At 40.5% G+C, this 144,179-nt stretch overlaps 3 protein-coding genes across 5 annotated transcripts; 2 read left to right on the top strand and 1 right to left on the bottom strand.

The window, feature by feature from the left end:
- Nucleotides 1–45,357: 45,357 nt before the first annotated feature.
- On the bottom strand, nucleotides 45,358–46,885 carry LOC131252073 (uncharacterized). Its single transcript, XM_058252991.1, has 3 exons — nucleotides 46,606–46,885; nucleotides 45,651–45,744; nucleotides 45,358–45,535 (listed from the first exon to the last, which is right to left on the bottom strand). Exons 1-3 carry the CDS (start codon nucleotides 46,882–46,884, stop codon nucleotides 45,486–45,488), a joined length of 423 nt encoding a protein of 140 aa, XP_058108974.1. The 5' UTR covers nucleotide 46,885; the 3' UTR covers nucleotides 45,358–45,485.
- Nucleotides 46,886–74,777: 27,892 nt separating this feature from the next.
- LOC131251351 (uncharacterized) lies at nucleotides 74,778–102,893 on the top strand. 3 transcript variants are annotated; one of them, XM_058252030.1, is made up of 3 exons: nucleotides 74,778–75,026; nucleotides 75,124–75,251; nucleotides 102,491–102,893. In XM_058252030.1, the coding sequence occupies exons 1-3, from the start codon at nucleotides 74,873–74,875 to the stop codon at nucleotides 102,566–102,568; spliced, it is 360 nt and encodes a 119-aa protein (XP_058108013.1). In that variant the 5' UTR covers nucleotides 74,778–74,872; the 3' UTR covers nucleotides 102,569–102,893. The 3 variants fall into 3 exon arrangements, with proteins under 3 accessions (XP_058108013.1, XP_058108014.1, XP_058108015.1); XM_058252031.1 differs by lacking the exon at nucleotides 102,491–102,893 and adding an exon at nucleotides 75,596–75,634 and having other exon boundaries at nucleotides 74,789–75,026; XM_058252032.1 differs by having other exon boundaries at nucleotides 74,802–75,026; nucleotides 75,124–75,275; nucleotides 102,491–102,511.
- A 14,101-nt stretch (nucleotides 102,894–116,994) lies between these two features.
- Nucleotides 116,995–117,609, top strand: LOC131250630 (proline-rich extensin-like protein EPR1). Its single transcript, XM_058250915.1, has one exon. The coding sequence runs from the start codon at nucleotides 116,995–116,997 to the stop codon at nucleotides 117,607–117,609; it is 615 nt and encodes a 204-aa protein (XP_058106898.1).
- Nucleotides 117,610–144,179: the final 26,570 nt, after the last annotated feature.

Genomic DNA, 144,179 nt, shown 5'->3' with positions numbered 1-144,179 from the left:
ATTAAAGAACTCTAAAATACACAACCTTGAATCTACTCTCAAAATTGATATATGACTTCTAATTGCTTGATCAATGAGATAAAGTGCGAGTCAATTTTGAGTGCTATGATAATTTAATGCTTGCATTCTACCTTACAGACATCGTGAAAGTTATAATTTGGGAGAAATTGTGAATCTTAATAATGAATTCATAAATAGGTGACACGTAAAGGTGATAAGATTTTAGCTTCACATATAGTAACACTAGTCGGGTGAAACTATATATATAAATTTATTTGGATTACACTGAGTTCCTCATTAGTGGGAGGTTCATTTTCATATTTTGTTTCATGAAATCAATGTCGTTACCCGAAAGAGTGCACTATGGATACTTCTTACACCATAAATTTGTTCTCAATTAGATAGTGGACTAAATGGCTTGGATCATAGAGATGGGCTTCAGGTGGGGGCCACAATAGTGTGTGGAACAACATGCTCCAATGCACCCTAAAGTACCATACTATTTTATGGTAAAAGGGATTGAAATGGTTGGGCTTCTTCCTCTCATAGGAGAAAGATGCATGGAGAGTTTAGAGACCTTCCTCTCCTTCTATGGGTAGGATATGGAGGTGGCAAAGCCTTATAAATATCAGTCTACAATCTTGTTCACCTTATCACGCATGAGCATCCCATTAGCTACTTATATAGGTGAATAGGGTGTGGAAGAATCAAGAATCAACCTTTTTCTTGGTGCTCAGGACACCCACAATCATGGCCAACCATATAAGTATGAGCTTCTACCTTATTTCTCTATAATCGAGACGCCAGGATTGATGCAGTTTATAAGTAGACCTTAAGAAGGTTTCAACGGTGGGCATCATTATCACCACTACTTTCTATGGTGCGTGGTTCAGTTGTTGTCTCCTTTGTAGGCTTATGCTATAAAATGATCTATCAAAATAAATGGACAATGCACATAAAACACATATTATAGGGTGGGCCCGACAGAGCTCCTGCTAGGCAAGATGCAATCTATGTATGAGGGAGAGGGACTCGGATTGTGCAGTGTAGAACATCCAACAACATTGGTATGTGACTATGTGGAAATGCTATGTGGACCCCACCATGAGCATATGTTTTATGATCAAACTGATATTTGTGTTTTCCCTTCATCCAAGTCTTTGTGACATGATGAACGACTTAGATGGAAAACAAACATGATGATGGGTGTTATGGGTAAAATCGACTAAGCAGGTAAACAAAATGGGATAGAAAACACAAGGCAAGTAGTTTGGAAGCAGAGGTCAGGTAAGAGCTTGGTCTAGACAATTGAGCTTGACCTCCACAATCAGCTCAAGTACAAACCATGGGTAGTATTGACCTTGGCTCTGACTGACATCCCACTATCGCGTCCAACAAACGACTAAAGTACTGACTCAGCCTTGAGGATAGACCCCATCCATAACCAACAGTTCGGCTCGGTTTGTAAGACCTCGACCAACCTGACTTAGAGGTCAGCATTGGCTGTCGACCATGAACTCGACCCCCTCGGAAGTCGACCACCAGGAGTCACCTTCGTGTATAAAGAGGGTTAACTCCCTGAGATCTTCATGGAGGATCACGCCAAGGATAACGACATATATCCCGGGGACGATTCCACACAACGATACGCAACCGTATGACACATTCATTGCCATATAGGTAACTAGCACCAAGGGGCTATAAATAAGAGCCTCACCCACAGTAGAAGGTATGCACAAAAACCCTAGTTCTACTAGACCCAGAGTGCTTATTCTAACTTTGGCATCAGAAGGTCCCTTGCAGTAGCTAGGGTCCCCCTTTGTGGTTTGGTTTTGCAGGTACACAATGGTCTAGAAGGGACAACCAGATTTCTGCATCAAAAGTTTGACGCTATCTGTGGGAACGACAGTAAAGCCATTCCCAACTAACCTAGCATCTCTAAGATGCTCTACAATGGAGAAAGGAAGAAAGAGGGCAGTCTGCATGCCCTCAAAATCCACCCTCATAACACCAAGTTGATTCCTCCCTGCGGCACTTGTACAAAGGTCCCACAATTAGGGAGCCAGCTTGTTTCCTTGGAAAACCAGATCGAGTCCTTAATCGACAACGTGAACTGTATAATGCAGATACTAAAAAGGTAGACTCCACATCCCGACCATGGACGGGAAGCACATGCAACAATTGAACTCTCTTGACCTCCTCAAGAACCTATTGACTCGCATAAAGCTAATCAATAGCTCGGGTAGCATATCCACGCGCCCACCCACACTGCAGGAACTACTACACTAGTCAAGTCTAACTTACACCACACGTTGGAGAAGAGAAGGCACAGGAAGGCTTCGGAGGTGATGGCAGAGAACGAGGTCCCCTAGGAGGCCGAGCTCAGGGAGATACGAGGACAGATTGGTGACATTCGACAAGTGTACTGTGCCCAGGTCCCAACCTTAGTTGAGGCAATGTTAGAGGAGATAGAGCCACTATTTTAACTAATGGCATCATGGGATCTCCACTTCTGCCAAGATTCTAAATGCTGAACATCACTCCCTACTCCAAAACTGGAGATCCAGTCGAGCATTTGGAATCTTACAGAGTGTGAATGAAATTACATGGTGCAACTAATTTGGTCATGTGCCGAGCATTCTCTCTAACCTTGTCAGGGGCATCATGAAAGTGGTACATGTAGCTGAAGCCGAGTCCATCAGCTCCTTCGCGTAGCTCAGCAAGACCTTTATCACACAGTTTATTAAAGAAAAAGATAGAAGGAAGCCAGCAACCTACCTCCTCACTATTACGAAGAGAGAAGATGAGATACTGAAAGACTACATCATTCGTTTTAATGAAGAAGCAGTGCAGGTAGAGGGTTATTCAGACTAGATAGCCTTAGCTTCCATGATATCCAGCCTTAAGGAAGGGAGATTCCTCTTCTCAATTGGTAAGAACCCTCTGATCACGTTGGTCGATCTCCTTAACTGAGCACAAAAGTACTCTAACACAGAGGATATCTTCAGCTCGTGGAAAGCTACTCGGAGTGTCAAGAGCTCGGCTAAGGACAGAAAGTGCAAGGAGTAGCCATCTACTCTTAGTAGTAAGAAAAGAAGAGATGGTGACCCAAGCAGAAGTTAACATCCAAATCGGTGACCGGAGAGCAGATTCTGCTCCTACAATCTGTTAAATGTGACTCCCAAGCAAATCCTCATGGAAGCTCGCAACAAAAGGATTGAAAGATGACATAGACAAAAGGGATAAAAGGAAGTATTGCCACTTCCACCGAAACCAAGACCACACTACAACCGACTATTTTAGTCTTAAGGAAGAGATTGAACCGTCATTCATGGCGGACATTCGGGGAGTTCGTCCACATGAGGAGAGATGAGAGACCAGATAAGAGGGACAAGCCACAAAGAGACATGAACGACAATGAAGCAATAGGCAAAAATTTGCACAATATTTGGGGATTTGAATAGAGCTCGCATGGCTTATGTTCGGAGCATTAGTGGCAACAACACCGAGCATCACATCAACCTAACAAATAAGGCTGCGAAGGATCAAAAATTGATTCTTTGTAGCTTGACTTTTACCGAGGGGGACGTCTGAGGAACCACCACCTTCACGACGATGCCTTGATGGTGGCCATGATAGTGGCTAACCACAAGCTGCATCACATATTGGTGGACATGGGCAGCTCGGCTGACATCCTCTTCACCGTTGCTTTCGACAAGATGAGGATTGGGAGATCCTGACTACGTCCCTTCCAAACTCCCATACTTAGATTTGCAGGAGAGAAGGTCACATCTGAAGGAAGTATATTACTGCCCGTGACTGCAGGAGAGGATCTCAACCAAACTACCATGATGATTGACTTCCTAGTAGTCGACGTCCCTCCGTCTACAATATCATTCTGGGATGACCATCCCTCAATGTCATGTGAGCGGTAGTGTCTATCTATCATCTCGCAATGAAGTTCCTGACCGAGCATGGGGTTGGCCAAGTTAAAGGTGATCAACACAAGGCTCGACAGTGCTATTCAACATCATTGAGGGCAGGAATATGACAACACACAATGACTCTCACCTCCCTTGACCCCTCGAGAAGAATTAGATGAAAGAGGGTCTCTTGTGGAAGACGTGGTGGTCATACCCCTCTACAAGGCTGACCCGACCTGCACAATTCAAGTCGGCTCATTGTTAGCCCTAAGACAACAAGAGGAGATCATCGACCTACTGAAGCGACATGATGAGGTCTTTTCGTGGTTCGACCAGGACATGCCCGGCATCAAACCCGCAGTAATGGTTCACAGGCTAAATGTCAGCCTCGACCACCGACCATTGGGTAAAAGTGACAGGCATTTGAGCCAGAGCGGTACGCCATCATTGGAGAGGAGGTCAGCATGCTCCTAGAGGCCAGATTCATTGAAGAAATCTACCACCCCGAGTGGATAGAAAATGTCATGTTGGTGAAGAAGTCAAATGGAAAATGGCGGGTATGCGTCGACTACACAAATTTGAATAAGGTGTGCCTAAAAGACAGTTTCCCTCTACCAAGGATCGAACAGGTGGTTAATAACACGACAGGGCACAAGCTCCTCAGTTTCATGAATTCCTATTCAGGTTACAACCAAATCGTCATACACGCACACGATAAGAAGAAGACGACCTCCATCATCGACAATGGGCTTTACTTCTATAAGGTCATGCCTTTTGGATTGAAGAATGCTGGAGCGACATACCAACGACTCGTCAACAAGATGTTCGTAAAGCAGATCAGACACTTTATGGATGTCTATGCCAATGATATGCTGGACAATAGTATTAAGGAGGTGAACCACATGGTTGACCTCGAAGAGATGTTCACCATCCTGAGGAAGTATTAGATGAAGCTGAACTCGAGCAAATGCACTTCCTCGGTTTCTTAGTTAATCAAAGGGGAATTGAAGCAAATCCTGACAAGATCCAGTCATTGCTAAACATGAGCTCGCCCAAAATTAGAAAGGAGATTCAATGTCTCATGGGCAGAGTCGCAGCCTTCAACAGGTTCGACTGTAGAGCTACTGATAAGTGTCTCACATTCTTTTAACAATTGAAGGGCAAGGCAAAGCCGACATGGACTGATGACTGTGAGCAAGATTTTTAACAACTCAAGCAGCATCTGGGGTCACCCCCACTACTTTTCAAAGCCAAGCGAGGAGAGTCGCTGCTGCTCTACATGGTAGTCTCAGCTACAATGGTTAGCTTGACCCTGATACGAGAGGTCGAAGGCAAACAACTACATGTTTATTATGTCAGCAAGGTACTGGTCCAAGTTGAGAGTAGATACCTCGACATCGAGAAACTCATGCTGGCCCTGATCGTGTCGTTGCGATGCCTTCGCCCCTACTTCCAATCCCACATTATTGTGGTCCCGATCAATCAACCCCTCCGTCAAGTACTCCAAAAACCTGAAGTATCTAGGAGACTGACGAATTGGGCCATTGAGCTCGGTAAATTCGACATTGAATACCAACCTCGAACTGCTATTAAGGGTCAGGCAGTGGCCAACTTCATTATTGATTTCACTAATATTGGGCTCCCTAAGGAACCCAAAGATGAGGAAACCAAGGAAGAAATCAGACCCAGGTATGGACCCTTCACGTCGATGGGTCTTTTAATTCAAAAGGTAATGGGGCAGGAATAATACTTGTGGCACCTGATCATACCTGCACACAATATGCCTTGAGATTTGGATTCCTGATGTCCAACAATGAGGTGGAGTATGAAGCACTCCTCACCGGGTTCAGGCTAGCGAAAGTTGTGGGGGCTTGAATCCTAAAGATCCACAGCGACTCTCAGCTCATTGTCAATCAAGTCGCCGATGAATACCAAGTGAAGGGAGAAAATGATCACCTATCTCCAAAAAGTGAAAGAGCTCATCGAAAAATTTGATAAGTGCGAGGTCACCTTGGTTCCCCGAGTAGAAAATTCCCGGGAAGATGCTCTGGAAAAATTAACTGCAACAGCTGACGATGGCATCACCAAATCCATTCCACTTGAGTTCATGCCTGAGCCCAGTATCGGCCAATCCAAATTGAAGGAAGTAGTCCTTGTCAGATCAACTTTGAGCTGGATAAATCCAATCATAGGCTACCTCCAGTAGAACAAGCTACTCGATGACAAGCTTGAGGCACGGAGATTTCACAGCAGAGCAGCTCGGTACACCATGATAGGAGATGTCCTCTACAAATGGGGATTCTCCTTGCTGTATCTAAGGTACCTTCAACCGGATGAAGCCAAGTACATTTTGAGGGAGATCCACGAAGGGGTCTGCGATAATCACTCGGGCGGGAGAGAACTCGCCCACAAAGTGATCTGACAAGGGTACTACTGGCTGACCATCCATGATGATGCCAAGCAGTATACAAGGAAGTGCGAAAAATGACAACAATTCACCGTGATACCTCGATAGTCATCCGAGCAGCTGACCCTCATGACTGGCCTTTGGCCGTTTGCCCAATAGGGAATTGATATCATTAGACACCTACTGATGGGTAAAGGTTATACTAAGTTCGTTGTTATAACTGTCGACTACTTCATTAAGTGGGACGAAGCTAAACCTCTAGTCAAAATCACCGAAAAGAAAGATCATCTGCAGATATGGGATCCTGCATATTATTATCTGAGATAATGGCAAGCAGTTCGATAACGTACAAATCCGAGGATTGTGTGAGAGACTTGGCATTCGCAACTCCTACTCATCACCTCAACATCCCCAGGCCAATAGATAGGTAGATGCAGTTAATAAGATCATAAAAATCCACCTCAAGGCCAAGCTTTAGAAGTTAAAGGGGCCTGTGCCAAGGATCTACCACATGTCCTTTAGGCATATCGAATGACTTCTCAAATATCGACTAGGGAGACTCCTTTCTCCTTGGCCTTCGACGTAGAAGCCGTGGTACTAGTCGAGGTGGGACTCCCGACTGTGCGCATCGAATCGTTCGACGAAAGCCAAAATGTCAAGCGGATGGCCCTAAGTCAGGACCTACTTGAAGAAGAAAGGGGATGAGCACATTTGAAGATCACCGCTTACTAATAGCGGCTCACCTAGTACTATAATTCTCGAGTCAAGGTGTGAAGATTTCAAGTAGAGATACGGTCCTTCGTGAAACCTTCCAAAACACTAAGGAGCTCGGCTCAGGGACATTAAGGCCGTGTAACTTCCTGAATTTTCATGACCAGAGTTTTATTCGCGTCCAAGAAAACTGGGTGTTAATGATGTATAAATTAGATGCTTTAAAAATCGCACCTTATTTTTTTCCTTTAGATCACATCTAGTTACATTCATGAAGGTAACCATTCACGAGAATAAAATCAATTGTATTCATTATTTCATTAGAGTAAAAGAATTCAATAAAATATCAAATACTCTCTCAATGGGAGCTTATTACATTACTGAGTTCGCAGCGGAAGTATAAAAATAAATCGTAAAACTATCTTCTTATTAATTTAGTATAATCTTCCATAGAAAGATGTTCTTCTGGGTCTTCAATCTGTGCATCACCTGCATGATCTGTACAGTTGGAGAGGATCAATGCCCTACTCATAGTGATGGTTATCCTTTAAGATTAACAATAATTTAAGAGATTCATAAAAGTAATGTAAGGGTTCTGATACGTCTCGTACTCCACAACTACGAGAGGTATCAATATGCGCAACAACCTAAATGAGATGCATGCCTAACAAAGTATGTGTTGTTCATCACACTTAGAAATCACACAATGTGGAAAATAATTTAGAGTTATCCGGCTCGCCCCGCATCCTATTTTACGGAGATTTGTCGGCATGTCCCACGTTTAACATGGATTTATGTGGTTATCCTAAGACGATGCAACACATGACTGGATGAATTTACATGACACGATTTTTTCATAGAGCGACTATTTGTGACATCCAATCCTGGAGATGATGTAACAGGTATTGCGAATTAGTTACATTGATTTGTGCACCACTACCCATGATATATGGAATTACATGTTGCCCCAGGGGCAGCTACCGAAAATACATTACGTCCACGATATTTATTTGATCACTAGAAGTGAAATTCCCAATATAGTACTTACACCAAATAAAGAATCTATTGAATTATGAGAGCTTTGAAATTCCAAGACATATGCCCAAGCCATAAAGGTAAATAACACAATGCTAACATAATAAAAGAGATGAGTAGTAATGGCTAACTCAACAAAGAGGAGAGTGGCAATGGCCAACTCAATAATAAGGAGAGTGGCAATGGCCAACTCAATAAAGAGAAGAGTAGTAAGGGCTAACTCAATAGATTGGTAAAGGCAATGGCAAGGCTTATATCCATGGCCTCACATAAATTCATAAAGATCACGCATAATTAAAGTCATACAAAAATTTTCAAAGGATAAATAATTGATGTTGGTAAATTAAATAATTGAAGGGAAGTTCACAATGTCATGAAAGCAAGTAAAAGGCAAGATAGTATCATCTTAAATCAAGTAAGCTTAAAGGAGAAAAACCCTCACCTCGGATGGTGGCGTAGTCTCTTACTAAGTTAAATTATCATAGGTGTATGATTAGGTTCTATAATAATCCGTCTGGTTCAAATTATTTAGAAGTCAAATTAGAGTTGAGGAAAACTCGACCTAAACCATTCCTTAAACAGGTTTACATGTTGCCTAAGCTGATGAGCTTTCAACTTATCATGTTTAGGCGCTTCTTTTCATTAACTCGAAAACGGAATTCCATTGTTGAGGGATAGATTAAATTTGGAAAGGGAAGAGGAGGATGAAAGAAAAGAAGGTTAGGAGTCAAACCAGGCCTCGGTGATAGCTCGGCGGGCAACTATCCTAGCCTTCACATTTTCTTCTTCTCTCTCTCTCTTTTCTTTTATCTCTTTCTTTTTCTTTTCTTTTGTTTCTCTTTCTTTCTCTTTTCTTTTCTTTCTCCTTCTCTCTTTCTTTCTCTTTTCTTTTCCTTCTCTCTCTCTCTCTCTCTCTCTCTCTCTCTCTCTCTCTCTCTCTCTCTCTCTTTCTCCTTGGGTGTTGGGCGTGTGAGTGGAGAGGGGAATGCACGCCCCCTTTAAAAGGGAGTGAGCGTGTGAGGGGCATGTTTCTCATCTTACTTGGATTGAGTCTCTCTAATTTTTCCTTTTTTGACAATCTTTCTTTAAATATAATTCATTCATTGTATCAGGGTCTTCAAATAGAGGTGGGGTATATGATTTTCTTGGTGATCCGAAATTTAGATTGGTCAATCTTGAAAATTCTCCTAACGGGTGCCAAAATGAACTTGATCTCAATTAACGGTCCACACTTAATGATCAGGGCCCAATTTTGAGAAAAATGTATAGTCAGGATAGGAAAATATTTAGACAAAATTTGGTAGTTGATCGATGGTGAAAAAGGCCTAGATATGGCCTAGATATAAAATATCACCTTTTACAACAAAAGGAAGGAATTGACTTCAATGTTCAACGGTGTAGGATCATAGATCGATGTCTAAATTTTGTATAATCTTGTAGTCATATGAGACCAGAGTGTGGTCCAAATTTAAGTTGTGATGGACGGAATGAGGTAGTTTAATCGGAAGATCTAGATTTATAAGGAGTTGATAGGCCTTGAAAGGATAAATTCACGCTTGAGGATAAGCCTACCAAAGTGGGGTCTTCATATTTCATACTTCGTTCATATTATGGCAATCTAAGTCGTTTATATGAAGGGAAATATCCTACCATGACTACTCACGAGGTTTCTGCACTCGATGGATAGCAAAATCAACGGTTAAAGGGATGATTTGTCAATTGGGTCACTTTTACAATGATCTAAGGGCTAAAATTTGACATGTATGGTTAATTTATGATACATAGGCATGGTATAAAATTTTACATCAAACGGAGCATGAGAACCATGTGATCTAGAATTCAGGGTCCTAGGTTAATGACATTTTTGTAATTATTGCTGATATGAGAGTTTGAAAAATCTAATGGTGTTTCTAAGATATTCTTACAAACGAACTTATGTCTAAATCATTATGAATAAAGAATTATTCACCAAATTAACTAAGGGAACGTACATATATCAACCAACATAATGGATGGTTAGATAACATGTTAAAAATAGAAAAAAATGATGGTTAGTACTTTGATCATTTATGTGAGTGGGTGTATGGTCAATTTTGTAAACGGATGATCACATGTGGGTTTTTGGGGTGATCAAGAGGTAGAACATGTATACCATCAGATTCAAGTGACTTGTTCACATGTGTAAGTTTCTCATATTGTAGTTTTAATGGTGAGTTAACCATATTCATTGGTGGTGAACAAGATGGACGGATCAAAATCTCAAGTTGATGTGTGCACGAGCGAATGTAGAGAGCAAGTTACTAGTTTACTATGATCCGGTGGTCCAAAATCAAAGTGGACAGTTAGATGTCTCTATCTAGTAGTGCATATTTGACTAAGTGGTTGGTTATGATGGACAAGTGAGAATATTTGAGTATATCATGATCCTATCTTAAAATCAACGGTCAGATTGCTTGATCTATGAATGGAGATTATTCCTAACGGTCAGATTTGTGTTGGAGAATAGGTGTAAGGTTACGATAGGTAGATTGGTACCGTACACATGTACATAGTAAGTTAAATTTTATGGTAACACTCGAAAACTTTCAATACTCGGGTATTGAAAAGTTCGGGCCGATCTGGGAAGTACCCTATAAGATCAAGGGCACGACACGACTCGGTGTATATCGACACGAGCACATGGACGGTCAGCCCTTACCTCACCCATGGAACGCCGAGCACCCGGAGATTTACTATTCCTGAGGACTCAAGAAGTCCTTTGACTAAGAGTGCATCGACTGACTGATCTACTCGATAAGATTTGAACTGACCAAGAGAGACCTCCCTTCTCAAAGGGAAAAAAAGGTGCTCGGGATATTACTACTATTCTCTCTATTATTTTTTATGAATTCTACAATGAAAGAACTTTCCCAAGTCATGGGAAGAGAATTATTTTTTAAATATTATTCTCGACTATCCGAACTACGTGATCGACTATGGGACTTCCCTTAGTTTAATGAAAGAAAGTCCTCCTACCAACAGCTCGATCCACTGTTGAGTGGTTGGCATATTAATTCTACTGTGTACTACCTACCATTATATAATTGACTTATCGATCTAACACTGCTCGGCCTACTCACTTTACTTCATCTGACCTACTAAAACTACTTAAAAAATATCATACACAACAATCATAGCAAAAGGTTATCTTTCATTGATAAAGAAAGTCATTACAACAAGAAATCAAAAACATTTCTACAAGTATGATAGGAGGCGGCGAGGCTCAATCGGCTCGGGAGGGGGGCTGCTTGGCTTTGGGTTCAGCGAGGGTCAGGTCCTCAGGAGATTCATCGTCTATGCCATTCAAGTCAACGTCGAGATATCTTCGCTTGATGTCCTCCAGGCACCGCTCATAGCCAAAGATGAAGTACACTTCTTCCTCTTCAGCCTATTCTGCAAAGGTCTTGTTCTCCTCCACCACAACCGCCTGAACTACAGGTATGGAGGCTTCGACTTCTGCCAACTTGGCTATGACCTCTGCTAACCTGGCCACCACCTCAGCTAGCTCGGCCTTTGACCTTGCGGCCTTGGCTTCTGCCTAAGCCCGCTCCTCCTCAGAGGTTGAGAGGCACACCTTCTTTCCCTTCGACTCAAGCCACGATGTGGCCTAATTCTGCTGGGCTTCGTCAAGCTAGATCCCCAGAGCCTCTGCTTGGCCATAAACACATCTCTGGAAGCTTCCATGACTTCGATTTTGGTGACCTTCCCCTCTAGGTTCGCCTCCATCCTCTCAAAGCCTTCCCCCACTTGTTAATATGATCAACGGGCGGCTAGAAGGGCAAGAACAACTTGAAAGAAGAAAAAAAAAGGATAACCAATAAGGAGACCAAAGATAGAGTGACATATTGAAAAGATAAAAAGAGGGGAGATCTAGCCGCCAAGTCACCTAGAAGAGTCATGGGAAGGACGTCCAGTAAGGGGTGATGTCCTCCTCTGGTGCATGACAACCCGCCCATTGGGAGAGGAGACTCATATGGTAGTTTGGGGGTAAGGGGCCCGAACTACTGACCTCAGAAGCTTGATGCCCCGAGGCACCACCCTCCTCGACCTGTTGGACTTGGGCAGTGGAGGGCCCTTTGATGGGATGAGCCTCCTCCCGAGTCAGGGATGGTTCTAGATCTACAACCTCCCGACCACTGGTTGAGGAGGAGGGATCTCGCATGGGGTAGCCTCCTGAGCAACCCCACTTGTTGAGGCAGGAGTAGGTTGCTCAACGACTAGCCCTTCGACGACGGGCTTCGGCCTACCCTCCACTACGGTGGCAATGGAGGACCCTCCTCGACATTTTGTAGGAGGGACAACGACGCTCTTGACCATCCTCTTTAGTTGGCCTAGGTCAGTCCCAGAAGGAACCTGATCCTCTTCAAAGGACGAGGAAGATCAACCATATCTGCACAACAAGATATCCAGGTTAGACATGAAGTGATAAGGTCTAAGCACAGAAGCTTAAAAGAAAATTTTTAATGACTACTACTTACCTCGCAGCTCAATTAAAGTCAAGTTGGATTGATAGAGAGACTGAGGAGTGATAAGCTTCCTCCAAGTTCTCTCAACAACGGCCTTCAACTTCGCACGATTAACTTGGTGAAGTTGTAAGTTGGAGAGTTGAGGTTGTCTCCGAGGAAGAGCTGCAAGGAATACAACTGTGGTCAGTAAGCAAAGCTATAAGATTATATATATATATATATATATAACATATGTCAAGTCTAGAGCTCGTCTATTTCTGACCTCAGTTAGCAAAATTGGTGGGGACCTAAGAACGTAGCCTGGCCACCTTAACCGCCGGGGTTTCCCACTCTCCTGATGTGAAGAACCATTTGTCCTTCTAGCCCTCATTGGAGGACGGGTTGCCAGTGATGACAGCCTGGCCCTTGTTTCCCCATGTAGAAAAATAATACCAACCCTAATGGCTAGGGCTGGACTTCACTCTATATAGATACATAAACTCTGCAGTGGATCGCTTAGTATGTAACACCTCATACTTTTCAGTACTCAGGTGTTACCATGAGGACCAAACTTGGTATAAATACAAAGCTGATTCGTCCTAAACATCCACCTTCATTCTATCCTAAAACCGATCATTAAAAGGATCCTTTTCACGCCCCAAACTCAGAAACCGGGCTCACAAAATTCTCGATCGCCGAGTCCGATGCTGACAGCATCCGTAGTATCCCATTCTTAGCTCCCGGTACCCATACACCAGGTTTCGATCCTGGGATCTTACAAGGAGGATTTCTAATATGAATTTAATTCGTAATAAGCATAACCATAAGCATAAACCACGAATAATAACCAAGACACCATCACAAAATCCATTATGATAAAAAAAAATTTAAGGTACAATGCGCATGAAGGGAAATACAATGATAATAATAATGGAAACTCCTAAAGCTCGACTGCATACTCCTGCTATGACTAAGTTATGGTTGTGTCTTGGCATCACCTGCACGCATCAATCGTGCATAAGGTTATAGAAAGCTTAGAGGGTGGTGTAAGTGTGTGCGCAATATAAGCGTGCTCAGAATGCAATATCAGAGTAATACGAAATATGCTGGCGAATCCATGAATACTATCAGCTATACCAAGGCTATGCGATGCAAGGCATGAATGCTATCAACCATATTAAGACCATGCAATGCAAGGCGTGAATGATATCGACCATACCAAGGCTATGTGATGCGAGATGTAACTCAAGCATATCAGTCCTTATCTAAATCCACATATCAATGCATCTCATCACTAAAGCATCAAATATCAGTACACTCCAAATGACACTGCCCCTTTCTCAGGCGCGTAATCCAAGTGAGCGTAAGAAACCTCACTATCTGCCTGGCCAATAGCCTGCCAATACTTATCCAGCATGTCGATAGTGGACCCATTTATGAGCTGGTCATACTCAGCCCAGCAATGCCCTCTACCCTTTGGCGGGTAAGGCCTCACCCACTTTCAACTGACCATGACACAGTAGGAGACACGGCCTCTTGGTATTTGGCCCTCATGCGCTCATGTATCCACTTGGTCTCGATGTTGGAGTCATCCTCTAGTACCATCGGGTTTAGGGATTTTCACCCAGGGACATCTATGGAGCCCGATGCTAGTAAGAGTATTTTCGATGTCCGATCCCACCATCTACGATATGCTTGTGGAGGCCACAACCCCGATGTCGCTAGGGTGTATTGTAATCGTGTCACATAGATGCAAGATGTATAAATCACACTATCAGTCATACAACAAATCATGCGCGTACCGTGCGCTCATGTGGGTAACTCCTATCAGGGAGTCCCTTAAACAATCTGCCCAATGACATATGTAATGATTAGTCACTCCTCACATCAAGCATACATATGATGCATATGGGCATGAATTATGGAGTTATATTAAGCATGTTATATGGTAATGAACTATCTTCATAACGAAAATGGGCCTAGACAGCCTATACATAACAAGTATGGGCCTAACAATGGGCCCTAGGGAGAGTTACAATGTGGACATTTAACCATCATTGCCCTTACAATGTAGATGGCAAACCATTATTGCTCCCAAGACATGGCTGCCATAAACATCATTACATACATCATGGTAGAATCTCATATTGCAATGGGCCTCATATATAACACATTCAGCCCCACACAAAGGCTATATACGTCTCATCGGGCCTCACTCATGTTCCTTATATACATTACATTGGGCCTTAACCCATGGGCCTCAATTACATCTCAATGGGCCTCATATACATCAAGTTGGCCACATCACATGGGCCGCACCAATGGGCCTCATATACATTAAGTGGGCCGCATCCACGGGCCGCACCAATAGGCCAATATACATCAAGTGGGCTGCCCCAATGGGCTAATATATGTCAAGTGAGCCGCATTATATGGGCCGCACCAATGGGCTAATATACATCAAGTGGGCCGCATTATATGGGCCGCACCAATGGGCCTCATAAATATCAAGTGGGCCGCATCAATGGGCCGCACCAATGGCCTCATAAACATTAAGTGGGCTGCATCAATGGGCAGCACCAATGGGCCTCATAAACATCAAGTGGGCTGCATTAATGGGCCGCACCAATGGGCCTTATAAACATTAAGTGGGCCGCATCAACGGGCAGCACCAATGGGCCTCATAAACTTCAAGTAGGCCACATTAATGGGCCGCATCAATGGGGCTCATATACATCAAGTGGGTTGCATCAACGGGCCGCACCAATGGGCCTCATAAACATCAAGTGGGCCACATCAACGGGTCACACCAATGGGCCTCATAAACATCAAGTGGGCTACATCAATGGGCCGCACTAATGGACCTCATAAATATCAAGTGGGCCGCACAACGGGCCTCATACATTCTCAAAAAATGAATCATATTGAAGGATCATCTAGACCATACAACAATTAGCAATGGAGATAATGATTTCCACCATTAAAATCCTATAGGGCCCACCACAGAAAACCGTGAGAGCACCCACACCCACCGTTAAAACATTTATAGGACCCAACATTATGTATTTTTGAAATCCGAACTATTCATAAGTTAAAATGGAGATAGATGAAGTGAAAACAAAAACATCAGCTTGATTGGAACTACCGTGACCCTTAAGAAGTTTTGAACGGTGGATGTCACTGTCCCCACTATTTTCAATGGTGGGGTCCGGTTGAACTATAGATCTGTCTCATTCCTTTCTCATGCCATAAAATGATCTCCCAAAATGGTTGGGCGGTACGGATACAACACATGCATCATGGTGGGTCCCACCGTCCAAGGTTTAGACAGTGTAGATTTGACCCACACATACATCATGGGGGGGCACACGGATGGAGTGGATTGCACATACATCACAGTGACCCCGAGCTGTAGCTACACATGCAGCAGCTACTGGCCCACCGTTCATTAGACGGACGGTGTGGATAGGGTCCACAGAGCAGTTGGGTCCCACATACTGCTGATGTCAATACAGCCGCTATATAGCTACTGTATGACGCAACTACTGCTGCTTCAAATAGCACAAGTGGGTCCCACGTGGGGCCAGCATAATATATTATATATATTATAATATATGTATTATTATTATTTTATTTACTATTTTTTTAGGATTGCATATCAGTAGCATCCAGCGTCCAGTGATGGATGGCTGGATAAAATACATACAACAAAGTGGCCCACCGTCCAAGCAATGGACGGTGAGGATGCCACATGAGCAATGGGTCCATGTGATGGACGGCATGGATAGAACACATACATCAGTGGGGTCCACATGGGTGGGCCCCCGGTTTGGTCCACTTGGTTGGATGGCATGGATCAAATACATTCATCATGATGGGATCCATCTGGGTGGGCCACACAGCCACATGGTTCCACGTGTGGACAGCATGGATAAAAATACATACATCATAGGTGGGCCATAACATGTGGGAAAAAGAGAGAGAGAGGGAGGGAGGGAGGGAGAGAGAGAGAGAGAGAGAGAGAGAGAGAGAGAGAGAGAAATGTGAAGAGGAGGGACCTCGCCACTATTGGGCCCTCCCCTATACAATGCATACATCAAGTGGGTCCTACAATAAGTGGGCCCCTAAAACAAAAATCAACGGTGGATCACCCACTGATCGGCCTTCTTCTTTAGCTCCTTGAACTCGTAGGCTCCTTAGCTTGCTCTTTGATGGTAGATGATGAAGATTGGATGGCTAAGATGGGAGATTGGGGTAGGGAAGTGGGCCACACTTGGGTTTAGCTTGGGAAGCTTAGACGTTGGATGCTCTCCTTAGGAGCTTGAGAGTGAAGAGAGAAATGAGAGAGAGAGAGAGAAGTGATGGGATGAAAAGAGATGGAGTGATGGGTGATGGGTGATGTAAGGAAAGAGGGATGGGTTTGAGTGATATGAGAGTTGACTTAGGGAAAGAGAGGATGGGTTGCTTGTACTTGTGATAGGGTGTGTACTTGACTTGATTGATTGATTGATGGGATAGGTTGTAGAGATTCTCTCGAAATTCACACGTGCAGCATTTTCCTCAAAATGAACATGGGCCCACATCTTCTGGCTTGGGTATCACATCGGCGCGTGAGATGCAACATTGGAACTGCGGTGACGGTGTGGTCACTAGGATATAAGTTTCAAGTTGAGCCGATATAAATATTCAGGATGCGACTTAAGGTCATGCGCAAACGCCGATTACAGGTCGCGGGTCACTGGAATTCGACCGGGAGGACCTGCGAAGCCTACCGAATGGTACGATGTAGGACACGAGTCTTACAATCCTCATCCATAGATTGAGTCATCTGACCCTTTAAGCATAGAATCAGTGGTTAGATCCCTACTTACACTTACTTTAGGATACATAGAACTGGTGGGGAGTGAATCTGAAACACTTGTGCTTCTTGATCACAAGATCCAACTGTTGGGATTACGTATCAACCATGGAATTCGAGATAGATCATTGGGCTTAAGTCTCACCTCATTTAATGATGGATCTAGACATCAAAACTAGTCATTAGATTCATCTAGGGAACCTTTTGATTGGCGATGATCGTCTCAAAATAGTTCAACCATTCAAACTCATGATCGCCCGTCCAATTGAGGTGTAGGGGGAAAATTGATGGTAGAAATGATCATCAAATCTACCCTAAGTAGGATTATGAACCATTTGATATGTTGTGTCACGCCCCAAATGTGGAAATCGAGCTCACAAAATTTCTGATTTTCGAATCTGGTGTCGACAACCTCCGTAGTACCCTATTCTTGGCTCCCAGCGCCCATACATCAGATTCTGATCCTGGGATCCTACAAGGAGGATTTTTTAATGTACATTTGTCTCATAAGAAGCATAACCACAGGTATACCTAAATCACAAAGGCAACATCATCATCACATATCTGACGGGCTCTTACCCGGGCCTATGTGCCTAAGCAAGCTCGACATGGGCCTTCAACGTGCATGGGGTGAACTGTAATAGAATGCAAAAGGAAAAGAGGCTAGGACGAGCAATCCAAAAATAGAATAGGCAAGAAATAATATTTGACGAAGCTCTTACCTAAAGAAGGGTGGTCGTCATGTGAGCGAGCGTCAGATCCATAGGGGAATCAAGCAAGCCGACGAATTCTTCTTCGGCGCCTTGATGATCTACCAATGGGAGGATTCCCTCCACCGTATAACAGAAGCTCCCTCATCCCTCCTCGAAGGTTGTACCTCAGATGGAGGTTCGACAGTCTCATGAGGCTCAAGAGAGCTACCTCCATGCCCTCATCCACGACCTCTATGACGGTCGGGCAAGAGGGGTCGACCTTTTCCTTGCTCTTGGAGGACGTCTTCTCTTCTTCCTCTTCGGAGCATGTGTGTCGTCCCGCGGAGATGCTCGAACTTTAGAGGGAGGCCGAAGGATGGGCCGAGCCTCAGACATCTCTGCATCAAAGCATGGAGACATACAACAATACGTTAGAGCATTTTTAATAAGATTCAAAATCTTAAAGCTCAGCTGGGAGTCTTACCAAAGGTTGTACCAGTCAGAGCTATGTCTAAGCCTGACTGGAGGAGTCACTCTGGTTGGAGAAGCACTCTCCAAGATCTCCTCTCCCAACTTAGGGCCCGTAGGTCCTTGAGTCGAGCTACCGAGCCGCTGTCGAGCAACAATAGATGTTTAGAAATAGTTGGGAGAAGAGCATGCAAACAGAGTTAAAAGATGAAAGCCGATCGATCGAAACGAGAATGGCCACTACACTCACCTAGCTCGGAAAAGGCTTGGGGGACGAGAGATTGAATCGATTCTGGGTCGGCCATCTCCCAGCGACCGTAAGCTCAGAACCACTTATCCTTCCAATGCTTGTTAGAGGAAGGGGGATCGGTTATCAAAGCCTCGTCGGTATTTTGCCATGCAGAGAAATAATATCAGTCGGGCTGAAGGGGGTTTGGTTTTACTTGATACAAATAGAGGAACTCATCCATTGATAGCTCAGGCTGCTCCAGCTCAGCCTATAAGACTGCGCAGCCGAACAAGTCCCTCTACTCGTTCAGAGTCAATTGTCTGGGGTTCAAGCCGAGGTAGGACAAAAGATGACAGGAAATTCCTTGGAGTAGGAGTTGCAGGCCGCATTGTAAGGCATCTTGAAAAATTACAACTGCCCTAGCAGGAGGTTGGTCCGAAAGGTCGTCTACTAAAGGAAGCCAAAGGATCATAGACTCGGGAATGTGATACCAAAACCTGATCCGGACAAGCTCCTCCTCGGACAAGGTTGAAGGCACTGGCCCCCTCAGATCCTCCTCGCCCTTGGCTTCTCCAACTCCATCTTCAGTAGGCGGATCACGCGCTTAAGCGACTTGTTCAATCACTGGGGGCGTGTTCATTCCCCGTGCTTCGAGCGCTATTTCACGCTTGGGAGACAGGTTCAACGCCCTAGCAGTGGGCACCGGTCTCTATGCTGGATACCTCTCTAGTTCTCTTATCAACGGTGAATACTATAAAGTGACATCCGCCATCACCACCAGCGACGAAGGTGGGTTCGACATTACCCTAAGGCGACTACTCGCCCTACTTTCACCACCGAAAACCCCCTCCCGCGAGCTCATGGAGACAGACATGAACTGAAAAATGAAAGGAGGAGGGGGAAGGGATGTCATGCCCTAAACTCGGAAACCGGGATCATAAAATTTCCGAACGTTGAATCCGGTGCCGACAGCCTCCGTAGTACCCCATTCTCGGCTCCCAACGCCTATACATCAGATTCCGATCTGGGATCCTACAAGGAGGATTTTTGTTTTTGTTTTTTTTTTCAGTATACATTTATCTTGTAATAAGCATAACCAGAAGTATACCCAAATCCTAAGGCAACATCATCATCATATATCCACTAATATAAACAGTTCGATACAGTGCTGAAAGGAAAAATACATATGTCAAAAATCAAAGCTCCATAAGTCCGCTGCACGCTCCAAGCTTAATGCTGCTGTAACCTAACGCCACCTGCACGCATCTATTGTGCATAAGCTTATAGAAAGCTTAGTGGGTGGTGAAAGTGTGTGTACAAGGTAAGTGTCAAGTAAGCAATATCAGAGTAATCAGAGTAAGCGGAATACTGACAGGCCCATAAATCATACAATGTCAGAATAATGCGAAAACATACTAATATGCCCATAAATACCTTCAGCCTTGTCCAGGCTATGCGATACAAAAATATAAACCAATATCATATACTGAGGAAGCAATGTAGATCAGCTATACAATGCGAAGATAGTAAGCCAAATACTATGTGCTGAGGATGCAATGCAATATGCAATGCGAATGAAATGACCAAGCTGGAGTATGAAGTCGAGTTGATAGTATGTAGTATCACAGGCTACGGGGTCCACCACAAGGGACTTCTATCCAAACCAGTCCCATACCTAAATTTGGATAGTCAGATTCAATGTGGTAAACTCCTGACCTCAGGTTAGTCGCGCGCCCAACCGAAATCTTGGCCATGCGAATGTACACAACAATTAGTTGCGCACCATCAACCCGAGTGGATAGTGAATGAAATGAATGCATGAGTATGCAACTCCTATTCAATAAGTCCATATATCAGTACGGTTCCTCTCTGGGATATCACCAGGGTCTATTACACTCCAAACCAGATTGCCGCCCCATCGCGGCAACAAGGTAAGTGGAAGAGACCTCACTATCCGCCTACCAAAATCGAGCCCGGCTCTGTAAGTGCTATAGTTTATATCCCTGTTTGTTGTCAAATTTGTGGTACCAAAATCACTGTTATGTTATATATAACCTGCTTAAGTGAAGCTCTCTCAAGGATCAACATACATGAACAAGCTAAGCTCACATCAAGCAAAGCTCTCAAGTACAAGACTCAAGATCTTGAATGAAAGAACTGATCACAAGACAAGACTCTTGAATGCAAGAACTGCTCACAAGACTCAAGCTGAAAAGAAAAAGAAAGTACAAGGCAAGACTCAAGCTAAACTCAAGACTCAAGTTGAAAGTCAAGCTGAACTCAAGACTCAAGCTGAAACTCAAGCTGAAAAGAAAAAGAAAGTACAAGGCAAGACTCAAGCTGAACTCAAGACTCAAGCTGAAACTCAAGCCACTTTCATGATTGAGCTACTTCAAGGTTTAGTCTACATCAAGACTTCAAGGCTCATTCTTCATGGTCTCTTGTTTCAATGTCCATACTTCATGATTGAGGTTTGTTTGACCATAGGATGACCTTAGAAGTAGGTCATTTCGGATACATAAGTCGAATGTTATTTTACATGTGATTGGTCTGTTCTTCGACCAGTCTTAGGTCTGCTTCGACTAGTCCTAGACTTGCTTCGACCAGTCTAAGAAAATCCTCGATCACTCGTAAGTTTGTTACAAATTACGGATAAAATCTTTAGCCTTCGACTAGTCCACGAATGCTCGACCATCGTAGGAACAGTGTTCGCATCTTCGACTCGTAGAATCTTACGACTCAAGTCCAAATGAACTCAGACCTACGACGGTCGAAGGAAACCTACGACGGTCAGTAAGTGACCTACGACCATCGTAGGAGGGCTACGACCGATCGTAGAACAGTCAAAGCAAATCCCGCCGGATTTTCAAATATCTGTTAGAGCTTCGACTAGTCGTAGAGCACTCTAGACGAGCGAAGACCCGATCTTTTCACTTATAAATAGTGCACGAATCTCAAGAAATCATCGATTTAATTATAGTATTCAAGCCAATCTTCGTCGAACTTCCGAGAGATAATTTTGTGCTCCATCTAAGCTAAGTGTGCTTATTTAATATCTTCTTTCCTTAGCTTTATTTTAATTGATTTTGTTTCTTATATTCCAATCGATTTGATAAAGAGGAATTGTTATTCCCTTTCTTTGGAATCAAAATCAATTAAGGCAAGCCCTATTTGGTTTAATTTAAAATCTATTAGAATTAGAACCATTGTAATCGAGTATTGGACATTGAACTTGGACATTCAATCATCTACTTTGATTTGGTTCTACCGGCCTGCTACAACGAAGGAGATTTTCAGGTATTTTACATATTGTAAATTCCTTTCTATTATTTTGGTTTCTTTCAAGTTTGCTAGAAAAATCTTGTTATTTTGGTTATCTGAGGAAAGCCAGGAAAACTCAGAAGTGGGGTTTTTTTTAATTGTGTAAGCCCACATACAAAGACACAATTGTAAGGGTTTTGGGTGAACCTGGGAAAACCTATCTTTAGTGAACGCTAATATCCCCTGTGTGAGGATATTAGGAGTGGAGTAGCTTTTTGTGTGGCTGTTGGATAACAGTTGGTGAACACACAGGCGAACCACTATAAACCCTTGTGTTGTGGTTGATTGTTTTACTCTTCTAATTTTTATTCTTTTTGTGGGATGTATGTATGGTGGTGAATGTTGTAATTATTTCAAGCTTTGTGAGAATGTTGTAATAGCTTAGAATTTACTTTCTGTTATTCCTTTATAAGCTTGATTTTCAATTTCATTTGAAAGTTGTTCCAGCAAGGTTGCCCTACCATTTTTATGGTGTATGGCTGTCCCTAGAACAATACATCTTTAATTACAAGTTATTTCATTTCAATTTATATTTAATTCTGTATTCCTCTTCGATTTGAGACTTGATACAAAGACCTTTCTAGAAATAAGGTTGTCCTACCATAAACTCTGTTTTTGGTGTAAGGTTGTCCTTAGAATAACGTTTGTATCAACCTCTTAAGATCTGAATCTTGAGGTTGTTTTTCTTTCCTGCATTATTATTTAATTTGGCTATCATTTTCTTTATTATTTCGCTGTTATAAGTTTTTATTTGGCATTGTCCTATTCACCCCCCCTCTAGGACATATAGCTTGGCCTTTTCAAGTGGTATCAGAGCCTAATAGCTCCTTTTATTTGTTGGTTTTAATTCTTGAGCTTACGATTTAAGCTATTTAAGATGTCAAATTTTGATAGCCTTTCACTACTAGGCCTCCACCCTTTGATGGCTCCAACTATGCTTATTGGAAAGCCGAATGAGGATCTTCCTCAAATCAATGGATGAAAATGTGTGGCAAGCCACGGTACCGAATGGAATCCTCCTATCATGGAAGTTCTTGGGGTTGATGGTTCAAAGTCTATGAAAACCACACCATATTACCAATGGACCACCCTTTAGAAAAGTGAGAGTAGTGCAAATGCTAAAGCACTAAATGCAATTACTTGCGCACTATCACCGGATGAGTTCAAAAGAATCATCTCTTGTGATACTGCAAAGCAAGCTTGGGATATTTTAGAAATGACACACGAGGATACTACAATTGTCAAAAAATCTAAAGTCCAACTCCTCACAACCAGATTTGAAGAAATTCATATGGAGGAAAATGAGATGTTTATGGACTTTTACACTAGATTGAATGACATTGTAAACTCAATGTGGGGTCTTGGCGATAAAATCCCAGAAAGTAAAGTATGTGCAAAAATATTACGCTCACTTGAACGGTTCAATTCTAAAGTAACCGCAATCCAAGAACTTCGTGATACGGATAATATGAGGGTAGAAGAACTAGTTGGTTCTCTACAAACCTACGAGTTAAACTTTAAAGCTCCTAAAGGTAAATCTATCGCACTAAAATCTTCTAAATGTAATTCAGAAGAAAATTCTGATTCATAAGATGATATGGCTCTTTTAGCTAAAAAATTTTATAAGATTTTCAAAAGCAAGAAAAGGGTTGATTTCCAAAAATCAAATGACAAAAAGAAGTTTAGACCCAAATCTCCAAAATCTTTGAAAGATAGTCAATGTTACAACTGTCAAGAATATGGGCACTTAGCAAATAGATGTCCTAAAAGGGACAAACCCAAGAAGAAGGGTATGTTGGCTACATGGGATGAATCATCCGATTCTGAAGGTTCTTCTGAATCAAGATTCTGAAACTGAGTCGGGCAATGAGGTCAAAGCTCTTATGACTCTAGCCAAATTCACATTTTCGGATAATGACTCTACAAGTGAAGAAAATCAATAGTGAATGTGAAAATGAAGATGATCTTCAAGATGCTTACAATGCCCTATATAAGGAAAGTTGTAAAATTGTTACAAACTTAAACTTCAAAAAGAAAAGTTTTCTAAACTCAAAAATTGTTTTGAATCACTTGTCTTAGAAAAATCACAAATTTGATTGTTTTGAAAAATCAAAATGCGATTTGGAATTCAAAACTCAAATTGTTGATTTAAAATTTGAAATTGAGAATCTTAAAATTGAAGTACTTCACTTTCGAGTTTAAAGGACACATGGAAATATGCCCAAGGTGATCCAAAGTTAGAAAACTTTTATCCGGATCAAGAAAATGTGGCGATCGATCCGGGTTGGGCTATGATAAAAATCAACCTCCTAAACAAAAGTATACTCCTCCTATGTTTGTTAAAGGAGAGACCTCAAACTCAAAAGGGAAAAGTACTTATCAAGATTTTTCTAAAAATTCAAAACTTTTCAAAAACCTAGAAACAGCCATGTCAACTTTAATCAGAATCGAAATCCACTAGCTGAAAAGATAGTTGATTTACTCAAGGAGCTATTAAAATCTAACTCTATAGGTCATTCCTACAAATATACACAAAAGAAGACCAACTATGTTCCTAAACCCAAAACTTATGAAATGGGTTCCTAAAGTCACCTGCTTGGTTGCCACACCGCTTTCAAAGCAACAAGTCATTCAAAGTGGTACCTAGACGGTGGATGCTCCAGCATATGACAGGTGACAAAGCTTTATTCACCGACCTTAGTGATGCTGATGGTTCAACCACATTTGGTGATGGTAGCAATCGCAAGATAATAGGCCAAGGTACGGTTCAACTTTTTAATCTTCCGTGTTTAAAAATGTTTTATACGTTGAAGGTCTAAAGCACAACTTGCTTAGTATATCACAAATATGTGATAATAACCATAATGTTCGGTTTTCTAATCAAAGTTGTGAGATATTAAATAATAAGGGTTCTGTAATATTAACTGGACGTAGAACGTCCGAAAATTGCTATATTATTAGTGAATCCAGCTCATCTAATCAAACATGTTACATGGTCCATACAGACGAGACCGATTGATGGCACAAACGTCTTGGACATGTACATTATCGAAATTTATATCGATTGAGCAAACGAGAACTTGTAAGAGGTTTACCCAAACTTCAGAAATTAGATAAAATATGTGGTGAGTGCCGGATAGGCAAACAAACAAAGAACTCACACAAAAAGGTGAATTCAAATACCACATCAAGACCACTCGAACTTCTCCACATGGACTTGATAGGACTACCAGAACGGAAAGTCATGGTGGAAAAAGTACATCTTGGTAATAGTCGATGACTTTACTACGATTCACTTGGGTAGTCTTCTTAAGGGATAAATCAAAACCCTTGAAGAAGTAAGGAAAGTTCTCAAAAGGATTCAAACTGAAAATCTTCTCAAATCAAGTAAAATTCGTAGTGATCATGGATCCGAATTTGAGAATAGCAATTTTGAGAAGTTCATCGACCAAGGAATATTACATGAATTCTCTGCTCCCAAAACTCCACAACAAAATGGAATTGTAGAAAGGAAGAATAGGGTGCTTCAAGAAATGGCTAATGTCATGTTGAATAGCATGAAGCTCTCTAAAAATCTTTGGGTCAAAGCCATACACAACTTGCTATATTATTAACCGAGTCTACACAAAAAAGATAATAATAAGACGGCTTACGAATTGTGGTTCAATAAAAAGCCTACTGTTAAATACTTTCGAGTTTTTGGAAGCAAGTGCTATATTTTACGTGATCGTGAAAATTTGGGAAAGTTCGATACGAAGAGTGATGAAGGTATTTTTCTAGGATACTCTTTAAACAATCGAGCTTATAGAGTTCTGAACAAAAGGACTCGGTGTGATTCAAGAATCCATTAATGTTGTCATTGATGATCATTTAAACACACCAACTTCTAATTCATATAATGATGAAGTACTAATCATTGATAAACCCGATACTTCATCAAATCAAACTGATTCTGAGAGGACTATTAAAGATCATCCAACCACACAAATTCTTGGAAACCCTCTCACCGGTGTTCGCACCGTAGACAACTTGAGGATATATGTAATTATGTATGTTTTACATCCCAAATTGAACCATCTAACGTAAAAGAAGCTCTTGCATGAAATCTGGATTGTTGCGATGCAAGATGAACTCAACCAATTCATAAGAAATGATGTTTGGTATCTCGTACCAAGACCTACAGACAAACACATCATTGGAACAAAATGGATTTTCAAAAATAAGTCTGACGAATGTGGAAATATAATTAGAAACAAGGCTAGACGGGTGGTACCAGGTTATACTCAAATTGAAGGGATTGATTTCGATGAAACCTTTGCACCAATTAGCACGTCTTGAATCTATCGGACTATTTATATCCATTGCATGTTTTAAAAAGATAAAGATCTATCGATGGATGTGAAAAGTGCTTTTCTAAATGGCGATTTACATGAAGAAGTCTATGTTGAACAGCCAATGGGATTTGAAGATTCCAAAAATATTGATCATGTATATCGGCTTAAAAGGCACTTTATGGATTAAAACAAGCACCTAGGGCATGGTATGAGAAACTAACAAATTTCTTTTAACTCATAATTTTCAAATGGGATCTGTTGATAAAACTCTGTTTATTAAAAAACAAAATGATCATATCTTAATGGTACAGATTTATGTTGATGATATCATTTATGGATCAACTTGTACTGCCTTGACTACTGAGTTTGCAGATTTGATGAAATCACAATTTGAAATGAGCATGGTTGGGGAATTGACTTATTTCCTTGGATTGCAAGTAAAGCAACAATCAAGGAATATTCATTTCTCAATCTAAGTATGCCTTGAATCTAATCAAGAGATTTGGATTTGAGATTGGCAAGAATTTAGATACTCCTATGATTACTACACTGAAAATATCAATTGACTCTAATGTTAAAAATGTTGACTCAAAACTTTATCTGAATATTATTTGTAGTTTGTTATATCTTACTGCTAGTAGAACTGATATTTCTCTAAGTGTTGGTATTTGCGCAAGATATCAATCTGATCCAAAAGAATCTCACTTGATTCCTTTCCAAGCGAATTATTAGATATGTCGCAAATACTGTAAATCTTGGTCTCCGGTATCCTCATGAAACCAATGTTCAATTAGGTGGGTACTTAGATGCTGACTGGGCCGGTAATCTAGATGATAGAAAATCAACCGGTGGTGGTTGTTTTTATTGGAAATTGTCTAGTTTCCTGGTTTAGTAAGAAACAAAATTCTATATCACTTTCAACAACTGAAGCTGAGAACTCAAGACACTTTCAAGATTGAGCTACACTTGTTTGGATGCAACGAATGCTAAGTGATTATGGAATTAAACAGATTCTATGTTATTACATTGTGATAATTCCAGTGCGATAAATATTTAAATCCTATTCAGGATTCTCGTACTAAGCATATTGACATTAGATTTCATTATATAAGGGAATTAGTAGAAGAAAAAGTTATATCTCTAGAATATATTCCTACTGAAGATCAACGTGCTGATATTTTCACAAAACCTCTTGATAAAAGCAGGTTCAAAAAGATGAAATTTGATCTTGGCATGTGCATTTTAAATTGATAATTTATGCCTTCTTGTATATTATTGTATATATTTGCTAGATTAAATTTTAATTTTTGTGTAAATTGCAAGAAATTGAATTTTTGGGCACGACCAGTCGTACTACGACCGGTCGTAGATACCCACGACCAGTCGTGGAGCACGGATTTCACTTCATATTGGGGATTTTTCACTTTCTTCCTCATTTCTTCTTTCTTCTCCTTGGAGCCGAACTTCGACTCGTCGAACCCATCCTTTAAGTTCTTCAAGGTTAGTGTTCCAAATCCATTTTTCTTGCATATTTGTGTCAAGATTGCTTCCTTTTCTCTCTTGAAGCTTTCTATCTTGAAAATCGTTGAGATTTGGGGTTGAGATTTTAAAAAATCTGTTTTGAGCAAACCCTCTTCTCAATCCTTTGCAACTTCTTTATTCCTTTAAATCCTTGTTGCAAATGGCTTCTAGAGGTAAGAAAACTACTTCACGTGGTCCTTCTTCTTCCTCCAGATCTACCCCTTTATCTAAACGTCATCTTCTTGTTCCCAATGATGATCCATCATTTGTTAAGGACATTAGATCTCGTAAGGTTATCGTTGAACATGCTGTTGATGTCAATCACATTGCTCCATTTGACATCCTTCCTATGCTTGAAGCTGTAGGTTGGACTAACTTATTGCATTGGGGTGGGCCTGCATACCGGTCCATTGCCCAATCCATGTTTTCATGTATTAGTGCATTTTCACAGGATAATTTAACTTTTCAAATTTCTACTAGAGAAGGGCCATTTGACGTTGATCGTCATTTAATTTCAGCCCTTATGGAAATTCCGTGAATGATGAGGGTATTCCAATTCTTTATTTAACCGATAAACCCTCTATGGCTGAAAAACGCATGCTCACTCGAGACTTGTTTAATATGGATGTTCAATGGACTCTAAAAGGGAATGGGCTCCCCGCAAGGTATTTGTTACCCAAATACCAAATACAGAATTCTTCACAGAATCTTCGTGTCTAATCTGTATCCTCGATCGGGTAATAAAACTGATTTAACTTCATTTATGGTTCGTGTTATCCATGCTATCTCAAATGGTACTCGATTTGTTTGCCTTCCTTAATCTGTCATTTCATTCTTGATTTCGACTCCATCCTGGTCATAGTGACATTCCATTTGCATACTTTATGAGTATTGGCTACTCATATGTTAGTCGATATGCCTCTGTTGATGAAGCACCAATCCATCATCGATCTTCAACAATACAAATATTAATAAGATGAAGTTGGATCCGCTTCCTGACGGTGGTGGTGGTGGTTGGTGGTGGACTGAAGAAGCCGGTGTTGATATTAATATGGATGACATTTTTTGAGGAACTAGATGACACTGCTAATGATCCAGATTTTGTACCATCCGATGTTGATGCACATGTCTGAGTGCATTAGAAGGTAAAGTTGAGGATATAAATGTTAAGTTGGAAAACATGTCTGTTGTTGCTGATGATTTGCAATTCAAGTATATGCGCAAATATCTTAGGCGCTTGAACAAAGGCATGCACCAACTTGATCCTTCTATTCCCGCTCCATCTTCCAGTTCTAATTCTGACTAGTTTCTATGAGACTTTTGGTATGTAATAACTTTATTACTTTGCTCTTGTTTGAGTTTGAGTTGGATTCTACTGGATATTTGTTCTTAATGTAATATTTATGCTGGATATCTGTGATGCTATCTTGAGTATCTCTCTGACTCTTTTGCTATACTCTATTTCCTCCTCATGTTTACTCTCATTCCTTTATTTAGTTCTCCTTTGTCATCTTGTGACAAAAAGGGGGAGAATGGTTTGTTGTTAATGTGATTGTGAGAGGAGTATGTATATGTTTGACTCTTGTCAATGTATGTTTGATCAATGAATGTTGAATAAATTGATATTGATTTGCATGTATTAACCAGCTGTTTTACTGTTTATCTTGGTTATGTGTTTTGTCACTAATTTGACAAAGGGGGAGATTGGGGATTCCCTGTTTGTTGTCAAATTGTGCCAAAATACGTTATGTTATATATAACCTATAAAGTGAAGCTCTCTCAAGGACATGAACAAGCTAAGCTCACATCAAGCAAGGCTCACAAGCACAAGAATCTCAAGACAAGACACTTAAATGCAAGAACCGCTCACAAGACAAGAAGGAAAAGGAAAAGGCAAGAAAGAACTCAAGACAAGACTTGAAACTCGAGACTCAAGACTCAAGAAAGAAAAGAAAGACAAGGCAAGACTCTGCAAGAACTCAAGACTCGAAAGAACTCAAGCCACTTTCATGATTGAGCTACTTCAAGGTTTAGTCTACATCAAGACTTCAAGGCTCATTCTTCATGGTCTCTTGTTTTCAATGTCCATACTTCATGATTGAGGTTTGTTTGACCACAGGATGACCTTAGAAGTAGGTCATTTCTGATACATAAGTCGCATGTTATTTTACATGTGATTGGTCTGTTCAGTATTCTTCGACTAGTCCTAGGCCTGCTTCGACTAGTCCTAGATTGCTTCGACCAGTCTAAGAAAATCCTCGATCACTCGTAAGTTTGTTACAAATTAGGATAAAATCGTTAGCCTTCGACTAGTCACGGAATGCATTCGACCGATCGTAGGAACATGCTGTTGCATCTTCGACCAGCACGTAGAATCTACGACTCGAAGTCAAGAACCTTTGCGGGACCTACGACGGTCTGAAGGAAACCTACGACTGGCGTATCGTAAGTGACCTACGACCGATCGTAGGAGGGCTACGACTCGAAAAACGGTCAAAGCAAATCCCGCCTGGATTTTTCAAATATCTGTCAGCTTCGACTAGTCGTAGAGCACTCTAGACCGAAGACCCGATCTTTTCACTTATAAATAGTGCACGAATCTCGGAAATCATCGATTTAATTATAGTATTCAAGCCAATCTTCGCCTTCTTAGAGATAATTTTGTGCTCCATCTAAGCTAAGTGTGCTTATTTAATATCTTCTTTCCTTAGCTTTATTTTAATTGATTTTGTTTCTTATATTCCAATCGATTTGATAAAGAGGAATTGTTATTCCCTTTCTTTGGAATCAAAATCAATTAAGGCAAGCCCTATTTGGTTTAATTTAAAATCTATTAGAATTAGAACCATTGTAATGAGTACTCTTGGACATTGAACTTGGACATTGATCATCTACTTTGATTTGGTTCTACCGAGTGTTGCTACAACGAAGGAGATATTCGGTGTATTTTACATATTGTAAATTCCTTTCTATTATTTTGGTTTCTTTCAAGATTTGCAGGAAAAATCTTGTTATTTTGGTTATCCGAGGAAAGCCAGGAAAACTCAGAAGTGGGGTTTTTTTTAATTGTGTAAGCCCACATACAAAGACACAATTGTAAGGGTTTTGGGTGAACCTGGGAAAACCTATTTTTAGTGAACGCTAATATCCCTTGTGTGAGGATATTAGGAGTGGAGTAACTTTTTGTGTGGCTGTTGGATAACAGTTGGTGAACACACAGGCGAACCACTATAAACCCTTGTGTTGTGGTTGATTGTTTTACTCTTCTAATTTTTATTCTTTTTGTGGGATGTATGTATGGTGGTGAATGTTGTAATTATTTCAAGCTTTGTGAGAATGTTGTAATAGCTTAGAATTTACTTTCTGCTATTCCTTTATAAGCTTGATTTTCAATTTCATTTGAAAGTTGTTCCAGCAAGGTTGCCCTGCCATTTTTATGGTGTATGGCTGTCCCTAGAACAATACATCTTTAATTACAAGTTATTTCATTTCAGTTTATATTTAATTCTGTATTCCTCTTCGATTTGAGACTTGATACAAAGACCTTTCTAGAAATAAGGTTGTCCTACCATAAACTCTGTTTTTGGTGTAAGGTTGTCCTTAGAATAACGTTTGTATCAACCTCTCAAGATCTGAATCTTGAGGTTGTTTTTCTTTCCTGCATTATTATTTAATTTGGCTATCATTTTCTTTATTATTCCGTTGTTATAAGTTTTTATTTGGCATTGTCCTATTCACCCCCCCTCTAGTACATATAGCTTGGCCTTTTCAGGCTCGTCGATAGTGGACCCATTCCTCGAGCTGGTCAGACTCAGCCTAGCATTGTCCCCTCCTCTCGGGCAGGTAAGGCCGCACCCCCTTCCAACCGACCACGACACAGTGGGAGACGTGGTGTAACGGTATACGGCCCTCATGCGCTCATGCATCCACTCGATCTAGACATTGAAGCAACCTCTGGAACCAAGAGGGTTTAGGGACTTTCACCCAAGGATATCTATAGCATCCCATGTAGAACAGATTTTCGGTGTCTCATCTGGCCATCCACGAAATACCTGTGGAGGCTACGACCCTGATGTCACTAGGGCGTACAGTAATCACAACACACAATGCAGATACGTGAGTCATACAATCCAGTCATGCATCAATCCTGTGTATACCGTGTACTCATGTGAGACAATCTCCGCCTATCAGGGAGTCTCATAACAACATGCCCAATGACATATGCAATGGTCAACCACATCTCATAACAAACATGCAGATGATGCGTATGGGGATGTATCGTGATGCTATACTATCACATACTCATAATCGGTATCAATAACCAGCACCGACAATCGGCATCGACAATCAGCCTCAACAATGCGGACATTAAACCAACATTGCCCCCAAAGAGTGGCCCACATAGAGCCTAACATATAGTGGACCCATGACATCACACAATGTCCTAATACACATCACGATGGGCCTCAAATATGGGCCGCATATACATCATATAGGTCTCAACAATCGGCCTCAGCAATCGAAATCAGCCACAACAATCGGAATTGACACTCTGAATCGGCCTCGACAATTGAAAATCGGCCTATACAATCGGCCACGACAAATCGAAATCGGCCTATACAATTGGCTACGACAAATCGGAATTGGCCTGTACAATTGGCTACGACAAATCGGAATTGGCCTGTACAATCGGCCTCGACAATCAGAATCGGCCTAGATACTCGGCCCATACAATCAACCTCGACAAATCGGAATCGACATTCAGTCACGACAATAGGAATCAATTGATAATCAGAATCGACAAATCGGTCGCGTCAATCGGAATCGGCAATCGGTCAGGACAATCGGAATCGATCGATAATCAGAATCAGTAAATCAGTCACGTCAATCGGAATCGGCAATCGGTCATGACAATAGGAATCAATCGATAGTCTGAATCGACAAATCGGTCACGTCAATCTGAATCGACAATCGGTCGTGACAATCGGAATCGATCGATAATCAGAATCGGCATATCGGTCACGTCAATCAAAATTGACAATCGGTCACGACAATAGGAATCAATCGATAATCAGAATCGATAAATCGGTCGCATCAATCGGAATCGGCAATCAGTCAGGACAATCAAAATCGATCGATAATCAGAATCTGTAAATCAGTCACGTAAATCTGAATCGGCAATCGGCCACGACAATCAAAGTTGATCAATAATCAGCCTCAATAATTGGAATCAGTAATCGGTCACGATAATCGGCATTGATCTCTAATCGGTCAATCGACCACGATAATCAAAATAGATATTCGACACCGACAATCAGCATAGATAGTCAGCATCGATAATTGGCACCGACAATTAGCATAGATAATCAACACCGATAATTAGCATAGATAGTCGGCATCGATAATCGGCACCGACAATCAACATAGATAGTCGGCACCGATAATCAGCATTGATAATTAGCATAGATAGTCGGCATCGATAATCGGCACCGACAATCAGTATAGATAATCGGCACCGATAATTAGCATTGATAATCAGCACCGACAATCAGCATAGATAATCGCCATCGATAATCGGCACCGACAATCAGCATGTAAATAAGGTGGGGTCCATAGATGAACAACCGATCAACCATAGTATAAAGATCGGCACTCGGCCATGGTTATATCAAATCTGATAGCACGGAGTCATCCGTCTATGGCAAATGGGGCCCATTGGTTTGGGTTAACCCACTAAGAGGATGATGAGAATGGTCCTGACAAGGCCTAAGGGAAGGTCACAATGAGGACATCTAACCATCATTGCCTATCAATGTGGACATCTAACCAACATTGCTCCCAAGGAGTGGCCCACATAAGGGATTCATACACAACGTAGCAGCCACACATACATCACATTGGGCCTCATTCATGGGCCTCACATACATCGCATTGGGCTTCATACAAGGGCCTCAAGTGTATTGCAATGGGCCATGCCCATGGGCCTCAAATACATCACAATGGGTCACGCCCACGGGCCTTAAATACATCACAATGAGCCTCGCCCATGGACCTCGAATACATCAGAATGGGCCACACCCACGGGCCTGAAATACATCACAATGGGCCTCACCCATAGGCCTCAAATACATCAGAATGGGCCACAAGATACATTAAGGTAGGCCTAAGTGGAAGCTTGGGTTTCATCTAAAATCATTTCCATAGTTGCAGGTGCAACATGTGTATAACTGGACACTATCATTTTATTGGGCACATGGCCCACTAATGATGATCTGCACTGTCCAAACATTGTCTATGTAAACCAGTACCGTCCAAACATCCTCCAACATCTGGATGGTGTAGATGAAAATAAATACATCATGGTGGTGTGGTGGCCCACCAGAGATTTGAATCTGCCTCAGTTTTAGTCTCAAACCTTAAAACGAGCTTGCCAAATGGATGGACGGTTTGGATGGATCACACCCATCATGGGAGGTGGGTCCCATCAGCAGAAATGGATGGACGGCTGAAAATAAAACATACGGCTGAAAATAAAACATACAACAGGTGCGTCCCACGCACACCGTCCAGGGACGGACGGTGGATATAAAACATATACATTTCAGTGGGGACCTCACCGTCTGGACAGATGGTAGAGTGGGTATACAATTCATACACCAAGGTGGGTCCCATTCCCCATGTACAACACTTGTGGGATGGCCGCACATAAGCTAAAAATGGATGGACAGCGTGGTGAACACATACATTCATCAAGGTGTGCACCACACAGCACACACACACGTTGCAGTGGGTCCCACCGTCCCCAAACAGATGGACGGCTAAGGGATATACAATACATTCACCAAGGTGGGTCCCACACACGTGGCCCACCACAATTTGGATCTGCCTCACGTCCAGATGGACAGTGAGGAGAATACATATATCAAGGTGGCTGCCACACACGTGGCCCACCAGAGATTTGCATCTATCTCATCAGGGACCTTAAAGGAGTTCTGAACGGTGGATGTTACTGTCCCCACTATTGAATTTTAATGGTGGGGTCCGTTGGAACTTTAGATCTATCTCATTCTCTTGTATTACCATAGGACGATGTCCACTATGGTTGGATGGTATGGATACAACACATGCATCACACGGGCCACACTAGTCCAGATGGACGGTCTGGATGTGAAATGGAGGGGCAGTTTGGATATAGTACATATATCACTGGGACCCACATAACTTGCTAACGTCGGACCTCAGCGAGGTGGAGTCCACTTGCTGACTGAAATGCAGCAGCAGCTGTTGCGTTAGGCACTCCAGCCATTCACGTCCACCGTCCACGGGTTGGACGATGTGGATGAAACACATCCGATCAAGGTGGGCCCCACACACTGCCATGGTGGGGTCTACGTCCTGATAATGGATGGACAAGATAAAATACATACATCATGACGGGGTCCACGCAGTAGACGATGTAGATAAAACCCGTACAGCATGGTGGGCTTCCCCTATCCATGAAATGAACAGTTAGATAGAACACATCCTAATCAGTGGGCCCTGCAATAGATGGACGGTGTCCAGCAACGTCATGGGCTGCTGGCCTAATCAATGGACGGTTAACATATATAATTCTGGTGGGTCCCACCGTCCATAGTGTTGGACAGTGAGGACACCACACAAAACCAAGGTGCATCCAGCACCTTAGCAAGGTGCGTCCAGCACCACAACAAGGTGCGTCCAGCACGTCTGGACAGCCCGGATAATATACATCAGGTGGGCCATACAAAAAATCAAGAAGAGGAGAGAGAGAGAGAGAGAGAGAGAGAGAGATCGTAGTAGCGGAGGGACCCCGCCACTATGGGTCCCTCTTGATACCACACATACATCAAGATGGGTCCCACATATGTGGGCCCTTAAATCACAAATCAAATAATTGAAATCACCCACCGATTGACCTTCTTATTGGTCTGATGGAACGCCAAACTCCTTGCCTTCGACTTTAATGGAAGATGATAGACTTTGGACAGTTGGATGGTGGAGATGGGGGTAAGAAGTGCGCCACACAAACCTTTCTCATGGAGCTCTCATGTATGGACGGTTGCTTGCTTAAAAAAATGGGGAAAAAATGAGAGAGAGAGAGAGAGAGAAGATGGGATGTAAAGAGAGAGAGAGGGATGGGTGATGTGTACTTGACATGTAAGGGATGGATTTATAAGAGAGAGTTGACTTTAGGGGAGGGGTGGTTGTACTTGACATGATGTGGTGATTGATGGGATTGCTTTGACATGCTCTCTCTAGGATTTTGCAACTGCACAACGTTTCCTTGAACTGAACGAGGGCCCACATCTCCTGGCCCGGGTATCATCTCGGCGTGTGAGACACGGCGTTGGAACCACGGTAACGGCGCGGTCACAATGATACAAGTCTCGGGTCGAGCTAACTCCAAAATACGGGATATGACCCAGGGTCACGCGCAACTACCGATTATAGGTCGCGAGTTGCCAAAATTCGACTGGGAGGACCGCAGAAGCCTACAGAACGGTACGGTCTAGGATACGGGTCTTACAAGGGAGGCTCATCGGAGTTAAGATTGGTGGAGTTTCGATCAAGCTGTGGTAAGGACAGTTGTTGAAATGCGCCCAGAAAAACAAGGAAGCAGAAAGAGGGAGAAGATGAGACGCGAATGGAAATGACCCAATGGTTAGGGCATCCCTTATATAGTTATGCCATGTGTCTCTAGTTTAAGGAGATTATTGATGTTTCATCATACGGATGCCTTTTTGGCTGCCTCGGAACATGTAGCGTAACCCCATGCGCCACTTGAGTTCGACATCGAGTACAACGCCAGGTGTCATTCCTCCATTGATCCACTGTTGAAACAACGGCTTGTCACGCCCCAAACCCGGAGATCGGATTCACAGGAATCCCGATCGCCGATCTGGTGCCGACAGCCTCTGTAGTACCCCATTCTCGGCTCCTAGCGTCCATACGCCAGATTCCGATCCTGGGATCCTACAAAGATGATTTTTTTTTTACATTTATTTCGTAATAAGCATAACAACAAGTTTAGCCAAATCATAAAGGCAACATCATCATCACATATCCACTAATATAATCATTTGAATACAATGCTGAAAAGGAAATACATATATCAAAATCAAGCTCTAGAAGACCGCTACATGCTCCAAGCTCAACAATGCTGCAACCTAACATCTCCTGCATGCATCTATCGTGCATAAGCTTATAGAAAGCTTAGAGGGTGGTGTAAGTGTGTGCACAAGATAAGTGTCAAGTGTTCAATACAATGCCATCATCATACAGTACCGGAAATACTAGTAATCCATAAATCGTACAATATTTGACAAGATCATGAATTATTAGAGTAGACAGAAATACTGACAAGAGTAGGAATTACCAGAGTAAGCAGAAATACTGACAAGATCATAAATCATATGATAACAAAGTAAGCAAAAATACGGACAAGTCCATGAGTCAATCAATATCAGAATACGCAATATAGGACAGCTATGCAAATGAGGAGTCATAAAGAGCCAAATATCAGATGTCGAGGATGCGATGCAATATGAAATTCCTGATGAGTTCACGAATGACGTCAGTCGTACCTAGACCACATAAATGCAGAACATGGTAATCCAAAATTTCATATGCCACGGATGTAATGTAATGTGCGATGCGAATAGAATGACCATGCTGGAGTGTGAAGTCGAGATGATAGTACGTAGTATTGCAGGTTACGGGGTCTATCACAAAGGACTTCTATCCAAACCAGTCCCCTACCTAAATTTAGATAGTCAGACCCAATGTGGTAGACTCCGGATCTCAGGTTATTCGCGCGCCCAACAGAAATCCTGGCCATTGCGAAGGCACACATAACAAATAGTTGCGCACCACCAACCCGAGTGGATAGTGAATGCATGAATGAGTATGCAACTCCTACTCACTAAATCCACATATCAGTATAGTTCATCTTTGAGATCATCACCGGGGTTTAGTACACTCCAAATGGCACTATCTCTCTCCTAGCAGCACAGTCCAAGAAAGCGTAAAAAACCTCACTATTCACCTGGCCAATAGTCTGCCAATCCTATCCAGCACGTCGATAGCGGACCCATTCACGAGCTGGTTAAACTCAGCCTAGTATTGCCCCCTACCCTCGGGCGGGTAAGGCCACACCCCCTCCCAATCGACCACGACACAGTGGGAGACGCGGCCTCCTGGTATTCGGCACTCGGGCACTCATGTATCCACTCGGTCTTGACGTTGGGGCGTCTCCTGGCCTCGGAGGTTTAAGAATTTTTACCCAGGGACATCTATGGGGCCCGTATGCTATAACCAAAAATTGTCGGTGTCCCATCTGGCCATCCACGATATGCCTGTGGAGGCTACAGCCCTGATGTCACTAGGGCACACAATGTAAGATACATGAGTCATACAATACAGTCATGTATTAATCTTGTACATACTGTGCACTCATGTGAGATAACCTCCGCCTATCAGGGAGTCTCATAACAATCTGCCCAACAACATATGCAATGGTCAACCACATCTCATACAAACATGCAGATGATGCGTATGGGCATATATGATGATGTTATGCTGTCACATACTCATAATCAGTATCAATAACCGGCATCGACAATCGGCCTCGACAATGTGGACATTTAACCAACATCGCCACCAAGGAATGACTCACATAGAGCCTAACATATAGTGGACCCATGGCCTCACACAAGGGCCAAATATATACAATATCATGGGCTTCACTCAAGAGCTTAACACATCACGATGAGCCTTTCGCATGAGCCTAACATACATCACAATGGCTACACCGCCGGCCCTTAAATACATCACAATGGGCCTCAACTATGGGTCGCATATACATCATATAGGTTTCGACAATCGGCCCCGACAATTGAAATCGGCCTCGACAATCGAAATCGACACTCAAAATCGACATCGATACTCGGCCTCGACAATCGGGATCGATCGATAATCAGAATCGACAAATCGGTCATGACAATCGGAATCGGCAATCAGCTACGATAATCAAAATCAATCGATAATCAGAATTGGCAAATCAGTCACGACAATCGGATCAATCGATAAACAGAATCGGCAAATCGATCACGACAATCGGATCGATCGATAATCAAATCGGCAAATCGGTCATGACAATCGGGATCGATCAATAATCAGAGTCAGTAAATCAGTCACGACGATCGGGTCGATCGATAATCAGAATCGGCAAATCGGTCACGACAATCGGGATCGATCGATAATCAAAGTCGGCAAATCGGTCACGACAATCGGATCAATCGATAATCAGAATCGATAAATCGGTCACGACAATCGGATCGATCGATAATCAGAATCGGCAAATCGGTCACGACATTCGGAATCGATCGATAATCAGAGTCGGCAAATCGGTCACGACAATCGGATCGATCGATAATCAAATCGGCAAATCGGTCATGACAATTGGAATCGATCAATAATCAGAGTCGGCAAATCGGTCACGACAATCAGACGATCGATAATCAAAATCAACAAATTGGTTACGACAATCGGATCGATCGATAATCAGAATCGGTAAATCGGTCACGACAATCGGAATCAATCGATAATCAGAGTCGGCAAATCGGTCACGACAATCGAATCGATCGATAATCAAATCGGCAAATCGGTCACGACAATCGGAATCGATCGATAATCAGAATCGGCAAATCGATCGCGACAATTGGGTCGATCGATAATCAGAATCGACAAATTGGTCATGACAATCAGGATCGATCGATAATCAGAGTCGGCAAATTGGTCACGACAATCGGATCGATCGATAATCAGAATCGGCAAATCGGTCACGAAAATCGGATCGATCGATAATCAGAATCAACAAATCGGTCACAACAATCAGAATCAATCGATAATCAGAGTCGGCGAGAATGGGCCTAACAAGGCCTAAGGGAAGGTCACAATGTGGACATCCAATCATCATTGCCCACCAATGTGGACGTTCAACCAACATCGCTCTCAAGCAGTGGCCCACGAGCCAAACATAAAGTGGGGCCATGGCCTCATACAAAGGCCTAATATACATCGTAATGGGCTCACTCAAGGGCCACATATACACCACATCGGGCCTCGCCGTATGGGCCGGAATTACATCACGATGGGCCACAACAATGGGCGTCAAATACAACTCAATGAACCACGCCAAAAAGGGCCATAAATACACAAAGGTGGGCCCGACACATGGTCCTTAGATACATCATACGGGCTACAACCCATGGGCCTCAAATATACATTACAGGTAGGCCCCATCACATGGCCGGGCGGGGTGGATGAATAACATCCATCAAGGTGGGACCGGCAGAAGGACGACATGGACATAAAATACATACGTCATGGTGGAGTTCTCGTTACCGTCCAAACACGTCCAGCACCGTCCAGATCATCTTGACGGTGTGGATGAACGAATACATCGCGGTGCGGCAGCACAACACCGTCCAAACTGTCTAGCACAGATGGATGGAGTAAATACAATACGTACATTACATGGGGCCCACGTCCCATGTGGACGGTATGAATACTACTTTTCATCAAGGTGGGCCCACCCATCCAGAAACAGATGGACGGTGCAACTGTAACACATACATCAATGGTGGGGTCCACGTGACCTGGACGGTCTGGATGGCCCACATCCTCAAGCAGGCCATGGGACGGTGAGTGAAATACATAAATCGAGTGGCTACTCCAAGCTTCTGCCCATCCCATCTAAATAGATGGGTAGTGTGGATGAGACCATACATCACAGTGGTGGTCCCCACCGTCCAGACCCACTGGACGGTGTGGATGCAAAACAGACACATCATGTTGGGTCCACTTCACGTCCAAGGACTAGGCGGCCCTGGATAAAATACATGCATCGTGGTGGGTCCACGTCTCACATCAAGGTGGAGTTCACACGTGTGTGTGGAACCCACGCTGCTGCTGGGCAGAAGGATAAAACACATATATGTGTTACATTATGTAATATATAATACAATATTATATATTGTATATAATATATTACATTTAAAACATGTCAGCACCGTCCAGGCCCTGAACGGCCTGGATGCAATGCATGCTCCAGATGGGACCCACCGTCCTTATTGCTGGACGGTGTGGTGTGCCACACGTACAGGTCAAGTTGGGCCCACACCATCTGAATGGCCTGGATCTCGCACAAGCTATCATGTGGGCCCCACGTGGCAACTGTCAAAATAGATGGACAGCATGGAGAAACGTACACATCAGGGCCCCACTGCAGCAACCTTGCTGCTGGACGGTTTTGATGAACAGATTAACGGCGTGGGTATAAAACATATACATCAGTGGTGGGTCCCACGTCCCCCTCAAACAGACGGATGGTGAGGATATACCCCACATCCGGTGGGTCCTACGGATGATGTGTATAAAACACATGCATCACAGCAGCCAACAGGCATGCTGACGCATGCAATCCAGCAGCTCAACAGCTGGTTGAGGTATACCAGCCAACCCGCGTACAGGAAAGGAAAGTGGGTCCCACGTGTGGGGCCCACCAGCTCGAGATGCAGCTAATATTTGTGTTCTCTGTGTCCAGGGACGCTGGACATCCAGGGACAGACGGCCTTGGGTGGGGCGTGCCTTCAAGGTGGGTTCAACGTGATGGCCCACAGAGGGTTGGATCAAACTATATTTATGCTATCCCCTTCACCCAGGCTAGCTGGATCGGGTAGGTCACGTACCCCACCATCCTTATCACCATACAAATAGGAAAAGAGGAGGAGAGAGATAGAGAGAGAGAGAGGGAGAGAGAGGGAGAGAGAGATCGACAAGAAGGGGAGGGACCCCGCCACTATGGGCCCTCCCTAAATATGTAGCATTCATTAAGATGGGTCCCACTACAAGTGGGCCCTTAAATCATCAAATCTAAATAAGAAATCATCCACCTATGATCTTCACCTCCTTCTTCCGCCAAAGCATGCTAAAGCTCCAATGGATGGACTTCAATGTTGAGATGAGCTTAGGATGGTGAGATCGGGTGGTAGAAAGGTGGGCCACACTAGCTCTCTCCCATGGAGCTTGGACGCAGGTTCTCTCATGGAATTTGCTTGAAAATGAGAAAATGAGAAAGAGAGAATAGATGTGAGGGAGATGGGATGGAAGGTATGGGCTCTTTTGACTTGTAGGTAAGAAAGGAAAGGCTAAGCATAGGTTGCCTTGACTTTGGGTAAAGAGAGGTAAGGGTGAGTGATGGCTTGTGATGAGATGTACTTTTGACAAGTGATGTGATTGATGTGATGGATTTGATAGATTCTCTTGAAATTTGCAACGTGCGGTGTTTTCCTCGAACTGGACACTGGCTCATATTTCCTGGCCCGGGTGTCGCCTCAGCGCGTGAGACGCGGCGTCGAAACCGTGATGACGATGCGGTTGCAATGATACAAGTTTCGAATTGAGCCGACTCTAATGTGCAGGACTTGGCTTAGAGTCGCACGCAAACGTTGAATACAGGTCGAGGGTCGCCGGAATTCGACTGGGAGGACCGCATAAGACTATGGAACGGTACGGTCTAGGATACGAGCCTTACACGGCTTGATAACCCACATGACATCGGATACTGAACCGACACGTCATAAGTACAAGCTGGCACGTTTCGATATTCGTGCTGGCCGCCATACCTAGCATTAATGACTACGCGACTCGACCCAGTCCATGCATAACCCAAACTAGTTCCGATTTACTTACTTCTCGACCTCAATAGGTCGGCACGAGAAGTAAGGGGGTTCACTGTTGGGGGAAAAAATAGACAAGTCAATAGGTCGACTTATGGAATGGACCAACTCTACTAAATTGGCTCAGGCCCATCAAGCGTCGAGCCCAGCAAAACTTTTGTATCCAGAGAGCGTAACCTCCAAGGAGGATGATGCAACTTTAAGGACACTCAAAGAGCCCGCCAACGAGCCCTTTTAATAGCCATATATTACCAACCTAGTCTATAGGTCGGTAATAGGTCGATTATGGATCGATCATATCTCAGCCGACAGTCGATTATGGATCGACTATATATCGGCCATAAGTCGACTACGGATCAATTATAGGTCAGGAGCCACACGACTGCGGATCAACGATGCTCTCAATTGGCTCACAGATAGTAAGGGCTTACTCATGGATAGAGTCAAGGCCCACCTTGGGTCCTGACCCAAGACTGACTTAGAGGATTTGGATAAACTTCTAGGTCCTGGAGGATCTTTTAAGATCTCTAGGGGATAATATCGGATCCCGATAATCTTGAGAATCCCTCATCTCATGAAAATCTTAAATTACAGCCAAGAAATAAGGGAAGAATCCAACCGAAATGGTATTCTGAGTCTCCTATAAATAGAGGTACCTTCCACCATTCAAGGTACGTTCACGCAGAAAAACCCTAATATTCGACTGATATCTCTTTATGGAAGATCTTACTCCCTTCTCAAAGTCCTCGATCCTAACTTAAGCATGAGATAGTCCCTGATATAACTAGGGCCTCCTCCGTCCCTCTTTGGCACTTCTACGTATTCAGAGAAGGCCTGTACATTGGATCTATTGAAAACAGCAACAACAGTACGCATTAACAAGCCAATGTAAAAGGGCCTACGTGTAGAACCATATCCAAACCGTCTAAATGGTCAGTCCCACTTACCCAAAATCAGTTTGACTGGGCGATCGTAGCTTCCTACTAATGGAAATTTGCTTGTCGAATGAACCATTGATTTCTCTTTTTGACCATCCATTTAGTGTCCACAAATCTTGCTGGGAAGCTCACCTGTTAATTACGATTTTTGGAGCAATTTTCGGATCCGCATCAATGTCAATGGACCATAAAGCAATCTTCCACTGAGTGCATCCAGACCATCTGTCCAAGTGTATGCTACATCCGAGACACCAGAAATGTGGGGCTCACCTTGAAGTTCATTAGGATAAAAAATCAATCTGATTAAATCATAAAGTGAGAAGCAAACAATGGACCTGAATGTAGTTATTATACTCGTCCACAATAGGTCCCTTGATTTGAACGCTAAGGACGTGCATGACAATGACCTGTGTACCGGACATATTTCTCCATCTCCCAGCAGCTGGCGCATTCATGACTAAAATATGGGAAGCGGATTGGCTGGTGTACCACAAACCACCGATCTGGCTGGTGTGGATACGTGTCTCGCGACGAGCGCTGACGCTCCTCCAGGAACGGTTCAAAGGAGATCAAAGTTACATTGGCCCACGGTGATGTATTTATTATATCCAAAATGTTAAACTGTTCATACATTTGTAGATGTCATTTTGGAGCATGACTCCAAAATGAGTCATATTCAAATCTCAATCGGACCACACCACAAATAATAGTGGGGGACAATTACTCTCACCATTAAAATATTCGTAGGGCCCACTATAATGTTTATTTTCCATCCAATCTGTTCATAAGATTAAAAATACATGATGAAGACGAAAAACAAATATCATATTAATCCAAAACTTCTGTGGCCCCCAAAAGGGTTTCAATGGTAGACATTCAATCCCCCAGTGCTTTTTGCAGTGTGGTCCACTTGATCTTTGGATCTATCTTATTTTTCGGCTCAAGCCTCATGTAGAGATTGCCAAATGGTCAGACGGTTTGGATATAACACATACCTCATTGTGGGACCCACAGAATTTGGTAACGTCAACATACTAGCTAGGTCGGTGGTGTATGGTACACAAGCCAATCCGCTCCCTAAAAAATGCGGTCCATCCAGTGTACAAGGTTGCATATTTATGTGGGAAACTGACCCTGGCCCATGCAGCAGCGACCACTTATGATCAGGTGATCTGTACATTCTTTGAATCTGATGACTGTACATCCAATTCTATCCCAATTAATCATGCGACATTAGAAGCTGTGGGTGGGTAGTGGGCCCATCAACAGCTCGAATTGAGCCCAAACTGACATGGCCTTGGATGGGCCCACAATTGTACAATGAACCATGGATGCGACTTGGCCGAGTTGGATCAGGATGAGGGTTAACCTTAGCCCTGCCCCCACCTCATAACCTGACCAGAACCCTTTTCCAACCTGGCTTGTGCAACCCAAATCCAAACCAATTTCTTTCATGCTCAACCCCAGACGGAACAGGCCCGAGCCTAACCCAAATACACTGATTATTCCAAAACCAAGCTAACTCAACTTAACCCAATTTCAAATTGGGTTGGAGTTTTCCAAGCCTAACCCAACCCAACCCAATTCCCAAAAAAAAAATAAAAAAATCCAACCCAATTGGTCAGCCGGGTTTGGCTTGACCTGAAACGAAGTTTCAGCCTTACATTAAGAATCTCTAATTAAGGATAACACTTTATTCATATTTTTGTAATAAGAATAATGAGTAACATTTACATTTACAGAAGAAAATGAAATATGGGTAGGTTTGAGTTTCTTTGTATGTGTTTTTTGTACAGAGTTTTCTACTTGTCCATGCTTCCTTTCAAGCCTATGTTTCCATGGTTGTTTCTCCCTGTAATATTTTTAAAAAATAAAGGATACAAAAATCATCCTTCGGTTAATATCACACGTGAAAAATTACAATATTAGGCTCTAATCACAGAAATAAATAAAAAAATCCTACTAACCGGCTTTCGGTTTTCTTCTTGGCTTCGGAAAACGGGGGATGAAAACGCCGGTCCCGTTGCTCTCTTTTTGCAATAATAGTCCACACGACCAAATCTGTAATAAAATCCGAATTCCTTGAGAGAGAGAGAGGGGGGGGGGGGACGCGGATTGCCAACCAAGCTTTTCCCAAAAATTCCTGGGATTGGAAGCTAGATGGGTCTACCTCCATGTTTGTGATAAATCCACCTAGTCCATCCGTTTTGCCGGGTCATGTTAGGAGATGGGTCTGAATGAGGCAGATTTAAAATTCAACTAGGCCGCACGAGAGGAAAAAGTGGGTAGAGAATGCCTGCCGTTAAAATGTCCGTGGTCCACTGTGATGTTTATATATATATATATATGCATCCATACCGATTCATAAGGTATTTCTACTGGGTTTAACTGAAAACAAAAAAATATTAGCATGTTCCAAAACTTCCGCAGCGTACGGATGTTTCAATGGTCAATCCTCACTGTTTCGAACATGCGGCCCACTTGACTTTTGTATCTGCTTTATTCTCGTGCCCATGTCCTAACATGATCCAGCAAAATGAATGGAGGGATGGGTGAATTTCTCACAAACATCAAGGCAGGCCGCACCTAGATTCAGTGGGGCGTGAGTAGGATTAGCATTAGCATCCTGCTCACTAGGATGAACACCGGCATGACACGTCTGTAACGGCTCCAGTCTGTTGACAAGGTGTGCCACAACATCCACAAAGTATGGCCTTACATGCCCAGCATGTATGTGCCCCTGCTTAGAAAAGGATAGGATAGGTGGATCACAGTCATCATTTTCATTAAACGCGTGACCCACTGGACAGACAGGACATTTGGGTGAGGTCATATGCCATCCGGTCCGTCTACTGAACCGTTCAGATCGAAAGAAACAGAGAAAACGTGCATACATAGTGTTTCGAGGTCTTCTCTACTTACATTTAGCATGTTAGGGTCTTCAGTAATAAAGAGTGGAAACCCATGCACATTGACACCCGAGCAATAAGAGTCGTAATCGTTCTTTTCCTTGCACCAACCATCAACGGAGCTTCTTGAATGGAAAGGAAATGGAGAGTTGTTGGTTCCGATCATCTTCGGGGATTTTCCTTCTTCAAATCCGTCTACTTCGTCGTCATCCATCATCAACGACAAAATCCTTCTTTTCAGATCAGCAAAGAAGAGTTCGTCGTCAGCCCCACCATAATCATCCATATCCATGAGAGAGAGAGAGAGAGAGAGAGAGGACATGAGGTTTGGTGCATGGAACATGTATATATACCGTCCTGGACTAAGCTGATAGTTCACCACCATTTTGACTCATACGAATCGTCGCTCCTCCTTGGGTGGAGAAAAAAGCAAAAATTACGTTTGACCGAACGTCCATCTGTTTTTCCAATTGAAGTCGGATTCGGTCCATTTGTTATCCACAATCGGATGGTTAGGATCATTTTATTATCATGATCTGGCAACTGTGCTCCATCTACTGTAGGCCCACCAATTCGGTTGTTCTGGATTTCCACCATTGAGATCAGATTGCTAACAATCTCATTTTTCACCATCCATTTTGTAATCACAAACCGATGGTTAGGATCATTTGATCATAGTGAATTCTGAGCTATGATCTATCTACTATAGGACCCGAGAAGTGGTTGGTTCGGATCGCAGTAAATTGATGCCATGTGTGTGGTGGATAAGTCACCACAATTTTAGAAGGGGGGGTGAACAAAGACGAGAAGATAAGTACAAAGGGAGACGTTATTTAGGGGTATCAAAGAGATGTGAATGTGGTGGGGTTTGACGTCTAGGTTAATTGTTCACATGAATCAAAGAATATCTCCACCTTCGTCGCTATTACTCATTTACGAATGTCACCTTTCTTTATTATTACCATATCTGGCTCTTCTTTCGTTCAACCCTTAGGACTCGTCTTTTGATCTCGTGGACTTATTACATGTACCACATCACATTTTTCTCGTTCACGCTGATTCACTCTAAAATGTAAACGTGGCCCACATGTATCTCAAATTACACCACCCAAACTATGGAACCCTCTATGGATATGTACTAAAATTAAAATCAGATTTGTTACACAGTTCTGACATGTGATTTGTAGACATGTTTGGGGCACCGATTGCATACTACTATGGGGCCCACTGTGATGTATGTACTTTAACCATGGCCTCCCTTCATTATAAAGGATCCTTTTAAGGCATGAACCCAAAAAGGGGGCAGATCTAAGGCTGGAGTGAGCCATACCATAGGAAACAGTGAGGATTATTTAATATCGTTGAAAACTTTTTTGGGGCCACAATTTTTTATCAAACTGATTTTATTTTTTTGTTTTCCCTTCACCTAGATATATGCAACCTTCTCAACATCAGGTTAGGTGACAAATAAACATTACGGTGGACAATAGGAAGGTTTCAACGGTGTTGCCATTATCATCACTGCTTTCTATGGTGTGGCGGACTTGAGCCTTGGATATGGATCATTTTTGGGATCATGCATTAAAATGATCTGTTAAAATTGGTGGACAGTGCCGATAAAATACCTACATCACGGTGGGCCCCACAGAGCCCGGCCCTGCCAGGACCGAGCAAGGGTAGGACGCAATTGCGTCCATATGTTTGTTGAATCCAGACTGTTGATTGTTTATACTTTTAACAGTTAGTTATTCGTCCACTGATCTCCTAGATAGGGCATTATTGTGGGCCCCAGTATTTGCACGTCATGAATAAGTTTTTGTCTTTGCTCTTTTTCCTGAGAGTGGGATGGAAATGATCACGAGCACTTTCAAGAGAGGACAACGGTTTTCATTAATCCTCGCTATCTTTAAAAATAAAATATTTAGCAGTCTAAATTTAACAAGCCAAATCAAATAATTATGGTGAAACGTTGAGTGCGACGTGTGAAGGTAGAGCTGATCACTAGTGCACGGCATTCAAAGGATGGAGTACGAGTACTTGGCCAAATTTCAGTCCCAACTATTACATGGTCTACAATTTTCATGGTCACATGAACAAGCTGATTAAAAATACAATCTCAAGTTCAAATTCAAGACATGTATATCTCCCTAAAGTCTCCTCAAGATCATACTTAGGATTTTCGTGTGCTTGAATTAGGGAGAGATTTTTATATTTAACTTTTTTCTTGTTAGTCAGCCAATTGATTCTTTTCAACCTTTATCAGACCTAGCTTTTTAATAAGTTTCAAGCTTTTAGTGAAAAGCATGTTATAGGCTTCTTACAACTTGACATCTCTTACATCTTCTTCTTCTTCATCGTAAGATGTCTCTTCTTCTTCTTCCGAGATTTTATGGTCAAAATCTCCTCTTAAGTCTCTAGGGAGAGTAGTAGTAGTGGAGGCTAGCTACCAAAACTCGTAAAGATCCTAGGTCTTCATCACTATGGGAAACTTCACAGTCTAACTCAAAATCCTCAAACTCATCCCATATTGTTGCCACAACCTTTCCTTTGAATCTTGATTTACTAATACATTTGGAGGCAACATGAATATAATCCTCATAGTTGTAACATTGCGTTTCTCTCGATTTTTGAAAATATTTACCTATGCTCTTAGGGTCAAAAGATTTACCTTTTGTGTCACAACTTTTCCTTTATTCTTCTTGAAGAACCTCATGAATTCTTTGGTGATTGAGGTCATTTCTTCATTTTTATCTTCATCATTACTGTCATCTTCATATTTTTTTTTTTCATGTACATATGTGAAGACTTTAGGACAATAAGTTCATTTTTGAGGAGGTTTTAAAGTGTATTTCATATGTTTGTTGGGAACCTATGAATTTGTCTACTTTCATGGTATCTATATTCCTACTCTCTTCTATTGAGGTTATTTTAGAGGTGAACTTCTCTAGTAAAGACTTAAGGATTTTCCTACAAATATAGCCCTCGAGGACTTATTCTCCTAAACCCCACATGGAGTTGTAAATGTCATTCAATTTAGAATAAAAATCCATAAAAGTTTCATGCTCTTTCATCTTAATATTTTCAAATTATGTGATTAAGAGATTAAGCTTGGAATGCATAGCTATGCATGTTCCTTCATGGCTAGTTTCTAAAATATCACATGCTTGTTTACTAGTTTCATATGAACATATTCTTTTAAATTCATCTTGTGAAATCACATAGTATATAGCTCTGAGAGCTTTAACATCATGGGCATATCTAGCTCTCTCTACATCACTAGCTCTATATAGATTTATCTTTGGGAGTGGTAATGGTGACTTCGTCTATCACCACTTGTTCCACTGACATATGTCATCCTTAGTCTATGATCTCTCAAACCATAAGGTCAAGGAATCTCAAAAATATCCTCATTCTCACCTTCTAATAAATATGGCTAGACCCATTAGAATATGATGGTTGTGAGACAAAACTCCCCTCATTTTTTGGCATCATTCTAAAGCTTTTACAGATCACACTCAAGATGGTTAAGTCCTTAAAGAGGAACCCGCTCTGATTTTAATTGAAATTGTGTAGTTGTCTAATATGATACCATGATGTGGAAGCTTAGGAAGCTTAGAATTATGGCTAAGCCCTAGAGGGGGGAAGTGAATAAGACCATTTAAAATTATTTATCAGTTAATCCACAAGGTGGAAAGGGTCCAAGATTATAGACTATAAAGGATTCAATTCTATGTGCAAAGTAATTTATGATGTGAGATAGCTATATCTAGTGTGTGCAATGAATTAAGCACTGAGCATACAATCTATTCATGTATCCATATGAAATAAATAAATCAAATCATAAGCATAAATAGAATGGCTTACATAATCAATAATTTCAAATACAATGGTATATAATAGTTTGACTAAATCCCTACTCCACTACCGAATGACGAACTCAAACTCAAGTTTTCTATATTTCACTATCTCACTTGGCTTCTATAGGTTCACTAATAACCTTTATAATGGTTTTCTATAAGTTTACCACTATCCTCTATAATAGTTTTTATAAGTTCACTACTAACCTTTACGATCCTACATAAGGACCTACCTATACTCTCGCTAAAGGCGCACACAAAGAATATGTACACTCACGTAGGAGGCTTACATAGAGACTACATGTACACATCCGCCGGTGGCTGACTCAGAGTCTTAATTTCAAGTTTGCATTTCAAACTCTATATTCAAATCTACACAAGATTCAAGTATACAACGAATTTTAAATAAAACTCTTACAAGTTTGGATGAGCCCCGTTGATAGCGTTTTTCTTGAGATGCTCGATCAATCTTGATACAGCTTCTTTTCAGCTCCCTCGATATTTGAAGTGGATATTCTTCAGCTCCTATAATCGGCTACCTTATAACGATCTTTCTATTGAGAGTATCAAGTAATAAGAGAGTGAGTTGCTTGAATCTCTTATAACTTATGGTGTAGTTGGTTCTAAATGAGAATTCACTTAAATGGGCATTCTAAAGGGTAATAGGCAATGGATTTACCTATAGGACTAGTGTCTGACTTCTAAAGAATGCAATAGAACATATGCATCTTTAATTAGAGCTTTGAATGCTCATTAGAGTAATGAATTACAAGAAAGATTACAAGAATCTCTTTGGATTAGAGCCTAGAAGTAGTGGAGGAGAGTTATAAGCATAAAGGCTCTAAAACCATGAAAAAACCCTACATTACAAAGGTTTGAGTGCCCATTTTATAAGAAAAAGGCTCCAATGGATTTATAACAACTAATCGTCAGTTGGACCTAGGGAGGTTTGGTTTGAGCAAAAATAGCCATGGTGAGTCTAGTAAGTTATGGAACAAAAATTGACCCTTTCGATCAAACTAGATGGATATTTTGGTCAAATCGAATCAAGCCGATGGTTCAACCTGTTAGACTGAAAATGTGCTAGATTTTCTGATTTCTTGATGGTCTCTTTTGGTCATTTGTGGTTGGATCGAAAATGGTCCAGGTTGAATCGACAATCCCTGAAATACCTCTCGAGGCTAAAGAACTTCTGCAATTTTGGTTTTAAGGCCTAGATGATCAATCAAGTGTTTTCCTATTAAATTGAATCATCTAGAGGTAAGTTGTTTTGGAATTAAAGGGGTCTAAGGTTAGGTTCACCAAGCAACCTCAATTTTCCTATGTCTTCAAGCCTTAATGTTGCAACTCTTCAAGTCTTTAGTTGACTTCATCTTCTAATGGGCCTCAATCGACTTAAGACGCACAAACACACGTTATAGAAAAATTGAGGCATTTACACCACTTATTTGATATTTGTAGCCACCCTTATGCATTTTTCGATTGATTAACAATGCCTTGCTTTGTCAATTCACCCTGAAGCGATATATTCGACCTCATATGTACCTTTCTCTAGCGTAAGTTGTAGTTTATGAAGCATCTTGCCAGTGTTGTTTGTTCTTCGAGCCTGATACATATAAGTGGTACCTAGGGAAATTATTGCTTCGCTAGATCTTCAATGTTTCCTCTGTTCAAGTCTCCCCTCCTACAGAGCTTGTTTTTTGGGATCAATTTTTGGGTAATGATTTCCCAACTACCCTTTCTGGACAACAGGCCTATCACTTTATCACTCCGGACTGTGATTACGTTACTTAGTATCTGGAGTTTGGTTTGGGTTTGATATTATTGTTGCTTTATGATTCGCGCAAAACCCATGCTACGCAGGAGGCTTAGTGACAGCTCCACTCATGGATCACCATCAAGACGAGCAGTGAGGGAAAGGTGATGACAATGATTATATTTACGATATTTAGATGTTCTGTATTTTTCTTCATTTACACCTTGTCTTTCCTCTCATGCACTTGTACTTTATGATGTGTGGCTTTTATTATTAATTAAATGTTCCCTTTGATTTATCAATTGGCTTGCTTTGGTGTTTATCATTCTTGTTTGGATGTGTTCTTCATGGTTTCACTGCTTCATGGTGTTAGTGCACCTATTTGTCAATCACGTGAGTCCATGTGTCAGTTTGTTGGTTGAGTCCTTGGAAGTTGAAGACCGAAGATACATGAAGATAAGAAGCATCAAGGAAGTGAAGAATATGTAAATTGAGCTGCCTTGGTGACCCTAACCTTATGAAATTACACTAGTTGTCTAACATGACACCATGCTATGGGGAAAGTTATGAAGCTATAAAATGAATGGCTAAGTCCTAGAGAGAGCGGGGGTGAATAGAACCACTTAAAGTTTTGACAACTAAATGCTCAATTGCCTAATTAAACTAATTTAACAATTTAAACTAATTAAGCAAATTAACACTTAGGTTTCTAAGCCCAAATGCAATCACATAGAGTACAAATGGTATGTTAATTCAAGCAACTAGTCTATAATTGTTAATGAGCTTATGTGTGCTATAAAGTTAAGTGTATAGCATACAATCTAATTCAAGCATTCATATGATTCAACTAATTAAGCATATAAACATGAATAAGAAGTACGGAATTCACGATCGCAAACGCAAGCATATATAGGGTTCAGTTTCCCTACTCTAATCCCAGTGGACACACTCTTCTTGAGTATACTAGTATTCACTATCAGAGGTTTTAAATTATGTTCACCTCTAACCTATACAAGCATACACTCCTGTCGGAGGCCTACACAAGAACTTACCTATGTACTCACTCGTGTCGGTGGCCTATATAAGACTTACCACGTACACACCCATGTTGGTGGCCTACAAAAGGACTTACTGTAAGACTCGTGTCCTAATCCGTACTGTTCCGTTGGCTTCCGCGGTCCTTCCGGTCAAATTCTGGCAACCTTCGCACCGTATTCGGTGTTTGCGCACGATCCTAAGCCAAGTCCCGCGCACCGACGTCGGCTCGATCTGAAACTTATGTCTTGGCGATCGCGTCGTCGCCGCGGTTCCAACGCCGTGACTTGCGCACCGAACCGATACCCAGGTAAGAAGATGCCGATCAGCGTTTATTCCGAAGAAACACCGCGCGTTGCGGATTTCGAGGGAATCTCTACACAATTAGTCTCACTAATTAACCATAAATGCAACCATACCTCAAAGTACTTCACCCATTCCCTCTTTTTCCAAAAGTCCACCATCTTTCCACCTCACCATTCCTCTTTTTCTCATTTTCAACCTCAACCATCCCTCTTCTCCACCAATTTCAAACTAAACCATACCTCTCATCACTCCTTTCTTACAACCATCACTCCACCCATCCCTCCATCCATTATTTCTATCTCTCCCTCTCATTCTCTACCAATTTTTCCAAATCCCATGAGAAGTTTCACACATCCAACACACACTCCCTCAACTTCAAGTGTGGCCCACCCTCTCATCTCCAATCTCAACCATTCATCTTTCATCAACCTCCATTAAAAGTGAAGGTAAGGAGCTAAGGAGTCCAAGGGAGCAAGGAGAAGGAAGATAAGGTGGGTGATTTTCCATTAATTTAAATTTTAAGGCCCACTTGTTGGTGGGACCCATTTGGATGTATGTGATTTAATCAAGAGGGCCCATAGTGGCGGGGTTCCTCTATCTCACCGTGTATCTCTCTCTCTATCTCTCTCTCATTCTTTCTTTGTAATGGTGTGGATCCCACCGATATGTGTTACATCTCCCCCGTCCATCTACATCAGACGGTGTGGCCCACTCTATTATAGGTGATGATCCGCACCCTCCACTGTTGGGATGGGTCCAATGCATCTTTTTATATGTATATATATATATATATATATATGTATGTTATATTTTATATAATATATGTATATAATATATAATATAATATGTATTAATATAAGATAAATATTAAATGTAAATGTATATATATATATTGGTGGGCCACATCCACGTGGGACCCACCACAATTTTGTGAATATATATAAACCGTCCAGCGTCCCTGGACGCTGGACGTTGCAACAGTGGACTTTATAAAAAAAAAAGAAGAAGAAAGGAGTGGTGGGCCTCTCATGCAAGCCCCACCTTGATGTATAAGCCAAATCCAAGCCGTCCATCCTCTTCCTCAGATCATTTTAGGCGTTGAGCCGGAAGTTGAGATTAATCTGACAATCATACGGGCCATACCATGGGAAACAGTAACGTGTACCGTTAAAACCCGCTCTGATGTTTTTATTCGCTAAAAACATGCTATATATCGGGCTCGTTTGAAAGGTCTTGAGATTTGGAAACTAATGAACGGGATGGATTTCTCTGATGTGGACCCCGTCTGTGGAAAACCACAGAAAATCTTTTTTTCAAAAAAAAAAAAAAAAAAAGAAACAAGACAGCAGCAGCAGCCGCTGCCACTGACAACGACGCAGGCAGCGCCTGCGCTGGGCGCTCTAACGGACGGACGGGCTGGGGCTGACGGCCCCAGCAGTGGGCCCCACCTTGGTTCCATTCGACCATCCACACCGTGCATTTGCTGGGTCCCCATGAACCAGCCGTCCACCCCAAAAATCAGCGGTAAATGGAACTTAGGTGGGCCACACCATCTAAAATCATATGAAGACATGTCTAAACATATAAAAGCACTTGGTGGGGCCTACCTGAAATTTGGATGCGGCTGAAACTTGGTCTGTACCCTCAGCCAAGTGGGGCACACATAATGGGTGGGCTGGATTTGGGAACCACATTCGGTGGGCCCCACTTTTCCTAAGTCCACATGAACCTTTAATAGGTTGGCTGCAAAAAAAAAAAAAAGCATGACCGTGGGCACCCCCCCCCCCCCCCTGGCCGCGTGACGTTATGAACAGGTTGTGTGGAAAATAAATATGACAGTGGGCCCCAGTCCAGTGGGCCCTACCCCAGGTGCACGTGACCCTTTGAGAGGGTTGTGTGGCAAATATACATCAGTGTGGGCCCAGGTCACGTGTGACCTTATCAAAGGGTTGGGCAGAAAATAAATATTACAGTGGGGCTTACCTGGCCCAAGTAACCTATGAACAGTTGGATGGCGAATAAACATTACAATGGGCCACGTTGGGGTGGAAAATAAACATCACTGTGGCCCCAAGATGGGTTGGATGGAAAATAAACATTATGGTAGGCCCCACACGGGACCCACTTATATATGTATGATAATCCACACCCTCCTTTAGTGTGGGCCCCACCATAATACGTGTGTTTCATCCAATCATGCAATCACCTTGAAAATTAATTTTTTTAGGCCCATTATTGAGGCCCACCTTAAATTGCATAAGCCCTCTGTAATGTATGCAAGGCCCGTGTGACTAGGCCCATGTTGATGCAATTTTGGCCCGTCATTGAGGCCCACCTTGATATGTATCTGTGAGACCCTTGTATGAGGCCACTTGATGTATTAGAGGCCCACGGGTCAAGGCCCCATAGGACATACATAAGGCCCAATGTAGTGTAATTCCACCATGGTATATGTATTGAATTTGTAACGGGCCACGCCTTGGGAGCAATGCTGGTTTGACGTCCACACTGATAATGTTGGTTAAATGTCCGCATTATAGGCCCAAAATTATGGTAAGAAGGTCGCCTAGGGTCATCTCCATTATATCTAGAACTCATCTCTTATTACATGTTTAGTATAGATGCATGATTCATGATCATTCGCACCATATGTATGCCTGATGTGAGGAATGACCGATCATAGCATATACCTTTGGATAGACTGTTTATGGGCTCCCTGATAGGCGGAGTTGCCTCATATAAGTGCATGGTATATACAGGGTTGTTGCATGACTGATAGTATGATTCATGCACTTGCATTTGTGTGATTGTAGTTACTGTATGCCTTAGCGACATCAGGGCCATAGCCTCCACAGATACATCGTGGATGGCAGGATTGGAGACCGGAAATATTTGGTTCTAGCATACGGGCACCATAGATGTCCCTGGGTGAAAATCCCTAAACCCGATGGTACCAGAGGATGACTCCAACGTCGAGACCGAGTGGATATACGAGCGCATGAGGGCCGAATACCAGGAGGCCGCGTCTCCCACTGTGTCGTGGTCGGTTGGAAAGGAGTGTGGCCTTACTCGCCCGAGGGTAGGGGGCAATACTAGGCTGAGTTTGACCAGCTCGCGAATGGGTCCGCTATCGACATGCCGGATAGGTATTGGCAGACTATTGGTCAGGCGGATAGTGAGGTTTCTTACGCTCACTTGGGTTGCGGGTAGGAGAGCGGCAGTGCCATTTGGAGTGTATTGAACCCGGTGATTATCCGAATGAGAACTGTACTGATACATGATGAGGATTAGCATGCTTGAGTTGCATCTCGCATCGCATGGCGTGTTATGGCCGATAGCATTCATATCTTGCACCGCATAGCCTTGGCTGCTTGCATTCATGTGCTCATCACCATGATTCCGCATTCCTCTGACCTTCATTCTGAGCATACTTACATTGCACACACACACCACCCTCTAAGCTTTTATAAGCTTATGCACGATTGATGCGTGCAGTGACGCCAAGACACAAGTCGCAACCATAGTCTCGCTATAGTTGGAGCGTGCAGTCGAGCTTATGGAGTTTTGTTTCTTTTGTTACATTGTATTTTATTTTCTTTCGATCGCATTGTACTCAAAAGTTTTGATCATAGTGAATTTTGTGGTGGTGTTCTTGTGGTTATTGTTTGTGGGTTATGCTTTTGTTATGCTCATTATGAATCAGACTGATGACTTGAAATCCTCCTTGTAGTATTCCAGGATCGGAACCTGGTGAATGGGTGCCGGGATCCGAAAATGGGGTTCTACGGAGGTTGTCGGCGCCGGATTCGGCGATCGGGAATTTTGTGAGCCCGGTTTCCGAGTTCGGGGCGTGACAGAAGTTGGTATCAGAGCATAACTCGGGAATAACCAAGAACAACATTACATGTCTGCTATGAATGATTAAGTCCTAAGTTCGGATAGCCTAGCGATCTTTTATTACCGACCCTTAACGAGCGTGCCTTCGAGAGTTTTCAAAGTTGATAGGCGCCTTCGCTCTTTCCTGTAGGACATGGCGCGCAGGAGAGTGACCCGATCGACTCCCGCACCACCACCGGATACTTCAGCTCCACCACCTGCGGCTCCCGCATTACCACCTACGACCCCTGCTCCGCCACCAGAGATTCCTACTGCCCAGCCTGAGGATGTCGCTCCTTTACCAGAGATTCATACCGCACATCCTGAGGATACTGCTCCTCCACCAGAGACCGGTGCGGATCCGACCGTATCCGTGAGTGCTTCCCAGTTACAGCAGATGCTGCAGGCTGTGACGGCCGCACTTCAGGGGCAGAGCAGACACCCGGTTGTTTCACCGGCCCAGGCAGAGCAGGAGCGCGCGAGTGCCCTACTTCGAGAGTTCCGACAGTTTGATCCTCCACGTTTCCAGGGCGAGCCAGATCCGACAGCAACTGAGAGGTGGCGCTCCGATGTAGAGAAGATTTTTAATACCATGTCATGCACGACCGAGCAGTAAGTTCGGTTGGCAGTGTTTCTTTTTCAGGGCGAGGCCAAGCACTGGTTGACCTCGGTTACCCGCGTCGCAGGACCTGACTACGTCTGGACATGGGATGTTTTATAGATCGATTCGAGGAGCAGTATTTTCCTGACCATATTCGACGCCAGAGAATGCTAGAGTTCGAGACTTTGGTGCAGGGAGACATGACCGTGGCACAGTACGCGGCTTGTTTCGTGTCGCTATCGAGGTTTGCGCCATATATGGTTGATGATGAGGGGCGGAAGGCCCACCGTTTCGAGAGCGGCTTACGTTACGGTCTTCGAGGCCGTGTGATTGGGCACGAGCTTCCGACCTTTCAGGCTGTAGTGCGGAGGGCTCAGATCTACGAGACGGAGTGGGCCGGCGGGCAGGCCGACAGAGATCAGAGGAGGGGTCAGAAGAGGCAGACACCCTCCAGTAGCTCCCAGCAGCAGCGACGACCACAGAGGTATAGGAGCCACCCACCTGCTAGAGCACCAGCAGCCCCAGCAGCATCTCCAGCGCCACCCCAGCCGCCATTTACAGGGACTTATTTTGGATGTGGTGGGACGGGGCATCGTATCGAGTGCCCTCGCCCTCATCTACGGCGATCGAGAGGATCACAGATCTCACCTACATCGCCGAGAGCACCACGGACCTTGACCACGGCGGCGACCTCGGCGGCGGCCTCCGGCGGCCCCATCGGCGGCGACCACGGCCACCTCGGCCGCGAGACCTCGGCAGCAGAAGCGGCGGTATAGGCCGCCGCGAGCGGCAGCGCAGCACCGGGGACCTCGAGAGGGACAGGCACCTCCCGGCCCGGCTCGGCGAGATTCTACGCGGCTTAGCAGGACCCGCAGTCATCCGAGAGTCGTCGAGGGTATACTTCCCGTCTCTTCATGCATCGCCCGAGTATTATTTGATTACGGCGCTTCTCACTCATTCATGTCCAGGGATTTCTGCCAATCGACTGGATTGCAGATAGAGTAGTGAGGATTGGACCGTATCGACGCCCTTGGGGAGAACCACAGTATTGGGCCGTTTCTGTCCATCTTACCCTGTTCTTGTCGGTGATATCTTTTTGCCCGCTGACTTATTTGTGCTGCCGATGACAGATTTTGACGTTATCTTGGGCATGGATTGGCTTGCCGAGTACCACGCTATCTTGGACTGTTCCGCGAGGACAGTCACATTTTACATACCAGGCTTGCCGCATTTCCAGTTCACTGAGTCGAGAGGAGAGTCGTTGTCTTGCTTGATGTCTGCGCCGTCGAGGAGCCTATTGCCTTGTGTATTGATCGGTTGCCGGTTTCTGTGATTTTCCCGACGTGTTTCGAGAGATTCCGGGATTGCCGTCGCGCCGTCATATTGAGTTCCGGATATCTTGTGCGTCTGCGCCTATCTCGAAGGCCCGTACCGTATGGCACCGATGGAGTTGCGTGAGTGACGATTGGACGAGTTGCGTGAGTTGGGATTCATTCGTCAGAGCAGTTCGCCTTGGGGAGCGCCGGTACTCTTCGTTAGGAAGAAGGATGGCTCGTTGAGGCTCTGCGTAGATTACCGCGAGCTCAACCGGGTCACGATTAAGAACAAGTACCCGCTTCAAGGATAGATGATTTATTTGATCAGCTGCAGGGTGCACAGTTCTTTTCGAAGATTGACCTGCGTTCTGGTTATCATCAGATTCGTGTTCGAGAGGAGGACATCCCGAAGACAGCCTTCAGGACGCGCTATGGTCATTTTGAGTTTCGGGTCATGTCCTTTCGGACTGACTAATGCACCCGCGGTCTTCATGCGATTGATGAAGCGAGGTCTTTCGTCCATATCTCGATCGGTTTGTTGTGGTCTTCATCGACAACATTACGATATATTCGAGGACCCGTGAGGACCATATGCGACATCTAGAGATCGCCTTGCAGACCCTCCGTGCCCACCGGTTGTATGCGAAGCTGGAGAAGTGTGAGTTCTGGCGGGAGGAGGTGAGATTCCTCGGTCACGTGGTGACCAGGGAGGGTTGCTGTAGACCCCTCGAAGGTTGAGGCGGTGCGTCGGTGGGGTCAACCCATGAACGCGTCCAGATCCGCAATTTCCTTGGTTTAGCGGGATATTATCGACGTTTCATTGAGGGCTTCTCCCGTATTGCGGCCGTTGACCAGGTTGACTCGGAAGAGCGCGAGTTTATTTGGAGTGACGCTGTGAGCGAGCATTTATGGAGTTGAAGGACCTCACGTCCCCTCCTGTCCTCACTCTTCCCTCGGGAGTGATGGATTTGTGGTATTTCGATGCTTCGCGTATTGGATTGGGTGCTGTCCCGATGCGGCCACGGCGGACTGTAGCCTTCGCGTCTCGCTAGCTTAAGGTCCATGAGTGAACTACCCCACGCATGACTTAGAGTTGGCCGTGGTCTTCGCACTGAAGGTGTGGAGACACTATCTCTATGGGGTTAGGTTCGAGCTCTTCTCCGATCATAAAAGCTTGAAGTATCTATTCTCTCAGTCCGAGCTGAACATGAGACAGAGACGCTGGATGGAGCTTCTGAAGGATTATGATTTTGACCTCCAGTACCACCCAGGCAAGGCGAATGTGGTGGCGGATGCCCTTAGCCGTCAGCCACGAGGCCTGGTGGCACATATGATGATTTAGGAGTGGAAGATGCTCGAGGATATAGCAGAGTACGACTTTGATTTTGGTCTACAGTCTTCTATCGTTCAGTTATCGAGCCTGTCGATTCAACCCTCTCTTGTGGCAAGGGTGATCGAGGCTCAGTAGACAGATGAGTCGTTATAGGATTACCGAGCAGAGGCGGCATCTGAGAGTCAGACAGATTGGCAGATTGGTGCTGATGGTGGACTTCGCTTTAGATGGTAAGAAGGTCGCCTAAGGCCATCTCCATTATATCTAGAACTCATCTCTTATTACATGTTTAGTATAGATGCATGATTCATGATCATTCGCATCATATGTATGCCTGATGTGAGGAATGACCGATCATAGCATATACCTTTGGATAGACTGTTTATGGGCTCCCTGATAGGCGGAGTTGCCTCATATAAGTGCATGGTATATACAGGGTTGTTGCATGACTGATAGTATGATTTATGCACTTGCATTTATGTGATTGTAGTTACTGTATGCCTTAGCGACATCAGAGCCATAGCCTCCACAGATACATCGTGGATGGCAGGATTGGAGACCGGAAATATTGTTACTAAGTATCGGGGCGCCATAGATGTCCCCAGGTGAAAATCCCTAAACCCGATGGTACCAGAGGATGACTCCAACGCCGAGACCGAGTGGATATACGAGCGCATGAGGGCCGAATACCGGAGGCCGCGTCTCCCACCGTGTCGTGGTCGGTTGGAAAGGAGTGTGGCCTTACTCGCCCGAGGGTAGGGGCAATACTAGGCCGAGTTTGACCACTCGCGAATGGGTCCGCTATCGACATGCCGGATAGGTATTGGCGGACTATTGGTCGGGCGGATAGTGAGGTTTCTTACGCTCACTTGGGTGTGCGGCTAGGAGAGCGACAGTGCCATTTGGAGTGTATTGAACCCCGGTGATTATCCAGAATGAGAACTGTACTGATACATGATGAGGATTAGCATGCTTGAGTTGCATCTCGCATCGCATGGCTGTGTTATGGCCGATAGCATTCATATCTTGCACCGCATAGCCTTGGTACGGCTGTTTGCATTCATGTGCTCATCACCATGATTCCGCATTCCTCTGACCTTGCATTCTGAGCATACTTACATTGCACACACACTTACACCACCCTCTAAGCTTTCTATAAGCTTATGCACGATTGATGCGTGCAGGTGACGCCAGGACGCAGTCGCAGCCATAGTCTCGCTATAGTTGGAGCGTGCAGCCGAGCTTCTGGAGTTTTGTTTCTTTTGTTACATTGTATTTTATTTTCTTTCAGTCGCATTGTACTCAAAAAGTTTTTGATCATAGTGGATTTTGTGGTGGTGTTCTTGTGGTTATTGTTTGTGGGTTATGCTTTTGTTATGCTCATTATGAATCAGACTGATGACTTGAAATCCTCCTTGTAGTATCCCAGGATCGGAACCTGGTGAATGGGTGCCGGGACCCGAAAATGGGGTTCTACGGAGGCTGTCGGCGCCGGATTCGGCGATCGGGAATTTTGTGAGCCCGGTTTCCGAGTTCGGGGCGTGACACTTACCACGTACACACCCATTTCGGTGGCCTACATAAGAACTTACCACTTATACACTCATATCATTGGCCTAAACAAGGACTTGTCACATATACACTCATGTTGGTGGTGATACAGTCCTACATAAGGACCTACGCGAGTTTGGGTCACAAACTCTTACTGTTAAGGGTCAAATATTGCATATCAGACCCCACTTATTGCCTGGATTTACGAATATGGTACTGTTTAAACGTCCTAATTTAATCGTGTTTTTATTGCAAGGTGAATTTAGGAGCTTGGATTGCAAAAGGATGCTAAAAGCATGAATTTTACGCTCAGAAATCACCAAGGCAAGGGACGGACTCCAGGGGACCAAGATCGAAGAAATTACATGCCAGAGATCCGAGAAAATCAAGAAACTAAAGCTCAAGTGGCCTGAAAGTCAGCCAGAATGCAAGATCACAGGATTCCCACCATCCATTCATCTCGAAACTCCATACAGGGCATGAGGACCATAAATGAACCACACAAGTCAAATTTCAACCGCTGTATCCTTGTGAAAGTGGCCCAACGGATATATCAGCCCACACATCAACAATTTAAGGCCCACCTGATGTTTGGATCTGCTTCAAGTTTGGGTTCAACGATTAAAATGAGATGGATAAGCAGATAGTCGGTGTGGATTTTATAAAAACATCAAGGGATCCACTTTATGTGATTGGCGTGCACACAGAGCACGTTCACTTGCGTTGCGCTAGACCAATAACGCAGTCAAAACACGTACTAACCGAGCCTATTTCAAAAACGGCAACTGCCGTATTTTTCGCCTGCGAACAGAGGTTACGCATGATTCTGGCCCACCACCATGCTGCAATGATCTGATCCGGACCGTCCATCAGAATTACACAGCCCATATCACCAAGACTTAGGTGACGGAATTGTAAAATACAAGCAGGGATTGGTTCCCAACCGTTCAAAAGCAAGATGGACGACTGATTAGAAGGACTTGTGGGCCACGCCAAAATCATTCCAATTTCACCATTCCCCACTGATTCTCCGTGAGAAATCCAATGAACGGACTGGATTTGACTAGAAACACTAGGAAGTGGGCCCCACCAACGTCCAGCGTCAGTCCGAGGGCCCTGTTTTCGCACGTCCGCGAGTTCTGGATGTTCCAGAATCCTGTGGGCCACTATCTTGAATTAGATGGATGATCTAAACCATCCATCGTGTAGATCATCCAAAAATTCCCCAAGGGACATTGTTTCTTTGAAGAGAAAGATTAGAAAGTGGGAGTATAAGTGTTGTTTTCTTGGCTGCCGAAACAGGTTCTGCGCAAACTACACAAATTATGAATTTCCTGAACTACTTGCTGCTGCGTAAGGAAAACTTCAGCATGAAGTTTCAGAGCTTCCCAGCCGACCTCGGCTGCTTATAAGAAGGAGAGAGAAAGAAGTGATGGGGGGATTTACGGCTGGGTTTGGTCGGCCGTGCATCAAAAGGAGAAGAGAGAGTAGAGGAGTTGGAGGTTATTTCTATTTTACTGTTTTGTTTTTGTTCAAGTTCTAGCCCATTCATGGCTGACTAAACCTCTTAGCTAGGGCTAAGAGGTGAAGCTTGTGGCATGATGGGAAGACTCTATGGCTTTGATTCATTACTAAACTGATGTTGATCTTGGTTTGATTTTTAGGAATACCTTTAGTTTTTAATGATTTGTTGTGACTGAAATTACAATAGATCTACGATGGCTTTGAGTATTTCCTTTTCATTATTGTGGTTATGCAGTTAGGAAACCTTGCTGTTCACCATCGCCCCTTGGACATGGTTAGATGACGGAACCCTTCCTAACATTCATACATCACTCAGATTGGCTGTGGATTGGATTAATTCTGTTGTTTGCTTTGTCTCATGGGCATGGTTTTATGATGGAATCTATTCTAATTTACATCTGTCTTATCTCTTGAAAACTAGATCAACAACAGTTCAAATTCAATTTTTGTGATATATCTTCCAACTGGATGAAGATGGGACTCAAAGTCCAGTTAAGTTCATAAATCAAGCATAGACTCCCCTGATATCTACAAGTGGATCCTCTGAATCCCTAGTTTTCTACCTTTGAATTGTACATATTTTAGTTTACTATTTCATCATTATTCCTTAAATCCACCTGATTTGGATTTCATCTTAATCTAGTTCTAATTCTACCTGGTTTCAAATAACGTACAGGTTTCAGTCCCTTGGGATTCGACCTCGGTCTTACTGAGTTTATTACTACATCACAACCCTAAACTTGGGGAGTGAACACTTACTCAATCTTAGGAAAGAGTATGTTAACTCGTACAATTAACAACTTGAAAAATTGAGTCCCTTTTGTAGCGTTGCACTTGAGTCACTTCTTCAAAGATCTCCATGCTTGAATTCGCTCCTCAATTACTCCCCTAAATGTTGATGTTGATGCTTCAGCTGTTATAATCATTTGCATTACAAATGATGTGCCAATGAACTGACCAAGGCAAGGGAGGTTGGGTGAATCTCCTCCAACATATGGGAATGTTGTAATTCATAGGGAATTCACCTAAAAAGGTCTCTAAAGAGTTTAAACAAGGATTTGACTATAGGTATAGTGTTTAATCTATAGAAAGGTAACAGTTCATTCACATCTTGAAATAGGAGCATATAATGCTCATTAAAGTGATGAATCACAAGAATATTGCATGAAACTCTTTGACTAAGGTATAGGATGTGTGGTATGAGTAAAAAATACTTATAATCTATTTGCACGAAAAACTCTCTAAATGCCAAAGGTTCATATGCCCTTTATAAAGGAACCAAGTTCCAACAGTAAAAAAATGGGCAAAAAATGATTAGTTTGATAGATCGATCCGAGCCATCGATTGATCAAACTCCTCTTCAATCGATTGGGTGATGCATCAATCGATCACCATAATTCCAACATTTTTTCAAAAGCTAGTTGGACGATTTGGGTCATGTTTAATCGATCAAGGATCACTCGATGACACTTATGAGTCTATTATTTTTAGGTAATTTAGTTTAACAGTATCTCGGGACCTCTATAACTTATCTATGCATGTTCAAATGGGGCTTCTAAAGCTAATGGATAATCAAATAAGGTTTACCTATTAAGCTAGGGATTATCTAAATGTTAAGGGTTGTTTTGAGTCAAGGTTAAGGTCACCAAGGCATCTCGTATGCCTATTATTCACTTCCTTGATGCTCCAATCTTCATGTGTCTTCGGTCTTCAGCTTTCAAGGGCTCAATCGACTCTCTAACACCCAAACTCACGTGATTGAGAAATAAGGTGCATAAATAAGCGTATTAACACCTTAGACCCAAAACAATATATCCTTTAGATGACCGTTCCTAATAGGAAAACCTCTAATTCATCATCCCTCAACCTTATGAGTTCATTTAAAACATGATAAAAAGTCTAATAGAGGCTCAAGGCTGTTGTAAATCAAACTACCCAATAGCTACAGACTTATAGGAGAGTTGATCGAAGCTCAATCGATTGGGTCAATTGATCGAAGTAGAGCTCGATTGATCAATCATAGCCAAAACTATACAAGGAGATCTCTTACCTATCTCGATGACTTTCTAATGAAACTCGATCGATCGAACCTAGCTAAAACTGTCTGGTAAATTTTGTGGCCTAATTCGACAGAGTTCGATCGATCGACGGCCCTCAGTCGAACGATCCAGGATGTCATTTTCTGCCCGCTTTATAGCCGTTGCAATTTGAAATCTATATGAAGGGCATTCAGATGGGTTTTTGGTGCAATAGAGGCCTAGGTGATTCCCCACTCATATCACTCATCTTAAGCCTTTAAACCAATGAAATCTAAGTCATCTTCTTGACCTTTACCATTTTAATGAGGATTCCAACCTCCATGATAAATATGAACTTGATCTCCACTACTTTTTAGAGATTAGACACTATGCTTATAAATATATCTTTGTCTAAATCCTCTAAAAGACCCATCTAGGTGAATCCTCTTTAGAAATTAATTATACATTAGTTGTAGAAGATTTCACCATCATCTCACCACCTTAGTCACCTCATCGGGGTATCATATACAAGCCAGTTGGTCGTAAGAGCTGAAGCGTTAGCATCAACGATCGGGGGAACAATTAAGAAGCTGATTGAAGCACAAGAGAACATCGATCAAGCATCTCAAGAAGGCGCTACAAAAGGGGCTTAATTTGAGAAGGCTATCAATTATAGAGTCCACATACTCTTTCTTTGTATAGAATTGAGTATAGAGTTTATGACCCAAACTCGAATAGGTTACTGTATAGGATCTAGGCTCTTGTGTAGGGCTGAATACATGGGACATGGGTATGTACGTATTAGTCTCCATGAGGAGCCTTCGACAGAAGTGTACATAGGGCCTTGGATTAGGATCACCAGTGGTTGTTGGTTAGCCGATAGAAAACCAACTAGAGTCTCTTGTGGGAGCCACTGACACAGGTGAAGATGTGTTCCTCTGACACAGGAGCGTACGTGTAAGCTAGTGGTTAGCTTAGGGAAAACCATTGTAAAGGTTAAGGGTGAACCTATTAAAAACTCTTAAGACAGTGAAATACCGGTACTCTCAAGGAGAGTGCGTCTACTGAGAATGGAGTTAGGAGACTGAACCACTATATATGCTTATGTTTATGATTGTCATTTAAGCACAATTCTATTCACGCTTATGTGTTTGATTAGTTAGATCATATGAATGCTTGAATTAGATTGTATACTAGGCTCTTAACTTGTTAACATACACAAGCTCACTATCTCTATAGACTAGTTACTTATTATTGCATCATTTGTAGTCTATGTGATTGGATCCACTTGGCTTGGAAGAGTAAGTGTTATTTGCCTTCTTAATTTAAATTGGTAAATTATTTTAAGTAAGTAAGAAATTTTAAAGTGGTCTTATTCAACCCCCTTAAGGCTTAGCCATAATTCTAAGCTTCGTCAAGCTTCCATACACTTCATGGTAGATAATCCACACAATTTCTCATGGAGGTTTTTAATGGCTTAGATTATGCTTTTAACGGGCCAGATCACGGATTGCACGATTTATCAATGGTCAGGCCTTTTCCCTTAACAAACCCACTTCGAGCTTTATTCTTCAATATCTGATGTCTAAGGATGATTCTAGACAGTCTCGATTGATTCCTGACCAAAGTTTGAGGATCATCGGAGGTACTGGTGATACCTAAGGGGCCGCCAGCTAACAAGGACTTGCAATCTCACCTACCGCCTAAATATTGCATATTTATCTTCTTTAGCTTTTCTGGTATTTAAGTGTTAATTTGATTTAATTATATATGTTTTCTACTTGCGATGTGATTTTGGACTAAAGATGAAATCGTGCTTAAAAGGAGGAATTAAAATTCAAAAGAATGATCAAAGAAGAATTTAAGATTTGGAGGATATTATTGAAGAATTCACATGCCAAATATTTAAGAAAATCAAGGACAAAGGATGAAGAAAAGACTGAATAATCACAAAGTGCATCAACATAATTAATAGACTGTTTGATCCCACCTAAGGTTGGTTCGGTCTAACAGAATGCGCACAGAACAGTCCAGCAAGAAATAATAATTTTCAAAATTAATTCGGCTCGACACTTAGGTCTAACTAAATCTATGTTCGGTCCGACTAAAAGGAGAGTTCAATGTGAGTTAAGGGAGATAGAGACTTTCGACTTATATGAAATTCGATTGCAGCCAAAGTGTAATAACCCAAATAAATCTTGACCCTCCAATTTTAACCATTGATCGATATACCCAATTAGTCCGATATGATCGTCGATCTACAAGATCAATTGGTTCAATCTCAACCATTGATTTGGACATATCCAATCCAAATGTTTATTAACTAATGAATCCAACCATACATTTATCCATCCATCCATCTATCCATACATCCATCTGTCCATCTATTGATCCATCTATCAATCTATATCATCACAACCATAGCTTAATATTGGACACCGTGTATAACAATTTCATTCATGCACATACATGTGGCACACATGAGATACATGGTGCACATGCACACTACATTTCCCACCATGAACACCTATTTCATACACACCTCTTATACGTGTGGCACACATGCACCACATACATCACATGCACCTGATGTCCATACACGTGACACACATAGCACATGTGAAACGTACAACATGTGGTGCGTGTAAACCAGAGAACGTGCAACACATGTTTTAAACAGACCAATAAAGAAGAAGAAAGAGAAACGGTAAGAGAGTTGTAAGAGCCACTCTCTCTTACACGTGTTAAATATGGGAATGAAGAGGGTATAAAAGGGAGGTATGAGAGATAGAAAAGAAATTGTAATGTGAGGGTGGAGTGTGGTGTGATGTGAGAAAAGTGAGGAGAGAGAGAGAGAAAAAAGAAGGAAAGTTGCTATTCATTTACATTGGAAAGAGGGAGAGAAAAGAGAGAGAAAAAGGAAGAAAGAAAAGAGGAGAGAGAAAAAGGAAGAAAGAAAAGAGGAGAGAGAAAAAGGAAGAGAGAGGAAGAAAAGAAGAAAAAAAGAAAAGAAAATACTTTTTTAAGAAAAAGTGAGTTTTTCTCTCACTTGATATTTATGAAAACTCTATATAATTTAATTTAATTCATTTTATTTATTAATTCAATTGTACTTATAATGCAAAATTGCCATCTTGGATGTACTTTTTAATTTGATGTAATTACTTTCCCTGCTTCTTAAAATGTTGTTTAAATTATTATTTTTGTTGTCATTGCTTTAATATGATTTTATTGAAGTTTTATAGTCTTATTGTTAATCCCATCTTTAAAAAAAATCATTTATTTGCATTTAGATTTTGTTTTGTTAAAAGCTATTGCAAAATCTTAAGTTTATATATATTTTTTATATAGATCTTAAATCGTATAAATCATGTTGCATGCTTATCTTTTTAATCAAGATTTAATAAATCACGTTGCATGTTTATTTTTTACATTGTATTTTAACCATGATCTAATATATTATGTTGAATGTTTATTTTATTTTTATATAAAATTTTAATTATCTACATACAATTTACATTGATTGAAAATTTTATTTTTAGTTTATTAAATCATGTACATCAAGTATTATGGATTGACTGAAGAATAGTAGTCATTGAAGATATTTAGAAATATTTGATTTATGCAATATTAAAATCATACATCATTAAAATAGTTATGAAACACCAGAAAATAGGTGAGGGGATCAAGTCCTCTAGGTTGAAAATCCCTAAAGTGTAAATAAGTGGGGCGATAAAGACCCTTGGGTTGAAAGTCCCAGAAACCCAACTGGTACCTTTTGGAACATCTACCGTACCCTTTGAGTGGGTGAGCATGTCAGGATTGCAAAAGGTTCCCACTGCCAGGTTCGGTAGGGTAGTAGTTTGACTAGCTAACGTACAAATGGGTCCCTCACCAAGTGCCCTTTGGATGGGTGAGCATATCATGCAAAAGGTTCCCATTGCCAGGCTAGGTGTTGTATTAGCGTGGGTGTTGGCCAACTGGTGTAAAATGGCCCTGGTGCTAAAAAGAATAAACCGCATATGTTATTATGGAGTATAATATATGTTGATTTCATTCATCCATTTTTCTTTGAATTTACATTAAAACATTTTGTTTATTAAATCTCCTCATTTGTTGTGTTTGCCCAAATATGTATTGTATTTTTATACAGTTTTATTCATATTACATGAGATTATTTTGAAACCTATGTTGAGATTACTCACTAGGCTTCGCAGCTTACCCTATTGGGATTTTAAAATTTCAGGATCGGGATCACATGGAGGAGCTTAAAGAGATTTTCTTTTATTTATTTTTGTTTCTTCACCATTCCCTAAATAAGTGTAATGAACATTTAGTATGACAACATTACGATGACATGTGTTTGATGATAATCTTGAATAGTCGGAACATGGACATTTTTCTTTAAATAAATGTTTAATTATTAAATTTTTGGATTGTTATATTTTATGAATGAAGTTATTTTGTCAATATATGTGTGGAATATGAAATATAAACATACAAAACATAAGTCATGCTTGCGTGTACGGAATCGGTGTTAAATATACCCAGGTGCCGGATTTCGGGGTGTGACGCGAAGGTATCTTTAGGTGGACTCGGTGGAACCGAAGGATGTCGTTGGTGCGACTAAAGGCGCATCAGTACAATTGTATGAGATGTTATGGATGAACTATATTGGAGAGAAGAAGCGGTCAACGCATTCTTCTTTAATGCAATTGATGGCAGGGTTGCCTGATGAGCTAATGCCTGCTTGATGTTGTGGCAAGGGATCTTAAAGAATGTTAACAGGAGTAGCATGAGCCGCTCCGGGGGCTGAGATCATGATATTTCGGCTATCAATTAGGTCTTAGACCACATGCTTTAATGAGAAGATTTGTGGTATGATCACAACTTTGGTAGTACATGCAGTATCATCTTCACTGTAGTTAGGAGGCAAAGGATTCGGAGGTGGCCTAGGTTGTAAGGGTGAAAAAAATTGCTTATGCACCAATGTCGCCATTATATGATTGTACGTCTATGTGAGTAGGGTGAAGTTCTCGGGTTCCCTTGCCATCTACCTATTTTGATAGGGGTATTGCGCATTTTCCCTGCATTATTGCTACTGTTGTGGCTGTGGTTGCGGTGGTGGTTCTGGAACTTGTTGCGGTGAAGGTGGGCACGGTCGATATCTCGGTTGGTGCTTTAAGGCTGGTATTGTTGATGTCGTCGGAGTCCCTGTTGGGAAGCATACTCGTTTCCCTGAGTAGATGCGATGATGTTGTTTACTTCAGTCGGGCGCTAGGCAAAACCATTTCCGTTCCCACTCCTGTATCTCGTGGTCTTCCCTCAACCTTGTTTTATTTGACCAAGGCAGCCCGACGAGGACACAGGGAGATCGTCCCCGCCCGTATTCCTGCTTTTACTTGCTTCCTGGCACAAATGAGTAGAGTGAAGTTCATGTAAGGGTACAAGATCAAGTACCCAGAAATACTCGGGTTTACCAAGTGGATGATCATAGATGGCAATTAAGGTTCGCATTTGGGCAGCCATAGCTCGCTAGCATCCTATGTATGCTGAAAACGTTTCATCACTCCTTTGCTTGAGGGGTACCAAATATGCTCTTTTGGGTGCCATAGTGAGGTTGTATGCAAATCTGTCGACAAATGCCTGGGAAAGTTGTCCCCAAGTCTTGACTCGGTAGCAATCTAGAGACATGTACCAATCTAAAGCATCACCCTTCATAGATTTTTTGAACGTGTGGATAAGGGCTCCATCATTCCCTACCACTTCATTTAGCTCTCTTCAGAAAGCCTTGAGATGGGTCATAGGGCAACCACTGCCATCATATCTCTTAAACTTGGGTACTTTAAAATTGTGAGGCACCCATGCATCTGAGAAGGGACATAGGTCCCTAAACTTTGTTGAGGGGAGATCTACCCCTTGTTGTCACTGAAGCTGGCTTTGCATGACTTGGAACTGCTCCCGTAACTCCTCTATTTTTGTTTGGCTCGTTTAAGAGAGCAGTGTCTCTCACAACAAGGCTTGTTTTGCTTCTTTGGTATAGTGGTCGACTTCTTCGATCCTATGGCTCCTATTAGGGGGAGCTTATTGGAAGGCGATTGTGTTCCCGGTTGTAGGAAATTGAAAGCACTCCTGGTAAAGGAGGCTAAGATATTGGGAAGTGACCCCTTTGTGGGTATTCGCCACTGTCCATTGATTGAATTGGGATTGACATTGAATCCTATGTTGGGCATCTGCCAGTGCTTGCCCTTGGATTCCGACCGGGGAAGCTACTATTGCTGAAAATTGATTAGAAATCCTGGCTGTAGGATTGGCTGGAAATTGACTGAAAATTCCAACCACGTGATTATTTTGAAATTGACTCCTAGTTGCGGGAGGGTATGAAAGAAGTGCCCCGTGGTCGAGGGCTATGCTAGCTAATGTTGGGAATCCTGTGCGGAATTCGATGATTGTGCTTGAATTAAACTGGATACTGGAAAGAAAATTAGAGTTGGTGCTTGTTGTTGTTAAGTTGAGCTAACTTGGTTGCTACTTGAGGTGGCTTATGGTTGCATGAGTTGTAAGAACATTTCTAGCATGGCTTTCATTCATTGTGCCAATTCTTGGATGCAGGTAATCAGCATGACTTCTACTTGTTGCAATTGTGCAGGCTGAGCTTCCATCAGGTCGAATGTTGGGAAGGGATGGACTTCCTCCTCATGATTGGCCATAGCTATTTGAGATCGAGTTCAGATTATGCTATGAAAGGAGAGGTTTTTTTTAAGGACGTCTAGCCCGAAGAGCACAATGGTTTTTGTTATTTTTCAAGCCTTTAAGATGTTATCTTTTATGTTTTTAGAAATTTTGGGATTAAAAGGAATGTTGAATGTAGAGGTGAGTGCATAAGTACTATTGACTGCTAAGAATTCAAGAGATCCCATTTTTTAAGTTGGGTTACGACTAGTGGAGGTAGCATCTCCCCAATGGAGTCATTATTTAGTGGACGTTGGACTCTAGAGCAGATCATGCTCACGTGAGGCACGTTGGTGTTTTAGGTGCAGTTGTGAAGAGGTCATGTTTGATTGAAGTCACTAGTAGTTAATTAATCTGATTCCATGGTTGACTAGACCATGTAGAAATGTTAAATAGATAATCCGAGGACTCCCTATCCTAAAATGACTCCTTAATCTATGGGTGAAGATTCTGTGCAAGGAACCACAATTATAGAGAGGGAAAAGGGCTAGGCACTTATGCTTTCCATACAAATGTATGATCCCTATTTCATGAGATCTCATAAACTATTGATAATTACGATTAGTTTTTGCACACTAATGATGCAAGGTGAGTGTAATGCCATATTAAATGCAATGCTTATGACAAGTTGTAGCCTATACTGGATAAATCTGCCCTGACTCTCTCACTTGCCAAAGCGGTAACCAACCAGCCTAAGTTTTGGATGGACAAGATCCGATTAACTGGGCAAGTCGCAAAGCATATGTTTGAACTGATCGAGTGTTGAGTGCTATATGTGCAAAGAAATGAAATTATGTACATAATGTTGTGTGATAGGGTGTTAGATGCAATGTCTATGACATGCTGTAGTCTAAGCTGGATGAACCTGCCTTGACTCTCCCACTTGTTGTGCATAAACTAATCGACCAAAGTTTCTAATGGGTAGGATCCGATTATATCGACAAGCCATAGAGCATACACTCGAGTCAATTAGGTTTGTAATGTTAAAGGTGCAATACTATGGATGGATGTTTGCACGATGCTAATGTTGAGATAAATGAAGTTGATTGAAAGTTGGATGGTTGGATGGACGGTATTGTCGCAAGGATTGGATTGAGAGGCTTACATTGAGGCTTGGGTGGGTCAGGTGGCTAAGGTTTTTGAGGCTAAATTGGGCTGACCTAGGCTGGACCTCACTCTTATTGCTCTCTTCTCTTTGGTGGATGGATAGAATGGCTAAGGGGTGGATGGATGTATTCTGGAAGAGATGATTAGGTGTGTGAAGGATGATCCAAATGGGAAGGGGAGTGTTTATTTATAGCCCACAAGCCTGGTTTTCTGGTAATTCCTGGCAAGTATGAGGTTAAAAAAAGGCTTGGATGGGTGAGATTTGAGATTACCACATGGCAAGATCTTCATGGATGGAGCGGATGACATTGGCCATAATTTTAGGTGCAAAGGAGGGGCATCAGAGTCTTTTCGCAGTGTCACATGTTTAGAGGCCGTAAGAGGAGAAAAGTCATATGTATGAAATTCCTACCAAGACATGTTGAAATTGCGTAGATTATTTAACACGATAATATGACACAAAAAAACTTATGGAGCTTAGAATTATGGCTAAGTCATTAAGGGGGAGGAGGTGAATAGAACCACTTAGAATTATTTACTAATCAATTCAATTAAACGAATCTAATATTATAGATTACAAAGATAAAATTATATGAGCAAAGTAATCTATGAGGTGAGATGAAATTTCAATTGTGTATATTACAAATTAAGTACCTAGCATATACTAAACATACTTCCATTCGAATTAAACAAATTCAATCACAAGCAGGAATAGAAATACATCCCCACCCAGCATCCCTTATGGCAGCTACATTTAGGATATGACCCAAAAAAATGAGGCAGATCCAAAGCACAAATGGACCACGTTACTGGAAAAAGAAAATGAAACATTTATTATTAAAAACTATTTGAAGCATGGTAAAACGGATGGCTGGCATGGATATGTCATATACATCATGATGGGACCACAAATTTAAACCAGGCCTTTTGAATCAGCTATTGAAGCAAAAATACAGTAGATTTAAAAAATCAAACAGACCTAGATGTACCAAGTAACTCATTGATGGCATATAAATATTACAGTGGACTAAAGGAGGTTTCAACGGTGGGCATTTTCCCACCTATTTTTTTCCGCTCTTCCAGCCCACTCAACTTTTGGATTTGTCTCATTTTTGGGTCCACGTCGTAACATGATCCGGGAAAACGGAGAGAGGGGGTAGATCTCTCACAAACATCACGGTGGCCCCCGCCTAGCTTCCTGTGGTAGGCAATCGGCGTCCACTGAATAGGGCACGGGAGAAAAGTGAGAAAGAGAGAAGACAGGAACGATGAACACCGACATAACGGCGTTGGCGAAACCGGAGTATCCGGTGATCGATCGCAACCCTCCATTCACTAAGACCGTGGGCAACTTCAACGTTCTCGACTACTGCCGCCTTCTCACCATTACCGGTGTCTCCGTCACCTTCGGCTACCTCTCTGGTCCACCATCTTTACATCCATCCATCCATCTTATCATCCTACTCTTTTTTTTTTTTTGAAATCTTTAGATGATTATTGATATATTGATTAATTGCAGGGATAAAACCAAACATAAGAGGGCCATCGATGGTGACAGGCGGTCTCATCGGCATCATGGGCGGTTTCATGTACGCTTACCAGAACTCTGCTGGTCGCCTCATGGGATTCTTTCCCAACAAAGATGAGGTAGCTCACTACAAGAAATAGAAGGCATCTCTCTCTCTCTCTCTCTCTCTCTCTCTCTCTCTCTCTCTTTCTTGTTTTCTTTTCTCTAACAGACAAGGAAGAAATTGAGTTTTTTCATTTTCTGGAGATTCTTGCTGTGACAATAATAAGACTGTTCTAGGGTGGAAGCTTTTGTGAGATTTATTGTTTGGTTTCGAGTGTGTGGAATTGATTGATGTTCATTGTTTTATGGTTGATTTTATTGTTGATTTGCAGATGATTCTTGAATCTGTACTTTGTTTGTTTGTTGATTCGCATTGTTGATCTGATGGGGGATCCACAATGACTGTAACATTACTCAAAAGTCACCTCAAGAGGGACGGTCGTAGCTCATCCACTGGTGGGCTGCCAATTGATGGTTAAGATAACAAATGCAGGTCCATCCCACACTCAACTAAATTAATGGCCTATGTTATATAATTGTGATTTTCTACTTCACCAGATGTTGATGCACCATGCCCAAAATTCTTCTAGATAGGACAATCCTAACCTTCCAAAATTGTGGCCTGCAAATTCATGGTTGAGAGGAGAAATAGGGGCCCATATTGTTGAATGGGATCATCTAATCTTGGTAGATTTTCTGGGCAAGATCCATCCATAGTAGACCCAACCAGTCAATGGTCTTGATAATTGAAATATGGTCCCACTAGCACGAACTGAAAACCTGGGTACAATATGCATTTTCTCAGGCTGAGACTCTTAATGAAAAAAAAAAATTAAAAAAATCCCGTCGGGTGAGGGTTGTGTAGTTCCTCTATATTGAATTCTTAGATTTGACATGACTATCAAAACAGTTTTCAGATGCCCGTAAATTCAAATTTCATTTTGATATCTTGTTTGAGTGGTCTTAAGATCATTTATTGGGGCAAAAGTAAGAAATTTAGTATCAAAGTGGATAGTGGTGCTCAAGACTTGAATTATAATGGGTACACAGTTAAAAAATTTACTGACGCATGGCATTGTGCCATACCTAGTGTTTCAAATAGCGCCTGTAGCGTACGCTATGTAGCATAGCGTGGTTGTAGCATCTTAAATAGCGTAAATCCCCTGTAGCGTACGCTACAGCTACGTAGCATGTAGCGTACGCTACAATGTATTTTTTTTTTTTATATACTGTTTATTTTTTTTTCCCATGTTTTCTTTGTATCTAATGTTGAGGAATGTGACACTTGTATTGTACTTAATACTTTTAACCTATGGAATTTTTATTTCTTTTTAATTATGACTCGTGGTTTTAATTAGACATTATTAATTAAAGTGGTTTGCTTAGAAAGTTGTTGATGTGATAATTATTTGATTTGGTTTATATATGTGGATTGACTTTTGATAAATGATAACAAATAACTTGTTTGAACATGCTTGTAATTGATAAAATGAATCATCTTTTAGGCATTTATATAGATATTCCCACTATTTATTCTATTTGTCATATTTTTAAATTAAAAAATAGAAGTATCATGTAGCTTATGCTACACTATATGTATTTACGCTACACACTATAGAGGGCTGAGTGCTACGCATCACGCTGCTGCTATTTAAAACAATGGCCATACCAGATTTAGAACCCCATTATATGTGAAGCAAAACAAAAAGCTCGTTGGGTGAAAAAGGAAGGTCATTGGGATTCTTCTAATCTTATAATCTCGAACTCCCCAACATACCATGCATTTTTGTTTAGCATCATCATGTCATTGATCTAATAGGTTGAAAAATAACAAAGAGGCTCTTGGTGGGATTTGTGGATACAGTGGGTAAAGAGCTTAACCCATTAGTTGGTACATTAGTCTTTGGAAAACTCTTCTAGTTCTCCGTGTTGCCAATTCCTAAGAAATCATGCCTGGGAGAAATATAAAATGATTTCCTATATGGGGGCTCATTTCCGAAATGATTTAGCAAAGTCATGATCTAGAAACAAGACACCCTTTCCTAAAAATTAGGAAACTTGTTTAGAAAACCTTTTTACTAGAAATAAGAAAATACCATCACTATTCGAGATTTAATTGAAAATCATGTACTTTATACTTTCTATGAATTTATCTTGTTCTTCTTATTCAATCTTAAGCTTTGGAATATTAGAGAGAGCTGTGATTTGATATTTTAGTTCGATATGTAATTCTCCTATGTTAAGAAATCATGAATATTTTATGGCATAGATGTAGATGGCAGCACATGTACGATCATTACAATTATTATTATTATTATTATTATTATTATTATTATTATTTTTTTTTTTTTTTGTTTTGTGATTTTTATGCATCTTTAAGTTTTCTCCTATTGATGAAGATAATAAATGATATATTTTCTTGCAAAAAAGTAAAAAATTAGAATATATCGTGACTCTTTCCATGACTATAAACATAACTGTTACATTTTTCAGGCAATTATAGTGGTCATAGAAGTTGTTGTTTAGAATGCAAAACAAGTCTTAGGATTAGAAGATTAAGTCTCTTAGTTGTTGATCACTATTCTTATAGAGATTGAGATAGGACAAGGTGAGTGGGAGTCTAGCATGTTCTTTGTACATAATGCTGTAAGGGTAATCTAGCCATAATTCAGAAACCAAATAACAGGGTGTTGATCAAGGAGATACGCAGGAAAAGGTAATCTAGAAAAAAAAAATCAGAAGCCAAATACCAGGGTCCTGGTTGAGGAGACAAATGGGATAAGCTGGGCAAAGCATGCAGAGGAAGTGAGAGCTGTTGATGAACGCATGGGAGAATGAATCAGAATTGAGAGGTGGGCAGCACATAAAAGGGAATGAGATAGAATGGATTAGCGATGTACTGGAAAGGGTGGGGAAGGTGATCGGCGTTCGGTTGAACAATGATGAGGGAGCTTTTTATGCATTGTTTGAAATCTAGAATAGCCATAAGACCAACCATGCTTTACAGGACAAAATATTGGGCAAGGAACATGCTCATTGGATTAGCGTAGCGGAAATGAGGATGTTGAGATGGAACGGTGTGCTGTAAAGGTTGTTACGAGGCCGCAAAGGCCGTTACGTAAAGGTAACAAGTAAAGGCCATTATGTAAAGGTAACAGGTAAAGGCCATTACGTAAAGGTAACGACGACAACCATTATATATTACGGGGTTGTAAAGGCTGTAATGGCAGTTACGAAAAAAATGATCCGTAAAGGCCGTTACAGCTCCCGTAACGGCCTGTTATGCCTCCTGTGAAGGCTGTAATGGCTCCTGTAATGGACCATTGCAGGTTTTTGGGTTCTTTTTCAATAAAAAAAAACGGAGACCCTAATAGCCGTTACAACCCCTATAACGGCCGTTATGCCTTGTATCGTAAAGGTAATGGTGGTTACTGTTACGGAATACCAATAGTGTCAAGACAAGGATAGAATTAGGAACAAATGCATTTGAAGGAACTTAGGTGTGGCATCAATGTGTAATAAGAGGGAACATATACGTAGATGTTTTGGCTTGAATGCTCAATGGAGACCAACAACTGCGCCAATTAGGAGTGAGTCCATTCAAGTTGAATGCTCCAAAAAGGCAAGGGGAAGGCCAAAAGGGCATGGGTGGAGGCAGTAGTAGTAAGAAAAGACTTGAGGGCCTATGGCTTAATTTAGGATGTGGTTTGTGATAGAGTGCAATGCGTAATATGATTGTTGTCACTTACCCCAATTAGTTGGGATAAGGCTTTGATGATGATGATGATTTGAATTGTATGGGAAAGATCAAAAGAATAAATGCGAACAACAAGCCTTGATAGAAAAATAGAGGGGAATGCGTGAGCTTCTAAATCTTAGTTCTACTATTCATCTTCTTATGAAACTGAGAAACCAATCCTCCTTTGTTCACCACTAGAGCATTGAGGTTTTTAAACTTTTCAGCCATTGGTGCCCTTTCTTAAGATTCTCGACAGCCCCTTCTCCGGTAGAGTTGTATACGAGTTGAACCAAGTCGAGCTTGGCCTAGCTCGGCTTGGCTCGGTCAGCAGGCTACCCTAGCTTGAACTCGGCTTGGCTTGGTCCTCGAGCTTTACTGGCCAGCTCGGCTCAGCTTGGTCAGCAGCTTGGGCTAGCTTGAGCCGAGCTTGAGCTCGATCTTTCGAACCGAGTTCGAGTTCGAGCCTATGAGCTGAGTTGGAGTATAGATTTTAGGATTTTTAATGTATATAATATATAATATATGGTCCATTTCTCGCAAAATATGGTCCATTTGGGTCCTATTAAAATCTGGTTTTTCAACCCCTAATATAGGCCTAGATGTAGGTTTAAATGATGTTTTTAAGCTTCTTCTAAGGTTGAAAATCAAGATGAAGCAAGGGTGATAAAAAAGAGAAAAATAGAAAAGAATAAAGACAAAAGAGGGCTTTGATGTTGTATTCGCTGTTCCAGGCCATATCGGATGTGACATGGCTTGTATCTAGTTCGATACACAGTTAAGTAGGTGTGAAGGGTATTTTGGCCTTTTTATTGTATGGTTAGTTGTTTGGTTGGTTGTTAATGTTAGTTTCGAGGGTCGGTTGTGGTTACCACACTAATAATAAGATTAGATAAACGTTAGTGTTCTATAAATGCTCTTGGCATTTTATAATGAAATTTGATTATTTAGAGAGAGAGAGAGAGAGAGAGAGAGAGAGAGAGAGACTCGACCTTCAAGGGCTTCGAAAGGCTATTCATGGATTCAATGTGTCTTCAGGTACTATAAGAGCTTGATTTATTCTTTGTGTTTCCAATGGATTGCTAGATCTGCGTTGAGATCGACATATGAAGGTCTCTGCAAATTCATCCATGAGTGTCAATGAATTGATGAATTTGCATCTTGCTTGTCGGAAGAGTTTCTCGAAGCTTTTAAACAATCTCATGCTTGATCCATGGTATCATCCTCCCTTTCATCTTCGTTTATATTTCCTTTTCATATCAAATCTTTGCCCCACCTTCCAATCGTGGCCATTCTCTACCTAATTACAACAATATCAAAATACCTATAACGATACTACAATGAACCCCTACCACCTATTTCCACTCAATTTCCATTTGATACCTACATATAATGACCATATGGGACCTTGCTGATACAATCCCCCTCCCAAACTTGTCGGCCATACATTTCTCTGGTTCCTCGAGTTCAAGGTTGTAGGAGGCCTAAGCCTGGTGAAAAAGACAAAGATCAAATTTTATGACGACAAATCAAGAATTTAACACCATGTTTTGATGAAAGACAATATGTTCTTGGAATTCCAAGAATTCATCTTGTCAAATTATTGACAATCTATTTTAAGGGATGAGCATTGTCATGGTGCGAACAAATCCACGGTGCATACACTAAGGGTGGTCTAGAAAAATGCTCCCTTTGATGATAGAGGCATTTCATCAGTCTCTGAAGCATTTCACCAGATCTATGAGGAGAAGTTGTGGCTATTTCAAGGAAAATCTAGATCTGGCCAAGGGGGTTAGCCGTTTCTGGCATATCGATAAAAGCAACAAAAGAGCAACTTGGTACGGTACAAGATGAACAAGCTAGAGGTTGCTGAAGCAACTTGGTAGGGTACAAGATGAGCAAGCTAGAGGTTGCCAAAGCACGTTAGGTAGAATCAAAATTAGTAACCTCAATGGTCAATCGTCAAGTTCCAAAACATTGTCTGAGACTTGATTCACAATGCAAAGTTGGCTGAGCCTCACAATGTCACAGGAGACCCGATCTTAATGCAGAGTTGACCAAGTTGCCATGCATCTTTGGAGATCCGATTTATGATTGTTACGATGAGGATGCAGATGATTTATGCATGGTGAGGACGGTAAGAATCTGGTCTCTAAGTGCCTCCTAACGCTGGAGCAAGCCAAAGTCCAAAGTGCTTCCCATCTTGGTGGGAACGTTTGATGAACCGGAATTTAGCATTATCGTTAATGGCTATGGATAGTTGGGTGTGACCATGTTGACATTTGCCGATATAAACGATCCTATGTTGATTGCTTTGATCCATGGCGATAAGATACCAATCTTCATTGATTATCATCCAAGTTATGACGATGGTGGTATCTTTGTTAGTCTATTTACTGATCGTATGTGAGAAGTCATCCATAAATCTTATGTTTCTATGTCTGTATGCATGAGCCGTGGCTCACACGGCTTTGGTTGCGGGGTGTTTGACATCGTGAGATTTGTTGTTAGGTTGATGCTTTGATGAATAGCATTCGGGCCACAATTATTTCTCACCGTCCATCTCTACAAAGGTCTTAATCACACTTCATTAGCTGACAAGCTTTTGATTGTAGTTTTTGTGAAGAAGAAATGGGTGAGAGAACTTGTAGAAAGAATTTTGAGAGAGGAAAAAAAAATGTTACCCTCTCCTATTTCTTATTCCTTTATATATGTAGTGTTTTTGTAACTACTTGCTACATAACAAGCTATAAATGATATATTTAGAAATAGACCCCTATTTACAGAAAAGTCTCTTCTAAACATAAAACACCAATTATAACAATGTTCCAACACTCCCCCTCAAGTTGGTGTATGATCTGTCATACCCAACTGGCCAGAAATCTCTTGTAACATGGGAGAGCTAAGCGCGTTTGTAAAAATGTCAGCCAACTGTTCTGTTGATTTAACAAATGGAGTAGCCAACAATCCAGAAGATATCTTTTCTCGAATGAAATGTATGTCAACGTTGATATGTTTGCTCCTCTCATGGAAGACTGAATCAGATGCAATGTGGATAGCCACTTGGTTGTCACAATAAAGAGGAATAGCCGAAGTGATAGAGAAATCAAGCTCCACCATAATGGATCTCAGTTACAGAAGTTCACATGCCTCATGGGCCATAGCTCGATACTCTGCCTCTACCCTAGATCGAGATACTATGAACTATTTTTTTACTTCTCCATGTCACTTGGTTGCCTCCAACAAAGGTGCAATAGCTAGAGGTATATTTTCTATCCGTCGAGCATCCTGCCTAGTCAACATTAGAATATCCAACAATTTTACCATGTCCATGATTTGCACAAAGGATACCACGTCCTGGGCATGACTTCAAATATCTTAGTACACGATACATATCATCTAGATGGGATGATCTGGGCGAATGCATGAACTGGCTTACAATGCTAACATCTTGAGTAATATTTGGTATCGTAATCGTCAGATAGATTAGCTTTTCAACCAATATCTGGTACATACTTGGGTTTGTTAGACAATCACCTTTAGACGCATGTCATGAGTGCTTCTGATCCATAAGGGATGAAGCAGGATGAGCACCAAGTTTACCAGTTTCATTCAGTAGGTCAAGGGTGTATTTTCTCTGGGATATGGAGATGCCTTTAAACGAACGAGCAACCTCAATCCCTAAGAAGTATCGTAGAGGGACAAGATCTTTAATCTCAAACTCCTTGCTCAACATGTGTTTGACTTGGTCAACAAACTCCAAATCATCCCTGGTCATAACAATATCATCCACATATATAAGTATAATGGTTTGACCCTCTTGTTGGGTATGGATGAAGACGTTATGATCTGCCTGACACCGCCTAAAACCGAAGGAAATAATAGCAGCACTGAACCTGGCAAACCAAGCTCTCGGAGATTGTTTAAGGCCATAAAGAGTCTTTTTCAGCTTACGAACTTTCCCAGTCTCCCCCTTAAGCTGAAATCCAGGGGGAAGATCCATATAGACCTCTTCTACCATATCCGCATCGTCCAACTTATTAAAATGAGGAATAAAAAACTATAAAGTTCTAACAGACACATGACCCAGTCTTGCATGCTAGAGGGTGGCAGGCCCTTTATTAGACTCTAAACTGCTTGATGTAGAAAGAAAGGATCGAGATAGAGTGGAAGCACCAATTGAGAAAAACTCCCCCTGATGCAGAAAGTAGAGACCACCACTCTCATAGCCCACACCACTTGTCCTCTTCGTACTCGAGTCTTGAAAAACACAGTGAGAAGGAAAGAAAATCGCACAACAATTTAATACTCTTGTAAGACAACTAACAGAGATCAAATTGCTATTAAACTTAGGAATGTACATGACGTTAGATAAGGTGAGGGAAGGAGAAAAAGATATAGGACCAATACATGCTACTGGAGTGGAAGTCCCATCAATAAGATGAACTAAACGACTACAAGTAGAAGAGGTGGAGGAAAGAAGACAACGGTGCATACCAGTCATGGTCAGAGGCCTCGAAATCTATAATCCAAGTTGCAGGAGTGGAGGCATGGAGTGCAATACCTGTTGTAGCAACAAATGATGAGGCAGATGGCTGTCACAAAGAGGAGATAGAGGAGGTAGAGGGGCTTAACTGGGCTTGAAGTAACCAGAGATGCTGAAGTTCCATAGCATCGGCTTGAGTCAGTGACAGAATCAGCCTGATTTGAAGTATCCACAGGGAGATTGTCAAGGGTATCATACGCATTCCTAATCTCATCACAAGTTGCAATGTGAGCAATAGGACGACCATGTAATTGAAGCATTGTTCCCGAGTATGTCCTGAACGATCACAGAAGGAGCACATAAATTTTCCACGACCTCGGCCACGTCCTCTGGCTGAGGCCCCTCATCGAGTATCTGAACCACCACTGCTATCTCTAGATGGAACAGTAGTAGAGTTAAATGTGGTCTGCTCCTGTGTCAAGGCTGGAGTTGACATAACTCGCCTGCAGGCTTCCTTTGTATGGACTAGCAACAAGTTGTGTTCTTAACGTTTCATATTCATTGTTCAACCCAGCCATAAACTTGTAGGTCTTGGTCTCATCTTCTCATGACTTCACAATTTCGGCACTGCAACTGTCTGGTAATTTGCTGAGGGGTTGCAAATGACTCAGCTCTTCCTACCGGCTTTTCAAAGCCCTAAAGTATTCAGTAATGGACATGCTTTCCTATGTAAGTGAATGGTTTATTGGAAAATATGGGGCCTGTATGTGATGGTTTCATAAGTGTTATTTAGGGACCTCCATAGGTCAATAGTGGTATCATAAACTAAGTATCCAGAAGTAATGCTTGGTTCCATAGTTTTGAGTAACCAACCCATGAAAATAGCATTAGATGAATCCCATGCATCATGTTTTGATGAGTATCCAGATGGAGGAGGTATCTTCGTGGTCCCAGTAAGAAATCCTAGTTTCTCCTTCCCAACGATATGCATTCGGACAGCCCGAGACCATAGAAGAAAGTTACTTCCATTAAACTGGGCAGAAGCAATCGAGAGTGGTCCCCGAGGGCCACGTCCAACTGCCTTAGAATCCATAAATATTGAAGAAAGATGGAGATAAAAAGAAGGAAAGCCACACAACAAATCAAACAATTACCAATGATTGCTAGAATATATACTGAACATCTGGTGTATATGTTGTACCCAAAAAAGGCCCAAAAATGGCACAACCGGCCCTATTTTTGGGTGAAAAAGAGCATCAACCAGCTCCCATCCTCCACAAAAGTACTTTCATTACGTAGGGTGCTCAAATGTGGTCCATATGCAAAGGGTTTTCCAAATAGAGTACAAATTCAAGAGAAATATTGAAAATGGTCCGATTTGGGGATTTTTCTGAAAAATCTTAGAAACATCACAAAAAATCTCAAACCACTCCAAAAAATATGGAAAATTTATCATTAACCTCTTTACATGAATTCACACCTAGGGTGTTGGTTTTGATGTGATCCGATCCGTACGATTGTGAGATTGCTGACGTCAGCCGTACGGATGTTGATGTTAGCAAATTCCTTCATAAAAAACTGGTTTAATCTTCTTGTTTCAACCTAAACTTAAATCTCCTTGTTGAAAAAAAAAAAGAAAGATTTCTATTGGTTTTACATGGTCTTAATTGAACTTCTCTTTGATACCATGTAGTTTTTGTGAAGGAGAAATGGGTGAGAGAACTTGTAGAAAGAAGTTTGAGAGAGAGGAAAAAAAATAAACATTATCCTCTCCTTTTTCTTATTCCTTTATATATGTAGGGTTTTTACAACTACTTAGCCAAAACAAGCTATAAATAATATATTTAGAAATAGACCCTTATTTATAGAAAAGTCCCTTGTAAACATAAAACACCAATAATAACAATGTTCCAACACTGACAATCCAATAGAGGATTGTCATATTTGCTCTGGGGAGTTGGCGAAGCCCTTTGTTATGGCCTTATGGACCCCATTTGGACACCTGGAAACACTAGAGCACGAAGGCGAGTGAGAAAGCAACGTCAACTCGCCGACAAATTCTCTCTTAACCAGAAGGATTTGATGTAAGAAAACTTATGTCTAGTAGGAGTAGGATTTCCATGCCAATTTCGAGTAGGTAGATTGAGTTGAGGCTACATGTCGAGTAGGGTGTGAAGGCTATTTTGGTCTTTTTATTGTATTGGCAGGTTTTTTTTTTTTTTTTTTTAAATTTTTAAATGTAATATTTTTATTGAAAGAAAAAGAACCACAGAACATAAACCGAACAGAAACAGAAAAAACAAAGCAACATGGGAAAGAGAAAGCAACAGAGAACAAAAAAAAAAAAAAAAAAACCCAAATAGAGAAAGGGGTACTCCTCGGCAGCCTGACCCAAAAAAAAAAAGGACCCCCCCAAAACTAAGGGGTCTAGTCTCTAAAAAGGACTAGGACTCCAAAGAACACCCCCACTGTTGAGCTTGAAATATTCCTGAAGCCTTTGACAATATTCTTGAGCTTGTTAGAGTTAATTTAATTAATTAATTAATTAATTTTTAATTTTTAATTTAATTTTAATTTTTTTATTTTAATTTTTTTTTAATATTTGAGGGAATTGTAAGAATGATGCACGACAATTAGCTACTTGCTCTAAAAGCTTGAATTGATAATCAATCCCTTTATCTCATAGCCCAGGCCCCACCTCGCATGGGTTAGGATCTCGGCTGAACCCCCTCAAGCACCCCACTTCACATGGGTTCCGCTTCACAAGGCCACCCACCCCGAGTGTCCCTGCATCCTACAGGCTACTCCACTCGAACCTAATATGAAATGCCCCTGCATCCCATTGATAACCAATCCCTTTATCTCATAGCCCAGGTAATGCAGGGCCATTTTCACATTGGGCTCGAGTGGGGTAGCCCGTGGGATGTGGAGTCACACTCGAGGTAGGTGACCCATATGATTTGGGGCCCACGGGGGAGGTCTCGTGTTCGAGACTCCTCACCGGGGGTAATTAATGCGCATTTCACACTGGGCTCGAGTGGGGTAGCTTGTGGGATGCGGGGACACACTCGGGGTGGGCGGCCCGTGTGAGGCAGTACCCATGTGATTTGGGGCCCACGAGGGGGGTTCGGCCGAGGTCCCAACCCAAGTGATGTGGGGCCTAGGCTATGAGATAAAAGGATTAATTCGCCATGCTCTAACAATTCGAGCTTCTAGAGCAAGTGGTTAATTGTCTTGCATTAAATTGGTATCATAGCGGGAGGTCTCGTGTTCGAGACTCCTCGTCGGGGATGATTAATGCAGGGGCATTTTTACACCGGGTTCGAGTGGGGTAGCCTGTGGAATGCAGGGGCACACTTGGCCTGGGCGGGGCCCACGAGGGAGGTCTCGTGTTCGAGACTTCTCGCTGGGGGTGATTAATGCGCACTTCACACCAGGCTCGAGTGGGGTAGCCTGTGGGATGCGGGGACACACTCGGGGTGGGTGGCCCGTGTGAGGTGGTACCCATGTGATTTGGGGCCTACGAGGGGGGTTCGGCCGAGGTCCAACCCATGTGATGTGGGGCCTGAGCTATGAGATAAAGGGATTAATTCACCATACTCTAATAGTTTGAGCTTTTAAAGCAAGTGGTTAATTGTCCTGCATCACCAAGCCCCACATCGCATGGGTTAGGACCTCCGCTGAACCTCCTCGTGGGCCCCACTTCACATGGGTTCCGCTTCACATGGGCCACCCACCCCGAGTGTGTCCTTGCATCCCACAGGCTACCCCACTTGAGCCCGGTGTGAAAATGCCCCCGCATTAATCATCCCCGGTGAGGAGTCTCCAACAAGAGACCTCCCGCTTTGGTACCTATTTGATGCAAAACAATTAGCTACTTGCTCTAAAAGCTCGAACTAATAGAGAGTGGCAAATCAATCCTTTAATCTCATAGCCCAAGCTCCACATCGCATGGGTTAGGACCTCGACCGAACCCCCTTGTGGGCCCCACTTCACATGGGTTCTGCTTCACATGGGCCACCCACCCCGTGTGTGTCCCCGCATCCCACAGGCTACCCCACTTCAGCCCGGTGTGAAAATGCCCCTGCATTAAAGAAGCTTTTGACAATTTTTGCAAATTTGAGAGAGAGAGAGAGAGAGAGAGAGAGAGAGAGAGAGAGAGAGTTGTAAGAAGCGTTGTCCATCCTAGAGTTATTCGCTGGATTTAGATTCCTCACCTGTATTCACTTTGCACTTGGATGTCCATTTGGAATGTGTTTAGCTTATTTTTACGGTTTTTTCGTGATCTTCAACGACCACTTGTACACACATTTTAGTTTAATCCCTAAAATACAGCTGGAAGATTTTTGAAGAAAATTACTACAAAATTTGAGTGTTTTTTTTTCCTCTTGATATTGTGGGGGGGGGGGGGGGGGCACTACTTTTTGTATGAACAGATGCAAGGAGAAGTAATGCATGAAAGCTTGTTTCTTCGTTTTTCTTGGAAGCTTGCACTTGCTGCAGTGTGAATGCTTGGGACTCCTTCGGTTTCCTTCACAGGTGTTTTGTCATTAGTTTCCTCCATGACACCCAGGCTCCAACATCCATTGGTGTTATTCTTTTGCTTCAACAGCCACCGATTATGTTTTGTAACCAGTAATTTTTTCTGCATCACTCTGCAACATTATTTAATCCAAGGAAATTGCGAAGAATGCTTTGAGATCCTTAAGTCCAAAGTAGTGTGGAATGTTATTTTTAGGTCTTAAGGAATCATAAATTTCAGTATTTGAGGAGGTTCATCTTTTCCCTGGTAGGAGGGATGAAAGAGTTTCGGGTTCATTACTCGGAAAATTTTATTCTAAGTTTTTTTCTCAAGATTTTTAATATCAGATGATGGGCCTTCCCCACCATGCACTGAAGTTTGGGAATGTCGACATCTTAAGGTGTCTCATTGAGCGAGATGGCCAATGGGTCCCACCTTGAATCACATCTGGACTAGAAACCACACTTTACCTAACATATGGGTGATGTATTTGGTCAGCGAGGAACCGGTGGATCATGAATGACCTTTCCATTCACTGCAAAACTGCAAGTATGGGCTTCTTTTTCACGTTATTTAATGTCAACCACTTGCTCCCATAATCAGTAGCCGAACTGATGGATGGTTGGCATGGGGGACCTTTAAATATAGAGGTCATATCTGATGGAGTATGCTCCTGGTGGAAATCATGTGGGGCTTGTGGAAGGAAAAGGGGAATAAAAAGGAAGGCAGATTACAAGGAACAAGGATTATTTTGGAAATGATAGAATTCTGGCTCATGGTTAGGATCGTGCCAACTGAATTCGTTGGGGTGTGTATGTTGGACCTTGATAGGGATTTGGAATGGTGCAGCATGCAAACTGAAACAAGTGTAAACATGAAGTTGCCCTGCCAACATTGAATATCCGTGGAAACTCTACAGTTACCTTGGAGCCTCCAACATTGTTCTCATCCTTTAGAGATGAGAATGAGGATATCAAATTGCACTTTTGTGGTCCTCTTGTGGAGGACAGTTCAGATGAGGCAGATACTCAAACCATTATAGTTGAGTTGAATTTTGTTAAGGAGTCCTATCTAGCCTGGTAATCGTGGAAGGGGATGCCAGAAATGCTATTGAATGGACTTCCTGGAGAGCTTTAGAACCATGGAGTTTCAGTCTCTTTGAACAAGGTTAAATCACTAACATTATCTGTCAATTTATTTTCATCTTGTGCTGAGAGAAGCAAATTTGGTCAAGGATTCCCTAGCAAAGAGGTCTCGTGTCTAGTCCTGTCCGTTGGCTCATCTTATCCACTACATCATGATATCTGTTATGTATTTTTTTCTCCTTCTAAATGATTCTGCTGATGATTTTGGGTCCTTTTTTTTTTTTTTTTTTTTTTGTGATATCTCACGATAATCTGGGGCTGGTCAATTGCTAGTGTAATGATATCAAATTAGATGGTGAGATGCTATCCACGTTCTTATGTTAAGATCTAAATATGAAGTCTTAGCCATTCTTGTTATCTAAATCACCAAGTTTTATTATAAACACTAAGGGGGTGTTTGGCGCATGGAATTAGATGGTATTAAGTGGGATGGAACTTTATATCCCTTGGTTTGAAAAATCATCCTTGTTTGGTTCATCATATGTTTTCAACATTGGATTTTGTACGTGGAGTAGGGAGGGCTAGGGAGGGCTTTCCCCAATTCAACCAGGATTTGCAAAATTCATGGGATTTCCTCCTAAAAGCATGAGCTAGGAAGTTCTTACGCTGGTAAGGGAGGTGGGGCCCACCTTGGTATTTGTGAGGAATGCACTCCATCCATCTGTTTCACAAGATCATTTTAGGGTAAGCGACCAAAAATGAGGTACATTTAAAACTCAAGCGGGCCACATAAGAGAAAACAATGGGGATTGAGTGACCACCATTGAAACATTCATATGGCTAGTGTTCATATTATCGGCGAAAAATCGATAATATCGCCGATATTATCGGTGTCGCTGGAGTTGCGACACCGAAACTCACTTTTTTCGTTTCTCTTCCTAATATCGGCGAATATTCGGCGATTTTATCGATTTTTAATGTAAAATACAGTTGTCGACCAAAAATCGCATCTCTGTCAAGGGATAACTGTAGCCGACGACTCCTTCTTGACGATAAAAGGGACGATAATATAGGGAGCTGCGTAAATACCAAAAAAAATCGAGAAAAAAAGGGAAAAAAGAAACTTTTGGAAGTATGTACCTGTAGAATAGGATCGTTGATTGGAATTAATGGGGCAAAAAATATGCGAAATCTTGAGAAATTTGGAGAGATTTTTCGAGTTTTTAGGGTTCCCTTCCGGAACCTCTTCTATCGGCGGCTTTTGCTCGAGTTTTTTCAGGATTTCATGTTTTGAAACCCTTTTACAAAATCAGATTGCGTATGAGTTACTCGGTACGCTTTTATCGTGCTGAGTAAACTCAGTTGGGCCTACTGTGAATGTATGTGGGTTATCCACACCGTCCATACATTTTTCTAGCTCATTTCAGTGGTTGGGCCAAAAATTGAAGAATTCCCAAAACTCAAGTGGACCACACCACAGGAAACAGTGGGAATAATGACTTCCACCGTTGAAACCTCATTAAGGCCCATAGTGATGTTTATTTATTATCCGACCTGTTCATAAGATCACACTGACATGGATGAAGGGAAAACACAAATAAAAGATTGATCCAAATGTTCTGTGGCCCCAAGAAATTTTGGACGGTAGAATTTCAATTCACACTGTTTCCAGTGGTGAGGTCCACTTGAGATTTGGATGTACTTAGTTTTTGGTTTAGAGCCCTAAAATTATATGTTAAAAAGGATGGACGGAGTGGAAAAATATTTAAATCATGGTGGGCACCACAGACTTTACTCAGTACGCTTAGCGTGCTAAGTTACTCGGTACGCAATCTGCGTCCCCTTCTATTGCGTCCTACCCTGCTCGCTCAGACGGTAATCCGTCCGAGTAGGGCTCTGTGGGGCCCACCATGATGTAAGTATTTTATCCACACCGTTAATTGCTTTTCTTAGATTATTTTAAGATCTTACTATGAAAATGAAGTAGGTCCACAACTCCAGTGGACCACACCAAAGGAAGATACAGAGATAATGACACCCACCGTTGAAACCTTCCTAAGGGCCACCGTGATGCTTTTTTACCATCCAACCTATTCATAAGGTCATGTAGACGTTGATGAAGTGAAAAAACAAATATCAGCTTAATCCAAAACTTCTCCAGCTCCAAGAAGTTTTTAATGGTGGACGTTCAATCCCCAGTTTGTGGTCCACTTAAGCCCTATACTTGCCTCAGTTTTTGGCTCATATGTTAAAATGATCTGAGAAAAATGATGAACGGCGTGATAAAACACTTACATCACGGTGGGCCCCGCAGATCCCTGCTTGGACGGTAATACGTCCGGGCGGGGGTAGGCTGCAATCCGCGTCCCTTTGGAGTGAAAGCAGCAGGCGTGCTGACCTCGGTGGCTTGGATGTCACCAAGTTCTGTGGACCCCACCATGATGAATGTGTTATATCCACACGGTCCATCCATTTGGCGAGATCAATTTAGGTCATGAACCCAAAAATTAGATAGATCCAAATCTTGGGTGGACCACACCATAGAAAGCAGTGGGGACAATGATTCCTATCGTTGAAAACTTCCTAAGGCCCACAATGATCTTTATTTGTCATCCAAGCTGTCATCTTTATTTGTCATCCAAGCTGTCCATAAGATTGCATAGTCATCGATGAAGGTAAAAAACAAAAATTACATTGATCCAAAACTTCTATGGCCCCTAAGAAATTTTCAACGATAGACGTTCAAATTCACACTATTTATTGCGGTGTGGTCCACTTAATCATTGGATATGCTTCATCTTTGGAATCAAGCCCTATAATTATACGGTAAAGTGGATGGACGGAGTGGATAAAAGTATATAAATCAGTGGACCCCATAGAGTTGACTCAGTCCACATAAAGTATTACATGAACTCATTTAATTACAATTGGAGTGATTTTGATTATAGTGGGCCCCATAAAGTATTATATAAACTCATTTTGATTACAATTGGAGCGATTTCTTATGGCAACGCATGCTTTTTGAGCCCTATTAAATGAAAACTTATTATTTAATGCATTGTTTTGTAATTTTTTTTATTCCTAAATATGCAAATATGTGTATTTAGGCATGCCCTGAAGTTTTACTGAAAAATTCCATCAATTTCCTCATTTTTCGCCATTTTTCTTCGCATTTCCAGTTATCGGCGATATTATCGGCGATAACGATATTATATTTTTATCTCCGGTCAGCGAAACTTGTAACGATACCGACAACTTGAACACTGCATATGGCCACAAAAGTTTTGTATCACGATAAAGTTTTCTATATTGTTAGTTCATCCTAGCAGGAATGAACTTATAAATGGTTGGGATGACATATAAACATCAAGGTGGAGCTTAGGAAGGTTTCAACGGTAGGAAATTCTTTCCCCACTCTTTCCTCTTGTATGGCTTACTTGAGTTTTGGATCTGCTTGACTTTTGGTAGCATGTCCTAGAATGATATCACAAAACGGATGGACGGGGTAGATTACTCACAAACATCAAGGTGGGCCCCACCTTACTTCTCACTATAGTTTTCAAACACAATTTTTGAGATTAGTAGTTGTTTTCCATGTACAACCAAACACTACATGAATCAAAACATGTATTTAAGCCCTACATCATACATGATCCAAACACCAAAGTGAATAGCTCACTCCCATGGTATTAAGAGACAATCCACCGACAAGTGCATTTATTGCAAAAAAGCAATTCCATACCACTTAATACCATCTAATTCCATGTGCCAAACACCCCCTTAAGGGCATGGCATGTGTGACTCCTGTGAGTGAGGAGGGGAAAAAGAAAAGGGAGAGTGATTTAGATGGGAGAGAAATGAGAGAGGTGGAGGGAAATGTATAGGCTACACGCAGGTGCATGCTACACAAAGAAAGAGAAAGAGAAGGGAATGGTGGGTGACCATCCTTATTGTTTCCCTTGTTGTGGCCCACATGAGTCTCCGATTTGCCAAATTTTTGGGTTGATGTTCTAACATGAGCTGACACAACAGATGTATGTAGTGACGGAGGAGATGTCACATGGTCTCCGGTGGGCCCCACTTAGCCTTAGTCTCACAATCTCCCTAATTAAATGTTTTGTGTGGGCTACATGTATTGAAATAAGTGAAAGGAAGCAGTTGCAATCTATGCCGTCCTTGTGCTGCAAAATCTCAACTATTCCTTGACAAGCAGCTACATTTTGTGACGAATTTACCCTCTCTTAACTAATGTTGTGAAGACTAATTGTGAGGGCAAAAATGTCCAGAGCTATTGGCATTATATATAGTAGAGATGTGCTATCTGTGCATTCAGTGATTGTAGCCCGCATCAAGTTCGGCATTGGGACAAGTTTGTATTCATGAACTTGATCAGTTGATCCAATTGTTGGACTACAATGTGTTGATTAAAAATCAGGATTGAACGTTTTATATCATATCAGTTACAAGATTCTATATAAGATCTCTATTGTTTTAAATTTCCTGGGAGAACTTGTGTGGTTATCATGGAAATGAGGAGTTGAAGTCGGTCTGATCGGTTTAGAACATAGAGTTTGTAAAAAATGGAAACAGTTTCAATTGGTTAGTGGCTTTGATAGGATTGCAACATAGTCAAAATCTAACAAATAATGAAAATAGTGTTGAACATCCAGAGTAGACAGGTACATGTATAGCTATACACGAGCCAAGCTAGCTTAAAAAGCTTGCTTGGCTTGGCTCGATCTAGCTTGATTTGACTCGGCTTGAATGGCGACTTGAGGCAAGCTAAGCTTCTCATGACTTATAGCTTATTTGAAAACGAGCCGAGGTCGGGCAGAGTGGAGCTCGGCTCGGCTCGAACCTCAAGTTGAAGCTCGGCTCGAGTATTTTATATATATTATATTATATTATATTAAAAAATAATCCTAAAGCCCTACCTGTCCTTTTCTTTCCCTTTCTCCTTTACAAGCCTTGTCGTGCCCGCTCGAGCTCCACACACTCTCCTAATGTTGTTGAATTGCATACACGATCATGTGCTATCACATATGCCTATGCGCATATGCGATCGCACAAATGCATATGCAGCTGCTTTTTTTTTTTTTTTTTGAAAAATTTAAAAAAAATGGAAAATATAAAAAAACTTGTAAAAAATATAAGAAATTAAGGGTAACTTTCCTAAGTTAATAGATAACTACTTTTACATATTTAAAATATATTTGAGAAAAATAAAATCAATTAAACAATGAATTAAACATCAACTGTTTGAATCTTGATCTTCCAACTTCCAAGAGAGAGAGAGAGAGAGAGAGAGAGAGAGAGAGAGAGAGATCAATTGGAAGTAGGAAATGTAAGAGAGAGAGAGATTAAGACCACTTGAAATTAAGAGATGAAAGAGAAGAAGAGAGTAAGAGAGTTTTGGAGTGAGAATATTGCAAATGGGGGAGGTTTGGAAGCATTTTTACTGACAAAAAATTGTTTTTTGACAAAAAAAAAGTGCCAACCGCTGGCCAATATACGATCACATATTTTCGTATATGCCACACATTTGATCTCATATGTGCCAAATCTCATATGCCATGATCACATATGCGATCTGCATATGGTTATGCACATATGCAGTCGCACATGACAACAATGCTCTCTCCCACCCCGAGCTCCACTCTCTCTCTCTCTCTCTCTCTCTCTCTCTCTCTCTCTCTCTCCTGGCCGACACAACGACAGAGAGTGGAGGCTGGAGGGTCTGCCCGACTTAGGCGCACCTGCCTGATTCTCTCTCTCTCTCTCTCTCTCTCTCTCTCTCTCATTACCCATTTCTCACCCCGACTTGACCGAGTTGCTCAACTCGACTTGCCCGAGTTGCTCAACTCGACTTGCCGTTTGAAGTTCGTCATCTTTCTCTCTCAACTCAACAACAAGGTATACCTCTAATCTTTGATTTTTTTTTTTTCTTTTTTATTTATGTAATTGTTTGAAAATAGAAAAATCCCAAATCCCAAAATTGAGATTTGGGGTTTTGATTTGTAAATTAGAAGGTTTGAGTGTTGAGTTAGGGATGGGATGGGATGGGATGGGTTGGGTTGGGTTTATAATTATAAATGACTAGTGAGGAAGTTCCAAGTACCCTCGGTACCTGTACATTAGCGATGTCTCCTCTACACGTGGAGGCAGACGATGGAAATGAAAACGTAAAAACTTTAGCTATAGGTAAAGGGAAGAAAATGTTGGCAATTTGTGAAGAATTATACGAAGAGATGAGAGGTGGTGAGACGAAGATTATATGTTCGCATTGCAAGACAACTTTAAAAAAACATTGTGGGTCGGCAACTACTCATTATTCCTACAACCTTTCACAATGTCCCAAGCAACCAAGAACCGCGAATGGAGGCTAACAAATGCTATCAACTCATAAGTTTGAGAAAGAGAAGGTGAAAGAGTTGATTGCAAGGTTTGTTATAGTCGAAGAAAAACAATTTAGATTCATAGAGAGCAAAGTATTCAATGAATTATGCAAATACCTTAATTCTAAAGTTGATAAGATGTCGCGTATGACGGTGGAAAGAGTGTATGAAGATGTATTTACATGAAAAAGCAAAGATGAAAGACGTATTGAAATCAGTATTATTTATAAGTTTGACTTCAAATTTGTGGATGATGTCCAATCAAAGGAAGGGATACATGTCATTGAACGCACACTACATTGATGTGGAATGGAAGCTGTGCAAGTCAATCTTAAACTTCTACCATCTTCTTCCCCCCATACTGGTTTGGTAATTTCAGATTGCATATATAATTGTCTTCTAGAATAGGGCATCGATGATAAAATTTCCGCAATAACATTAGACAATGCATCTGCAAATGATAGTGTCATTATTTTTACTTGCGGAACCAATTCAAGGCGATCGACAAGTTATTCTTCGATGAAAAAATATTCTAGGTTCGATGTTGTGCCCACATACTAAATCTGATTGTACAAGAATGGCGTAAATCAATTGACCCCACAATAGAGAATATAAGAGATTATTAAATATATAAGGGGCTCACGTTCAAGACTTAGTGTTTGGAATGAAATACTGCATCATTTGAATGTTAAGTCCCAGAAAACATTGAAATTAGATGTATGCATACGTTGAAATTCGACATTTGAAATGTTGGATTCAACTGTGGAGTTGAAACTCACATTCCCTGAGTATAAGGCGCGCGGTGTGATAGATCATGTCTGGTGCCCTATAAAAGATGATTGGACACGAGCTGAACACGTTTACGGGTTTCTTAATTTTTTTTATTTTTATTTTATTTTTTATTTTTTATAAATGCACGAAGATTTTTTATGAAAGTAAATACCCCACCGCAGGTCTATTTCTTCCATCCCTTTCGAAGATTAAAAGACACTCTACATAGAAGTGCCGTCACACTTCTAGATTTTCTACAAGCAATAGTTGAAGGTATGCAAGTCAAATTCGAAAAGTACTGGTCTGAATGCCATCTGTTAATGGCCATTGTTGATGTTCTTGATCCGTGAGGTAAGATAGCGATGCTTAATTGCATTTTCAAGACGATTTATTTGACTGAAAAAGCAGTAAGAGAAACCTCGAGTGTTCGTGATGCGGTTGTAAAATTGTACAAGAGCTAAATTGGCCAAAAGACAAGACACAAATGAAGTTAAACAACTTGAAAGTGGTTGTAGTTCAATGACAATTAGTAATAATGTGTTCGATGAATTCTTATTGGTCTATGAGGAAGAAAAATTAAATAAGGACAGTACTGAGTCAGAAATAGACATATTCCTCAACGAACCAATTGTGAAGGTCGCAAGCACAAATTTTGAAGTGATGGAATGGTGGAAGGCACAAGCTCGTGAAGCAAAATACCATACACTATTGATAACTACACATGATATTTTATCAATTTTGATTACAACAGTAGCATCAGAATCTGCATTTAACATGAGAAGTATGGTTGTTAGCAAGCACCGAAACTCTCTTACACCAAAAACAATTGAAGCGCTCATCTGTACACGGTATTGGTTACAGTCGTTTTTTGGCAGTAGCAATTTTGAAGTTGAAGATGATGAAGAGAATGACAATGAGGGTCTAGGAGAGACTGCACCTCCATCTTGTTTAAAGGAGGTTAATTTTTCATATTATTATTGGTACTGTTAAACAATTTAACATTTGGTTTATTATTATTGGCAGTGGTGTTGAATCATGAATGGATATTATGGATTACACTTATGGCTTTGCTGTTCTTTGAATTCCATGTGATGTTTCATTCATATTCTATTTTTAGTCTTTTAACTGTTACGTTAAATTCCTATTTTTTGTAATTTGTGTAATTTTTTAATTTTTAAAATTTTTTTTTTACATTATAAAAATACTTCTTTTACAATAAAAGGGTGTGCAACAATGTTTTTAGATGATCCATCCACTAACATTGGTATTACGGTTCCCAAGTCTACTCCCTAGACTCTGGAAGAATGAAGATTTAATGCAATTTGTGTGGGGCCAAATTTGCAAACAAAATAAATCAGCTTAGAAGCCACCCCCTCTCCCACACCGAAAACAACTAGCCATAAGATATATCATAACAGGTCTATTGTAATCGATGGAGAATCCGAAATAGAGGGAGTGGAGAGAATAATTAGGGAAGAGGAAAAAGAGAAGGAAGCTAGATTAAGATCTTTGGAAGAAGAGCAATTAAAAATTGTCTTGAAGTTGAGCAAGGAAGAGGCAGAGGCATCTAGATATCAACAATGTCCTCCTCAACACATGACACCGAAGCAGGGCCGAGCACGAGAAGCAAGAAGCCATCAAAGTTTATTTACAGACTTGCCTCATTCTACAAGATCTTAGGTATTCTATATATAGATCATCTCACAAAAAAAGTTTGAAATAGTTGGCTGAATCTATACAAGAATATGGTGGAAAAGTCTTCCCACCTTTTGATTTAGGGAAGGTTAACGAGTATCTTGGAGAAGACACCAGCTCTGGCACGGACAACAAAAATGATGGATCCAGTCCTGGTTCAGATGGAGGAGATGAGTATTATCGACGTGGTGGCCGCAACTACAAAGTTATGCTAGGAAGGCATTCATCCTATGGAGAATATTAAATTTATGAAAGATGTATTAAGTTTGTAGACTATAAATACACTTACCTTTTCATTTTTCAAAATGAAAAAGAATAGACAACGCTCGGCTTGAGCTAGCATTTTCAGCTTGGAGGTCGAGCCGAGCCCGAGCTGAGCCTAGTAGAGCAGAGCTCGGCTTGACTTGGCTCGATGTACAACTCTAGGTAAATGATCATCTGAGAAGTTCAGAGAGGCCGAAGGAGAGGATCAACGAGATCAATCTGATTCCAAATTGGAAGTGGGCTAATCAGTAGTTGATAGACCACAATATTAGAGAGATTGTACACAATAATCTGTACTAAGAGATAGAAGAGACTATACGCAGAGCGTTTGCATCTAAGAGATTGTTTGCAAGATCAGCGAGATTGTAATATACAAGCTGTAGAGTGGTTGAACAGAAAATGCGTAGGAGGCCTGTTCAGTGAAAGTGGTATCAGTTCAAGATGTGTGTGACCGAGAATGAGAGTCTACATGTTTAAATTTAACATTGTCAAACGCTGAACAAGAAGAGATTGAAATGAAGTACTTTTTTTTTTTTTTTTTTTATAATGTTTTTTTTCCCCCTTGATAAGTGATTTTCTTTCTTTCTTTCTTTTTTGTGACAATGAATTCCCATCGGGGTGATGCTAATCAAATTGGATGGTTGGATGCATTCCATTTTCTTATGGTAATATCTAATTATGCGGTCTAGTCATTTTATTACTTAAATTGTTGTGTTCTAAAGACATTCATGAGGGAGATGATCATGGATATCAAACAGAGCCTACATGCGACATACATGTAGCAGTTTGACCTAGAGTTGACCATTTTTGTCTAAATTAGGCTAGAATGAACAACTTAATTTAAATTGGCAAGATTTGTTTTCCCAGCTAGTGGTTTGATAGTATTTGACCCGTGATGTGTAGCTTTCATATGGTAAGTTATTGCTTGATACCATTGCATGTTTAGTTATTGCAAGTTTTAGATTACTTTTGGGGAGTTGGTACTTGGTAGTGTTAAAATAGTTTTTAGTGTTGGTTGGATAGCTATTAGCAGTTTATGTTCATATTTCTAGAGATATTTTGGGTTATGTGAGGATGCTTGATTGGAGTAGGGATTAGTACACATTCTGTGTACTAATTCTAATTAACTGTCTTTTGTGGTGAAGATGTATTTACATGATTGAACATATTGTAGTCTTATCTTGTTCTTGGTAGAGTTGATTGTTGATGTAAAGAGTGTTTTGTGCATAGTTTTATAACTTGTTGATTCGACTCAATAGTCAACTGAGTGAACTCGACTTGGTGAGATTTCGAGTTGAGTTGCTTGGAAAACTTGGTTCTAGGAATGACTCGGTTCTGACTTGGGAAGACTCGTTGAGTTGACTCCGCGAGACTTGCATTGACTTGAATTGAGTCACTCTTGTAAATTTTAAATACGATAAGTGATTTAGTGCTCTCCAAGCACCGTAAGTCAGTGTTCCTAGTTGGATTGCGCCACTTGGTCAATCCAATTGATCAATCTGAACTATCTATGAAGTCCAAAACATATTTTGTAGACTGCCCTGCCAAAATCACATTGATCGAATGATGTAATCCACCCATGATTTGGCCTTGTTTTCTACAGCCATCCTTTTTCCGAAGCTATGTGATGCAAGACAATTAACCACTTGTTCTAAAAGCTCGAACTGATGCTTTAAAAACTTGAACTGATAGAGCATGGCGAACCCCCCCTCGTAGGCCCCACATCCCATGGGTTAGGACTTCGGCCGAACCCCCTCTCGTGGGCCCCACTTCACATGGGTTCCACTTCACACGAGCCACCCACCCCGAGTGTGCCCCTGCATCCCACAGGTCACCCCACTCGAGCCTGGTGTGAAAATACCCCTGCACTAAACACCCCTAGTGAGGAGTCTGGAACACGAGACGCATTAATCACTCCCGTTGAGGTGTCTCAAACACGAGACCTCCTGCCCTTTGATGTAGGACAATTAACCACTTGTTCTTAAAGCTCGAACTGATAGAGCATGGCGAATCAATCCCTTTATCTCATAGCCCGGGCCCCACATTGCATGTGTTAGGACCTCGGCTGAACCCCCCTCGTGGGTCCCACTTCACATGGGTTTTGTCTCGCACGAGCCACCCGCCTGACACGGGTGGAGCCTGCCTTACATGAGCCATTCGCTTCACACGAGTTGCCCACCCCGAGTGCGTCCCTGCATACCATAGGCCACCCCACTCGAGCCCGGTGTGAAAATTTCCCTGCATTAATCACTCCCGGTGAGGAGTCTCGAACACGAGACCTCCCGCCCTTTGATGTAGGACAATTAACCACTTTCTCTGAAAGCTCAAATTGATCGAGCATTGCGAATCAATCCCTTTATCTCATAGCCCAGGCCCCACATTGCATAGGTTAGGACCTCGGCCAAACCCCCCTCGTGGGCCCCACCTCACACTAGCCACCTGCCTCACACGAGCCACCTGCTTCACACGGGCCGCCCACCCCAAGTGAGCCCGGTGTAAAAATGCCCCTGCATTACTATGGATGGTATGGTTATGATTACCTACAAAGCGATTCTTTAGAATAAGCAATCCATGATGAGCCTAACAAGTAGATGGATCGAATTGTTGACTGGGCCTTGTTTTGTGTAAACAATCTTGACTATCCATATTATAGGCCATTGATAAAATAGTTAATATTTGTTTGATCCACGTGGTGTTTTCATGGTAGCCTGTGAATGTGTGTTGGAACTATTGCAGAGTATGGATCAATGTACTTGACTATATAAGGGTCCTGATGCAACTAGGACCACTACTTAGCGCTCTGAGAGCACTGGAACATTTTCTTTAAATATTTATTACCATGCCCAGTCTTTGTAACTTAGAATTATTAAACATGGAATTGAGTTGGGTAGGGTCTTTGAGTTGACCTGAACTGGCTGAACATCGGATCAAGTCGAGCTTTCTGGTTTTTGAATTATGGTTTCATGCTGTGGGGTAAAGTTTACCCTCATCACATGTTTATATAGCCAGGGGTGGATCCTATCTGCTGGCCCGTCCATGATTTTGAGCCTTAAGGCCATCGATGGAATGTGGGTATACCAATCCAATTATGGTCCAGTTAGAGGTAGTGCTGACAATGCGTATCTGTTTATCCAATTACCCAACATCTCTGGCCTGAGAAAATTGCATTCAGACAATGAATTTGTTATCCAATTACCCAACATCTCTGGCCTGAGAAAATTGCATTCAGACAATGAATTTTTACTTCAATAAATTTTTTTCACTCGATTACCTGTTGCCTAATTTTCTGATATCTAAGTGTGTTGGATAGCATCCACTTGCTCAATTATTTGCCCAATGAATAAGATTTTTTTAGTAAAGATATTAAATACTAATATATGATATATAGTTTCTACGGTGTTGACTGAAATTGACATGGATAGTGAGGTTGATATGGTGACTGCTGCTCATGATTAACTTTAAGGTGCATCGCTCCACTGCTTCACCTAGCAGCACGACGCTTGTATTGCTATCCCACAACCCGATTTATTACCTTTTGAGTAAAATTTCTTTGCAAGGGGCTCGAGTTCCTAGTTATAGTAACATCAAGTTAAAGTCAACTCCTCCTGCCTCAAAGTTGGTGAATTTTTATTTATGTTCTAAACTTAATAGCTAGATATTAGGTAATAATGGTATGGAAATTGCTATATTTTTACTGGTTTATTAGCTATTCATCTATGGTGAAATTTTATTTTTCTATTTTTACTAAATTTATTAGGTATTTAACTTCGTTTTTTCTTTTTTGATTTTTTAATTACATATTAGTAGGGCCGACTTATATTTAACTTCTTTGTATAATACCCTCATCAGACTTATGTCCAACTTCTTTGGATAGTATCAGAATCTTTATCCGACATTGAAGTCGGTTGTCTGGATATTGCAATATTTGATCTGCATCCGACCCATTATAGCCCTAGTTAGTAGTTTGATTTGACTGTGGTGGCCCCTGATCCAATTGGGTGTCTGTTTTAGTGGTCTCATCAACCTGGGGGCCTATATGACCAATTCATTGATCCTGTTCACCGGTAGTGGGCCTTCTATTCCACTTTAGTCACATGGTTGAGCATATTTCACTTTTCTATGCAAAGATTTTTTTGGTCTTTGTTACTCTCTATTTAATAAAATCAGTGCTGCCTTAAAAACAAAAGATTCTTTTTCTTAAACTTGTCTAGCAAGCAGTTGGTATTTAATTAAATTATGAAAGAGACTATGACTCACATATATACAAGGTTGTGGTGACCTTCTTTTTCTTAAATATATACATGATCTTTTTGCAATTAATGGCTCCTGTTATTTTAAACTATGATTTGGTGAACATTGTAGGATGTGATGCTTCTGAAGCTGGTGATGCGATGGCCTAGTTCTATCCTTCCAGCAGTGGGATGCCTTAGAAACCATTGAAATCTCATTCAACAGCCTGGTTGTCTTCTTTTGTGAATTTCTACTACTTTTCCAGACTCTGTATCTGTTAACTTCTGATCTTCCTGGATCTATTTCAGTTCCAGCTCGAAATTCTGCTTCATATCACACCATAGCTCTATCAAATAGTGTTTGGCCCAGGTATGGTCGCCATGTGTATGCTTTTCCTGACCCCTCACATCTTAAGGTACGAGGTTTAGATGGTTCTTGACTTTGATATATTAGAGATGAGGATGTTAGTTAGGTGTAGTCCATCTGCTTGGATATTGGAGTAATCATAGGTTGGATTATGACCGCGTCCCTTGGATGTTAGATCCATAGCTCAAAAACATGAAAACTTGACTTGATGTACAACTGGGTCAGCTCAGCTCGAACGAGTCTTTACTCAACTTGTCAGTAAATAAAATATAAATTATTTTGGTTGGTTGTTAATATTAATCTTATTGCGTACATCAAAAATATAATAATCCAATTTTAAACACAAGTGCTTGTTGGACTGGCAGCACGCCTGAATACTTTGTAATTGGTTGTGAATTTAGAGTTTTCACATACACATTTTTGCATTGTACCAACAAATCAGTTGACCCCAGCTGAGTAACTCGATTGAGTTGAGCCTGCTCAACCGAGTTTACGAGCTGACTCGTCGAGACTGGATCGAGCCAAGCTTGTCACTGAGTTTCCAAAAATTCAGCTTGAAATCTGACTGAGTTGAGTTGACTTGGCCAAGTTTCGAGTCAAACCACCGAATTTTGGAACAGTAGTTAGATCTCATGCATCATTGTAGAAACTGTAGCAAATGGGGATCAGGACGACTGCCCATGTCCAGTGCATCCACGCAACCCAGGCCATTAGGAAACATAATCTTTTATCATTGTTGAAATTTCTTTTTTCCCAGAAGACGGCAAAGATGGCATATGGAATCTTTTGGATTACCCAACATTTCAATGCAATCCAGAAATGGCTAAGTGTCTATTGATCAATCTGGGCTTTAGGAAAAATTGAGGTCTTGGCATTGACATTCATGGTCAAAGATGCTCAGTTTTTGGGCCACCGGTGGTCAACATTGTTGTTGGATGGATTCGACAATGTGAAGATGAGGATGATGGCATACTTATCAATCCAAATGGTTATGTTTGGCTTACTTCATTGTGCGTTTGGGATTTTAGAATGCTTGGAAATTCATAAAAGGCATTTTGATGCAGCAAACTGGATAAAAAATCATAAAGATACACTTCTTGAAGCATTTCGGTGCTGGTCTCTTTCGAATTGGATGAAGAAAATAGATTTTTTTGCATTTTCCCTTATTATTATTCAATTAGAGGCATTTTGTCCTTTATAATGTTGTGTCTACGGTGTTAGACATTGGCTCGCTTTTTGTCTCTTTTTTGAATTCTTGCGACTGTTTGGATTTGGATAAGTTCAAATTTTTTTAAACATGAAAATTGATTTTCTATGGAAATAAAATATCTGCTGTTTGTAGAGGTGTCAACGGCCGGGTGCACCCAATGGGTACCTGAATCTGGCTTGACATGGGCCAGGCATGGGTGTAGCTAGACGGGTGAGGTTTGGGTTTTTTTTTTTTTTTTTTCTGTGCCTGGTTAATAAATGGGCAGGGTCTGGGTATATCCCAACCAATACCCAACCCCACCCGTGATGTGTGTTGAACATCAACCCCCATCAGTCGGACCTTATTGGAACTTCCCATGAGGTCGAGCTGTGTGGGACCCACCGTGGTGGGTGTCAAACATCTACCCATCAGTCAGATGCACCATTCCATGGTGGGTCACGGGCTCAAAAATCAAGTCAATCCATGACTTGGGTGGGCCACACCACAAAACTTAAAGGGGACCCTTCAAGTATACGTTGTTAATGTTTGACACACATCATGGTGGGGTCCACATAGCTCCACTTCATAGGAGGTTCCCATGAGGTCGACCTCATAATACCATTTCCACGCGCGCGCGGAAAAAGGTTCTATGCAGTCGAGCTCATGGGAACTTCCCATGAGGTTGAGCTACATGGGCCCCACCATGATGGGTGTCGAACATCTACCCCATCAGTCAGATGCACCATTCCATGGTGGGCCTAGGGCTTAAAAAATCAAGTCAATCTGTGACTTGTGTGGGCCACAACACATACAAAAGTTGAGAGCGGTTACCCTCCATTAAAACATTCATAATCATTTGTTGGGCCCACCAAGATGTGGTTCACAAAACCAGCCCATCCATTATGTGTCCCACTTGGATGAGGGGTTGGACCAAGTTTCAAACGCATCCAAATTTCAAGTGGGCCCCACCGAGTGCTTTTATATATTTTAGGCACGTTTTCACATGATTTTAGATGGTATGGCCCACCTGAGTTTTGTATAAGGCTGATTTTTGGGATATCCCATAATTTAAAGGGGACCCATCAAATGCACGGTGTTGATGTTCGACATACATCATGGTGGGGCCCACACAGCTCCCATGAACTTGACCGTGTATATATATATATATATATATATATATATATATATATATATATGTGTGTGTGTGTGTGTGTGTGTGTGTGTGTGTGTGTGTGTGTGGAAAAGGTTCCATGCAATCGACCTCATGGGAACTTCCCATGAGGTCGAGTTGCGGGCCCCACCGTGATGCGTGTTGAACATCTACCCAATCACTTAAATACACCATTCTATGGTTGGCCTCGAGCTTAAAAATAAAGTCAATCCATGACTTGTGTGGGCCACTCCACATACAAAAGTTGAGAGGGGCTACCCTCCCATTAAAACATTTATAATCATTTTTTAGGCCCACCAAGATATGGTTCACAAATCCAGTGCATCAATTATGTGTGTCCCACTTGGATGAGGGGTTGATCAAGTTTCAGACGCATCCAAATGTCAGGTGGGCCCCACCAAGTGCTTTTATATGTTTTATGTATGTCTTCACATGATTTTAGATGATATGGCCCACCTGAGTTCCGTATATTGCTGATTTTTGGGATATCCCATAATTTAAAGGGGACCTATCAAATGCACGGTGTTGATGTTTGACACACATCACGGTGGAGGCCCACACAGCTTGAACTCATGGGAAGCTCCACCCCCCGCCCCCGTGCCCCCCCCCACGCGCACACACGTATATAGAGACGGAGAGAGAGAGAGAGATGCTCACACACAACTAAGTGGACACTGCGTTTTGGTCCAACTAGCTAGGCATTTAATGCTATGAGAGAGGGTGTTTGCTTCACCTTACCTTTTTAATAGGTCTCTTGGGAATGATCCCTGGCTTGGGTGGGCTCCATTGGGGTGTTAATGTAAAATCCACCTTGACGGTCATGTATGTCAACTCATGTTAAATCTAGGAACCAAAAATCAACTCTATCCATGGTTCAAGTGGACCGCACAATTGGAAATAATGTGCGAAAAAAAGCTCACCTTCCAAAATAATTCCTTTGATGAGGTACACTTAAATCAAGTATGACCCTAATTTTTGAGTTCTACGTTTAACCTTTGGTGTGACATCTAATGGTTGGAGTTGATTTAATTTACTCATGATTGTGAGTATTATAAAAATCAGAGGTTAACATCTCTCCCTCTGCTATTCTATTGGTGTGGCCTACCTGAATCAATAGTCAGTTTGATATTTTGTACCAAGACGTAGAATGGGATGACACATCTAACGGTCAGACTGGATGTCACATGCACATCACGATGGACCCAATAAAAATAAGGTTATACATTCCTCTTCAGCCATTAAGCTTATGTGGCTCCATTACAAGAAAAAAGTGCTTATTATATTTTTTGAAAGGAAAAAAAGAAGAAGAGTGGATTAAGTGCGGCCCCTTTCTCATGCAACACAGTTGGTCCCTGATCATGCAACCCACATTGACATAGGTATTGTATATCCACGTTGTCCATTGATTTTTTTTAGCTCATTTTAGAACATTAATCTAAAAAATGCAGTTATAAATCTCAAGTGGTACACACCATAGGAAATAGTGGATATTGAACTCTTATCATTAAAAATTTCCTAAGGCTCACAGTAATTTTTTACTTGCCAACCAACTTATTGATAAGTTCACAAAGACCTTGATGGAATAAATTAAAAATAAAAAACAAATTTAAGCTTGATTTAAAACTTTTGGCCCACAAAAAGTTTTTAATGGCTAATCACCACAGTTTCTGTGGTGTGGTCCACCTGAGAAATTTTATCTACTTCATTTTTTGAATCATATCCTATCATGAGCTGAAAATATGGATGTAGGGCATGGATATACAATACGTATATCAAGGTACACCCAAGGGTTAGGGATGCACAGTACTACTTGAGGACAGGCTGCACCTAATCTACTCCCACTTTTTTCGAAACACGCAACTTTTCTCTCTGAATCTGAAGAAGTTTAACAAAGGGAGAAAGGTCTACCTTGATTTTTGATATGGCCCACTGAGTCATATATATAAGATCTACTCTGACCATCAGATGTGCAATCTCATTGTAGGTCTAGAGCCGAAATATAATGCAGACTTGTAATTCAAGTGAGCCACACCAATAAAACATTTGAGGAAGAGACGTCCACCTTGGATTTTTACCGAACCCAAATCATAAATATGTAAAATCCACTCCAACCATTAGATGAGACAGTAAATTCTAGGCGTGGGACCGAAAAATAAGATGCACATGTGATTCAAGTGGGCCTCATCAAATGAATCATTTTGGAGGGTGAGATATTTCAGCACACTGTTTCCAACTGCGCGGTCCACCTGAACCACCAATGGGGTTAATTTTCAGTCCATAATTCTAACATCGGGTGACACAAATGATGGTCGGGTGGATTTTACATTAACACCACAAAAGGACCCACCCAAGCCATTAACCATTTTGAAGGACCCGTTTGAAAGGTAACATGAAACAAAGTCCTATCTCCATCTCAACATCTCAACATTAATTAGCATTAATTAATCGAATTGTCGGACGGTCCAACTAGTTGTGTGTGAGCATCTCTCTCTCTCTATATGTGTGTGTGTGTGTGTGTGTGTGTGTGTGTGTAGAGAGAGAGAGAGAGAGAGAGAGAGAGAGAGAGAGAGAGAGAGAGAGACGAATGCTCAGCTGCGCAACGGAACTTGTGCGACGTTATGTGACTCCGAAACTTGAACGGTTCACGAGAAGCAACACCTCATGAAATCCCTTGGCCCAATTTTTACTTTGATTCAAAACTTTGGAGGGCCATGAAAAATGAAAACAGTTTCCTCCCTTGATTTGCATTTTTTTAGCTATAGCCCACTAGAATTTTAGATCAGGTGAAAATTTGTCCATTGGGATTTCATGGGATTCTGCATCACAAGGAACGTTCGGATTAGACGCCCATGGCACATGTGTGTAGGTGTGCTGGTGAGCATTCCTCTCTCTACATGCAAAGGTGCTCACACACAACTAGTTGGACGGTCCAACGGTCCAACTAGCTGTATAATTTAAGCATAAATTAATGTTAATAAATGTTGTATCTGGAAAGTTATTTCGAAAAAGAAAATAACTTACCTACTTTGATCGTTCCCACCATGGTGTTAATGGGAAATCCACTCCAATCATAAGATAATTCAACTCACACTGGACCTATGGTCTGAAAATCAGCTCCATCCATGGTTAAGGTGGACCACATGACTAAAAATAGAATATGGAAAGAGCGTATCTTCCAAATCGCCTTCCTTGGCATGGCCCAGTTGAATCATATATATGCATGATTTCTTGGACATCAAGCCTAACTTTTTGTATGACATATAATGGTTGGAGTGGATTTCCAATGCTCAACAGGGTTGGCCTGGTAAAAATCAAGGGTGGGCGCCTTTCCCAATTGTTTCCATTTGGTATGGCCCATTTCATTCACAAATTAGCCTAGATTTTTTTTCTATGGGCCCAACATGGGATTAAACGTCTAATGATTCGAGTGGATCCCACACAATATCACAGTGGCCCCATTAAAAGATGGAAGGTTGAAGTCCGTGAGGCACTAGTTTGGTTCCGAGAAAATTGGTATGTTACCGAGAATGAGAAATTTACGACTGTGGACCCCACCTTTTATCCAGCGGTTTTTTTGAAGCAATACAAACTTAGAATACGCACTTGGACCTCCTCATATGGAGTCAGAATTTTAGGATGAAAATACCCCTCCTTTCATGGCTGCGGCTTTTCCTCTCCCATTTCCACCGCTTGCTTTTCCTCACCCTTTCCACTGTTGCTTTCACTGCCGTTGCATTCACCCCCTTTCCTCACTGCGTTTCCAGTAGAAAAAACTCTTTTTGTGGGCCCCCCTCATCAGCATTTTGTCTTCTTCTGAAAATGGTCGGTCCAGTGAAGAAAGCACGCAGCATAGGTATATTTTAAACTCAGTTGAGTCCACATTGAATGTATGTAGTTCCATTTTTATTTTTGTACTAGAAGAAAAGGTTCTATACGGTTGAGCTCGTGGGAACTCCCCATGAGGACGAGCTGTGTGGGCCCCACCATGATGTGTGTCGAACATCAACACCATGAACTTGATGGGTCCCCTTTAAATTATGGGATATCAGAAAAATCAGCCGTATACGGAACTCAGGTGGGCCATACCATCTAAAATCATGTGAAGACATGCCTAAAACATATAAAATTACTTGGTGGGGCCCACCTGAAATTTGGATGTGTCTGAAACTTGGTCTGACCCCTCATCCAAGTGGGACACACATTATGGATGGGCTGGATTTGTGAAACACATCTTGGTTGGCCCAAAAAATAAATATGAATGTTTTAATGGAAGGTAACCCCTCTCAAGTTTTGTACGTGGTGTGGCCTAGAAAAGTCACGGATTAACTTGTTTTTTAAGCTCTAGGCCCACCATGGAAAGGTGCATCTGACTAATGGGGTAGATGTTTGACATACTTCATGATAGCGCCCACACAGCTCGACCTCATGGGTAGTTCACATGAGCTCGACCATATAGAACCTTTTCCCACACACACGTATATATACACACGACACATGTGCATGCATGTGCACGCACACACACACACACACACACACACACACACACACACACACATATATATATATATGTTGAGCCCCAAATTGAAGCCTATCAAAAGATCAAGTGGACCATACTACAGGAAACAGTGGGCATAATGATTTTCCAGTTTACCCCACTCAATTTCTAGTTTGCCTCACTCAATTTCATGCTTGCCCTGCTGATTTTCTAGTTTGCGCCGCTGACTTTCTAGCTTGCCTTGCTCAATTTCATGTTTGCCCCACTGATTGTCTAGTTTGCCCCACTGATTTTTTAGTTTGCCTCGCTGATTTTTTAGTACGCTCCTATTGTACTAAGTAAACTCAGTTGGACCCACATTGAATGTATGTATTATATCCACGCCGTACATCCGTTTTTCCATCTAATTTTAGTGGTTTAGCCCCAAATTGAAGCATATCAAAAGATCAAGTGGATCATACCACGGGAAACAGCGTGGCATAATGATTTCCACCGTTGAAACCATAGTGGGCCCAACAATGATGTTTGTTTGTTATCAAACCTATTCATAAGATCATACAGACATGGATCAATAGAAAAAACAATTATAAGCTTGATCCAAAACTTCTATGGCCCCTAAGAAATGATCAACATTAGAAGTTCAATTCAAATTTTCATTTGGTGTGGTCCATTTGAACATTGGATACGTTTATATTTATAGGCTCAAGCCATGAAATTATCTGTTAAATTTGCTCCGCTGATTGTCTAGTTTGCCCCGCTCAATTTCATGTTTGCCCCGCTGATTTCCTAGTTTGCGCCGCTGATTTTCTAGTTTCCCCCGCTCAATTTCATGTTTGCCTCGCTGATTCTCTAGTTTGCCCGGCTGAGTTTATAGTTTGCCTCGCTAATTATCTAGTTTGCCCTGCTTAATTTCATGCTTGCCCGGCTAATTTTCGAGTTTGCCCCGGTGACTTCCTAGCTTGCCCCGCTGATATTTTAGTTTGCCTCGCTGAATTTGTAGTTTGCTCCGCTGATTTTTTAGTTTACCCCACTGATTTCTTAGTTTGCCCCGCTGAATTTCATGTTTCCCCTGTTGAATTTCATGTTTGTCCCGCTTAATTTTCAGTTTGCTTGGCTCAATTCCATTTTTTCCCTGTTGAATTTCATGATTTTCCCTGTTGAATTTCATGTTTCCCCCGCTGAAAATCAAGTTTGCCCTGATCAATTTCTTGTTTTCCCCGCTAAATTTCATGTTTTCCCCGCTGAATTTAATGTTTCCCCTACTGAATTTCTTATTTACCCCCTTCAATTTCATGCTTGTCCAGCTCAATGTCTAGGCTCCCTCCTTCAATGTCTAGGTTCCCTCCCACATATGGGGTTTTGGTCTATACATATACCGATGAAAACGGAGGGGTGTCGAAAATGATGTATTACAAATAAAACATCATTGTGGGGCGTAGCAAGCGTAATCGGATTGCGTACTGAGTTTGTCAGTACACTCCCGTTGTACTAAGTAAACTCAGTTGGGCCCACATTGAATGTATGTAATATATCCACACTGTCCATCCGTTTTTCCATCTAATTTTAGCGGTTTAGCCCCAAATTGAAGCATATCAAAAGATCAAGTGGATCATACCATGGGAAACATCGGGGCATAATGATTTCCACTGTTGAAACCATAGTGGGCCCAATAGTGATGTTTGTTTGTTATCAAACCTATTCATAAGATCATATAGACATGGATCAATAGAAAAAACAATTATAAGCTTGATCCAAAACTTCTGTGGCCCCTAAGAAATGATCAACATTAGAAGTTCAATTCAAATTTTCACTTGGTGTGGTCCATTTGAACATTGGATATGTTTATATTTATGGGCTCAAGCCATGAAATTATCTATTAAATTTGCCCCGCTCATTTTCATATTTGCCCCGCTTAATTTCATGTTTGCCCCGCTAATTGCCTAGTTTACCCCGCTGATTTTCTAGTTTCCCCCACTCAATTTCATGTTTGCTTCGCTAATTTCCTAGTTTGCCCTGTTGAATTTCTAGTTTGCCTTGCTGATTATCTAGTTTTCCCCGATGACTTTCTAGCTTGCCCCGCTGATATTCTAGTTTGCCCCGTTGAATTTGTAGTTTGCTTGGCTGATTTTCTAGTTTGCCCTGCTCAATTTCATGTTTCCCCCGCTAATTTGGCTAATGTTGAACTTGGTAAAATACAATGATTGAATAATTGAAAAATGAGATTATTCAGGAATACACGTTGAATGCTGAGATTACACATTGATTTCCTGGTAGTTTGCCACAACGAATGTCTAGTTTGCCCTGTTCAATATCCAGTTTGCCCCGTTCAATTTGCAGTTTGCCCCGATTAAATTATAGTTTGTCTCGCACAATTTTCGGTATTTCCTCGCTCAATTTCTTTTTGTATTTCATATGAAGCTTGTTCAAATTAATGAAATGCTACATTATATTCAATCATGTCTGATTTTGTAGACGATGTTTATCTTGTGAATTTTATGTTTGATATGTTTTTCAATTTATCTCTGCAGGCGACGAATATTCTGTCGTAATCTCCAAGCCAACATCTAGGTGTACACTAACATGGTGGTTTGATAAGGTGAAGGGTGGAGTGGAGAAGCACGATAGTCGTCTAAATCTGTTTAGGCAATCCCCTTTCGCGTTTCTATTGCATGTTATATCCTTTAGATTTATAGGGGCTCTATTTCACCTTTTTTTAGTAAGATACAAAGGTGATTCAGTATTTGAGATTAGGGGGAGGTGATTGCAGTTTTTCGAGATGGACTTCGCCCTTATTATCAGTCTTAAGATTTGAGATCTTACTGTACTGAAGAATCGTTGCACTATGAGTACACTAAGAGACAAATACTTCAAAGAACATCCAATATTAAAGAAGCACCTAATGGACGTATTTGAGAGATTAGTTGACACCAATAAGCATGATGACGTTGTGAAGGTTGCCCTACTTCTAGTTGTAGAGTGCTTTCTTAGGGGAACCGAACTGAAAACCATGTGCAACATGGATTATATTCACCTCGTGGACTCGTTAGATGATTTCTATATGTATCCCTGGGGTAGTTTGGGATACTATACAATGTCGCAAGAAATCGAATCTGCCGTTACCGCATCAAGTTTCCCTCAGTACACTGTATGTGGTTGCGTCCTTCCTCTACAAGTAATAACACCTTTTATTTTCTATATATTTTCCCTCTATAGTCAATTTTGGATTTTTAACCTGGTATAATTTCATTCTAACAGGTATGGGCAATAGAGATATTATCGGCCCTACAAGAGTGTGTTGTTTCGTATGTTCCCCATCAAATTCCACGCTTCATTCAATATCGAGGTTGGAAGTGTTGGAGGTACAAAAGAATACATGCTATTGTCAAGAGTGAAGCTGTAAGTTTATATATATCTCTATCATTTACTTTACTCAACTTGACAACCTTATCGATTTTTTTATTTAACATTACTCTTTGTTCTTTTGCAGACATCAGTAGTGATGAAATTAGAACCAACGCTACGAGAATTGGAAACGGATGTCGTTCACTCGGTGCGTGACAGTTTCCAGGTGAGATGTTATGAAAAATGAACTATATTTTTTCTACCATTATAAGGTTATCCTTACCCTCATGTATATAGTATATCCACACCGTCCATCCGTTTTTTCATCTAATTTTAGCGGTTTAGCCCCAAATTGAAGCATATCAAAAGATCAAGTTGATTATACCATGGGAAATAGTGGGCATAATGATTTCCACCATTGAAACTATACCACGGGAAACAGTGGGCATAATGATTGTTTAGTTTGCCCCGCTCAATTTCATGTTTGCCCCGCTAAATTTCTCATTTGCCCCACTCAATTTTTAGTTTGCCTTGTTCAATTTCATATTTGCCACGTTGAATTTCTAATTTGCCTTGTCGATTTCTTAGTTTGCCCCGCTGATTTTCTAGTTTGCTTCGCTGATTTCTTAGTTTGCCCCGCTGATTTTCTAGTTTGCCCCGCTAATTTTCTAGTTTGCCCTGCTGATTTCCTAGTTTGTCCCGCCGATTTTCTAGTTTCCCCCGCTCAATTTCATGTACGGCTAAAAGTTGGGCGGGTTCAACCTGACCGACACGTGACCGACCCGACATTAGGTTGGGCTCGGGAAGGATATATCGGGTCTGATCTCAAGCTTGGGCTATACAAAAACCAACCCAATAAAACTTAGGTTGGGCTTGGGTTGAGGTCTCAGGTTGCTCGACCTAACCCGAACCTGATCAATATATTAGTTACTTATAAATTATAATTGAGTGTGAATTGTTTGTGTAGAAGGTACACTAGTGATGTCGGGTCTCATTTGTCCACGTCATTTCTAAGGACTCAAGTTAACAAGATATGCTAGATTTATCTCTCCCAAATAGATTGCGTGCTATGCTACATGACTTTTTAAAGGAGTAGTCCTATATTTTAGCTTGGTTTTTTTTTTTTTTAAAAAAATGAAGTTCTTTATGATGAATAATCACGCATATAAATAATAAAATTATAGATACAAGAAATAAGTCTTATATTGAAATATAATAAACTAATGTAATAACGAAAATATTAGCATGTATACACTCGACCAACCCAATCAACCCGTCGAGCCCTCTTGGGTTGGGCTTGAGTTGAGAATTCTCAGCCCAAGATTGGGTTCGGTTGGGTCAAGGTTTAAGTATAGGAACCTTGGGTTGGGTTAGGGTTGAGCACCAACCCGAACCAACCCGCCCGACTTTCAGCCCTAATTTCATATTTGCCTTGCTCAATTTCATATTTGCCCTGCTGAATTTCTAGTTTGCCCCGCTCAATTTCATGTTTGTCTCACTCAATTTCATGTTTGCCCCGTTGAATTTCCAATTTGACTGTGAAGTGATTGAAATTGACCACGAACTGAATGAAATGGATTTTCGACCATCGACCTGATAGAATCTTGGAAAATAACTAGGTTCGTTGGCTAAATTAGCTTCTCCTACCCCAAAATCATATGTGGTAAGTTAAGTAAATCATTTTAGTTTAGGAGATTTGCTTGTTAAATAAATACACAAAGAAATGAATTAAAAGATAGAAAAATATTTTTATATACTTATATATACATATTTACATAATTATGTATTATAGAAAAATGTAAGGGAGAAAATGTTCTCCATGTAAAAAATAAAAATAAAAAGAGAAAAAAGTGCATAGCACAACAGTTATGGCTACTGTTATAATCCGTAGCGATAGGCCAAGTTCTGACCCGGTCGACCCGGTTGGGCCCGACTCGTTGGCTTTGGGTTTTTTTTTTTCTTCCTATTGTAATCCCCACCGATTTTTGTGAGTCCCATTATGAGGTATGTGTTATATCCAAACCGTCCATCTATTTGGTGAACTCGTATTAAGGCTTGAGGTGAAAAATAAGACAGATCTAGCTATCAAGTGGACCACACTGTAAAAGGCAGTGGGGAGTTGAACGTCTACCATTGAAACCCTTTTAGGGGTTACAGAAGTTTTGGATCATTATGAAATTTGTTTTTCCTCTTCATCCAGGTCTTTGTGACCCTATGAATGAACTTAGACGGGGAGGATTTCTCACAAACATCACAGTGGGCCCCAACTTAGACGGGGAGGATTTCTAATGGTTGACCCTCATTCAACACTGTTTCCTGTAATGTGGTACACTTAAGATTTGGATATACCTCATTTTTTGTCTCATACCATAAAATGATCCGGAAAAATATATGGATGGCATGGATGAAAAGCATACATCATGGTGGGGCCCACAGACTACTGACAATCCACCATTGGCGGGTGGCAGGCGGAGTACCCAGTCCGTTTCTGTGAAAAGGAGGGGTATTTTCGTCCTGGAATTTGTCGTCCGTACGAGGAGGTCTACGTGCGTATGTTAAGTTTCTATTGCTTCAAGAATATCCAATGCATAAAAGGTGGGGTCCACAGTCGTAAATTTCTCTACCGAGAATGGGAGGGAGTAGATCAGGTATTACCGGGATAACATACGATGGGTGCTTCCTTAACCGTGGGGCTCACTTTGATATATTTGTTACATATCCACGCCATCCATCAGTTTTTACAAATCATTTTAATAGATGGTTCCAAAAATTAAACAGATCCACCTATCAAGTGAGCCTCACCACAGGAAATAGTAAACATTGAATGCCTATCATTAAAACCTTCCTAGGGCCTACCGTAATGTTTATTTTCCATCCAACATGTTGATAAGTTCACTGAAACTCGATGAGGGGAAAAGCCAAATATCAGTTTGATCTAAAACTTTTATGACCCTAATAAGTTTTTAACCGTTAATCACCACTCTTTCCTGTGGTGAGGTCCACTTGAGATTTGAATCTACACCATTTTTTAGACCATAAGGTAAAGTGATCTGAAAAAAAGTGATTTATGGTGTGTATATACAGCAAATATATCAAGGTGATTTATGGTGTGGATATACAGCAAATATATCAAGGTAGGCCCGTGGTCAGGAAACACCACCGCCATATTACCCAGCTACATCTGATCCCAGTTTAATAGTGGACTAGCAGGTTACAATGTTGGCGTGGCAAATTCTGTGAGCCCTAATATAATGTATGTATTATATCCACACAATCCATCCAATTTCTCATATCATTATAGGACATAAAACAATAGCTAAAGTGGACCACACCACAAAAAGCAGCAGGACAATAACGCCCTTTAAAACCTCCTTAGACCCAGCATGATGTTTATTTGCCATCTAGCTTATTCACGAGGTCACGCAGACCTGGATTATAAAAAAAAAAAAAAAAACAAATATCAACGTGATCCAGAACATCCGTCACCCTGACAAGTTTTCAATGGTGGGGTTTAATCCTCAATGTTTTATGTGGCGTGACCAAAACAAACAGAGTAACAACACTAAATACGGGTGATTTTTAGTACATCCCATGATCTAAAGGGGACGTACCATGCATTAATGCATGGTGTGCACACAGGTCGACTCATGGTACCATTTACATATACCTACCTAAGTATGTATATGAATGCTTGGCCATTTCTACGCTATAAGCATTCCTGAAAAAATAATAATAAAAAATAAAATAAAATAAAAGAAAGGCTACGTAGTCATAGAAGTCGGCAGACTACATGTTTCTTCCTCGTGCATTAACTACTCGGCGCATTTCCCAACTTTAAAGTTAATGGGCCCACAGTCACCGAATCGTTTGAAAGTGGAGACGAGAAAAAGCCTGATGTGGAGACCTTCCCAGCAGAATGTCCATGTATTGCTCCACCATATTGTATCGTATCCTCTACAGCGTGTGACCCACCGCAACGGCACCTAACACTCACACGTGTCTACCTATCATTTGCCCCAACCTCTTATAAATCGCAGCTCTTCCTAGATGTTCTACTATCAAACAAGCCCGGGATGTCCCTCCTTCCCAACTTGCTAGTATTGCTCCTCGGAGTGGGGGCTTTCATTGCTCCCTCTCAAGCTGGCCATGACTATGAGCCACCTGAGAAGAAGAACCCACCACCAACACCTACCTACAAGCCTCCACCATTCAAAAAACCACCTCCAGTTGAGAAGCCGAAGCCACCTCCAGTAGAAAAGCCAAAGCCACCTCCCACCCCAGTTTACAAACCCCCTCCAGTCGAAAAGCCAAAGCCACCACCCACTCCAGTATACAAGTCCCCTCCAGTGGAAAAGCCAAAGCCACCGCCCACTCCAGTTTACAAGCCCCCTACTATCGAAAAGCCAAAGCCACCCCCCACGCCAGTATACAAGCCTCCTCCCATTGAAAAGCCAAAACCACCTCCCACCCCAATTTACAAGCCTCCTCCAGTTGAAAAGCCAAAGCCACCACCGACTCCAGTTTACAAGGCCCCTCCAGTTGAAAAGCCAAAGCCACCACCGACTCCCGTTTACAAGGCTCCTCCAGTTGAAAAGCCAAAGCCACCCCCGACTCCAGTAGAGAAGCCACCAAGCCCATACCATAAGCCACCCTATTACAAGCCTCCACCGTATAACCATCCTCACTAAACCGACGTATTACTCGGGTAGACAGTAATAAGAGGTGTTGCGTGTGACATCTCATGTAGCTATCCTATTCCACTTGGAAGAACATATAGTTTCTTTAATTTTGTTTGGATTGTAAGCTGGCAGAGTCAGATCGTTACGTATGAATAATAGTAGTGAGATTTCTTACTATGTGATGTTTGTTTCTAATGGTTTCAATTTGATTCGAGGGTTTGATAAAACGTGTGCTGCCAACACAGTCAACATGCAGGGCGTGGTTTCCACCGTGGGGTGGTTCATGTGTGATTGATCTGGGCAGTTCATTGGGGAATGGATTAAGTGTTACCCGGGTAACAGCTTAGTGGGTGTTACCCATATCATGGGGCCCACCTTGATGATGTACTGTATATCCATGCCGTTCATCTGTTTTTATACCCCATTTTAAGTCGAGGGCTGAAAAATTAAGTAAATCCCACTCTTAAATGGACCACACCACAGGAAACAGTGATGATAAGGTCAAGCAGCCCTGGATGAAGGGAAATACAATGATCAGTTTGATCCAAAACTCTTGTGGCCTACAAAATGTTTTTAATGGCCAGTCACCACCGTTCCCCGTGGTGTGGTCCACCTATGATTTTGATCTGCAGTTTTGGGATCACGTCCTTAAATGAGCTCACGAAATGGATGGACAGCGTGGATATACAACACATTCATCAAGGTGGGCCGTACACGGTCAGGGTAACACCTAATCGGCGGGAACGGATTGGCTACTCCCCCTGACACCAGCCAATGGCTGGTGGTGGGTGCTATGTGGGCCACACCATGATGTATGTGTTTCATCCATTCCATCCATCTGTTTTTACAAATCATTTTATGGTGAAAGTACAAAAATGAGATATATCCAAATCTCTAGTGGACCACATTATAGGAAACAGTGTTGAATGAGGGTCGACCATTAAAAACATTTTGGGGGCCACAAAAGTTTTGGATCAAGCTGATATTTGTTTTTTCTCTTCATGTGGGCCTGTATGACCTAATACACAGATTGGATTTCAAATAAACAGTATAGTGGGCCATAGGAGGATTTTAATGGTTGATATCCAATCACTATTGTTTTCATGTGGTGTGGTCCATCTGAGATTTATAACCCTCTCATTTTTGGGATCAAGCAATAAAATGATCTGTAAAAATGGATGAATGGAATGGATGAAATACATACATCATGGTGGGGCCCACAGAGCACCGACCACCAGCCACGGAGATGGAGTCAGGGGGAGTAGCCAATCCGTTTCCCTAGTCGGCTCCCAGTTCACTGAGGGTGGTATACTATGACCTGCCTAACCAGTGGTAAATATTACTTTTGGGCCGAGAGGATGGTCACAGTGTAGTCTGCCTGATGAATGTCTTGGATAAGTGACTTGAATGGCAACAAATGACATGGTACTGCGATCTGGGCCCACACTATAGCGAAACTTTTTTTAAAGCCTTTAATAAAACTCACCTATCTCTTATGGGAATTACCAAAACCCACCTAATTTTACTTATTTAAAGTAATCCTCCTGCATTAATTTCCATTAACGATGTTACAGCCTACCATCTGGCGCCCTTCCATTTGAATATGAAAATATACGGTTTTAAAAATGTATATTCTAAATGGTAAAAATGTATATTCTAAATGGCAAAAATGACCCTCAGTAATATCGACTTGGTAAAAAACCAAAGGAAGTGCTGCATCTATCTTTGTTCGTCGCCCTTTCCGTTCAGAAATCCTACCGCATCAGAAACTCCATTGAATCATTTTCTCCTTCAACAATCTAATTCAAACAGCATCTCATTTCTTTTGAAAGATGCAACAATGACTCTTTAATTGAAACCCTCTTTTTTTTTTTTGGGTTAGCTTGTTAGTACACACCCATGTCAATGCACATACTCCATGTTAGCCACCCCTGGTACGGATTGATACCAAGACCTTAAGTGTTGAAACGAGGTATCTCCACTCAGTCTGCTAGTTGAGCTATGGATCTGGATGTCTTTTAACTAAAACCCTCTTCCCTTCTTCTGGAAGACAACAACAACGACTCTTCTCAGCTGTAGTAAGAATCCTCCTCTCCAAAAAATTCACTTACCTACAAGCATGACAACAATTGTTTCGATTATCTCCTACTTATTTATTGAACATTTTTGGAGATGAGGGTTTTTCATTAGATTTTCCTATTTGGCTTGGACCCTCATCCTCATCCACATCAATTATAAAACATGTGTTATTAGTAGGTGGGTCATCAATAACCACATTGACTGATTTTTGAATGGTCAAGGTCCTGAGATTATGAATTCTATATGCATGACTATTAAAAGAATATCATAGAAAGATCCATTCATCGCTTTTATAGTCAAACTTTCCTAAGTTTTCACGATCTCTAAGAATATAACATTTACTACCAAAGACCTTGAAATGCTTAACGTTTGGTGGCTTCTCATGCCACAATTCTTATGTTGTTTAATCCTGCCTTGATCTTAAATAGACTGGATTGATTGTATAACATGTTGTGTTTATAACTTTAGCCTAGAAATTTATACACACACGCACACACACACACACACACACACACACACACACACACACTATTGAGCATAACTGAGGCCATTTCCTGAAGCACCCTATTCTTTCTCATAACTACTCCATTTTGTTGAGGTGTTTTAGGGGCCTGGAACTCATGTCAGATTTCATGTTCATCACAGAAGCTCTCGAACCGATTATTCTCAAATTCCTCGCCATGATCACTCTGAATTCGATCAATCATACTCTTTTTCATTATGAAGATGCCTCAGAAGTTTCTTAAATTCATCAAATGTATTTGATTTCTCTATCAAGAAGGGGACCTAAGTGAACCTGGAGTAATCATCCACAACTACTAAAAAATATCTCTTACCACCTTGACTTTGTACTCTATTGAAACTAACAAGGTACATGTGTAAAACCTCGAGAAGCTTATATGTAGCCACAAAAGTTGTCTTTTTGTGGTCAACCTTAATTTATTTTCCTTTCGAAAAGTCCCCACGGATAGTCATGGGCTTTTTTCCAATCTTAGGAAGCCGATCTCACCAGATTCTTCGAGTTAAAGCAAGATAAATTCCTATAATAGGCATGGCCAAGTCTTTTGTACCATAGTTCTGTTTCGTTATCTCGAATCATGTGGCATATAGTTGGAGAAGTAGGCTCTGCACTTTGTTCATGAACCCCAAGTGTAGGGTCGCGATGTAGTAATATCTCGGTGAGACTGAGGTCGAATCTATAGGGACTTGCTATTTGTGCGATTTTAGAAATAGATTGGATCTAAAATTGGAATCTAAACTAACCACTTAATTTTGAATTTAAGATATCAATTGTAAAGAAACTAAGTATTAGAGATCCAAGGATCCACTTATAATCATCTTAATGCTACTCTACTTAATTTAATTGGATAACACAATTGGAATCAAAGTCCTAATCATCAAGTCGGATGATGGAGAGATTAAAACATCATTCATTCATCAAAACAAATTCTAAACTTTCATTGAAATGGTTCCCTCATAAAGCATCAGCGAATTGATAGTAGTTCATTCAAAGCATCTATCATGCTTGGAGTCAATGATAGATCAATGAATTTTACATATCAAAACCTCATAAATAGGTAAAAAAAACATTAATAGTCTTCATAAGCATCCAATGTGCCCGTAGTCGAAAATGGATCAAAATAAACTATAATTGCTTCTTCATTCAAACTAAATAATGGCTTGTTCAACATATAAAGAAAATGACTTGAATTAAAGTAGAATAAACATTAAAACGAACTACATGCTTCACCTCTTAGCTCTAACTAAGAGATTAGACAACCATAAACATGATTGAACTAGAACTATTAAGGAAAAACATAAAAACTAACAAGAATTGAAGGATTAGAGACGAGGGAGGACTCCTTGAAACTCGCAACTCCTTGCTCTACTCCTTCTATCCTAATTCGTGCTTAGAAACTCTTAAAACATCTCTTTAAATAGGCTTGATTCACGCCGACTTCAAAACTGTCTTAATTCTATGCAATTATCACAATTATTGCAGCTTTGATGTTAGCTTTGATGTAATCAAAGTCCCATAAAAGAGTTTGAGTTGAATTGTGAAACTATCAACAATCAACTTTTGAAAATGCGTAACGCATCAATGTCGTTGCACGTCCTTTGATGGCATTGAACTTGGCTTCGATGGCATCAAACTTCTCCTTGTTAGCATCAAAGAATGCTCCAAATATCCAGTGACCAAAATAAAAAATTCACAATTTTAATGATGAGATTGGGTTGGCTTCGATGGCATCGAACACTCCTTCGATGACATTGAACACTCCTTCGATGGGATCGAAGGGTGCTTAAATATGTCTAACAAGTAAATTGATTTTTCTCAAATTTTTACAGTGGGATAGAAGTGGCTTTAATGTCATTGACACTTACTTCGATGGCATCAAACCAGTCATCAATGGCATCGAACTGTTGATTTCAACAATTCAATTTTCTGCACTTTGATTTCTTCAGTTTTTTTCCTTCTTTAATTGGTTTCTTTGGATCTTGGACTCTTAAAATCTTCAATCTTGACCTTCAAAGATCCATTCTTCATCGTGGTAAATCTTTTAGCATTAAATCAATAATTTAAGCATCCTTTTATGCTTCTTTCAAAATCACCTTACAAGAGAAAACATGTGTAATTAAATTAATTAAGCACATTAATGTTCACAAAACCAAGGTAATACAAGGGGGAAATATACAATATTTCATACTCAACAAACACCCCAACCTTCATTTTTCTAGTCCCGTAAAAACATGCATGACTTAATTTCTCAAAAAATCCAAATTTCGAACCTTTATCAGAAAATAATATTCTGTGCAATCCAACATATATGAGGGGAATCCAAAGACATGAGAATGGAACATTAATAATCTAGAATCCAACATCAGTAGTAAATAACCCACTAAGTTCTTCATCATTAATTATTTCATAGAATGCATCCAAACATCAAGTTTCTAGTGTGCTCAGTGGTTCTCAACTTATAGTTCATAGAAGTTAACTTTCCTTTCATAATGTTAGCCATATTCATTACTTCAAAGTAGATAGATCAACACAAGTAACTGATTCCAATTCTATCTCCTTTTCACATATTTTTTAGCTTTTGATTATTCATTGATGTTTTTTTCATTCTTCATTTTCTATATGTTTTTATTGATTTCTCATTCAAATATATATATATATATATATATATATATATATATATATATATATATATATATATATATATATATATTCATTTATATTACCATTTTCAACTGTTTTCTAGCTGATTTTCTTCTTTTTCTTCTTTTCATACTTTAAGGTAGATAAGGATCTCTAAACTTGCATCTTAACACTTACTACGCCAAAACAGTGAAAAAATGATAGCTAAAAACCATCTCAATCTCAATAAATGACGGTTTTGAACCATCGCATGGGCCGTCATATTTTGTTGCGTCGTATTAGTTAATGGACGGTTATGGACCATGTTTAATATAGGATAGTTATAGATCGTCTTTGATTTTAGACGATTATAGACCTTCTAAAAAACTGCGATCCATGACTGTCGTTAGTATGCATTTAATGCCTCACCAAAACATTTAGAGACGGTTGTTGACCGTCTATAATTTCAATATTTTAGAAAACTACAGACAACTTAAAGATGTCGGAAAATTTATTGCATTAAAAAAAAAAATCAGCAGCAATTTTTTGTGTTTCTTTCATCTAATAAAAAAAAAATTATTTAATAAAAAAAACATGGTTATAATTCAAAATTAAGAAGGATTGTTAAGCTTAAATAGAAACTTCATTTGCTTTTTTTTTTTTTGTCTTTCAAAGAAGTGAGCACACCTTTTAAAAAGAAAACTGATTGCAAGCAAATAATAAAAGTGAACAAGGAAATAATACAGAAAAGTGTTCCCATTCAAGTTATTAGAAACAACAACAAAAATTAAAGCTTTGTAAAAAGGGCACATGTTAAAGGGATACCTCCTTGATTCTCATGCATAAGAGTCTAATGATAATGAGAACAAAAATCGCAACACAAGGGTCCATAAATACAACAATGTTATCCTACAAAGAAATAGGATAGTATTATATGTTAATTAACTTGATCAGATTGCACACAAAGTTCAGATTAGAGTTTCATTTTAGCAAAGGTTTGCACTACCATACATGGATGATAAAGAAGCTTAGAAGAGCTCAAAAACTAAACAAGCCCTTTTCTTTTCCTTTGCAACAGAATATGTACAATCTTATTAAAACTAATCAATGAATTAAAAGAGGATTTGAAAAAAATAGAAACAACAGTATTCATTTAATGAGATGGCTTTCACGGTCTACAAACTTACAATATAATGACAACATAAAATCTAGTAGCATAAAACAAAAGGCCATTAAATTCATGAGTTCTATAGTCTACGTGAATTTGCAACCATAAAGCATTTATTTATAAAGTTTTGGAAATTTATTTTCACGATATTGGCAAACTATTTTTACTAGAAAGTGTTTAGCCAAATCAACTTTAAGCATTTCCATAGTGAAAAGTCAAATCCATAGCAGCTTTTATAATCCATTATAGACCTCTAAATCACCAACCACATCTGTCTAATTCCCAACCTCACGTATGAAGACCAGCACATAATGCGTTTGGTACAAGCAAGGTTCTCCAACAAAGCTGGTTGCTTAACAACCTTCCACAAAATAATATCCTATTTATAATGTTGCATTTAGTGCAAGAAGAAAATGCATAGACAAGCTTCTCAAGTTGGTGCAAGTCAACTCACCTTTGTTTAATGCCAACAAAGATGCATTTAACAAGGCCAAATATGCATGTTCAAATTTTCACCACATACTGAAAGTCATAGGAGCAAATCCAATATTTTCCCATTAGAAACCTGAAAATCAAAATTTTTTCTCATGATTATAGAGATTTATCATCATCATCTAAGCCTTGCTCAATTCTATTTATAATTTTTGTAAGTTTACTTACAATTATCATTGGCTCTTAATCTATTTACTATGAAAATCTTAAATATAACCTGACAATGCACCTCTAATAAAGCTTGATTGGAATGAATAATTTGGTGAAAATCAGTGTCCATGAGCTCATAAGCAATGTGTATACATCATTAAATGTTTCCCTACAAGGAGGTGATATTATATCTCTGATAGCCACAACTTGTATGATAGAGAAAAATGCAACTGATACAGTCTATTACAATTCAAGAAGGAGAAAAACATTTATGGCCGCACTGATACAGTCTAGTATATTATGAATGGCTTCCCTAAGTACCCAAAAAGTCTGATTAGGATCAAGCCACTACATAGTTCTTTTTAATTAACTAAGTTACTAAAGGTCACAAATTTCATATTTAACAAAGTATCAGTGAATGTCGTCTCAAATTTTTTGCAAGTGGTACATTTAAAAAGAATCAAATATGCAATCAATATATATTCTTGTTACGTCTCATACTGCAACTAGAGACAACGTTCTATTAATACTTCGATTACATCTAAAATTGAAGTCCTTTAGTGATTTGGTTAATAGAAAACAATTGACAACAAGCCATAATTAACGAAAATGATGCTACAAATTAAATGAATTAAAAAAGGCAACTTGAACCAAATAAGGATTTCAACGAATAATCAAGTTTTCGTCATACAAATTTTTCATCTCACCGATCTAATCAAAATAGTTTGTTTTGAAGGGAACTCTTAACACTTGATGGTTCAAGATTTTTTTGGATAGCTCGAGACATCTACTATCAAATCTAAAATGTCAAAAACCCAATGAATGTTTTCATAAACACTCAGAAAAAATTTCATCTCAATCCGATCATAAGATCTTGAGATATGGCCCACTCAACATAAGCCATTGCTCGATCATAAGATCTTCAGATATGGTCCATAATTTGGATGACAAAAATAGATCTCTATTTTCTATTTTGTGGCCAACCTAAGTGTTAAATGAGTTAATCTTATTTTCCCGTTAAATAAGATGAACTTTCACAATTCAATTTAATCAATGCATCCAAATGCAACTTCGGTGTTTTGGGGCGTCATGGAAAATGGAAACATATATCACTCACACTAGCATTTTCCTGCTTGTCGCGCCCTAGATTGTAGGTGAGACACTTGAGGCCTCATATTAAATGATTTTTAGATGTTCAACTTTTATAAGACGATTTTGCTTCATATTAAAGACAGTTAAGAGCCATTTGAAATTTTAGAGACGGTTCATAGCCGTCTTTAAACCAAAAATTTTTGCAGACGGTCCATAACCATCTCAAAATTCATCTTTTTTTCTTCTTTTTCACATAGGTACTTTTAAGTAATACTCAAGCTAAAATTAGAGTTTCAAGTATATTAAACATGAGTTTTATGTTAATTGTGTACTAGACTCAATTGATGTTTAAACTTTCTATTAATCAATTATTAGAAGAACTTATTCAAAAGTTTACTTATGAATTAGACTCTAGATTTTCAAAATATATTATATATTGCATAGCACTCAAAACTTATTCAATTACATAGAATATTAACTTTCAAAAAGAACTTTGAAACTGAAAATTTTAAAAATTTTCAAGAATTTTTTCCTCAAATGCTAAGAAAAATACTGATTAGTTTACCCAATCTCACCCCCAAGCTAAAATCTACATTGAGCTCAACGTAGAAAATATAAAATAATTTCAACATGAGAGCGAAAATAAAAGAGTAAGTAAGAAGGTGTTCACAACCCCAAGTGTAGGGTCGCGATGTAGTAATAATCTCAGTAAGACCAAATCTGAACTTGCTTTGACCTAATTCTCAATGGATGAGAGGTGTGGCAACTGGAAGTGATTCCATACCAAAACCATGCCCAGGAGACAATAGCTCATAATAGGATATACCAATTCACAACTAACATGAGAGAATTATGAAGATTAGAAGGGATTCTGTCACCCAACCATGCCCATGGGATGATGGCGAACAACAGGATTTCCTAATTTCACAATCTCAGTACATGAAAAGAAGATACTCAAAGCTATTGCAGATCTACTGTAATTTGAGTCATAATAAACCATTGAAAAATAAAAATATTCCTTGAGAATCAAACTAGAATCGAAGAGAGTTCAACATAAACATGAATCAAAGCATTAGAAAACATCTCATCACACTACAAGCTTCAACTCTTAGCTGTAGCTAAGAGGTTTAGCCAACCATAGTCATGATTGGAACTAAAACCCTAGAAGAAAGACAAAAAACAACTAAGAAAGAGGAAGAAAGACTCTTGATGGTTGTTCTCCATGCTTTTGCTCCACTCCTTAAACCCTAGAAGATACCCAGGAACATCCTAGGGACTCCTATTTATAGTTGTACAACTCCAACTTTCATACCAAGTTGGAAAAATTCAGAAACCGCCTCAAATTTACACAGTCCACGCAAAATACGCATAACCCTCGACTAGTTGAGGACAACCTTCGACTGGTCAAGGGTCGCCTTTGATTGGTCGAGGATCATGTGAAATTAAGAGTTTATGTTGCTGGAGTTCAAGTCGAGGAATCTTTGACTAGTTGAGTAGGAGCCTTAGACTAGTCGAAGGAGGGCTTACACTAATCGAAGCAGGCAGATTTTTAGGGTTCCTTTTCTTCACTTCAAGTCTTCAATTCTCTTCATTCCTCACTTGGTTTTCTTAGATCTTTGGCATGTGAATTCTTCATTTTTGGTCTTCTAAGATTCAACCTTTGCTTTGGTGATTCTTGAGCGTTAAATCCATGCTTTTAGCATCCCTTTCAATCCAAGCTCTTAAATTCACCTTGCAACACAAACATGAGTAAAATAGGACATTAAGCAGTATCATGTTCATAAAACCAAGATATAAACCAAGATATAAATGGGGTCTAATATGCAATATTTGACCCTCAACAAAAGGATGGTACCTGAAGAAAAATGATAAATTGGTATGAATTGGTATGAATAATTTCCGCATAATGTTTTGGTCATGGAACATCTTCATCATGTCCTTGTAAATCCTAGAATTCTCATATACATCATTTTAGATTTCTTCAAGTTCCTTCAGTTGTAACTTACGTATGTGTCAGCGTTGTCAATATTAAAATTAAAATTCTTTATTGCCTAGTATGCCTTATGATCCAATTCAACCGACAAGTGGCAAGCCTTCCCATAGAAAAGTGTAAAGGGTGATATTCTAATAGGGGTTTTATAAGCCGTACGCTAAGCCCATAATGCATCGGTCAATTGAATTAATTAATCCTTATGATTTGGGTTAACCATTTTCTCTAAAATTTGTTTTGATCTCCCTATTTGAAATTTCAGCTTAGTCGCTTATCTGCGGGTGATTAGCTCTCTGGGACAGCAGCCTCGATCGTTGGAACTTGAGGAGGGGAAGTGACTGATCTGGTCTTTGACTTGCATAATGTCTTTTTGGCAGGTGGGGCGGCTGGGGGAGTGGCCGTTCTCTTCTTGCTCTTCTCCTCTAACTGGGCGATAAATTGGCTGATGAGCTCGGTAGAATCTCTGTTGTTCAGTGATTTGGGGTAGTGGCGCTCCCACCAATCGATGAAACTATCCATGTCTTATAGTAGGTTTGAAAAGCTAGGAAGAACCAGAGTGTTCACCTCTTGATGGTACACAGCATTAAGAGAGGCGTAGAGACCCGCATTGGTCACCACAAGGCGACTATAGGGTGGTTGGTTGTATGATTTATGAGTGAGAGGGCAAGGGATGCACCGGATGAGGCTAAACGGATGAGCAAACGGTGAAGGATAATATTGCTAGACCCCTACCTTGATGTTCTTGTCTTGCTCGATCGTGCCTATATAGGGAAGGTCATGGTCGAGGAGATAACACCCCCACGAATGGTGCCATCGACTAACCAAATACTCATCTTCTGGCTCAAACTGACCAGTGAGCCAGCCTAGTGCATATATTTCTCCCTTATAGAAGGGCATGAACGTCCTTCTCTTCTTGGTCTTGTCCAACATAAAGAAGGCTTGGAGATAGAGCTCACATGAGATATTCTCATAGAGGGAATGGAGAATTCGATCACCAAACGAGTGGGGTTTTCCTTCATGCATAACATGACAGAATAGAGAAGGGTGGAAATAAGCGTAGAACCACATTTGTAGAAGCCACATTGGTCCTCCTGTGGAGTGCAGGCCTTTGTGGGTTATCTCATAGATAGCCCAGTACAGGTGGCCGAGTACGAAAGGTGCCATAGCAACCCTAGAGCCTTGATAAAACTGCTCGACTAGGGCGACATACTTTATGATGATATGTTGAGCGTTCACACATAGAAGGTGGTGGCAGATCCAAAGAAGTAGGAATACTGTGTGCTCATTCACCTCGACTGGGCCATCGAGTTTGCGGCAGGCCTTCATGAAATTCGTATAGGCCTTAGTAGATTTATTGGGGAAGTCCTTGCACTGCATGAAATTTGTATAGGCCTTAGCAGATTTATTGGGGAAGTCCTTGCACTGCATGGAAATAGCACCCAGAAAGAATGACATGCCAAATGGCGGCAACTCGGTCAGATGGGAGATATCTGAAAAGGCTAAGCTATATGTCCTAGAGGAGGAGGAAGGGGGGGGGGGGGGGGGTGTGAATATGACTATGCCAAATTAAAATGATAACATCGGAATTTAATCAATTAAAGGAAAGATAGCACTATAAATAATCCACAATATGGAAATGTAAAGCAACCTCAAAATTATAGTATTGAGAAGTTGATACAAATGATGTTCTAAGGACAACCTTGTACCTTAAAAACCAAGGGTTTATGGCAGGACAACCTTACTAGAACGATATGAGTATAAAAAATTCAAACTGAAGAGGAATAAAAAAAAATAATTTGAAAGGAAATATAAGCTATTGCAATATTCACCACAATGCTTGAAATGTAAACGATTACAACGTTCACATCCATAAATACATCCCATAAACTTGAATGATAAAAGATATAGAAAATAAATCACACATCCAAACACAAAGAATTATAGTGGTTCGCCTGAGTGTACACCAACTGTTAAACAACAACCACACAGCTACTCCACTCCTAATATCCTCACACAGTGGATATTAGCGTTCACTATCAAAATAGGTTTTTCTAGGTTCACCTAAAACCCTCACAATTGTGTCTTTCAAATGGGCTTACACAATTCAAAAACCCTATACTTTGAGTTTTCTGGCTCTCCTCAGATAATTAAAACAATGAGATTTTTCTGGCTTAATCTCAAAATGAACTAAAAATAGAAGATTTACATAAATGTAAAATACCTAGATATTCTCCTTTTATTGCAGCCCGGAAGAACCAAATCGGAGTGGAAGTTTGACTAGAATTTCAATGTCCACACTCACAATTGAAATGGTTCTAGATTCTAAATTGATTTTAAATTAAATTAAGTTGGGCTAGCTCTATTTGATTTTGATTCTAAGAAGTGGGAACTCTTCAATCCCTCTTTCAAATCAGATTGGAATGCAGAATACAAAATCAAATATAAAAAGCTAATAGTAGAGAATATTAAATGAGCACAATATAGCTTAAGAAGTTTACAAACTTATATCTCAGAGTGATGCCTTGATTTTACTTAAATTGAATATCAAACTCTGAAAATCCTGCTTTATTTATAAGTGAAGAAGTCGCACCTTCGACTGGTCCTGTGGACTCTACGACTGGTCGTAGGACCAACAGATTTTTGAAATTTTGAGCGCGATCGGATAAAACCGTTCCACAACTAGTTGTAGGCACTACACGACTGGTCGTGAGGTCTCCATGATTGGTCGTGTGGAGCCTGGAATAGTTGTTGGAGTTCGAGTCATAGCTGCAGGACTGGTTGAGGACGAGTCATGCACTGTTCACACGACCGGTCGAGCAGTCTCCAGGACTGGTCATGGCTCACTAAAAAATTTTAAAAATTTGTAACAAACTTAGGACTGGTCGAGCCAGTGCTAGGACTAGTTGAACAATGTCTAGGACTAGTCTAAGAATAGACCAAACACTTATAAAATGATATTATTTGAGTTATGTATCCGAAATGACCTACCTTAAGGTCAATCTAAGGTCTTTTATACCTTGAACATGATGTATGAACATTGAACCTTCTTTTCTTCAGATGATAAACGATCTTTGAAGTTCATGAAGCTCAATATCGCGTCACATAATGAAGCTTGAACTTGTGATCTTTTGAAGCTTGATTTTGTCGTACTTGAGTTGTACTTCATCTTGAGTCTTGAGTAAGAACGTTCACTTGTCTTTCGATGTCACTATAAGATATTGATCTTTGAAGCTTAAAGGTGTGAACAATGTACTTGATCTTAAAAATCTTTGAAGTAGATCTTGGTCTTGTCTTGAAGCTTTGTGTCTTGAACATGTAAATCAATGTGCTACACAAGACACAGATTGTGGTTTTGGCTACAAACTTTGACAATCAAAGGGGCATGAGACCATAGCACTTATAATCTCCCCCTTTATCAAATTTGTGACAAAACATACTACATAATAAACATAACCAATATAAACATAAAGAATCAAGCACTAGTTATTAAAAGAAACCAGTTACAGCCTGCATAAAGAATCATGCACCAGTTATCATCAACTTGCATCCACACTACTCCCCCTTACTTAACTCCTCCCTCTTTCACAAATAAAGACCACAAATTCCACATTCCACATGCCAGACATATATATCACCACATTATCCACATATTAGGCATGCCAAACTTCTCCCCCCTTTTGTCACAATATGACAAAGGAAGAAATCAAGATATGGAAGAGAAAAATAAACACAAGTGGAATAAGGGAGCAAATAAGTCAAGATATAAGAAAATGTTATGCATATATAAGAAACCAACAAGAAACTAGTTCATCCAAAGTCAGTTCCACAAACTAAAAGAAAGCAAAGAATCATAAGAGTTATTAAAGGCAATATGAAAAAAACACTTAATCAGATCCAGAAGAGGGAGTAGGAATAGATGGATCAATTTAGTATAAACCTTTGTTAATGTGCCTCATATATTTGCGCATATAAGAAAATTAAGAATCTTGGGTTACACGAATCTGAGCCACCTGTTCCTCAAGCGAATGCAGCTCTCAAAAAAATCAGAAGGCTGATAGTCAGGGTCAACCTCAGAATCTGATTCAAGCTCAGCAAATATATCATCCATGTTCACATCATCAAGTAAATCGCCTTCTTCTTCATTCACTGCTTCAGCTCCACCATCACCCACATTCACTTGACCATCAGCTAATTTGATCAAATTCATCTTATTTATATTTTTGTAGTTGAAGATGAGATATTGTATGGGCTCCTCTCCAATAGGCATAACTACTAACATATGAGTGGCCAACACAATCATAAGGTATGTAAAAGGAATATCGCTGTGGCCAGGATGGAGACGAAATTAGATAATGGAATGACAAATTAATGAAGGAAGACAGACATTAACATCAGATATGATGGAATGTAAAATTCGAACCATGAAAGCAATAAGTTCGGTTTTGTTACCAGACCGAGGATAGACGTTTGAAATAAAGATCCTTGAAGGTCTCTGTATCTGGGTAACAAGTACCTTAAAGTAAGCGCATTCTCATTCTGACTCCATTGCATATCTATATTGCATAATGCCCTAGTAAGCATACATTTTTCTGATTCAGATGGTTTCTCAACTAGAGAACTAATAGGAATACCCTCATCATTGACGGGTAAGTCTATTAGGCCAGATATCAGATGATGATCAACTTCAAATGGGCCTTCTCTAGTAACAATTTTAAAAGTTAAATTTTCTGTGGAGAAATCAGAAATGCATGCCAACATAGCTTGTGCAATAGACTAGTATGCCGGCCCACCCCAATGTAGAATGTTATCCCATCCTACAGATTGGAGAAGTAGAGAGAGATCAAAAGGAGTAAGATGTGAAACATCTACATGTTGCTCAACTATCACATTGCGCAATCGCAAATTCTGCACATAGGAGGGATCATCTTCAGGTGACCGAAGGTGGAGCCATGTGATAGGTGTCAATCTAGAAGATAATGCACCACGAGAAGTTTTTTTTTCTACATCTAGCATCCACTTGCAACTAAGAATATAAGAAATCAAGAAGATGCAAGAGATGTAGACTTGGGTATTGTTAGATCAGATTTTACATAAGAAAACCCCAAAAACTCAAGGAAACAAGAAATAAATCACTCCTAGTATGAAAATGAAGTGAAATGGACTTGAATCTACAAGAAAAACACAATTAATGCACTAACCTCGAAGATCGAGGAAGGTGGGTACGACCAGTCGGGCGTAGGCTTGTTAGAGAAGAAGAGCTATTGAAAGAAAAAAAGAGTTTTTCCCAAATAAAAAGCACCAACGCTCTACATGACTGGTCGTGGACCGTCCTCGACTGGTCGTGCCACGACTGGTCGAGTACGTCCTCGACTGGTCATGTGCATACAAAAACATGCATTTTTCTTATAAATACAAAATTTAAACAAATAAATTAACAAATATATAAACTATAATATAGAAATGCATAAATAATCAATTTAAATTGAATATTCCAAGATCAAATTTTAATTTATTAAACCTATTTTTGTCATGCGGTTTAGTGAAAATGTCACCAAGTTGAGTCTCGGTCGGAATGTATTCCAATGAAATTGTCTTTTCTTCCACTAATTCACAAATGTAGTGATATCTAACGTCAATGTGCTTGGTTCATGAATGCTGGATTGCATTTTTAGATATATTAATTGCACTGGAATTATCACAAAATAAAACCATTGAATCCTGTGCAATTTCGTAATCGCTTAACATTCTATTCATCCATATCAGCTGAGTACAAGCATTTCCAGCTGCGATGTATTCAGCCTCAGCATTAGATAGTGATATGGAGCTTTGTTTCTTGCTAAACCAAGATGCTAAACAGTTTCTAATATAGAAACAACCACCACTGGTTGATTTTCTATCATCGATATTACTAGCCCAATCAGCATCTGTATAACCAGCTGATTGAACACTAGTATCATGTGGATACCAAAGACCCAGATTAGCTGAACTTGCGACATATCGTATAATCCGCTTAACAATAGTTAAATGAGACTCTTTAGGGTTAGATTGATATCTAGCACAAATTCCAACACTAAAAGCAATATCAGGTCTACTTGCAGTTAAATAAAGTAAACTGCCAATCATACTACGATATAATTTAGGATCTACACTTTTACCTGTAGAGTCTTTTGAGAGTCTTAATGTTGTACTCATAGAAGTATCAAAAATTTTCCCATTCTCAAATTTGAACTTTTTAATTAAGTTCAGAGCATATTTGGTTTGAGAAATAAAGATACCATCAGGTTGTTGTTTCACTTGTAACCCTAGAAAATAATTCAATTCCCCAACCAAGCTCATTTCGAATTTAGATTTCATAAGATCTGCAAACTCAACAGTCATGTTAGTATAGGTAGATCCATAAATAATATCATCAACATAGATCTGCACCATTAAGATATGATCATTATGTTTCTTAATAAAAAGAGTCTTATCAACACTTCCCATTAGAAAATTATGACTAAGTAAAAACTTAGTCAATTTTTTGTACCATGCTCTGGTAGCTTGTTTCAAACTGTAAGTGCCTTTTTTAGGCGGTATACATGATCAACATTCTTCGGGTCTTCAAAACCCGTTGGTTGTTCAACGTATACTTCTTCATGTAAATCGCCATTTAAGAAAGCACTCTTTACATCCATTTGATATATTTTGATCTTTCTAAAGCATGCAATGGATATAAATAGTTTGATTGATTTAAGATGAACTACTGGGGCAAAGGTTTCATCATAATCGATGCCTTCAATTTGAGTGTACCCTTGTACAACCAGTCTAGCCTTATTTTGAATTATATTACCAAGTTCATCAGACTTATTTTTGAAAATCCACTTAGTTCTGATAATATGTTTATCTTTAGGTCTAGGAACTAAGTACTAAATATCATTTCTTATAAATTGATTAAGCTCTTCTTACATCGCAACTATCTAGTTTTCATCAGTAAGAGCTTCTTTACGTTTGTTGGTTCGATCTGAGATGTAAAGCACATGTAATTACATATATCTTCTAGTTGTCTAAGAGTGCGCACACTAGTCAAAGGGTTTTCAAGAATTTGAGTGGTTGAATGATCTTTGACAGTCCTCAGTTCAGAGTTATTTTGACTTGATGAAGTATCTGGTTTGTCAATTTGGAGAACTTCATCATTATCTGAACTAGAGGCAGGTGTATTTAAGTGATCGTCAATGACCACATTGATAGACTCTTGAATTACATCGGTCCTCTTATTCAATACTCGATATGCTCGACTATTCAAAGCATATCCTAAAAAGATTCCTTCATCACTTTTGGAGTCAAACTTACCTAGATTTTCACGGTCACGTAAAATATAGCACTTGCTGCCAAAAACTCGAAAGTATTTGAAAGTAGGCTTCTTATCAAACCACATTTCGTAAGCAGTTTTATTATTTGACTTACTTATATAAACATGGTTGATTATATAGCGTGCAGTATTCACGGCTTCAGCCCAAAGATTTTTAGGGAGCTTGATGCTATTCAACATCACATTAGCCATTTCTTGAAGCACTTTATTTTTCCTTTCAACAATTCCATTTTGTTGTAGTGTTTTGGATGTCGAGAATTCATGTGATATTCTTTGATCGCAACAGAATTTCTCAAAACTGCTATTCTCGAATTCTAATCCATGATCACTATGAATCTTACTTAGTTGAGAACCTTTTTCAGTTTGGATTCGTTTGAGAACTCTTTTTACTTCATAAAGGGTTTCTGATTTATCCCTTAAGAAGGCTACGAAAGTGAATCTAGTAAAATCATCCACGATTACAAGTATGTAATTTTTGCCACTTCGACTCTCCGTCCTGGTTGGTCCTATGAGATCCATGTGGAGAAGTTTGAGCGGTTTGGATGTGGCATTGGAGTCCACCTTTTTGTGAGTACTCCTAGTATGCTTGCCAATCTAGCATTTGCCACATATTTTATCTAATTTCTGCAATTTAGGTAGACCTCTTATCAGTTCTCTTTTGCTCAATCTATACAAATTGTGGTAGTGTACATGTCCAAGGCATTTATGCCATAATTCGGTTTCATTGGTATGGACCATGTAACACGATTGATTAGATGAGCTAACATCACTTACAATGTAGCAGTTTTCAGAAGTTCTATGACTAGTTAATATTACAGAACTGTATTTATTCAAAATTTTACAGCCAAGATTGGAAAATTTTACACTATGATTTTTATCGCATATTTGAGATATGCTTAACAAGTTATGTTTTAACCCTTCAACATATAAAACATTCTTAAATAAAGGGAGGTTATAAAGCTAAACCGTACCTTGGCCAATAATCTTGCAGTTGCTACTAACACCAAGTGTGACTGATCCATCAGTCATGTCTTTAAGAATGGTGAATAGACCTTTGTCACCAGTCATGTGTTTGGAGCATCCACTGTCTAGGTACCGGTTTGATGCTTTGAAAGCCGTGTGGGCAACCAAGCAAGTAACCTTAGGAACCTATTTCATAATTGTTTTGGGTTCAGGAGTATAGTTGGTCTTCTTGTATTTGTAGTTGTTGTAAGAATGACCCACTGAGTTAGATTTTATGAGCTCCTTATGTAAATCAACTATTTTTTCAGCTAAAGGATTTTGGGTCTAATTTTTATAGTTGATATGGTTGCATTTGGGTTTTAAGGATTGAAAAGTTTTAGCATTTTTAGAAAACTTTTGATTTGAACTATTCCCTTTTGAGTTTGAAAATTCTCCTTTCACAAACTTAGGAGGAGTATACTTCTGTTTAGGAGGAACATTTTTATCGTAGCCTAAATTGGATCGGTCGCGACATTTTCTTGATCCAGACAAAAGGTTTTCTAACTTTGGATCACCTTGAGCATACCTTCATGTATCCTTTAAACTCAAAAGTGAAGAGACTTCTAGTTTAAGTTTTTCATTTTCAGATTTAAGATTATCAATAAGGGAGGTTTTGAAATCTAAATCGCATTTCGATTTTTCAAAACAATCTGAAATGTAGGAATTTTCTAAAACAAGAGAATCAAAATTTTCTTTAAGTTTTAAAAACTTTTCTTTTTAAAGTTTTAGTTTAACAAGAATTTTACAACTTTCCTTGTATAGGGCATTGTAAGTGTCTTGAAGATCTTCTTCATTTTCATGATCACTATTCAGATTTTCTTCACTAGTTGTATTATTATGATATAAAAAAGTGAACTTGGATAGAGTCATAAGGGCTTTGACTTCATTACCCGACTCGGTTTCAGAATCTTCTGATTCAGAAGAGGCTTCAGAGCCAGAAGATTCATCTCAAGTAACCAACATACCTTTCCTTTTAGGTTTGTCCTTTTTAGGACACTTGTTTGCTAAATGCTCATATTCTTGGCAGTTGTAACATTGACTATCTTTTAAATATTTTCAAGTTTTAGATTTAGATCTTTTCTTATCATTAGATTTTTGAAAATCAACTCTCTTTTTACTTTTGAAAATTTTGTAAAACTTTTTAACAAAAAGGGCCATATCATCTTCAGAATTTTTTAAATCAGAATTATTATTTTCTTGAGAAACATTTTTAGAAGATTTACGGGAAATTAATTTACCTTTAGGAGCTTTAAAAGATAACTCATAAGTTTCTAAAGAGCCAACTAGGTCTTCTACCCTCATATTATCTGTATCACGAAGTTCCTGGATTATAGTTACCTTAGAATTGAACCGTTCAAGAAGTGAGCGTAATATCTTTACACACACTTTACTTTCTGGGATTTTATTGCCAAGACCCCACATAGAGTTTACAATGTCATTTAATCTTGTATAGAAGTCCATAAACATTTCATTTTCATCCATATGTATTTCCTCAAATTTGGTTGTGAAGATTTAGACTTTAGATTTCTTGACAATTGATGTACCCTCGTGTGTCATTTCTAAAATATCCCAAACTTGCTATGCAGTGTCACAAGATATAGTTCTTTAAAATTCATTCAGTGATAGTGCGTAAGTGATTGTATTTAGTGCTTTTGCATTGACACTACTTTCATTTTTCTGAAGAGTGATCCATGAGAAATAAGGTGTTACTCTCATATATTTTGATCCATCGATACCAGTCACTTCAGTGGTAGGAGGGGTCCATTCAGTCACTGTGGCTTGTCACACGCTCTCATCCATGGATTTTAGGAAAATCCTCATTCGGGCTTTCCAATAAGCATAGTTGGAGCCATCAAATGGTGGAGGCCTAGTGACTGAAAGGCTATCAAAATTTGACATCTTATAAAAAGCTTAGATCGATTAGCTCAGGAAATTAATCCAAAAATAAATAATAATAAAATAAGCTATTAAGCTTTGATACCACCTGAAAAGGCTAGGCTATATGTCCTAGGGGGGGGGACTATGCTAAATTAAAATGATAACAGCGGAATTTAATCAATCAAACGAAAGATAACACTATAAATAATCCACAATATAGAAATGTAAAGTAACCTCAAAATTATAGTATTGAGAAGTTGATACAAATGATGTTCCAAGGACAACCTTGCACCTTAAAAACCAAGGGTTTATGGTAGGACAACCTTACTAGAACGATATGAGTATCAAAAACTCAAACTGAAAACGAATAAAAAGAAATAATTTGAAAGGAAAGATAAGCTATTGCAATATTCACCACAATGCTTGAAATGTAAACGATTACAACGTTCACATCCATAAATACATCCCATAAACTTGAATGATAAAAGATATAGAAAATAAATCACACATCCATATGTATCAGGTGGTGCCGTGTATCATTGAAACGGTCAAGAGAAGAGCAGTTGAGCTCAGTCGATCGCATGACAGGTGGGGAAATGAGAAGAAAATGAGCAGAACATGGGAAGCATTTAGAAGCCAAGTAGTGGAGAGTGCTTATGATAACCATCAGAACGTGGGATGGATCCAGAATGACTGGATCAGAGCTATAAATACAAAAAGGAATTTAGTAAGAAAATGCATCTCATACCAACTAAATCAAACCGAAATATTTCTTTCAATTATCCCATCAATTGATTAGTCAAATTACATTCCATAGTGTAATCCTTTACCTTTTCTGTCAAGCCTGCCAATTAACATTTTTGTAGTGTAATCCATTACTTTCCTTGTAAAGCAATTTGCATTCCTTAGCATAATCTTTACTTTCTAAGCTTGCTGATTTACATTCCTTAGTGAAATCTGTATCAGTCCTGTAGCATGTAATCTTAGCTATAATTTGAGTCTACGCTCGCACGCTGGACTTAGTTCATCCGTCAGAAAGGCATCCTTTAGCTGTTCTTCATGACTGACTGTAAGGATTTCTTTCTCATTCATCTCATTTATATTAAAAAGTCCTTTCGTATGGAAGGAAAGAGAGTAACCCATCCTCAGAGGATGAACCCCACCCTTTGACTATCACCTGATCCAATTTATATGTTGAGCGATTGGCTGAATAGGCGACCGATCTCTCTAGATCCCAGTCATATACTACATGTCTGCCTACCTCGATGCTTGGGGTCATTGTTGTTCAGTTCAGATTGGAGCCGTAATTCCAATCCTGGCACCCTTGCATACCCAGTGCAGGAAAAACAACGAATAATAGTAACCCTACACTTCCAAAATGTGTTCAATTACACCTTGAGACTAAAATTATTTCATTATTATTTGAAAGAGAAGGCCAATTCTTGGCTTCATTCTCTAAGGCCAAGATCTATAGGGACATGAACTGAGATGACCTAGGAGTTTCTTAAAAAGTTCTTCTCAGTTCACAAGACTAATACCCTGAGGAGGGTGATCATGAACTGCTCCCAGAAAGAGGAAGAGACATTCTTCCAATGCTGAGAGAGATTCAAAGATCTTCTAAACTCTTGCCCCACATCATGACTATGAAATATGGTAGTTTATAAGCTTTTTCAATGATAGACTGACTTCACCCATGTGTCAATTCGTAAAGATGATGTGTAATGTGGAGTTCATGGACAAAGAAGCGGATGACACATGGGAGTACTTTGATGTACTTGATGAAAACACACAATCATGGGATACCTCTTCAAAAACCACTACTTCTAGGCCAACTCAGTCAAGAGATAAAGTAGGAATTGAGGAATTTACGTCCTAAGGGAGGAGGATGACGTGAATGCTAGGGTGGCTAATCTTAAAAGAAAAGTTGAGGCCATGAAACTTAAAAGAATAGAAACGACAAAACTTGATGGGACCGTAGAAATTGTTAGTAGTATCAATGCCAGTAACATACACTTAACTCAGGATTGTCCTAAAAGTGCCCTAGTTTGTCAATTAACATGAAAGTTGAGTCTTGGAGTTAAATAAGCCCCATATGAAGAATACAAGACCAAAGACTCACCAAGTTGAAGAGGTTCAAGTGGGCAACATAGGTATATTAAACCTCACTCCCCTAACTAAACCCTATCAGGTATTAACCCCATTAAAAATGGTCTAAACTTGCCCAAAACAATTTTTGCAATACCCTTGGTAAGCATAGTTAAAGAGTTAACTTAAAGTTTGTGAAGATAGAATCAAATTGGAAAATTTCATGTTCTTTCGATGTCATCGGAGTGCAATCGAGACATCTTCGATGTCATCGAAGACCTGTCCAATGGCATCGAAATAGTGGCCAAGTAGTCCAACAATCAACTTATAAAAACATAGATATTGTCAATGGCATTGAACTCACTTTGATGACATCGAACTTAAGCCAAATCTCTCCAGCAAGCTTTGAAGGAACTTTGATATTCTCGATGCAATTAAAGCACCTTCGATGACATCAAAGATAAGTCATTGATGACATTGAAGGATGTTCGATGGCATTGAAATTAGGACCAGTTTGTCTAGAGAGCTTTCAAGGGAAATTCAATATTTCTCAATAACATCGAAGCACTTTCGATGACATCGAAAAGCAGATTGATGGTATCGAAAATGGACAAATCTGTCTAAAGAGTTTTCAATGGAAAATCATTTTATTCTCGATGGAATCGAACCATCTTTGATGCAATCGAAGTTCAAATTTCGAAGGCATCGAAGCATGTTCAATGGAATCGGTATTGAGCTCAAACTATCCAGCAACCTTAGTGCATTTTTTCAAGAAAATCTTGATGGCATTGAATTATCTTTCAATGACATCAAAGGTCCCCTTCGATGGCATCAAAGGATGATCAATGATATCAGATAGAATTTGCCTTGTACTTATTTGAAAAGCTTAGTGCAAAGATCGATGGCATCGAAGAAGGTTCAATGACATCAAAGGAAACTTCGATGGCATTGAAGACCCTTCAATGACATCGACCATGTTAGATTTCTAACCTTTTTTTTTTAACCGTTGGGAGTTTACTCTATATATCACTCAGGGTTGTTTCTTGGATTTTAGAGCGAGCATTAAAGAGAGCTTTGAGAGAGTTATTGCTAGAGTTAATACCCTTACTCTCAAGCCATCTTTTCTCAAGGAGTTCATTATTCAATCTATGGCTTAAAGGCAATCGTTGGTATATTCATTGCCCTGGATTGAACTATGAACTCCTTGCCTTCATTAATGATCCAACAACACTCTTTAATGACAAATCATTATATTGGGATCTTTAAATGCATAGTCGTGGGAATCTTCTCTAGTTCTTAAAGATAAATCATTAACTAGATTAGATTTATCCAAACCTTGACCTAACACCTCAGTATCTTCGATTGAAGCATCTACAACGGGTTGCGGTTCAAGGGAATTGAAAACTCTTCATCAATTGGAAGATCTTCATTAACATGTGTTGAATTGCGCTCACTCACTTAGAGGTACGTAATAGAGTCCATTTTGTCTGAAGCCCTTTTCTTGTGTAGGATCGGGATTTAGAGTTTGGTTTCTTTAAACTCACTAAGACCATTCGTAGGCCTTCGATGGGAGAGTACGTGTAGAGTCCTTATGTAGGCATTTTAGATAGAGTAATTGTGTAGGATCTATTGTCTTGTGTAGGCATATTTGATAACCTTCCATAGGTTGTAAAGGTTCATGGTCAATATGATTTAAAACAATTGTATAGTGAAATCCAGTACACTCATGGGTTGAGTGAGTCCGCCGGGAGTGGAGTAGGCACATAGCTGAACCATTATATATCATTGTGTTTATAGTGCATGATTTTACTTGTGTTTGTATTGATTCATGCTATGCTTAAATTCTACACACACCATGTTTGATATAATGTAGCTTTCATATGTTTCACTATCTTAGTTTTTTTTTTGGTGCTTGCTTATCATTTAATTCTGTTTACAAGTGCTTAGAAATTCATCTGTGCATTAAGTATGATTAAAAATTTGAAAAGTCCTATTCACCCACCTCTAGGACACTTAGACAAACTCCGTAATTCACTAGTAGCGGTTTACGTGCAATTTCAGATGGTATCAGAGAGGGTTCCTCTTCAACGACTTATTAACCTAGAAGGAGATCCTTATTGAAGTTGGAAGTATGTCCAAAGGAGAGGGAACATCAGTCTCTTATTCACAACCCCAAGTGTAGGGTCGCGATGTAGTAATAATCTTGGAAAGACCGAGGTTGAATCCACAGGGACTGAACTTGTATGTTTTTGAAATTAAGTATAACTAGTACTAGAAGAAGATATGAATCTAATTCTGAAGTAATTGAAAGAGTAATTGTGATTAAAGTAATTAAAACTTGTAAATTTAAAGTTGGGAAGTAGGGTTTCCAAGGATCCACTTGTAGCAATCAGGGTGATACTATGCTTGATTCAAGGACACAACTATAATTAGAGTCTTATCTTATCCAATTGGAAGATATAATAATTAAGATCAAAACTGAACTTCCATTGACCTAATTCTCAACGAATGAGAGTCGTGAGAATTAGAAGTGATTCCATCACCTAGCCATGCCTAGGAGATAATGACAAACAATAGGATATACCAATTTCATAACCAATCATAAGAGAATTATGATGATTAGAAGGGATTTCATCATCCAACCATGCCTAAGGGATAATGGAGAACAACCGTATTCCTAATTTCACAATCTTAAAGCATAAAAAGAAAATACTTAAAGCTATTACAGATCTATTGTAATTTGAGTCACAACAAACTATTAAAAACTGAAAGTATTCATTAAATATTAAATTAGAATCAAAGAGAGTTTAACATAAACATGAATCAAAGTAATAGAAACATCCCTTCATGCCACAAGCTTCACTTCTTAGCCCTAGCTAAGAGGGTTAGCCAACCATATACATGATTGAACCAAAGTTTCTTAAATAAAACATGAAAACAACTAAGGAAGAAGAAGAAAAAGTCTTGGCAATGGCTTCTCCACCCTTTTTCTCTACTCCTCAAACCTAAAAAGATGCCTAAGAACATTTTAGGGACTTCTATTTATAGTTGGGGAACTCCTTGCGAACTGACCTTGGAACTGCCTCAAATTTATGCAGTCTGGGTGCTGTTTGCATAACCTTCAACTAGTCGAGGACAGCCTTTGATTGGTCGAGGATCACCTTCAATTGGTCAAGAGTTACCTTCAACTGGTCGAGGATGATGGGAATTTAGAGGATTTTGATCATTGGAGTTCGAGTGAGCTTAGACTAGTCGAAGGAGGGCTTAGACTACTCGAAGTAGGCAAATTTTTATGATTCTTTTTCTTCACTTTAAATCTTTGATTCTCTTCATTCCTCACTTGGTTTTCTTAGATCTTTAGCATGTGAATTCTTCATTCTTGGTCTCATAGGATCCATCCATGGCTTTGATGATTCTTGAGCATTAAATCCATGCTTTTAACATCCTTTTCTATCCAAGCTCTTAAATTCACCTTGCAACACAATCATGATTAAAACAGAACATTAAGCATTATCATGTTCATAAAACCAAGTAATAAATGGGGGATAATATGGAATATTTGACCCTCAACACAATCCTCAACTAGTATTTTGCTAGCCTCGAGCAAAGTATGCATGAAATAAACCTCAATGCTCAATGTCCAAAACCTCTTTAAGAAAAAAAATCTTTTGTACACTCGAGTGTGAATGGGTAAAATTAAGAAACGAAAATGAAAAATTGAAAACCTAGAGCCAAATCACATAAGCGATCTATCAAAGAAATTCTTTATCAATCAAATTAGAGTATAAGTCTATATATCATGTTTTTCAATGTGCTCAGTGAGAATCAACTTACTTCCTATAAAAATACTATCTTTTTGTCATGTTAGCCATGCTCATCACTTCAAGATTGGTTTGAAATTCGAGTACTGATTCCAAACTTATCCCCTTCTCCTTCTTTTTCCAGTTTTTTATTTTATATTGATGGTCAATTTTTATTTATTCTTTTAAAGACCTTGCATTATTTTTGCATTCTTTCCAGTCTTTTCCGGTCTTTTCACCATACATGACCTTTTTGTCGATCTTCCGTTTTTAACTGGTTCTTTTCTTCTTTTAAGGTGGTTAAAATTCTCCAGACTTGATTTTAACCATCTATTAATGATTCACATACTAACAAT

This window comes from Magnolia sinica, chromosome 7 (assembly GCF_029962835.1).
Source record: "Magnolia sinica isolate HGM2019 chromosome 7, MsV1, whole genome shotgun sequence".
Classification (NCBI taxonomy): Eukaryota; Viridiplantae; Streptophyta; class Magnoliopsida; order Magnoliales; family Magnoliaceae; genus Magnolia; species Magnolia sinica.
Note: the sequence above shows the minus strand (reverse complement) of the source record. Positions and strands in the feature narration are given on the sequence as shown.

Coding starts and splice junctions, on each gene's coding strand:
- LOC131250630 (XM_058250915.1), top strand. CDS start 116,995: ATGTCCCTCCTTCCCAACTTGCTAGTATTGCTCCTCGGAGTGGGGGCT.
- LOC131252073 (XM_058252991.1), bottom strand. CDS start 46,884: ATGGATATGGATGATTATGGTGGGGCTGACGACGAACTCTTCTTTGCT. Junction 45,745..46,605: donor AAGACCCTAACATGCTAAAT/GTAAGTAGAGAA, acceptor ATTTTATTACAG/ATTTGGTCGTGTGGACTATT. Junction 45,536..45,650: donor AAGAAGAAAACCGAAAGCCG/GTTAGTAGGATT, acceptor AAAATATTACAG/GGAGAAACAACCATGGAAAC.
- LOC131251351 (XM_058252030.1), top strand. CDS start 74,873: ATGAACACCGACATAACGGCGTTGGCGAAACCGGAGTATCCGGTGATC. Junction 75,027..75,123: donor CACCTTCGGCTACCTCTCTG/GTCCACCATCTT, acceptor GATTAATTGCAG/GGATAAAACCAAACATAAGA. Junction 75,252..102,490: donor TCTTTCCCAACAAAGATGAG/GTAGCTCACTAC, acceptor TGAACATTGTAG/GATGTGATGCTTCTGAAGCT.